Below are 144179 nucleotides of genomic sequence, written 5' to 3'. Positions count from 1 at the left end.
CTGTTGTCTCGTGGACTGCTGTTATTGATGCTTACACTAGAATGAATCGCCATGGCGAAGCTGTGGCACTGTTTCGAAGAATGGTTTCGGACGATAACATTCAGCCTAGTGAAATAACTCTTCTGGCAATAATCCCTGCCGTTTCTAACCTTGGGGCTCTTAAGATTTGCCAGTCAATTCATGCCTATGGAGAGAAAAGAGGGTTTAATGCGTCCGACATAAGGGTGACAAATTCCATTCTAGATTCCTATTCCAAATGTGGTTGCATACAAAGTGCATCGAGATTTTTCGAAGGGATGTCATCAGGGAGAAAGAATTTGGTGTCATGGACATCAATGATATCTGGGTTTGCAATGCATGGGATGGGAGAAGAAGCTGTTGAGAGTTTTAGAAAGATGGAGGAAGTTGGTGTTAAGCCAAACCGAGTAACGCTTCTAAGTGTTTTAAACGGTTGCAGCCATGGAGGATTGGTCGAGGAAGGGCTCGAGTTCTTTAAGAAGATGATTATGGAGTATGAAATCACCCCAAATATCAAGCATTATGGGTGTATAATCGATATGCTGGGGAGAACAGGGAGACTAAAAGAAGCCGAAAACATAGCTTTGGAGGTTCCTAGTGAGATGGCTAATGTTGTGATTTGGAGGACACTCTTGGGAGCTTGTAGCTTTCATGATAATATTGAGATTGGTGAAAGAGTGACAAAGAAGATAATGGAGATGGAAAGAGGGTATGGAGGAGATTATGTGCTTATGTCTAACATTTTTGCTAGTGTTGGAAGGTACAAGGACTGTGAGGAGTTTAGAAGATTGTTAGATGAGAGGAAAGCCTATAAAGTTCCAGGCCATAGTTTTGTATAACCGACATATTAAGAAAGGTCCTTCGGCAAAATGACCTATTTTTTAAAGTCGTTTTGCATTCTAGTTTAGTTTTAATAATTATTTGCAAAATGACATCTTATAATTTAGACAGTTAGTCGATAATTTAGACATATGGTCGAAAAATTTAAACAGCCGGTCGAAAAATTTAGACAGCTGGTCGCATTTAGACAGAGGTCATTTTACAAAATATTATCAAAAGTAGGCAAAAGTGCAAATTTACTTTAAAAAAGAAGTTATTTTCACAAATTTCTCTATTAAGAAATCGTTTCTCATGTTTTACATGTCTCTAATTCTTTAAAGGAGAATTCAAAAATTTTTACTTACAAACTAGAGTACTACTCTAGTGTTATTTCCCTTTATCAAATGTCAAGGATGCACATTAAGTTTGATGAGGTTTCACAATGAGACTTCCAAAACCTTTGTCGACTTTACATTTATAGATATATTTAGTGTAATTAGACCAATTTACAATGTCAATTTGTCTAGAATATTCGATAGTATCTAGAATTCTCTATAGGGTGTTGAAATTTTTAAGCCATTTTGCATAAAATTATGAGAATAATGTCTATGACAAAATAATTGAGTTTTGCAATTGTATTTGGTGATATAGTTTGGTAAATGTCGATAAGTGTTATCAAAAGTAGTGCTTCTAGAATTGGTATCTTACTTGTCAATTTCATCTGAAAAATAAAGGCAAATTTGTCACATTCGACCAATTATTAATCTTTAGCTGTATAATTGTAGTGATAATAAATAAATGAAAAAAAAAATATTCTTCTTATGTATTATTGCAGCAAATGCTATGAAGGAAAATTTGCATTTCTTATTAATTTTTTATTTTTATTTTTGCTTGAGGGGGCTTGGAACTGCCTAAAGGTTCCCTTGATTCAATGCAAAGAGTGGGTGAGAATCAGAGTGAGACTACAAAGGAAAAAAATCACAGATTTCACAATTTTAATCAATTAAATGAATGAATTAATAGGAGGGTAAGCTTGTTCTGTTATCACAGTCCACTTTTCATAGCGTTATTAACAAACACCAGAAACTCAGCAACCAGAGAATGCCCTCTCCAACTCCCCAATTCATGCACTTTGAATTCGAGTTTTCGGAGTGATGAGACACTCATTTTCTTTGAACAAAATAGAGACTGCAGATTTCTTTTCCACAATTCCATCTCCAAACTTGTTTTCTCGATCATGGAGTTTGAGTTCATCAACAAAGTCCTTGGTTTTCCTTTCACAATCCCATCTCTTGGACTTGTGGCGATTTCGAGCTTAAGGTTTTCGGGGAAGACCCTTTGATTTTCTTTCTCATAATTCCATCTCCTCTTCAACTTCCTCAATTCTCTTGCACTTTTGAGTTTTGTGGGAAGATGAGTGATTTCTCTTGGCAATTTCCACAGCTCCCCTGCTATGTAAAACCGAAAAATTTCGATGGCAGCCGCGTTCTTATGTACATTTCGCCTCAGCCTTTTCTTTAATTTGTTAGGTTCATTTGTCTGGCAACTAATTTGTCCAAGGCTTCCTTCATCCACAGAGATTGACAAGCTTCTCTAGCTTGAGCAACAGACATCTGAAAGCAAAAACAAACCAAGAAAGTTTTAGATACAACATTCAACCTTTTTCTCAACACAAAGATAGAGTTTGAGGCCTGAAATTGGCAAAAATCATCTCATTTCTACTTACCCATTGGCGATTTCTGAGGTCTTTTTCTGGCCAAAATTCTAATTCTTCTTGAACAAGCATAGGGAACATATAAGCCTCATGAACTATTCTTTTGCATTCTCTTTTGCTCAAGTAATGCCATTTACCCAACATACTCTGAAAATACATAGCAATAAAGATAATTAGAACCAAAATATCACCAAAGAAGGCCAAAAAAATTTGAAAAAAAATTGAGTTTTGATCATCAGAAAGAGATGATTATTACTAACCTCAACTTCTCCTCCTACACCAGCTTCCTCTAGAGTCTCTCTTAAAGCTGCTTCTTCCATAGACTCATCACGTTCCCAACCTCCCTGAAAATTTTAATACCAACATACACAATGTTATTTGATTGAAATGATTTCATTTGAAAGTTATGATGATGATGAGAATGAAACCATTTTTGAATCATTAGAAGAGGGTTTTGGAAGTACCTTTGGGAACATCATTCTTTGACTCTTTTGAGAACTAATCAAAAGCACTTCTAAATCCTCCTCAACAGAAGAAAATTGATCAGTTTTGGTGTATCTGTACGGTATGCATCTGCAAAAAAAAAAATTCAAAAAAACAAGAACAATAAGAACTCAGATTCAAGAATGTGTCAAGACCCAACAGAGAAGAAAGTCCATCAAAATTTGATTTTCCTTTTTTTTTTTTTTTTCTTTTTTTAATATGCAAATTGCACAAGTTGGTTAGGTTAGGAAGGACACTGATCCAAAAGGGTATCACACAAACAAAAGTCAACACAACAGAAAGCATGGAAATTTTTATGATAAAAATCCAAACTTTTTTTTAAACAAAAATCTCAGCAGAGAAACCTACCCTACAACTTGGCGCAAACCCTGCTCGTCGTAGCGCTGCAAGAGTCTCCCGGAGCGAGAGACCAGGAGTTTGCCACACTCCTTTTCATGGAAAAGAGTGGAAACAATGAAGTTGGCAATGTCCTTAGACATAATGAGACCCATAACTCTTTCTTTTCCTTCTTCCCAAACGCAAAGAAAAGAAAAGATAACACAATAACAAAAACAGAAGAAGAGAAAAGATAACACAATAAGAAAAACAGAAGAAGAGAACGCAATCTTAGATGGGTTTTGCTCAAAACAGAAAATCTAAAAATGGGCAGTGAGAGATTTGAGGTGTTGGAAAATAGAGAAAGAAGAAGAAGAAGAAGAAGAAGTTGTGATGAAATGGAAAATGGGATAAGAAACTAACTTGGATTGAGTTGTTATATATAACACAAATAATAATAATAATCGAAGCGAAGAGGGTGACCGTGTGTTGGGGTGTGGTGGTGGGTGTCCCCGTGTTTTTGGTTCTATTCATTACACTACTTGACAACCTAACGCGGCATATTATTTTTGCCTTTGACAATGACTTTATTTTTATTATTATTATATTTATTATTATGTAGGAAAATAAATATATTAATTAATTGTGATTTATTATTATCATGCAACTACGAGTATCAGCATGCTTTATTAGAATTAGTATACACAACCCTTTCTATCTTAACCTTGGAATAAAATTTGGTAAAATACATTGTATTGACCTTACACAAAAGACAATTCATTTTTGATAGAATAATTAGTGTGTTTTGGGATGAGTATGAGTAATTATTCTTTCACAAATAAGTATGATTGTGTCTAGGGAATCCACATATTGAGATCCAATTTTTTTTAAAATACTATTTTTTTTTATATTATTTTGTATATAATTTTTATTTTGAAATAACAAATTTTATATAGGGTCTCCTACTACTCAGATGAAATGTGAAGTTCTTGAGTAGTCTACTTCCCTTCGAATGATGAATTCCCCTCCTTAACTTAAGTAAACTTAATTAAATATTTTCATTTTCAACCTTTAAAGATTAAAGAAAGAGTAAGGCCATTCCATTTCGACAAAAGACCCACGCCCAAATTCTATGTCTTTGGGTCTGCAATTCCGATCATGATTTTCCTACCCCCAAAGGGAAAGGTCCTTCCCTTTTTGGCCAGTTGTGGGCGAGGAGGGATTCGAACCCCCGACGAACCTACAAATAAGTATGCTCATATGGTGTGTTTGGTTGAGAGTAGTGAGAAAAGAGGAATGAAATGGTAATGGATTTAGATTTAAAATGGGTAAAAATAATTGATAAAAGATTTATTAGTTCTTTTTTTTATCATGTATTGAAATGATTATTTATTTTATTTTTTTATAGAAATAGTTATTTCACTAAAATCGTAAAAATGTTGATCTATTGTAATGATATTCTGTCGCTTTAGTTTTTATCCGAATAAAGAAAACAAAATAAAAATTGATTCTTTTCCATTCCTTTCATAATTCTCAATCACTCGTGGAATGCAAATAAAAAAGAAAATATATGAGGTGGGAGATATATATAAAATTAAATTATTAATATATATTTTGAAATATTTTTTCTCAGAATAAGCAAATACGATTTTATTTTAAGAGATGTAATTGATCAAAAAATATATTACATTCACAAAATATAATGTGTGTATTCTAATTATGTAAGATATAGATACTGACCATTCATCAAAGATTAGAGTTGTGCCATTTAATTTGATGAATGGTCGGTAGCGGTAACCTATCGGTAGAAATACCTTATTGCATATTTTTTTTTCTGATTGTTATTTATTTTAAAAATAGTTGACAACTAAAAGAAAATCTCTTGGGTTTTTTTTAATCTTCTAAGTCAATTATTTTACTTGTACCAATCAAATAGCCTACAATTATAACCATAACAATATTTGTAAGCTTAATTTCAAAATATAGATATAAATCTTGGTAAGCTTTTTCTTCTTATATTAATTATGATAAGTACACCAAAGGAAGAAAAGCATCTAGGCATTTTTTACATTTTTCACCTTGTTAATCACATCTAAGTAACTATTAGTAGCCAAAAGGTGGATGTCTCTATCTACTTTTTGTGCTCAAAATTGATAAGTTGTCAATTTGAATCATATGTCTACCCAAAAAACCGAGTTGACTCAGACATAATAGCTTGTATTCTTCTATACAAATTAAATTAAATAAAAAAATAACAAAAAAATGTGCCAATAAGAATGAACTTAGTCTCCTCTCTTAGTCCTAGCCCACACGCTTTTTAGGCTAATGATCCATAAAAACTGCGCTCATCTACTAAGTGGCTGCACCTTCTTGGCTCCTTCAAAACTTGGTGCAAATGCTATAAAATTCCCAATCCAACAATAGATTCATTTCTAACTACTTAGGGTTTAGTATGACCCTTTTATTGTCATGAAACTTATATATTGACTTGTTACTTTCAATTGTAATAGTTTGGCACGTGCCAACTTTTTGTTTTTAATTTTAAGAAACTAGGGTTTTCATTAAGATTAGCCACCTATTTCCGAAATAAAAATCACACAACGATTTTTATATGGTTCGGTTGACCTGTTTCGGTTGTGAGAAATATCTACTGAGATCGATCGGGATTTTTTTTTTTGGGTAAATCAGCAATCAAATACAAACACTAACCACTTAAACAAAAACAAACACCAAACTATTAATTACATTGTAACTTCCTTACCCAAGCTAAGCCCTCTTGTCCTAGCTTCCTTTCAAACAACAAACAAAATCTATTACAAACTTCAGTTTTAATACTCTGAGTTACATAACCCACTAAAGGCGCCTGAAGCTTCCAATAAGCTGAGTTTCTAGCTCTCCAGATGTAGTACACACAAACACTAAGAGTACAATAAATCGAGACTTTTAGAAGAATGCAATTACAAGTTATAGAACGTTGAAAAATGTAAATTCAACAATGTAAAGAAAAATATTCAAATCAATCTACAACGTGTTTATATCTTTATGCATTTTGCTCTCAGCATTAATTCACACTTGAAAAATCAATGAGTGGAAAATAGAGAAAAATAAATAGAAAAATATCCGAGTAATTGGAAAAGAAAAGTCTATGAGATTCAGTTAAAAAATGATTGAAACAGAACTTTATATAGAGATAAAATAAATAAAGACTCTTTCATGTGGTCCATCAAACTAACTAAAAGCCTATTTGTTGAGGATTCAAACAAAACCCCACATGAATATGAATTAGGAGTGGAAAAGAAATAAGCATAAATGTAAAAGTTTACACAAAAAAGGACTAAAACATAAATAATTTATAATTACAATTAATTTCTCTAATTTCGAGTGGTATCTATTTGTTACAATCATAATTAATTCAAATTGCTCATTTTTTGTACCACTTTTCCTTAATCCTGAATTTTATTACTCGAACATGTGGATACCTATTTTCCGGTCGAGCCTTGCTCGTCCTTCTTGTGCTCAAGATTTAGGGTTGTGCTACATTTCATTTTCAATGTACTTAATTACAATGTACAACATTTACCCTCGAGTCCCTGCTCATATTTTTTGTAACGAGGACTTTTAACCCTTAAGAATCTTCGAGCTATATTGTCTTGATTGTTTTGTGCAAAAAATTATCACACACATTTCTCCCTAAAAAAAGAAAAAAAAATTTATTCACTCTTAGCAAACAATTACCCTTACAGATCAAATTTGCGGTAATAAATGTATATTTAGACATGGATATATATATAAATATGCTTACAAGTGTAAAGCTAGCACTCACAAGTCAAATGATCAAATCTATACACACACACATAACACACTCTTTACTAGGCATTTAAGATAACACTACCTCTTACTACAATTGGTGCATTATTAAGCAAGACTAATTAAGCTATAAATAAATATATATATATATATATATATATTAGAAGAAGAAGAAACTTTTGAGTTATTTATATGTATTATATATTATCCATCCAAATTAATTTTTTAATATATATGTCCATTTTCATTGGTTGTTGTTTTGTATACCTACTCTCACATGACAAATCAAAAATCCAATATTTTGATTATAAGTGTTTATGTAAAGCAGATTACTTCCTCTAATCATAATAATTAGTGATTAAACAAACTTTAAAAAAATTAACAAATTTGCAAAATCATACTTTTCAATTAATATAAGTTTGACAAATATTGTAACAATTATATTTTGCAAAAATGTATGAGATATGCACTTGATATTGATTACTATAGATGAACTCGCACGATGGATTATGTAAAATAAACGATTATAATCGATTTTCATTTTGTTTTGAAAGACTTTTTGTGTATATATACATTTTATATGCATGGTTGTATTTGTCTTGATTAATAATTATAATATAATTATAAATCATTCACTACTATAAAATTGGGATTTCTCTGCGTTTTTTTTCTTCTTAATATAAAGTAATCAGAACAATTGACCGTCGAGAAAAATTCACGAAAAAACCACAGAGAAAATTCTACTATTATCTCAGGCTTTTTCAAATAAGTTGTTAGGAAAAGTAATGCAACTTTTCTAAAACCACTAAAAAAATGGTTGAATTCTCCATGTTTCTTTTTTAGGCGGGTATTAAATATGATATTTGAGAGTCATTCAAACATTTTTTTTACGTATTTTATTTAAGATTGAAAAAAAAAACACAGAAAAAATCTATATTTATAATAGTGATTATTGAGTGTTAAACATTACTTATTCCGATATGTATAATTAGTTAAATTTAATAATATAATTTCAAATGTAATTAAATTGAACTAATTATAAATGCTATGTGGCATCATAATAATACTTTAATTATAGGGTAGGTAACTATTTGGTATTCAGTGTTTTTGCAAAGTATCATTTTGGTACCCTTTGTTTTCAATAATGCTCATATGGTACTATGTATTTTAAAATCGTACATATTTGGTACCCTAAACTCAAATTTAATTAATAAATTTTACCAATTTAATCAAACTGCTGTTAATTATGTAAGTTCCAAATTTAATTTTAATTACTTAATTACATATAACTGATGACAGTTTGATCATATTGACATAATTTTATCTCTATCAAATCTGAGTTTAGGGTATCAAATATGTATAATTTTAAAATACAGAATATCATATAAGCATTATTGAAAATAGAAAGTACCAAAATGATACTTTGCAAAAACATAGAGTACCAAATAAGTAAATCCCCTTAATTATACTTAAAAAGCTCATAGATCAAGCTAGTACAAATCTCTACAAGCAATGACTAGTGTAACTAATCCATTACCCAATTTAAAAGCTAAATTATTAGAATCCCAACATACAAATCAAGATTGATTAGTTCACCTTTATTAAATAAGATACTTTATTGATATCAGAAAACCCTGCTAATCAATCTTTGATTGGATAACACTAAAAAAAAAGAAAATATTAGATAAAGAAAACCATAAAAACCAATACAATCCTACCAATAATGACAAAAGCAAGCACCATACAAATAAAATATTTACAAGGCCGGTGACTTTTAGCTGCCTTGATTCTTGTGGTTGGTTATTTTTTAGATTTGGCAATTTTGATAAAGTTAAAAAAACAACACCAACTCCAATTTTGCCAAAGTGATAAAACTTCTAGAATTTACCATACCATAAATCAATATAATATAATATAAGGTTTAACTTCTTTTTTTGACACTATATGTTGTCTCATCTGTGTTTAGATTCCGTCTATCGATAAATTATTTTTTGGATTTTATATTTTATAAAATAATTTAAATATACTCATAAACTCGATTTTGATGAAAAAAATTGAAAATAACAACATAATTATCAGGCGGAATAGTTGTACTTTTGTTCTGAGTTGTTAGTTTGGATAAATTTTTTTATGATTTTAGTTTAAAAGACTTTAACCAAAATCGTATTTAGCAGACTGTTTGAACTATTTCACAAAAATTAGATTCTAAAAATTAATTTATCAAAACACGAAATACACCCGAACAAATAATAAAATAAAACAGAGGGTTCAAAAAAAAAATTATAATATAATATAGAGTAAATTGCAGCTAAAAATACTTAATATTTTCAAAATGTTGCACTTTTATACCCAATCTTTTTCTTCAGCAGTAAATATGTTCAATGTCTTCAAAATGTTACACTTTTATACCCAATTTTTTTTTACGGTGAATATAATCAATATTTTTAAATGTTGCACTTTTATACTTATTTTTTATCATTATTTTGAGAAAAAAAGAAAGTTAATGACATAGGTTTTTAATTATTTTTAAAATTTTAAATTATTTTATCTTTCTTATTATTCCTCAAAATAACTATTTTAAATTAAAAATTAATAAATATTTCATTAAAATTAATTAAAAATAATTTAAAACAATTAAAAAATATTTTTCCATCAATTTAAAATATAAATTTTTCAAAAACAATTGAAGGAAAATTATACGTTTTAATTATTTTGATTAATTTTATAAACTTATATAATTACTTTTATCATTTTGAGAAATGATAAGAAAGTAAAAATAATTTAAAATTTAAAATATAATTAAAACCCTATTTTTTTCTTTTACTTTCTTATTATTCATCAAAATAATAATAAAAAAATGACATTTTAAAAAATATTGACTATATTTACTGTCAAAAAAAATTAAGTTTAAAAATATAACATTTCAAAAATATTTAATATATTCATCGTCAAAAAAAATATAAATATAAAAATATTAACTATTTTAGCCGCAATTTACTAACTAATATATTCACCGTCAAAAAATATATAAATATAAAAATATAATATTTTAAAAATATTAACTATTTTAACCGCAATTTACTAACTAATATATTCACCGTTAAAAAAATATAATATTTTAAAAATATTGACTATTTTAGCCGCAATTTACCAACTAATATATTCACCGTTAAACAAAATATAAATATAAAAATATTGACTATTTTAGCCACAATTTACTAACTAATATATATATATATGTGCATAGGCCGGTGAAAGTGACAGTACTATTCATATGTGGAATAGTGAGGCTTGCATGAATGGTAGAGAAGAGAATAGACAAAAGAGAGTGACGTGTAATAGTAAGTGAAACACGTGGCTTTGTTTTTACCAAGTCAGCAAAATCATACTAAAAACATATCCGTCTATCTTTATTATCTTATATATAATATATATATATATATATATAAATATATACAAGACAATGACAATGCATGGATATACTCAATCAACTTGATCTCACAAAATTATATGCATTTATATTTATTAGCTGACTAGGTCATGACTATGCCTCAAAATTCTCCTTCAGTTAATTATTTAAAATATTACACCGATCAACGTGTCAGTTTCATAAACTTATTATTTTAAAAAATAGTATAATGATAATTAATGTAATATTTTAGTACATAATTTTATTATACATATTATTATATTATTTATTATGCTCATATTGTTAGCAAGAATAGATAATACGTAGCACTTTTTCTTTTTCATCATATTCTTTTTTTTAAAAGGAAAAAAATACAAAGAAAGTTTAAGCACTTTCAAGAATTTCTTTGCATTATCTTTTAAAATATGTTGTTAAAATCTTCCATTTTAATTTTTTCTTTACTTCAAATAAATATTATATATTTTTAACGGAAAAGTTTTTTCAAAAAATATTTTGAAACAAAGATAATGTTTTATAAGTGTAACTAGCACTATAGCTAAAGTAAAATCTAGAATTTATAGACTAATTATTTAAAATTTAGAAAGTTTTATATTTTACTTTATCGAGTTAGAAGTGCTCTACTTTTTTTTCATGATATTCTTTTTTTTTTTAAATTATATATTTTTTGAGAGAAAAAGAAATTATAAAGAGAAGTAATACTAGAAAGTTCTTTTTTGTCAAGTAGTTTATGTAGTTTTTTTTTTTATCTTTAAGTAGTATAATTAGAGCTGTAAATATGGGTCGAGCAGGTCTGATACGGTCCATAATTTTCATGCCTCCGAAAAATTAGGACCAAGCCCGTATACAAATTTGCAACGTACCGGACCAGCCCATATTTAAAGGAGCAACCCCAGCACAACCCATAAGCACGACCTATATCAGGCCCAAATTTAGGCCTACTTTTAGGCTTATTTTATTATTGCTAAAAATTGTGAGGATGATCAATTGACTAACCGTCAATCTAAATACATTTCTTTGTTTAAATTATAATTTGAGGCATTTTTATATATTTTTCAACAATACTTTACACAAATTTATATTAAAGATAATTATAAGAATTTGAATACTTACTAATAAATACTCAAATTTTTAACTCACAAATCTTAAAACAAACTAATATAGTTCTAATATTATATTTTATAATTATTTTAATTATAGAATTGTTTTACCTAAAAACTGGCGTGATAACGTGGCATGAATTTTGTACACGTGGCAGTTGAAAATCGCAAAAAGATTCATTATACAACTGGTCAAGACTTAGTCAAAGCTCCACTCAATAGTCTACTATACACTGTTGACCAGGCTGGTCGATCTTTTACTCGACCAAGGCTAGTCTAATGCCACGGGAAAAATGCTACCATGCTGGTTGATGTATACTCGACCAAGGCTGGTCGGATGGTGCGAAAAGAATGCTCAAAGATAGTTAATGGAGAGATATTTATTATATATTTCTAATTTCAAATGTAAAATGTATTACTTACGTATGATTTTATTATAGCTTGTTGCGCAAATCATGTAAGGCCCACGACTCAATTATGTAAATTCCTAAATCTATAAATAGAGGGTTTAGCGAATCATTATGATATAAGCTGTAATTCTCTAAGCTCTAGACAAAAAGCTAGAAGCTGTCATTTGCATACTTTAATACATAGAACATTGTATCCTCTCAAGCTTACGAAACTCAGTTGACTTTGGTTTATCTGATCGTGGGTTTGAGATTTTCTACAATAATAAGAGTATCTAAGTGGACGTAAGTCATTACCAATTTGGAGACGAACCACTATAAATTTTTTAGTGTTGTATATTGCTTTAATTCAGTTCTCATAATTTTTATCGTAATCTTGACTCAGTGTCGTTGACCAAATTTTTTGTCAACAAAAATTATAAACATTGAAAAATAATAGACTTTTATATTCATTTTAATTTATATATAGTTGATAAATAAAATTTTATTATCATTATTAATATCAAAATATTGGATTTTTTATTGTATTGTGCTTTCGGACTAGTCTAATCGTGCTTTCGGACTTGTCGTGCTCATGCCTGTGTTGTGTCGTGTCAATTTGCAATTCGTGCTGTGCCTAGCCCAAATCTATATTTTTCATGTCGTATCATGCTCGTCCCAGTTTTGTGCTGTGCTAAAAAGGTCGGCCTATATTTACGGCTATAGTATAGGTAGTACAAATTGCAAGAATTATCTTTAAGAAAAATTCAAAAACTTTATAAGACAAATAATAAATTAAAAAAAAGACTTGAAAAGCCTAGTGTGTGTAAAATGTGGACCCTTTCTAAAGTCCCCGCCTTTTGTTTTGTTTGATTGTTTTCGAATCAAACTATGGTTCAAATATATTATATATAATGATGTATATAAATATGTGGCCGTAATAACTCTCAAAGAAATTATAGCTCCCACTTCACACATATTTTTGCAAGGAGAACACAATTGAAGAAAAAAAAGAAATTAGTTGATTCAAAATAAAAATATCAATAAAGATATTATTTAGAAAACATAATTTTCATAAGAAAAAAATAAATAAACCAAAAAAACATGAAACATTTTAACCAAAATAGAAGAAAAATAACACTAAAGTAATAGTGGGCCATTGCCATTGTCCCCTTCCTTTCCCTTCTAGTTTTTCTTTTTGTAAAGAGATAATTACATAATAAAATCTAGATTTCATTTTACACTATGAAAGAGATGAAAAAATATGGGGAAAAAAAAATAATCAAAGGAAAGAAAATAAAATGTTTTTCTTTTATATTGTTTGGTAAACAAGAAGGAAAATAAATTTTGTTATATAAAAATACTATTTTATTTATACAAGTTTAATTTTGATAATTATTAGTAAAGATAATTTGGTAATTTTGTAAGATATTTTTTTTCTTCTATTTTCTCTCTACTTTTAGAAAGATAGATTTTGGTAGGTTCCACCACTATAATTTGTTCTCTTTACTTTTTTTTTTCCAACAATGTTTCTCTCCTACCAAAACACTCATTTTAATATTTTCTCTACTTTTCTTTCTTATATTTTCTTTTCTCACACTTCTCTATAATAACAAATGGACAATGTTAGATAAGTATTAAATATCTAGTTTTATATTAAATATTATATTAATATAATTAGTAAATTATTATGATTATATAATATTATCATAATAATATTTTATAATATTTTAATTTATATTAATATACTTATTAAATATTTATTATTGTATTATATATTATTATAATAATGATATTCTATAACATTTGAATTTGAATTTAAATTTATATTAATATAATTATGATATATGTAGTCTTATATTTAATATTATTATAATAATGTTATTTGATAATATTTGAATTTATATTAATGTAATTAATAAATATTTATTTTTAGTTAGTTTTAAAAGTATATTTAATTAAATATTTATAATATTCCGTTAAAATTAACAAAATAAATAATTAAAAAATTTCGTTATCTACCCACTTTTTATATAGAAGATATATATATATACATACAATATTTTTGTTTTTTTACAAGACTATTATAGTACTCTATTATTAAATTTAAAACAAGCATAAATATATGGCTTTCACTAATTTTAAGCATGGGATCAAACCCATTAATTACAATCAAACATATCACTTAAAGGAGTAATCAGTTTAACTTTTTTTTTAAAAAAAAAAAGTTTATTATGGTAATATAAAATGCTTAAATAAGTGTTTGTCATATTATTATTTGTTTACCAAAGTTGTTTTCTTTTATATTTATGTAAACAACCCCGAATTTTTTATATTATATTCATGAAGAAAAAAATTCCTATTAATTCAAAATCCAACAAGAACAATTCCAAAATTTATCATAGCAATAATGGCTAATTATATTTTAATAAATAATGAATTCAATATTTAATGAGAATTTTAAATTTAAGTGTGAAATCAAATGTTGTCATTAATTAATAATTATATATATTGACAAATGTATCACTAATGTTTGATTTAATATATATTTTAGATAAAAAGTCATGATATGTATTATTATTATTATTATTATTATTATTATTATTATTATTATTTCAGAAGAAGATATGGATGATTGGGTGGGAAAAGAAATAAAAACAAGTGAGTCGTGTTAAACACTACTAGAATATAATTTAGCATAAATAAAATATAAACATAATACTTAGAAAAATAATGATCTGCCTATCCTATTTTATTTCAAAATGATATTTTTCTACTTGTGAGAGGGTTTTTTCTGCAATAGTTTATTGATCCCTTCATTAAATTATGTAGCTAAGTATATCTCTATCAAATTAATTAATTAACTAAACCTTTTGTATATACATAAAAAAAAATATTGATAAAAAATATTAATATTACATTTTTAAATAGTATATCCCATCTTAAATAAATTTGTTTGATTGAAAAACTACCGACCATATTTCAATTCATATATTGCTTATATATATTATTACTCATAAATAAATGTATTTAAAAAATAATAACGATTAGAGAAACTTTTTTTAAGTGATTTTATACTTTGACATAATTTTGATAATTTTTTACAAAGTAGTTTTTGTCTAAAAATTTGACCAGCTTTCTAAATTTTTCGACCGAACTAACTGTCTGAATTTTTCAATCAGTTGTTTAAAATTTTCGACCAAGTGTCTGAATTATCAGACATCATTTTGTAGAAAGTTATCAAAATTGGACTAGAATACAAAACAATTTAAAAAATAATATGTCATTTTATCGAGGGACCCATAATGTTTAATGTTTATAGTATAGTAGAGAGAGCAATAAATAATGTGATGTCGGCATAAATGGGAGATAGAGACACATTCCAACCAATTGTATGGTATTTAAAGCTTTGGTAGCTATTTTCAAATATTACTTGTGACAATGGTTTCTCTTCTATTCACATGTATACATATTAATTGTATTAGTCTATTCATAATAATTACTCAACGTACAAACTACTTCACACTAAGTTTTTTATTTTTTGAAAAGTTACTTCATGGTTAGTTAACACATTAAATATGTTTGAGAGAAAAAAAAAAAAACAAAGAATTGACAACTTCTTAAGGTTGTTGCCATAATGTGGTTTGTTTACATTTATATCACATTTGAAAAAGAAAAAAAATACCATTTCATCACAATTTTTTAGTTATAATATTTAGGGATATCTCCGGAGAAAATACTTAAACTATTGTGTTTGTAGCACTTAAGTACCGAAGTTATTTTTTTGGCAACGAAAGTACATTCCGTCCATGTTTTGATGCAGTTTAGTACAATCTGTTTCGCGTTAAGTTTGCCTCCATGGTGTAAAATTTGCTTATAATTTGAGTACTTTCACTGCAAACATCTCTTAAATTGAGTATTCTCGCCACAAATATCTTTTAAATTGAGTTACTTTTGCAGCAAATATCTATTTATAGGTATTTTGCTAACATTTTACAGACGAACTTAATAATGAGAATTGATGGTTGTACTAAATTGCACCAAAACATGGACAAAAGATATTTTCACCGCTAAAAAAATAACTTGAGTACTTAAGTGCTATAAACACAATAACTTAAGTATGTTCGCGTCAAATAACCCTAATATTTATATATAGAAATTGTTACTCTAATAACTTCAAATAATGAGATCAAAGAATCTTTTATTTACATGATCCTTCCAAATGAGAAACGGCTTAATCATCAAAGACAACAGAAAGTAGTTCTCACAAGTGCCAAGAGAGATGACCATCATCATTATTATTATTATTATTATTATTATTAAGAGAATTCGACCAAAAATAGAAAGTATTTTAAAAAAAAAATTAAAATTTTTATGAAATATTATAATGGAACCAAGTCTAACTAAGCCTATTACAATAACATAACAAATCTGACACAAAACTAAGATAGATAAACTAATATAAACCCATAAACAAATACAATAAGCTATGATGAGCCAACTTTCTTAGATATAGCTATATGGTAAATTAGTAATCAACATCGAATTAGCGACCCAAATCATAAGGTACAAAATCTAAACAACCTTAACGAAAGGAAATCATGATACCAAAATAATAACAATAGCCAAAGTAGTTTACAAAAGATGTTTGTGATAAACACCATTACCAAGTAAACAAAGTGTTGACGACGTTTTTCGCCAATTAAAAACAAGAGCGATTAAGTCAATGTATAATTTAGAAAGAAAAGAGGAACATAGATTCTTATGTGGTTCGATACTTAAATCTATCTAGTCCACGAGTCACTTTTATTGATCTTACTGTGTTAAAGCTTTCAGAGCAATTTACCAAATGACTAAATCCAGGCTAGGCCTGGTACATCAAAATATCATCCCTTAGTATTAGGGAATCTATAGTATAATATTCAAATTTAAATCCAAATGAATATTTGAATAATACAAATTAAATGCGTTATTAAATAAAAGTTCTCTTAAAAACAAGGTCAATTATACACTGTTTTAACCCATCCCATATAAATAGAGATTTCCTATCAGCATCTCCGTGTATCACCTAAACATGCACCCGAGCCTATTTACAACCTCACCGCGCTTTCGAGCTTGCACTCAATCTCGAGCTCAACATTCCAGTTATTGTCACCTCCTTATCTGATTAGTCTTTCGAACTCACATTTCGGAGGAGACTTCTTCTTTCGAGCTCCTAATTCATGCTCGAGTATGTTTGACGTGACACCTTGGAACTTCATGGTTATTTATTCAAGTATCATATTGAATACTTATTAATTCTGAGTTTATCTCTTACAAGTCTACGTTTCGAGGCTAAACCAAAACAAAATTGAAAGGTTTTAAAAAATTTATCTCGTATAATCATTGTGTAAATAAGTTAATAATATTCTAATATTAGTGTTAGTTTGTTATAATTGGCATTTGAATGATTTCTAATTTGTGATCCAATCAATCACTCTTCTTTCTATTGGCCTTTCATTATAACTATATATGAAAACTTCAATCAAGTAACTTTTTTGGATTCAATGTTGTCGTTGACATAATCTTTCAAGGTATCTTTTTTATTAAAAGATCAATACTTTTAATTGGGATTAAATATGATATCATTTCTTTAATAACCCATCTCTTTTAGAGATACATACATATATATATATATATAATACATGGTTCACATTGGATTTTACTACCTCACAAAATACTTATAATGAGACACTTAACTTTGTATGATTCTATTTCAATGTCTAAAATATGTATACATACACACATAATTAGAGACAATAAACTGAAAAAGGTATCATAGATCACTTGGAGTGTAACCTGTCCACCCAACAAATTCATGGATGAACACATGCAAATCATACTTTAGCAATATAAATTTAGTCATTAAAAAACTTTAAAAAAAAACTTTTATTTTATTACTAATTTAGCTACATGTGGGTGGGTCTCAAGAGTTTAAATTCTATTTTTTTTTCTTCAAGATAATGTAATCAACACATAGCATTAACCAAAAGGGGACAAGTGACCCTTCTGGTTATTTTTTTTTAAAAAAGATAATGTAATTTTGTTTATATTTTAGTTTATTTCATAGAAAATTTTACTATTATGTCTATATGTTAATTTCTTAGGGAGATTCTACTTTAGGCTTCAAAAAGAGTCATATTAGTGGGGTTTTTGTGTATTCCTGACCCGTGATCAGTTTTCAGCACGATTTTTTTTATGATCGTGTATTTTGTAGTTATTTAGAGCATTATGAAATTTTCAAGAAATTCCGAATAATTTACAATGTCGAAAACTAGGTTCAAAACAAGTTGTTGCACATGAGACTAATTTTTTTATGCGAGTGGAAAATATGTTTGAACTTAGTTTTCGACGCTGTAAATTATTCGGAATTTTTAAAAAATTTGCAAGATGCTCTAAATAACTACAAAATACACGGTCATAATAAGAAATCGCGCTGAAAACTATTTACAGGTCTGGAATACTCAAAAACTCTACCAATAAAATTCTTTTTGAAACCCCTACAATTAGATTTCCCTAATTTCTTATACTATAATTCTCATTTATATAATTTTTTTTATAATTTTAAATATTTTATGGTACAAAAATTTCTGGATCCGCCGCTAAATGCTAAATAGATGTAAAATTTAATTGCATGAGAAGAATAGGTCAAAAACAAAATATCATAAAGATTTGTTTGTCATGGAAGACCTCGACGAGTGGACCCTTGTAAAGTCTACGCTTTTGTTTTATTATTATTCCCATGTTCGGTTGGATACTATATAACATCAAATAATTAATTAATCTTGAGTTGAAAAAAATCATCAAATAATTAATATTAATAATATTGTTAGAAAATAAAATAAATAATAACAATAATGGTCATCACTCTTGGCACTTTTGATAACTACTTTTGTTGTCTTTGAATGCTTAACCAGATTCTCATCGGGATAGATTCTTCAGTTATAAGACGAGAAATTGGTGAGAATGATTTTTTTTTTAAGTGATTTTGTGTTCCGACTTATTTTTGATAATTTTTTACAAAATGACTTATGTCTAAAATTCGATCAGTAGTCTAAATTTTTCGACGAGCAGTCTAAAATTTCGACCAACTATTTGAATTTTTTGACCACCTGTCTAAATTTTCGACTAGCTATCTAAATTATGAGAGACCATTTTACAAAGAATTATTAAAACTAAACTAAAGTACAAAATAACTTTAAAAATTAGGTCATTTTGCTAAATGACCTAAGATGAGATTCCGTGAACTCATTGCCTTTAATACACTAAAACTAAAACTAAAACTAAAACTCTATATAGCTTCAATATAATCTATATTCTTCATTGCTCATAATACTTAATATTATTTAAATACTCAAATTTTCAAATTTATATCTCCTAAGTCACAAAACTATAAAGTCATATTTTGCAAAGTCATTACTCATTAAGGGTGTTTCAGACCTAACTATAATAAATAACCAAAAAGAGAAACAGAACTGAAAATAACATGTGGAGGTTATCTATGAAAGTCTTGACAATTACAATGACAAGACAATAATATAAAGAACAAGTCACAGAATCACACAATGTTCACACAACTTTTTTCAGAAGAGTACAACTCACATGATTATCCTAGATACTAGGTCGATTAGTTTTTATGTGCTTTAGTTACTCATTGGAATTGTGACATAAATTTACTCGACATTTAATTTTGTAAAGAAAATTGAAAGTTTTGATTAGTGAAATGCGAACCAAAGTTTAAGAAAGAAATGACAGTGTTTAACGAAAACGATAATAAAAGAAAGAACTTAAACAGCTTACGTCCACGAGTCATTCATTATTGTTTCTCAAACTCGAGTTCATGCTTCGTGATTATTGAATCTTCCTGTCATTTGTGAGCAGTCGTGCTCGCTAATACCACACTGGTCGTTAAGACTAGTTCGTTACTTGAATGAAATGATATAAATTTGTAGTTTCCTTTAAACAGAATTATGCAAGTACCACGAATCAAATGTGTGTAAAAAACGAGCACAATAACTTACGTTCACAAGCCATTATTTTTTCTTAAACCTGAGTTCACACTTCGTGATTGAATTTTCATGTCATTTGCAAGCAGTCATGCTCACTATGATCACTAGTTCTCACTAGAATAGAATGATATAAATCTGTAATTTCCTTTTAACAAAATTATGCAAGTACCACTGATCAAATGTGTGTAAAAAACGAGCACAATAACTTACGTTCACAAGCTATTATTGTTTCTTAAACCTGAGTTCATACTTCGTGATTGAATTTTCATGTCATTTGCAAGCAGTCATGCTCGCTATGATCACTAGTTCTCACTAGAATAGAATGATATAAATCTTTATTTTCCTTTTAACAAAATTATGCAAGTACTACAAGTCGAATGTATGCTAGAAAGCAACACAACAACTTTCTTGTTTTAAAACACAAGGAATTTTCATTAGCTGGAATTTGTTTCCTTAAAATTAGATGTTACATGAGTAAAACCAAAACTATATATTATTATTATTTAAATATATTTATCCAAAAATTTAGGTCGACCCAATAATGCAAGTGCAAAAAAAAATCATGTTCACTTGTCAAAAATTATAGGTTATGGTTTCACAATGACCTGGCAAAAAGCATGGCTCTCCCATTTTGTGGCTCCCAATAGTTTGCTTTTCTGACTATATGGAATAGTAGTCCCAATACTAGTACTATTTTTTTTAAAAGAAAAACAGTAGTAGTAGTACTTGTACTATCTCAATTATAACTTATGGGGTCCAATTCCTTTTCTTTTCTTTTTTTTAAAAAAAAAAAAAAAGAAATAAATATTGAGATGATTACTTTAGTTTGAGTAGAAGAAGCTTTATGTGTAGTGAGTGGTGTTTGATTGGTTCTTTGGGTTGTATAGTGGGAGAAATGTGGCTTAAATTAAAATCTACTTTTTGGATAAGAAGAGTGGAAATGTTATCATTGCATTTTGTCTTCAAGTTGGGGTGATTAGAGTATTGGGTGATAAACTCAAACACACATAGTGTAATTGATGAAAAAAAGTATATTTATTTTAATATTTTTTTTGTAAAATTATCTTCAAATAGGATATCGAGAATCTCTTATTGGGTATTGAGAAATTTGGATAAATTGTTAAGTATATCAGAATATTGAAAAGTATCGGGAATATAGCGTTAGATAAATATCTCTTTCTCTGACGTTCAAAAAATTATTTTTTCCTATCTCAAGTACGAAGGGAATTTTTACAATTGAAAATAGCTATTTGGAATAATCAAGTTTTTATGGTGAATTTCTAGTCAAGTGCCCTATTGCATAAAAATTTGTGTATCTTACAAGTGAGCAATAGACTCCTATTTATAGAGTTTTTAGACACATTTTGAATTTCAAATTCCACCAACTCTATGGTTGTTACTAATGTTTAATTGGATGTTTATGGAATTAAAAAAGAGTTTGGGGAGTTACATGAGTTGTTAGAACCGTTCAAAGTGGAAATGGAAAAATGGTTTTGGCTGTCAACCTCACTGGTCGCGGACAGAGCTATTCTTGGCTGCGGCCGTGAGCCTCTGTTCCCCAGGCTAAGGCCACGAACACTTGTAGCCGTGACCACAACCCATTTTCATAACATTATTTTGTGCAATTTTTCCAAACGATTTTATACTCTTCCCACATGACTTTGTAACCTCCAAACACATTACGAGGGTTAAAATCATGTCTCCAACAACCATTTCACTTATGACTTTGACAAATTCAAATCAAAATGTGTAACATCAAACCTACACATTATTGAGTAATATTTGGGAGTTACAAACTTATAACTGAATTTGTAACTCTAAATATGTTACAATATGTGACACTCACTGTCACATTATTTAATCTGAATATCATATTATAAAATAAAAGTTAGTAATGATATTTACCAAACTAATAAAAGTATTTGTACAATAATGTTGTATGTTCTAGGGTAATTTACTAATGTAGGGGTGAAAGTAGGGATCAATTGTCTTTGTACTATACATTGTTTTTTCTCTCAATCCATTTAATAAACTTATTTGTTGTTGGACAACGTGACTCGTTTACCCAAATCATACGGTGGAATATGACCTACTCAAATAGAATATGTCATTTTCTTTAAAAATATATATGTCCTAATTGTGGTGTAAATTAAATGACTCAAGCACATTTCAAGATAGCTTTCACTTGTTTGGGTATTGGGTCATAAACTCAAACACACATAGTGTAATTGATGAAAAAATATATATTTATTTTAATATTATTTTTTGTAAAATTATCTTCAAATGGGATATCGAGAATCTCTTATTGGGTATTGAAAATTTTGGATAAATTGTTAAGTATATCAGAATATTGAAAAGTATCGGGAATATAGCGTTAGATAAATCTCTCTTTCTCTGACGTTCAAAAGTTTATTTATTCCTATCTCAAGTACTAAAGGAACTTTTATAATTGAAAATAACTATTTGGAATAATAAAGTTTTTATGGTGAATTTCTAGTCAAGTGCTCTATTGAATAAAAATTTGTGTATCTTACAAGTGAGTAATAGACTCATATTTATAGAGTTTTTAGACACCCTTTAAATTTCAAATTCTACCAACCTCATGGTTGTTACCATTGTTTAATTGGATGTTTATGGAATTAAAAAATAGTTTTGAGAGTTACATGAGTTGTTAGAACCATTCAAAGTGGAAATTAAAAAATAGTTTTGGCTGTCAGCCTCATTGACCGCGGCCAGAGCTATTCATGGCTGCAGCCGTGAGCCTCTATTCCCCAGGCTACGGCCAGGAACACTTGTGAGCGCGACCACAGCCCATTTTCAGACATTATTTTGTGCAATTTTTCCAAACGATTCTATACTCTTCCCACATAACTTTGTAACCTCCAAACACATTATGGGGGTTAAAATCATGTCTCCAACAACAATATCGCATATGACTTTGAAAAATTCAAATCAAAATGTATACCATCAAATCTACACATTATTGGGTAATATTTGGAGGTGACAAACTTGTAACTGAATTTGTAACTCCGAATTTGTTACATATTTGAATATCCACATTTATCCAAATATTGTAACTCTCTTTTATATATTACAATATGTGACACTCATTGTCACATTATTTAATTTGAATATCCTATTATAAACTAAAAGTTAGTAATGATATTTACCAAACTAATAAAAGGATTTGTACTTTAATGTTGTATGTTCTAGGGTAATTTACTAATGTAGGGGTGAAAGTAGTGGATCACTTGTCTTTGTATTATACATTGTTTTTTCCATCAATCCATTTCATAAACTTATTTGTTGTTGGACAACGTGACTCGTTTACCCAAATCATACGGTGGAATATGACCCACTCAAATAGAATATGCCTTTTTCTTTATTAAAAAAAAATATGTCCTAATTGTGGTGTAAATTAAATGAATCAAGCACATTTCAAGATAGCTTTCACTTGTTTTGAAGGTTAGTCTCATACTTAAATTAAGGTCTTACTAAATAGGTAACTGAAGCTATTAATTTACTTAAATATGTACACTAGGTAAACATAAAGAACAAATTCTAACACCTACCTATTATTATTATTAATCTTTTGGCATAACACTTATTAATTAATGAGAATTGGTGAGGGGCACCAGTATAACACTATAAAGATGTGTCATACCGCTATTAGTGCAATTCAATATCAGGTCCTACATATTTGAATTTAATAATGGGTTTATATTTTTTTGGACTTTTTATTTTGTCTCATTACCTGTTTTGACCCTGTGTTTTGACAAATTCATTTTTGGACCTTGTGTTTTGTAAAATTGTTCAAATAGACTCCTAAACCCAATTTTGATGAAAAAAAAATTTGAATATAACAACATAGTTGTTAGATAAAATGATTTTGCTTTTGTTTTAAATTGTTAGTTTAGTGAATTATTTGTAATTTTAGCTCAGAATACTTTGACCAGAATCGAGTTTAGGGTTCTATTTGAACCATTTTATAAAACACAAGGTCCAAAAAGTCATTTGTCAAAGGTAATTGGACAAAACACAAGGTCCAAAAAATTATAAACCCTTTAATAATTATTATGAGATATCGCTAACTATTCACAGTGTCACCTCATATGGTGTTGGACAAAGATAATTGGACAAAACACAAGGTCCAAAAAGTCATTTGTCAAAGGTAATTGGACAAAACACAAGGTCCAAAAATTTATAAACCCTTTAATAATTATTATGAGATATCGCTAACTATTCACAGTGTCACCTCATGTGGTGTTGGGCAACTTAAGATGCAAAATAATAACAACACTCTTAATTAAAATAATTAGACAAAACAAAAAAGTAATTTACTTGTAAATAGTGACACATTTGTAGCATTGCAAAGTTTGTAAAATTAAGCATATATTTCACCAATTATCTTCCCCTACCTAAAGATATTTTTTTTAAGTATAGTCTATTTTAAAAAATAAATAAATAATAATTTAGTCCTCATCAATGCTAAAATTGGCCCTGTTCTTGCAAAATATTGGAATCTTTTCTCTCTTTTTATTCTTAATAATCAATGCCAAGATTAGATATTAAAGAAATGATAGTATACTTGGATTCAGACATAATGTAAAATCTTTGGATTTTTTTTTTTTGGTGCTCTCTTTATGGCTCCAAATTCCAATTATTGTTAGTTGGTGCAAGCAAATTTAGGCAAATTATATATTCCTTATTTCCACTGTGCTCTTATTTGGTGCTTGCTGTTAAATATAATATGAGCATCACAACAATATTGCAATGATTCTAAGACCAATATATTCTCATAAAAGATTCATACAAAATATACTTAGATTTTTACATAAAATACTAATTTTCACTAAAAAATTATGTTTTTTACGATCAATTTTTTTTTTTAATTTTACGGTTTTAAGGAAATTTTTACATTTTTACGATTTTATCTTTTTTTTTTGTGTTGTTTTCAGGTTTTTTTTGTTGGTGTTTAGTAGTTATGATATATATATTATTTTTGTTATTTTTTAGTTTTTTTATTGGTCCAATGAGTTCTTTTTTCTTTCTAAAAACCGTATTTTTCGTAATTATAAAATTTTAAAAATCGTATTTTTGAAAATTTGAGCGCGTATTTAAAAAAAACAGAAACCGTAAAAAAGTAAAAAAAAAAAAAAAAGTGTATTTAAGTAAAAATCTCAAATATAAAACACATCTTATTTAAGTCATCAATTGTAAGGAGAGTGATATTATCTCCTAAATTTGGCATTGATTCTCTATTCAATATTAAGATTTGTCATAAACACAAAAAAGAAACAAAAGTAAGAGATCCAACATAGACTACTCTCTTCACCAACACAACATAAAACCCTAACTTCATTCTTCTCACATTATATCTAGGGCCGACTCTGGATTAAGGCGGACTAGACCCATGTCCAGGGCCCTCTTAGGCCACGGGCTTATTTTTTAACATTTTTTTAAAAAATACCATAAATTTTTATAAAGCTTTTACATAAAGGGATCCTAATCCCAATTTTTCGTAGGGTTCAAAACTCTTCATTATATTCCCATAAATATATATATATATATATAAATGGGCTTCTTAGACCTACATTAGAAATAGGTGGATCTAACTTAATGGCAGCTAAAGATCATCATGAGGCATCTACCAACCTCAAGCTCAAAAATAAATATTAACATTCACATTATGGCTCTTAATTAATTAATAGACATCTTAATCAAGATTTCCATAAATAATGTATTGCGTGTTTGAAGTTTTTTTTACTTATGTTGTAGAAAAACATGAATGCATCACTTTTTGGTTCGTTCCTATATTTACTGATTGTGTGATACGACTTTTATTATTTTTAGGCATTGTATAAAATTCGATGATTTGTTTAGATTTTTTGAGCAAGTTGCAATGAGTTTCAACACTAAATTGAATGCTCTTTACTTCAATTATTTTGGAAATCTAGACTAGATGGTGATGTGATTCATTTGTAACTTTGGACGAATCTAGGGTACTAGGGGTAGCTATGACCACTTACTTTTATTTTTCTTTTTAATCTTTATATTAAAAAATTAAATATACATGTACTTTCTATATAAAATTATAAGATACTTGTTACATAAATTCTGAGTGTTTCACCTTTGTTACAGTTAAATACCTAATTTTTTTTATGACAAAAATATATAATATTCAATATATGTTAAAGATAAATACCTATTCATTTTTCTTTGCGGCAAAAATACATAAAGTTACTAAAATATTGCTTCTTTAAGTATCTCATCTGTTAGAATTGTTAAACATATTGACTAAGCAGACATTTGTCACTCTGCTATCGATCTATTTTATAATATTTAAAAAAAAACATTTTAAGTTAGAAAAATGAATTAGAAAGACATTTTAAAGTAATTCAAATTTAAAAAATGCATATTTTGAAAACAAAAATACTCAAATTACAGAATGATACATATATGGTGAGTCAACACTTAATTGATCCAACAAATGAAGTATTGATAAAAGTAATATTTTAGCAACTTTAAGTATTTTTGCCACAAAAAAAAAATTAGGTATTTATCTTTAACATTTATTGAACAGTAAGTATTTTTGCTATAAAATTAAAAAATTTGGAATTTAACTATAACAAGTATAAAATATTATGTAATTATGCCGCAAATACTCCTAAAATTAATTATAAAAAAAAAGTTTTGGTCCCCTCAAAATTTTTCTCTGCTATTGTTTGTAACCAAGTCACTCTTAAAGACCCAAAAAGAAAACCAGCTATCTCCATGATTTGGCATTTATTAGCAAAGCAAACTCTCTTCAATCCTAAAGGCTAATACAAATAGGTTCACTTTTGGTAGTTCTAACCTTGTTAGTTCTTAACAAAGGATGAGGCAAGACATTACCCCATTTCTATATATAAAATATATTTTTAAATGATAATTTTATATTTAAAAATTACTTGTTTGGACCTTGTATTTTGATAAATTATTTTTTGAACCATATGTTTTGTAAAATAATTAAAATAGAACCCTAAACCAGATTTTGGTCAATGTTTTCTCAACTAAAATCACAAATAATTTACCAAACAAACAATTCAGAATAAAAATAAAATCATTCTGCTTAAAAACTGTGTTGTTATATTCAATTTTATCTTCATTAAATTGAGTTTAGGATTTTATTTTAACAATTTTACAAAATATAGAGTCCAAAAAATAATTTATCAAAACACAGGGTCCAAACAGATAATGAAACAAAACACAAGATCCAAAAATGTATAAACCCTTTATTTATTTTATTAATAAATACTCATCGGAGTCTTTACCTTATTTAAGCATGGAAAAAACAGAAAGGGAAGACTTAGGGATGTAAACGAGGCAAGGTGAGACGACTCTCCCATCTTGCCTCGTTTGCATCCCTAATTCTACTAGCTCATATAGATTTTAGTGTCCCTCACTCACCTCTAACAAGAAGGAAATCGGATCTAAAATTGCTTGACATATAATATAAAAGTCCACCTATTATTATTCCAACATTGTGGTCTTATCCAAAATTTTGTTCTTCTTTCCTTAACAATGATGATGTTTTTAGCAAGCATAGTTTTTAGGTTTTAATTTTTACTCTTTTACTGCAATTACTACAACATTTTTTTATTCAATAAATTGTTGGAAATGGTTCAATGAGAATGTTAAGAATATATCTGCACCCACCAAAAAAAAAACACAACAAATATGCATAGTTAGGATGTCTAAGTAAGATTCTCACTTTTATTTTCAACCTTACATCAAATAAAAAAAAAATCTAAAAGTGACGGATAATGTTGGAATTGGACTTTAAGGTCCAATAGACTGCTTAAGTTTTTATTTTTTATAACTACAAGAAATTCCTAAAAAAAATTATTAACGGTGAAATTTACCAAATTTTATTTTTTAAAACTCAAGGACTTGATCAACCTTCTCATCCAAAAGGAGAGAAGGGAATAAAAAAGAAGAAAAGAACTTGATAATGTTTGAACTAAACACCCTTTTAAAAAGGCAATAAGATTACTTATTTTGACAAATTCAAAGTAAGTGCATAATAAACAAATTTAGATACCAACACGGAATGTTGTAGCCATTATTATTATTACGAGACTTTTCTTACGTGAAAGGTTTCAAATTCTTATATCTAATCATGTTGTGGCTATAAATATACCCATTTATTTCATATAGCTTTTTCACGTGATAAGCACATGGGTTGCTATCAACAGGTAGATCGGATACATATTCAAATAAAGACGTGGCAGTTTAATTTAACCAATCAAATTTATTTCAAGCGAGACCCGCTATTTTAAAAAATAGTATTACGTCAATCAGGGAGTGCTTGGTATGAGGTAAAGTAATTTGAAAAGGTAAAATTAATAAAGAGAATGTGTATTTTAGAAATAAAGTGAACCCTTTTGTACATTAGAGTTTAATATTCCCTTCATCCTAAGCTCATCTACACTTTCCAAAGCAACTCAACTAATTAAAACAAACACTCCTTAAAGTAATGTTTTAGTGCATAATTTTAGTGCACATATCATCATTCATTCAAATATACTTCGTAAAATAGAATTTTTTTGGTAATTTTTTGTAAAATGGACATCGAGAAACCCCGATACCCTCTAGAAGTCGAAAATTCTAAACACCCTACCTAAATTCCAGACATGAAATGAGAATACCATTTTGTAAAGTCTCTAATAAATGATCAAGACCACATTATGATGCTATCTGACTGATGTGTTCGAATTAGATATAAGTTGAACAAAATTATCTCCAACTACACAGCTAGAAATAAATACTCTAGAAACCAAATTTGGTAAAATATATAGTTCTGTGCCATAAAAATTAACTTCACTACAGACCACTTTGTATAAACAAAATTTGTCACTAACTTTCCTCGAGTTTTGTACTGTTACAGATTAAAACTCACATAGCAGATCATAGAAAAGCCGCACTATACAGGATGCTGTCTTGAGATATCTTCTAACATGAGCAGGTTAAGAGTTATTTCTAAATTTCTTTCCAGTTCATAATTATAAGAACATGAACTTAGTTTGCAATGTCTAGTAAATTAATTCTGATTATATGCACAAAAGCACACAGCATGAAAAGCCAGCCAACTGAATTCAAATGTACATCTTTATCTAGAGAGTAGAAATCGAACCTTTGTTTCTGTACGAATTATTTACTGGCACAGCGGCTGCACAGGAAACAAGGGCGAATTCCGTGTGAACATAAATACATGGAGCTTTGCACGATCTTGCCGGAGAGATTCGGCATTATACTTCAAGATGACTGTCGGTCCTCTTCTGTTAGAGTCTGAAATTCCTGGTCCCAAGCTCGAGGAAAAAACTAGAGACTAGAGGTGGACATGTCTGGCGTTCAACTTTAAAATTCCATTATGATGTCATTTTTTCCCCAAATCACCTAGTGACAAGCCAACCTGGTTTTACTAGTACATCTTGCTTAAAATTGCGACCTGTAACCGAAGTTGATTCTCCCTGCCGACGAAAACACTGCACAACAAAGGATATTCGCTGCTCAAACTTTGACTCCTAAAAGCTATGAATTAGAACGTGTAATTTCACAAATCATTTAGTAGCACTTTTACTCAAGAAAGTATTGAACTCGTTAGATTCATCTTAAGTCACTATTTGATAAACTTAAGAAGTATAAAAAATAAAAAAATATTGGAAAGTAAATGAAAAGAAAACCAATTTCCAATAATGATGTATAAAACTCTGCCAACCTTGTAACAGACAATTGTGTCATCTGGGTACATAGCAAAGAGTTTTGTTCCAAGGCGTGCATGACAAGAATCACAAAGGCTCTCGTCATTGATCTGCACATGCCTTGATCTTTCTTCCAATCTTGCCAATCTCGCATCAGTATCCAAAGCTCGAGATAGATTATGCACTATCTGAAACAAAGATCACCGCAAGGCTCAATTTCGTGAAAAAAAATAAAATAATAGAAAAGAATAACTCATTTTCAAAGAATAAATTACTAAAGAGACCTCTGAATAATAGCTTAGCCAGAACATGCTTCGAATTTATAGAAAAATTTATTTCAAGGAAAGCATAACAGTTTAAGTTTAGGTAAGAAGCAGATTCCTGAGAAGTTGCTTTTATTGTCTAACAATAAGATCTCAAGCTCTAAAAAACCCACCTGTCCTTGGCGATGGTGATGAAGTCGAGCTCTCAACATTCTTAATATTGTTTCCGACGCAAGTTGAAGGGGCATATCAGGGGACAATCTCTGCACCATAAAAATGACTTTTGCTGAGTTTTAATCATTTAATGATTGCAATAGGGCCATTGATAAGGGAAACGAAAACAGATACCTCCAAGACTTGTAGTGGATCCAGAGACTCTCCATGATTGTGGAGAAGGCGAACAGCAGCCTTAAACATAGGCTCCTTACCATCTTGTGGATCCAAATACATATCAAGCAACCTGAGGTAATTACAAAAATCATGAGGGAAAAAGTGTCGATAATAATCTATATGGAAATCATAAATATCCTTTGCATATGTATTTGTACGAGTGAGGTGACTGCATATTCAAGTGTGTGTATATGTGTGGGAAGGAGATTGAAAACTAACTGCATATAGGCATCAGGTCTCCCAATATCAGCACAATACTGTTCAGCAGCTTCACTGTCTTCCAGCTTCCTGGTAGGCAATAATAGCATATCAATTTTGAAACATCCACAAAAATGTACTTATAATTGAGACTACATGATTATATCCTTAAATTTTGGTTAATTTTATTTACATATCATCTTTGAATATGTATATATATATATATATATATATTCAAATCAAAGAAAGATGATTTTAGTCACCCTTGAAATATAGCATTCAAATTGCAAAATCTAAAAAAAAAATTGTTAATTACCCCCAGATAATTATTTATAAAGATCTGAATGGATAAACTATGTAACCAATACAGAATGTCGTAAAAGTGTGTGTGTGTGTTGATAGATAAGCACAGTTGTACATGCAAATAGGAGCAAAGCACACTCACGTAGACTATATATATCTGCTAATTTAGAAGAGCTATGTGGTGTAATAGGGTGACATTATATTTTCCCAAAAAAGATCTATCCACATAAAAATGGTAAGGGCTTGCTTTGTAAAGTCTAATTTTTTTTTTCCTAAAAGGAACTGCGGGGTAGAGATCTACTCAAGATGTTGCCACTTTAGAAAGAAGTACAAACTTTAACAAGCTTAAGCTAGTAGAAAGCAACAACAACTTACAAGGCCAAGATCTGTAGCACCAATGTCTCTTGCCCTAGCTTTTTGTAAAGAATAGCCTGTTTGGTGAAACAAGAATTTATAATTAGAAATCAAGGGCAAGCAAAACCAGGTCTGACACTGACCAAAGCCAAAAGAAACAGGAGGAATCTAAAGACAAGATATCAAAGGATATATATACATCTGAAAAGTATCAAAGAGTTGTAACTAACCTTTTCCCACCAAAGCTCTGATCCTTCAATCAAATCAAGGATATCCTCTGGATCATACAAGTCCGAAGACTGCAAAAATGTTTGCAGTCTTTCACGAACAGGAATTTGAAAAATTAAACTTGTTCTGGGATCAAAAACCGTTGTCTCCTCTATCCTTCCAGCATCAGAATTTTGAGAATTTGTTTCTACCTCCAAGGCTTCAATTGTTGATTTGGCAAGGGAAAGAGCATATAAAGTATGGAACCGAGTGTCACAAGAATCTTGCTCTTCAATCAACCATTGAAGATACCTACAAGAACAAAGGAGCACAATGCTAAACTCATCCCATAAAATCATGTGGTGACAAGAAGTACCTCATTTTGAATGTTCCTGATTTCATTTTTCATTGCCAACCCACATCTTTTTTAATGTTTGTTTCTTAATTTATTTTTTTAGTTTTGTCTATGTGTATCCTTGAAAAATAAAGCTCAACTCCGAAGGTTAATTAATTCAGCACCAGAAAATTTACCAATTGCCCATATTCTCATATAGAAACCAAATTCATTCAAATACTTTAATGGCTCATCTATCCCTGCTTCTCACAAGTATATAATGAACCATTTCCCGAGAAATCTTTATCCAATGTTCAAGAAATAGCTCTGCTGAACGGAGACAACCATTAAATAGAACGGAAAACCAGAACTCATAAGTAAAAAAGCTTGATTTGTCTAAATAATTCTTGTCTCCTACACAAATAAGAAAATCCTAAGTGACACAATCATAAGCTTTTCTGTTGAGTTTACAAGCTTCATTTCCCAATCTTACTTGAAAGTTCAAATTTCTTCTGCCAATAAAATAACCGAGCCTACTTATCAATCTGTAGATCAAATTATATTCAAATTCTAATACCCAATTATGTGTAAAAGCTACCAATAAGCACTCTCCACCAAGCTTTAAGAATGAAAATTTAATGTTACAAGCTTGAGAACATGAAGAAAGATATATAGTTCAACACATTGTTAATTGATGTCCTAGATTACACACATCCGACCTTTTTCAGGATAGTCATTGTAATTCCTATCCTAGGGCTTAATCTCTGTGTCTTAAAGCACCCATGATAACCACCAATATTTGAGAAAAACTGATGCAGAAGCAGAACCTAGAATAAATAATTTGATTCAAGGCAAAAATTGGATACCCAATGTAGTTGTAAAATTTCCATTCTGAATATTCTACTCTACTCTGGTAACAAACTAAATTAAAAGTCCTACACTAAATCAACTCAAAAGAACAACACAGTAATCTCAATCACAGAAAAGCTTTGGCCACTGCAAAAATAACACAACTTGGTAACCTTGACATAGTTCTTATCTGCATGAGTACATGTGTACATTTCGGTAAAATACATGGAATCAACATTGAACATACCTTTGAAATATTTCCACTTTTGATGGATCAATAGCAGCAATAACTTCATCTGCAGCAAGAAATAAATGAATCCATATAAGGAATATGTATAAAAACATATACCTTAAACAAATCATAAGATCGACAGCTATTTATTTTATCCCAAACACCATGACAATTGCAAATACGCTAAGTTAATGAGATATGTCGAGACACAAAATATCACTATAGTTTTGAATAGGCTTTAAAGGAGTATGCCTTAGCACTTGCTTCAAGGAGTATGGTTTGTTACAATCTACCATCACATGAGTATATGTGATAATAGAATCAGGCCAACTACTACTTGGCAAGATAGAAATTATAGAGTTTTTACATTTATAGGGAAGTGTTTAGAGCCTTTAAAGGATAGAGTCAAGTAATGGAGGGTCCATGGGTGTTTGATAAGAAAGAAATTTTAAAGATTCATCTCTATTCAGATTTAATGAGGAATTGGTGTACTTGGTTGTAATTCTAAGATGATGATTTATCATCTGTTATAACTTTGTTTGTACTATCCATCAAAATAATATCAGTTCATGTTTCTGATAAAAAAAGAAATGAAAAAATTCTCAATTTTTTCCCTAATTATCTAAATATTTTATTTTGTGATTTACCATTCCTTACATAACCATGTATCAGAACAGAAGGTCAATAAAGTAAAATGCATTACAATGTTATAAACTATCACATATGGGGAATACTTAACCAAATGAAACAGAAGCATTTTCTCTTCTAGCTTCCCCCATTCTTTTTGCTTAAGTGCATCACTCAAAATCTCCTTATTACACTTAAGCCTTACAATCAGCACTCGACAGTGCATAATGCATATCTTATTGTGAAGAAACCTAAACCTGACATTACCATACTAGTTGTTCAATATATTAGAATATTACATGATATAAAATTATTATAAATAAATGGGTGAAAAGAAAATGAAGTGAGAACTAACAACGATAAACTAAATTTTTGTGTCCTTAACTCTGTCTAAATACATATGGGACATGTGCCTAATGTTGGTAGAGTGAAAAAAAAAATCATATCATCTAATGAAATTAAATTTTTATTACTTACACAGAGGAGGGCTTGGTAGCAAGTCCATCCATATGCTTCTATTAAATATATATTTCTGTTAACCAATTTTTAAGTCAAAATTTACCAAGTAAAAAAAAAGTTGATTTATGGTTCCATAAGCATAAATGCTCCCAAGAAAAAAAAACCAATTCTATTCAAGTAGAACAAGGGGAAAAAAAAATAACAAGAAAAAAATGCGTGCAAAATAAATGGTAAAGCACCAAAGAGAATTGGATTGACGTCTACCCAGCACATTACAGGACCCACAAAAAGAATCAAGTTAAGAAAACATTATCAGAAGCAGTAGATGAGAAATGAAATTTTTGGAGTGAGAAATCGATCACCAGAAATTATGGACTGAAAAGTAACAGGCACGAAAACAAGTTCACATTATATGCACATGAACCAAAATTTACTAAGTAGGTCATGACTAATTTTGGAGAATGATTTCACCTGGAGGAATCTGGTTTTCTCGTTTTTCTGAGGTTAAAATCTGAACTGCAAAAACCTGGTTGATATCTGCAATCTAACAAGACAAAACAAGTACCAGGTTAGCCCTTTTGCCTGTGAATTATAATACCAATTGCTTGTCTCAGAAACATCAAACCAATTTATACATGATGCCAAAAGAAAGTAAAGAGAGTTTCAAAATAAGTACCCATCCAAGATGTTGAAGAACAAGGTCTGCATCAGATGACTCCTCAAGAATCTTGGATGCCTCGGCAGCAGCAGTCTCCTTACCAGCAAGAATATGTGTACTGTTATCATCTAAACCACTCTTCAAAGAGTTATCTTTCCAAAGGCCTGAAGTATAATTTCGAGCGAGAATACGCCAAATAGCAAGTGCCTTAGAGCTCATTCCTCTACTTGCATATAGAAAAGCAAGTGTTCGTAAATGCCCAGAGTCACCTAATAGAGTTTCCAACTCCTCCTGCACCGTCCATGTAAGTTGTACAGTCATCCTTCAAGCAGGCTGTCTCTGTTTTGAAATGCATTGGACTTACTAAGATTCCCCTGTTTACTGACATCCTCTCACAATGCATTATATTGAAGCCTATGAAGTACATTGATCTAGATCTCCACAACCAGTTATTGATAACTTATTTCTATAACACACGTTCCTTTTATGTTGGTTGAAGTCCCTAACCTACCATTTTGTACTAAGTATATCTTCTTTGTATCCACACAACTATAAATTTTTAGTGGGTGGCACGAACTATGAAGATAGTTTCACCATTACACTTAAGATAGTCTCTTATCAATACTGTCTATAGATTCATCTACCCATAACTTTGTTTGTTGTATATTCTTATGCAAATAAGAGAGACATATATTATAAATGCACAATGTGAAAGGATAGCATCCTTAACTGTCTACATGAAGAACAAAAACTGGATTTACATTTAAACTTTGTACCTTAGCAAGTGATCACTAACCCAGTAACTAAGTTTAAAGCAGTTATCAAGCTACAGAATCGATCTCATGATCTGTTATTGTTCTTCTCATTTAAAAAATAAAATTACTGAAAACCTTTCTTCCAATTAATCTAGTAGTATAAACTATTTCCATATTGGATAAGTTAAGGTTTGCTATTCATTCTAAAAATTATCAACTACTATGTGAAATAGTTTATGATTGAAATCTGAAAGTGAAAAAAATGTCAAATGTACATATCTGCTGGGAAAAAAAGTGCTGAAACATACCACAACGCAAGAGTTTGCAGCAGATGCCAGCCTCTCCATGTCATCAACACGATCTATAGCTCTATAGAGGTACATTAATAGTGTGTCAACTCCCTCCTTTACTGATGGAGTCGGCTCTTTATTGCGAGAAACCTCCAAGTACCTATAGCACATATGTGTACATTGTTTAAGTATGTGGAAAGGAGATATTAGTTCAAGACAGTTAAAATAATATTACTACTTACAGACACATAAAACCAGGTATTGAAGCAAAAGACAAAGTCAACTATTAAAACAGTAACCATGAACACCCTAATACAACAAAGTTATAAGCTAGATAATACTGTTTCTTAATCCACCAACTAAATAAAAGAGAAGAAGAAGCAAATGCTAGATCAACTATATGAAAATGCAGAACTGCACAAACCTAATCATTGAATTGATGGCAGACTCCAATAAATAGGCTCGGCTTGGTGGGTTTGAAAGAAAATCATCATCAACTGAAGTTTCAACTCCTGCCTTTTTAAGAAGTATAGCCCTTTGGATAGCCGACAATCCTTCATCTACAACATCTTCCAGAGGAGCAGGGGGAGGATGCAAACCCCAATACCGGTTTCTGGGAACCTTAAAATCATCAAAATATAAAACAGCACATCAAATAAAATTCAAATGCTATGACTCTAAGTTTAGTGGATATTAGATACATTTACACATAGTAGGTCAGCAAGTTTAAAGAACACTGCCAGCAGTACTAATTACTAATTAGCAACTAAACTTCTTGGAATTTGAGAAACACATGCTATTGCATATTACAGTAGACAAAAATACAAACAGATATACATGTGTAATGTCTGAGGAGGCATGAACCACGGTCAAGTAAATCAAGAACCAAATTCCTCTTTTGAGATGATCAGTAACTGTACATGTTTATTTATTCTGCTACAGAAGTATACCACATTTTTTTCCTAAGAAAAGGTTACTTTGATCCAACTAGCCTCAAGGATAAAAACAAAAGATAGCTTCTGAGATGTTACACGCATCATATCAAGAATATTGCATCAAATAAATGCCACAAATGTATCCTTCCCAATAATCATGTCAAAGATTTTCAGAACAGTGAGCAAATATTCAAAGAATGCCCTTCCCCTGTTTTCTTCCAGAACAAAAATTCAAGTCATTTCAAGAGAAAAAAGAAATTGTGATCATTAATGTTACAATGAAATATGAGGAAGCAAGAAAGCAAGCACAGTAATAAACTTCCCATTATTCTATCTCTACCACATAATTATCGCCAACATGCAAAACAAAATGTGCAAAATTTCTTAGGCCACTGATCTGACGGATCAACATGACAAGTAATATCCTTTAATTTCTCACTAAAAGTAGTGATAAATTTATGGAATTCAATTGGAAGGGCGTTATAAAACTACTTTTCTTCCCTTTTCTTCTACTTTCCTTTTAATTTAATGACAAAAAATGATTACAAAACGGTAGAGAATATACCAGTAATGACCACCGATTTGGATCTCGCATAATGAATGGAAACAATTCAGAAGGCTGCATAATCTCAGACAGCAGAAAGTGATTCACTGCTTCCTCAAAACGCAAGTCAAAAAGCAAGAGAAACCCCACTTGAGCATGGACAAAGGAGACCATGTTCTTTGTTATTTCACCTTCACATTCAAGCTCCTCAACCAAAGAAATAGCTTCCTTGAAGTTCTTTTTTCTCAAAAGGTCTTTAATTTGTTCTTCGGGAGACAATTTCCGATAGCAAATAACCTAGATATTTAAAACAGAATAAAAACAATATATCACTATAGTAATGAGCAAAGAATGCAATAGTCCATGAAAATATATTTACATTCTATTCTTAAAGGAAAACAGTAGGTGTGGCAATAAGCAACAGAAAGCATAAAGTTCACAAGCCCTTCTACTGTGAAGGTTTTGTACACTACTGAAATCTAACACACAGACAACAATTAATTAATTTACATATCGTTTTTGAAAGCTTGTCATATCTGGGGTAATAGTTTCTAGAAACAGAGTAAAGTATAGATCTTGAAATCAAAAGGATGCAGATTCGGGAATACAGCACTGATGCCAGAAAGCTTAATAAATGAGCTATCATACCAGACAGCAAACAAGAGTCAAGGCTTAAAGCTTGAAGCCTAGTAAAAGGACACACTAATCTCCAAGACATGGATTTCCTTCTTGCTATCATCAAAGTATGTTATTTCAAGTCAAACCCTTCACAATTAAGTCATCATTGACACTCAATAATGAATCAACAAAATTCCTCATTAAAGTCATATCTGAGACATCAAAATTAAATATCATTATTTATACTCTAAAATAATCAACTTTTCTACAAAAATTGGTATTGATACAATCAAAATATTTATTGCACAGGATGACTAATCAACCTTCCATGCCCATGAACCAAACAGAGCTATTGTAATCTTCTTTTATAGTTAATATTCTGCTTACAATTCACGTAGAATATAGATAACACATCAAAAAAAATTTATACATATTTTTTTCCTCCTATTGTCTAACTTACTTTCAAGTAAATAGCTCTACAAACAAATGGATCACCTCAAATTGGAAATAAAAAGATTTGCATATATCTCTGGAATGAGAAGAATAAAAGAGTAAAATATGTCATTGAACACAATGCGTGCATACAGGCAATCAAATTTCAATGACTTGGCATTTGGCAGGCAATCCTCCTATATAGACATTGAGCTTACATTATCACCATATAAAGTAAAGATAGTCTACAAAAACAACAGAAACATTACAGTTTTTACCTAAACATAACTTGTTCCTTCATGGCATAAATTTCAATTCCCAATTCATCCTGAACTTAAATAATATTTATAGGATTAACTTCTCATAATATAAACAGCTTAAATTTTATATTTGAAACCAAAAGGAGGTACATATGTATGTGTAAAATGGAACTTGTAGAGATATATCTAAACAGTTGGAAACAATTTCACAAACCTTGGTAGGTGTTGCAACAACAAGTAGTTCCCCAGTAGCATCTTCCTCATCTGCAATAATGCAAGGCCCCCCAACACTTTCACCACCAAAACTAACTGTCTGAATACAAGTACCCGATTTCTTATGATATAAATCCATTTTTCCATCTTTAGCAACCACCACATATAAAGATACCTCCCCAATAGAATCTGGGTCTAATCGGAAAACAATACTCCCGGCGACTGGCTGTCCATGTGCATTAGCTACAATACCAACATTGTCCACCAACAAGAGCACATTCCAATCTTTACATAAAAGTTTAAGCCGTGGCGGACTAGAAACATCCGGTAACGAAAATATCACACCACTCTGTCCCGTAACACATGAAATTAAACTATACCCAGTAGCCGTACCGACAATTATCGAATCATCAAGCCACACCATGGTCAAAATCCCATCAATGCACTGATGGTTCTCAAGAATTGCATAAGAAACATTTAAATCATCGACATCTTGGTCACTTTTACCAACTCCTCTACCCAAAAAAATCCCTATCAAAACCAATCTATTACCCGCAACAGCAGCAAAAGCATGTTTACCTTCACGATTCTGCTCTGGCTCCTTAATCTTCAACCCATTCACCCTTACCCCACCTCCCAATTTATGCAAGAACCGCTGACTCGTGTTCGAATTCTCCGGCGAAATACCCTTTTCGAACAACTTCGTACACTCCGCTTCACTGCTTCTCATCCGCTTAGTAAACACCGAAACCCCTTTTAAAAAACTCAACCTCTTCGCCGGCTGCAACAACAAGCAATCGTACAAATACAAAAACTCACCCGAAAGCACGAGAACCTTCCGGATTTCGCCAAACACCTGTACGGACTCAACAACGGAATCGCTGACCGTAATTGTACGCAGGAGCGCGAGGTTTTGCGAAACCGAATTGGACTCTGAAGGAGCTCGAGACTTGGAGTGATCGGGATTCGTTGAGAGCAAAAGAAGGGCCCCGGAGTGGGTTCCGAGGTAGATGAGAGTCTGGGAATCGGAGACATTGTAGAGAGCGAGAGATCGGAAGGAAGCAGCAGTGCGAGAGTGGTTGGTGAAGTCCAAATGGGAGAGAGGTTCAACGACTGTGCGAGCCCTAGATTGGGGCTTCGCCATGGGAGGAGAATCACCTATTTTTCAGTATTTTTTTTTTTCTCAAGAAAACTTTTTTTTTAGAAGTGAGAAAAAAAAAAAAAAAAAAAAAAGGAGTGAGAGAACAAGGAAAACACCACTAGTTAAGTTACCAAAGTACCCCTATACTTTCTTCTTCTTTTTTTTGTTCAAAGGATCAAAGTACTTTGAAAAGTGATTTAGCTTCTCTTTTAAGTATAAGTTCAATAAATTAATATTCAATTAATTAATAATCTTGATTAAATTATACTTTTATCTAATCCCGATGTGAAAGAATTAGTATAAATTAACACTCAATTAATTAATAATTAAATTATATTTTTATCTCATTGCGAGATTATTAATTTATAGAAGTTTCATTGTATGGGGTATTTAAGAAAACATTCGAAGAAAAAAAATTGGCCAAAAATGGTTTTTCGATGTTAGCTTCATGGCATAGAAATTTTGGATATATTTTAAGGTATTTTATTACTATTTAGATTGAAAAATGAAGTAAGATTACAATTTAACCTTATTGTTGTTAGGGGTGGTACTCTAAAAGCATGTTCAAATATAATATTATTGATTTAAATAAAATTACAATTTTATTATATTTGATTATCGTAATTATTGTTTGAATTAAGATCATATATAATGAATGAAATAGTTAGCAACATAATAAAATATGAAATTTTTATCCAACGGTTGTTAGTACAGTTTGCTAAGCATATAGATAGATGCAAGTAATCTAGATTCAGATTATTGATATGGATAGACATCTTAGTAAATGTACTTTATATAATTAAGATTATATATGATACGATCAATGTGAATTAATTTATTTATAAACTTATCGTTTTCCATAAAGATTTAATTCGTATTTAAAAAGATCATCATTTATAGAAAAGTCTAAATCATGAGTAGTCATGAACTCCTGATCATATCTATTGGATCTTTTGATTAATTCGTTAAAATATTTTAATATAATGAGGCTATTGACTTTTGTTTTGAGATTCAATAACTTGAATGGCTGTAAACATTATTTTACAATAATGAAATTCAAATTTTCCTAACAGATCGAATATTAGTTCCTATAAAGATCAATTCTGAAACTGAATAGTTATTGAGCTCAAATCTATAATATTATAGATTAATTATTCATTTGTTAATTAATGGTACTTAAGGAACAATAGGTAACTAGAATGATAAAATGATAAATTTTGACCAGCTCTAATTAACGAACCAATAATTGGAGGACAGTACTACATGTATTGATTATATTAATGGACTGCAAGAGATTACTCTGTAAATTTATTTAATTAAATATTTTAATTAATAGTCTGCCTTATTTGAAGCTTAGTATTATCCCGAGTCGCATCTGTACTACACTGTTAAGGGTAAATGTGTCATAGGCAGGGTTAATGGAAAAAATGACTAAATTGTAAATGAATTAATTTTCCAAGGTTAAGTAATAATTATGTGATAATTAATCAATTATTTGACTAATTAGTTTTTATTTGAAATTTTTTATATTAGTTGAAATTAATATTAACAAGGTTTTGGATTAATATTATAGAGAATTTAATATTATATTAGTATAAGATAATTATTAAAATCTAGATAAAATTAGTTGTGAATTAACTTATATATTATTTCAAATGGATAAATATATTGTTTTATTTTTAATTAAACAAGCAAATGAGGGTGCCACACATATGCCTGGGATTTGAATTTGAATTGTTTTAATTTAAATATGTCAAAATATGGTTAATTTGTTTATTTAATTATTGTTTTAATTTGATTAAAATAAATAATTAAATAAAATATCTTTACTAATCAGTTTTTTAATATTGTTTATTATCTTTAGGTTTAACAAGCATACGAATTAGTTTTTGTTGTACCCTAAAAATTAACACGAGTTTAATCACTCAGCTATGGGTACAACTAGCAGATGGATATGTGAAAAAGCAGTCAAGTAGATTCTGCTTAATAATGATGTGAGCAGCTCGAATTGGGACTTGGCAATACGACATTCATGTTATTATCAGGCCGCCTCTTAGGATAACGATCCAGCTCGAGACCTACAGTGGCCAGATCCTCCTTTAGGCGCTCTGAAATTAATCCGAACTAAGGTTTGGATAACCTTTGATCACCAGCTCGGTGAAGATATTCAGCTCGCGGTAACCTTGTCAGAACGCATATTGAAGGATCCCAAGAGACTCAGAGGCTCTTTATACGCTCATTAAGGCCCATGTTGTATTGCATATTTATCATTTATTACCTGAGATAGCAGGAGTATATTCTATTCTTTTATGCAATCATATCCTAAAGTAAATGGGAATAATCTATGTTAAATGTATACCATATTTATTCACGTGGTTACCAAAACCTGTCTAAGAAATTATCCTATAAATATCAAGGATAATAGACAGGGAAGGGGACGACCTTTTTTGTATAACTAAAACTCAACAAAAATTGTGAGAGAAAAGCAATAATACTATCTTGTGGACTAGGTGGATTTTAACCACTGAACCACGTAAAAGTTGTGTGTGTACAAAATTGTTCTTATTATTTCATTACGGTTTACAAATAAGCACCAATATCCTTATTAGATTTCTAAATATACTGTTGGGGAAAAATCGCGTCAACAATTTCTAAGCCTGAAAATTGAAAAAACTATCATAACCTTATATTCTCAAAACTCTCTAGATCTCGTATGTTGAGAATATCTAGAGATCCTAAAAATCAAACTTTTGCATCTTACGTGCCCACACACGTCCTTGTGTTTGATGATCAATTTGGAAGACTACGGTGTGAGTCTTAATCAGATCTATATGTGGATTGGATAATCATTTGATTATAGAAAAAGATAGCAATGATACTTGATAGGCTTCAAAATGTATTTTTTTTTTATGTGCATTGATATAATCTATAAATAAATATATTGATTATGGCTTGGTATTAATAATTTTTAAAACTCCACCCTCTTCCGCTAGAGATGAAAATTTTCCCCATGGGGACCCGCCCCTAATGGGGCGGGGAACAAGGTGGGGATGGGGATAGCATTCCCAGCCCTGACGGGGCCATGTTTAATTTATTTATTTATTTATTTTACATGTGTTCTTTATGTGATTTTGTAGCATATTAGTATTTTTTTAAGAGATTTTTAATTTTATTTTGGACATATTTAATACTTTGAGTGATTAATATAGTGTAATATATATTAATTTTAGGTAATCTACCTTTATTTATTTTATTTTTAAAAATAAATGGGTACCCACGGAGATTCCTTGCCCAACCCCCGACAGGGAATATGCGGGGATGGGTATTAAAATGGTTCACGGAGATGAGTGCAGGGGGAGTACCTCGTGCCAATTACCCGCCCCATTTCCATCCCTACCTTCCGCTGTCACTTTGTTTTCTTATTTTAATACCAACAATTGGTAATATAATAATATATATATATATTTATATTGAATGGAGGGTTTTGTTTTATGAATGCATGGTTGAATGACGAGTCGTTAATTATATGGTTCTATTGGGTTAGGAATTGAATTTTAATTTTCTTAGATCTTGTGTAAGTCGTTTTGAGGCATGAGAATTTTTGTAATTTTATTTTCGAAATTCTATTGTAAAAATTATGGTCAAAAGGAGAAAAGAAAAGGGACTCAGCCTTGCACCACCAAGGGCACACGACCCGAGCCTCTTCCTAGCGGCACGCGCACATCACCTACGCACAAGGTGCACCCCCTGCACACTAGGCGTGCCCTCAGCACCCCAACACACCAGCAACGCCCAACATTTGTGCACAGCTCCCCTGTGTGTCAACCTCCGAGCCTTTGAAGCTCACCATGATGTCATCGGCCCTAGCTTGGGCACCAAGTTAGGTGCCCAACAAAATCACTAGTTTTTTTTGCTAAATATCTTTTATATAATTAATTTTTTAAATTGTTTGAACTTAGAAAATTAATTATCTCATTTTAATTTTGTTAGAAAATTAAAACAATTTTTAGGTTGTTGGCATGTTTACATATCTCAAGTTTAAATAATTTTTTGAATTTGATTCTCTTAATTATTTAAATTTAAGGAAATTAAAAGATGATAAATGTTTACTTAATTAAAAATTAGCTTTAATTAAATAAATTAATTCGAAAAAAAAAGTTTATAATTAATTAATGGGACTTCTCAAAACCTAAAGTGATGAAAATGAGCCTAAGAGAAGTGAACCAATATGAAGAGTTTGTAATGGAAAGAAGCCCACTTCGTAATTTTATTTCTATTTCTATTTATTGGGATTTTACATAAAATACCAAATTTTGCTAAAAAATTACATTTTTACGGACAAATGTTATTTTTTTTTCAATTTTACGATTTGAAGGAAATTTTTACATGTTAACGGTTTTGTCTTTTTTCTTTTTTTTATGTTGTTTTCATATTGTTTTTTTAGGTTGATGTGTTAGTTGTTATGATATATATTGTTTTTTTGTTTTAGTTTATTTTGGGTTGATGCATTGAGTTGTTTCAAGTTGTTTTCTAGTTGTTTTTTGCTAAGATAGTATTTTTGTAATTATGAAATTTTGAAAATTGTATTTTTGAAAACTTAAGCATGTATTTTTTAAGAAAAAAAATTAAGAACGGTGAAAAAAGTCAAAACAAAAACAAAAACAAAAACAAAAATGTATTTTATAAAAAATCTCTTATTTATTTAGTAGAGAGACATAGTAAATGTAGCCAAATAATTCACAAAGAACAATAGCCTAATTGGCCTTCCAAGGACTACATTAACAACAAGAACTTTTCAAAAATATAAATTACTTTGAAATTAAAATTGTTCACAATTTCTTAAGAACGACAACAAAAGTTATTGGCCTGATATCTTCTTTAGCAATTTCTTCATCTATCAACCTTCCATAAATTTCAAACAAACTGTCCAAAATCCTTTCTCCAAAGTGGTGACTGATCATGGATTCTTGTATAGCTCTTACTGCCATTGCAATGGTTGTTCCATGGCTCTTATTCATGTTATTGTTGTTGTTATTTCTCTCCATTTCGAACACGTCGAATAGGGTCAATTCGAAAGAGCCCTCTCTTCTTACTTGTTCCTCAATTTCATCTTTCGATGGTGCATAGAAATGCACTTCGTAAGAATCAACCTTCTCCTCCTCAATAACACCCTGTATGTGGCAAATAACGATTGTTTTTAATCACTACCGATAAGTATTTTTAGTATTTTTTGTATATGGATAAGTTGTAACTCTATTTTTTTTTACATGATGATGTATAATATAGTTATAAGAGACCTCTCACAAATTTTCAGAAAATTTCAGATAATTTAGGATGCCGAAATCATGATTTAAATATCATATTGCACGCCTGTAACAAGCTGTTTGAATTTTGATTTCGGCATCCTAAATTATTCGAAATTTCTTGAAAATTTGTGGGAGGTCCCTGTAACTACATTATACATTGTCATGTAATAAAATTAGATCAGCTGCAACTTATTTATGTACCAAAAATACTAAAAATATGCGATCTCACTACTATAGTGGTACCCAACATATAATAATGAGGTCAAATTATTATAGGAGACCTCTCACAAATTTGCAAAAAATTTCGGATAATTTATGATGCCGAAAACATGGTTTAAATACCCTATTGCACGTCTGTAACAAGCTGTTTGAATCTTGATTTTGGTTATTCGAAATTTCTTAAAAATTTGTGAGAGGTCCCTGTAACAACATTATACACTCTCATGTAATAAAATTAGAGCTACAACTTATTTATGTACTAAAAATACTAAAAATATGCGATCTCACTACTATAGTGGTACCCAACATACAATAATGAAGTCAAATTATTACTTACTTAATTCACAAGTTAAATTACTAAGTGTGTACCTTGGAGACTAATATAGAAAAAGAACGAGATAAGAGTTGCCAAAAGAAAGAGTTGCCTCTATCAATATGATGATGAGGGCCTTCTTTTCCCAATAAGATAAGCACCATTTTTCCACCTTGAATCACTTCTTTGGATCTTGCTCCAAGGAACACTGAGAAATCCTTCTGAAATTGATTCAAGTATGCTTGTGTAACCTCTTTTGGGCTCCTCTCAGAGATGTAAATACTGCCTTTGTTTATAGACACTCCCTTCTCATCATATAAAGCTGGAGGAACCTGGTATATATTACATAACATTATTATTACATGTATCAACCAAATATATGAAGCATTATATATTCTCGTGATATTGGATTATGGTGTCTCACATGGAATAAGTGTAAGAATATTGAGTCATTAATAAGAATATGTGTGTGTAACTTCACTAATAACCAATTGGTCTTTAGATGGAGCTCCATGATTCAAGATACTAGTGCAATAAGACACTTGCAATTCAAATAGTGAGCTAAGTCGTACGAGATCCGCATAGTGCAAAAAGACACTAGAGATCCAAAAAACTAAGCGCCCTAAAAAAGGGTCACTTGTGATCAGACGATTCAAGATTGGTGAGCGAAAAATCTAACTTCACTAATAACCAATTGGTCTGTAGATGCAGCTCCATGATTCTTGTCACCGATCCAAAGAGTGAGTCAACTTTAAAAAAACGTTTGAGATCCGTATACTAGAGCAATAAGACACTTGCGATCCAAATAGTGAGTTAATCCGCATAGTGCAAAAAGACACTTAAAATAAAAATAAGCGAGCTGAAAAATATCACTTATGATCAAGTGATTCAAGATTGGTGAATGAAAAATCGCCACCATCTTGAGGGAAGATAGTGTCCCGCATGAAATAAGTATAAGAATATTAAGTCATTAATAAGAATATGGGTAACTTTACTAATAACTAATTGATTTTTAGATGGAGCTCCATGATTCAAGATACTAGTACAATAAGACACTTGCAATTCAAATAGTGAGCCCGCACGAGATCCGCATAATGCAAAAAGACACTTGAGATCCAAAAAAAATAAGTACCCTGAAAAATGGTCACTTGTGACCATGCGATTCAAGATTGGTGAGCGAAAAATCTAACTTCACTAATAACCAATTAGTTTTTAGATGCAGCTCCATGATTCTTGTGATAAAAAAAAAATAAGCGAGCTTAAAAATATCACTCGTGATCAAGTGATTCAAGATTGGTGAACGAAAAACTGCCACCATCTTGATGGATGATAGTATCACACACGAAATAAGTGTAGGAATATTTAACCATTAATAAGAACAGCAAGTAACTTCACTAACAACCAATTCGTTTTTAGATGGAGTCTCGTAGTTTTTGTTAATATATATATATATATATATATATATTAATATTACCTTAGAGAGCCAATGCAAACTGTAAGAAGAATAGACAAAGTGAAGAGAGTTGTTGGGTAAGAGTCTTCCATAGAATGAGCCAGGATAGGCTCCTATGAAGATAGAATCTTGTCTTTCCTTGTTAAGAAGTAGTTTTTTTGAAAAATCTGGTAAGGACTTAAAGATGGAGTTGAAGTCGTTTGTTGGAAGATCATTGAGATAAACATGGAACTGTGGTGGTGGAACCATGATCGAACGACTTGTCGTTTGGACAGCTTCCACTATATCTTTGATAATAGATAAAGTGTTTGGACCAGAAGAACAACCCAGATCAGCTATCCCCAACACTTTTGGAGTTGTTGTCAGATAAACTTCTTGCACTGTTTCTAGGGTTATGTGTTTCACCATATCTGAGCCCTTCTTCTATGTATATTAATATTACATAAATACACACATAAATACACATAATTAATTTAGCAGAACAAGTAAGAAAATAAGAGAAAAAAATTAGAAGAAAAAAAAAAAAAGAGAGCTAGACCTGAAGAGAGGAATTATTTGTATAGCTGGTATGGCCATTTCCACCAGTCATATGGAAAACATTACCAACATCCATGATCTTTGGAGTTTTTTTTATTATTTCTATCACCTTATTCTCCACACTATCTGCCTCAAATTATGGTGCCTTTATAAAGATGAGATAGTTATATATATATATATAAAATATAAAAGACAATTCTCGTATAGAATTCATTTTAAACTCTACTGGTGAGGCTCTTCAGTGTTCTCGATTTGTGAACAATTTTTGTCGCGATTTTTTTTATGACCATGTATATTGTAGTTATTTAGAGTATCCTGTAAATTTTCAGAAAATTCCGAATAGTTTACAGTAGCGAAAACTAGGTTCAAATATGTTATTTTTCACGCGCATAAAAAAAATTAGTCACTCGTGCAACAACATGTTTGAACATAGTTTTCGGTACTGTAAACTATTAGGAATTTTATGAAAATTTGCAGGATGCTCTAAATAACTACAATATACACGGTCATAAAAAAATTACGCCGAAACTGTTTAAAGGTCGAGAACACTGAGAGCTCCACCGATAGGGTTTAAAGTGAAGCCCCTATATGAGAATTGTCCTATATATATATTTATATATAGGGTTTATTGACAAAATGACATATTTGTTTAAGTCATTTTGTACTCTGGTATAATTTTGATAATTTTTTGTAAAATGACATTCGACACTCCAGACAAATGATCGAAAATTTTCAAACATCTGGTTAAAAAATTCAGATAGCTGATTGAAACTTTAGACATATGTCGTTTTGTAAAAAATTATTAAAACTAGGCCAAATTACAAAATGACTTTAAAAAAATATGTGATTTGCACCAATTACACTATATTTATAGTTATGTAAAGGAGCAGGTCACTTGTTTGTTGCAAAAGAAGCATCTTCAACAACTTGTTCTCATAACATTATTGAGAATGGAGAATGGATACCAATTAAGACATGGACACATCAAAATAAAGAATGGAGATATACTCAAATATTTTAAGAGACATTAATGACTTGTTTAATAGGGCTAATGGTACAGAGCATCAAAATACATATACATATATAAATGAAAGTAGCAGAATATTAATGATGTATATCTAATTTCATTAGCACACTTTAAATAGAGTAATGATATATATGTGCACCCAAATATTACACACAGTGATATGTCACTACTTTTTAAAACAGTGAGTCTAAATTTTAATAAATGTGATTGATTAGATTAAACTGCCACAATGTGTACATATAAATAAATTTGTATAATATTTATGTATTTTTCATGAGGACACATATGTCTTTTCACTTTTGTCGATCAGTTTGATCAACCCATAATCGGTACCTTAACATATTTTTTGTCAACAATATATATATATACTAGTTAGAAGCAATGTGTAATGCACGTTTGCTTAGTTTTTAAGTTGTAAACATGCTTATTCAAACATGTATTTATTTTTATTATATTTTTTTAATTATCATATAAATTTTAAATAAATAAACAATATCATAAAAATAAATAAAAGATATTTAATATAATGTATGATATAAATGTATTAAAAAAATTATGGCAAAACATTGTCTATAATTTTAATAAAATTTGGTTCACTTTTTTTAAAAATATGTAAATATATATAATAGAATGACAGTTATCGTTCTATAGTATATATAAATATTTATATCAATAATCTATACATATATGACATCCAAACACAATATTGACATAGATATATATTTATATTTATATGGCTACATGACATATGTATAAATTATAATAATATTTAAAATAAAATTAATAATAAAATAAAATAAAATAATAATAGAAAAGTTACAGTCTAGAGTAGTATACATGCATAAACTTTGTTTAGTTTCTAATGTATCTCACAATGTCTTTTAGTGAATTTGATGAAGAAAAATAGTTGTCACTTGATAAAAATAAACTATCACACAAATTTATAAGATAAAAAATGACACGTATAGCTTTATTATTTTTAAATGAGAATTTACTCATTTGGTACCCTATATTTTTGCAAAGTATCATTTTGGTACCCTCTGTTTTCAATAATGCTCATATAGTACCCTGTATTTTAAAATTATACATATTTGATACCCTAGACTCAGATTTAATAAATAAAATTTTGTCAATATAATCAAACTGTCATCAATTATATGTAATTAAGTAATTAAATTTAGAATTTAGAATTTACATAATTGATAGCAGTTTAATTAAATTGGTAAAATTTTATTAATTAAATTTGAGTTTAGGGTACCAAATATGAACAATTTTAAAATACAGGGTACTATATGAGCCTTATTGAAAACAGAGGGTACCAAAATGATACTTTGCAAAAATATAGGGTACCAAACCAAATGGTTACCTACCTTTTTTTAAATAAATATGATTTAATGGTTACTACCCATGGATAGTTACTTTAATATTAACCATTGGATTAAGATCAATTATCCATATTTATAGTTGGTAATTAATATTTCCAAAAATAAATTTTGATTTTTCAAATTTTTGGAAGGTTTACCTGATGAAAAAAATGTATTTATTATGAAAATATAATATTGTAAACTTTTTATTTTTCAAATACATGTCAATTTTTAAATATAGTTAGTGTCTCTTATTGGTTGGACACAACATTAATTATGGCAAAAAAAAAAACTAAATTCAAAATTAATGTAGAAATTTTTTTTTTACCTGTTGGTGATTTGTTATACCAAGTCACTATGTTATCAAATCATCATAATTGTTAGTACCTATCTATGAGTAGTAACCATTGAAAAATCTTCTATATATATATATATATATATTAGATACAAGATACAATCAACGTGCAAATTTTACTTACATTCCATTAAAGGTAGTTGGTTTTATTAAATAATGGAGGTCGTGTTATAAACCACCTTCTGCAAAGAACGATATTTTTTGACAAAAACGAAAAAGAAAAAACATACAAGTTCTAGCTAAGAAATTAGTGACCCAATGCAAGTTCCGTTTTTAGAAATGATCAAATGATTACTAAACAACTTATTAAAACATGAAATATTAACAAACTGATATTGAATATTACTGCACAACAGTGTAAAACTAGAATTTAAAAGAACAATTGTTTTACGTATAATTAGACAAAGTCAACTCACATTTCAACTCCCTTCAATATAACCTAAAACTAGACAAAGAAAAAAACTCTATCTTAATTTCATAAAAGAAGGAAAAATTACACCAAGTACTATAATTTTTAAGAATTTTTTTTTAAAAATACAGAATTTTACAAAAATTATAAAAACATAGATAACGATTACGTTACTATTTGTTACAATTTTCTATTTAATCTATAAATGTTGTTTACAAAATTGTAACATATAGTTACAAACTTGTAATATTTAGTTATAAATTTGTAAAGTTTAGTTAAAAAAAAACTGTATTATTATAAATTTGTAAATTTTGTTTTAAAAAAATCTACGTATTTATAATTATATCCTTCCATAGTTTTGTAATTCTTTCCTGACTCTATATTTTTAGTATTTTCTTAAAATATTAAGTATTTTTGTAAACTCCTCAAGAAAAAACTTTCAAATGTTACAATTGAGATTAAAAAATGAAGGAATGAAAGAGATGCAAAATTCTTGCGGTTTGGGCTCTAATCTTTAGCCCAATTCATGGAGTGAACGTGTCCAGATCTACTAATCAATTGTAATATAGAATTGGATTACTTATTCTTTCTGGAAAATTAGATATCTTGCATCAAAAAGTTTTTTCCAAAATCAAATAATCAATCAATTAGCCTAAAAATTCCCATTATTGAAAAAATAAAACATTTAATACAAAACAAAAAAGTATATATATATTTATATATAATAAGGGAGCGATTGTATCCATTTTTTTTATAACACCAGTGTATCATTATTTTATTTTCGACATCTAAATAAATATAATTAATATATATATATATATATATGACAGTGTACATTATTTAGAACATCTCGCAAATTTTCAAGAAATTTTGAATAATCTACGAAGCCAAAAACATGGTTCAAACTGTCAGATTTTACACGCGTACACAAAAAAACAGGCACGTGTGCAACAAACAGTTTAAACCATATTTTCGGTACCATAATTTATTCTAAATTTCTTAAAATTTTGTAAGATGTTTTAGATAGCTACAATGTACAATATCACATAAAATAATTGTGATTATATCTATCTAGGTATCGAAAATAGAAAAATATGCACTGGTGTTGTTAAAGATGTGGTTGCATTGTAATCGATCTTTATATAATAAAGAAGATATATTCTCATTATATAATATACTTTATTATCACTACATAATCCAAGTTTAATATCTGCTATATATATTTATTAAATTCACTTGTAGAATCATGAAGACTATGCATAGACATTTTGTGAGAACAAGTTGTAAGCTAATTATTGAAATCATCTATAAAAATAGATAATTTAGAGTTTAAAAGCTTAATCAACGAGTTAGAATATATATTTATTAGTGGAATGGTCAAATATATGATAAGCATTTGTTAAGCATAGTCTTCATTGCAATTAGAATAGAGATAATGATGAAGTTAAATCATAATCTATTACTAGCACCTTTGTCCTTATCTTATAGTTAGGTTTTTAAATCTATCTATCTATCTATCTATATATAGTATAAAAATTGGTCAAAATAGAATTGGAATTATAGATAATTCTGTCATTTTCTTCATCTTAGTTGACTAGGTAAAACGGTTATTACTATGCTATATATAGTTGTCTTTCTTTGCTATAAATTGGTTGCATTCAAATGAACCTTTACTTCTTCACACAATAGAGAAAAGAGAGATCATGATGAAGCTATTTTGGATCCTTTTGCGCTTGTTTTTCATTGTTCTTCTCTTCCTCGCACATAACTCCTCTGCCGGCAGGTAATTTAACAATGTATAAATTATCGGTAACTCTATTTTTTTACACGACGGTGTTTACTGTAGTTACACGGAACCTATCACAAATTTTCAAAAAATTTAAGATGTCGAAATCAGGATTCAAATAGCTTGTTGCATGTACGCGAGTATAAATATTGAAACAAGCTGTTACAATCTTGATTTAAGCATCCTAAATTATTCAGAATTTCTTGAAAATTTGTGGGAGGCCCCCTGTAATTACATTATACACTGCCGTGTAAAAAAATTAGAGTTGCAGCTTATTTATATACCAAAAATACTAAAAATACTCATAGATAATGATTAAAACAATCATTACTATAGCGGTACCCATATATAAATGTGTTAATAATCGACGTTGTATTGAACAGGTCAGACATTGGTCAGTCTCCACCTCCAGCTCCGCAACGGAACCTCCCTCCTAATGGTCATCATCCTTCTAGTCATGATCCATAGCGTACTCGTTGCTCGGCTACGTACAATGACGAAGTCGATATTAATATAAAATGTCTAATGATGTATTTTTATAAGGTTTGTTTTTGTTGAAATAATATAATTTGTCATGACAAAATAATAATAAAATTAACATTTACTATTGGGAAAAATTATGCCTATATGCATCTCCATGGCAAAATTTACAAATATATCTTTGAAATAGAATGAGAATACCGAAATTATAAGTAGTTAATCTTGGATATCAATTTATATTCAATAATAATTTATGAAGCTTGCGTTTGGTGTTTGTTAACTTTTTATTATTACAAATCATAATAAATAGGATGAATCTTCATTTCATCTAATGTAGCTTTTCTAAAAATAATGTGCGGGGTAGTTTAGCATTATCAATTCGTTTAGTTTCATCTTATTGATTCGACTCATAAAAAATGTGTATTTTTCTATCTCACATTGTATCAAAATATTCTCTTTATACCCTAAAAACTGCATTAAAAAATTGCCTAAAAATTTAAAATTTTAAAAATACTTTCTAGACAGTGCCTAGGCATTCGATGAATGGCGCCTAGGCACTAGTGCTCTTTTCTACAACTTGGAATTCCACTAGCGCCTAGGCACTCGAGAAGTGGCGCCGGACTATTTTTCAGCATATTTCAACTCTTTTGGTCATCTCGAGCCTCTCGAGTTCAACCACTTCCACAAAAACTTTCTAATTCCTTTCAAATAACTTCAAACACGTAATTAGTCTCCAAACATTCTATCAAATCAAAATCACACTAATAAAAAAAGTGTTAAATCTAACGAAAAACAACAATTTCCATTAAATACACATTTATAATATACAGAGATACATAAAGCAAGTACATAACTTTCCAACAACACAAATATATAAAACATCATATATTAGTTTTTTTTTTCAAATATTAGTGTTTTATTTTTGGTAATTTCATACATTAGTTTTTTAAAATATTAATTTTTTTATACATATTTATGATTTTTTTTTAAATGTATATAAGTGCAGATTGTATTAGATCGGTTACTTTTACATGTGAAAGTCCATGCGGATTTCAGATTTTCCAATCCAATCTGTACAAGCGTGGATATCCCCCTAGGACCACCAAGTTTTTCTTTTCAAACATGCTCACATCTTTATCATCACCTCCACCTTAGCCAAATATTTGCACTCATTTAATGAGTTTCCATGTGTACAAAACACCAAAGTTCTAAAATTGTGCTATGCACTTTCCTAATGCTTTAGCACTTTGCTACAACAAAGTTGACTTTCTAGCTTCAAAAAAATTTCTACAAAAATCTCAACACCAAAATTTTCAAGCATTCATTCCTTTCAAACTTCATAAGTAGAATTCACATTTTTTTTTAGCTATTTTTCTATTCATTTTCTAGCAATAATTAACATTAACCAAAATAAAACTCACAAACATAATTAATAGATAAAATAAGTCCAAAAGACACTAAAGCATACAATATCACTCTGATTTAATATGGATTTTAACTTCAAAAGCTCTTAAGATAACTTTATATTCCAGAGTTATCACTGTCCCAAGAAGTATGTTGATCCATTTTCCTTGGCATCAACTAGTTCTTGTAGCTCCTCCTTTACACAACCTCTCATTTTAGGGTTATCTACTCGCAACATGAACCAAACTTTCTTTCTCTTTTTGACAAGAAGATAACAACAACATATGAATGAGAATCATCATTGTTGGCAGCAACACATGAATGAGAATCATCATCATGAGAAACCAAGGATCTGTTTGGCATTGTTTTTTATTTTTTGTTTTCAAAATTATGTTTTCAGAAATAAGAACATAAAATAGTTTTGTAGTTTTAAAAAAACAACAGGTGTTTGGTTAATGTTTTCTAAAAATACTTTTTAGTTATATTTTTTAAAAAAAATCTTAAATAAAAATTTAATAAATATATTTACAAAAAGAAAAATCTTTTAAAAGTTTGTAATAATTAATGAGATAAAGTAATGCGAAAGAAAAAGTGATGAAAAATAAGGAGAGAGAAAGTAAGGAGATAAATTTTGAGGAAGAAAAATTGAGAAGCGAGAAATTGATGCATGAAAAAAAATAAGAGAGAAAATAGTGAGATATAAAAAATGAGGAGAGAGAAAGTGAGGATATAGGAAGTGATGAGAGAGAAAATAATGAGATAATAAGTGATAAGAGAGAAAATAAGGAGATAAAAAGTGATGTTAGAGAAAAAGTAAGGAGAGATAAATTAATAAGAGAGAAAGTAATGTGAGATAATAATAACTAAAAATGTTATGTGAGAACAAAAAAATTTGAGATCAACTAAAAACAACATTTTGTTATCAAATTTTTTTATTTTTTTATAACTTTGTTTTTAAAAACTGTTTTATGAAAACAATGTCAAACACCCATATCTGTTTTTAGAAAACAGTTTTTAGGTTTTAAAAACAAAAAAAAGATTTTTAGTTAAGAAGTCAAACAACCTCCAAATCGTTCTCATCTGGTGTTGGTTTTCCAACAATTATCATTCTGGTGAAGTCAAAGACTACAATCATTTTCTTCAAGCGAATTGAATTCGCCTATTGTGCAAATGATTTAATCCTCAACGATATATCTTGTAGTCTTTGTGTCGAACTTGGATGAACACAAAGCACTAGTTGGAACTTGAATGACACAAAGTTCAACACTTGATGGAATGCATGAAGATTTGTGACAAAGTGGCATAAGTTTTTTGAATATCAAAGAAAGAACTTCTTCTTCCTTCCTAAAGAATAAATTTTAAAAATAATTATAAGTTGAATATTTTACAACATCATACGTGTCTCACAAGTATTTTTATAATAATTACTTAATTTTTTATAACTCCAAATTTGAGTCGAGAGTACCACTTTATACTGATTTTGTAATTTCAAAATACCACGTGAGTATTATTTATAATATAATGACTAAATCTCTATATAATATACTTCATTATTAGTACATGTGTGCCATCTGATATTGGATTATCCAGTGTCGGCCCAACAAGAATGGAGCTTTGGGAAAATTTGGACCTTCTGTGAAAAATTGTAGTATAAAATGATAAAACAAGAAAAATAGGGGCATTTTCGAAAAACAATTGAGTCTTTTTCTTAAAAAAAAAATTTGGCCGAAGTTGGGGCCTCGGGCTATACCCTAGTTTGCCACCGAACGATCCAGCCCTGATTATATGTATGTCAATTTATGAAGTATTGGATAAGTTAAGATGCATCTTAACATTATTCTAAATCCACACATGTGATCTCGAAGACAAATTATTGCAGAAAACATTTTGTCAAGTCAGATTGTAAATTTATTGCGACGACCTTTGAGTATTAAATAAATCTAAGAGACTTTTGTGTTACATGATAATCATTTTTCAACTGTCTCCATTGGAAGTTGAAGAATGAGCACTAATCACATTGGTGAAAGTTGGTTTAGACATAATCTAATAATCTATTTGCTATGCTAGCACGTTAAGACTTTTTAAAATGAGTACAAATTACACGCTTTCTCACAATCAAAAGACTTGGTCAAAATATAGTGGAAAAGTATACATATAAAAAGTCTATATATCATTATCTTATTTGACTATTAATAAAACATATAAATATATATTGAACCTTATAGCACCTAATAATAAGTTGCATATTTCTTACCTATAAATATTGGTTGCAATCAAATGAATCTTTATCAATTTCTTCACACGATATAGAGTGAGTGAGGAGAGAAAGAAAGATCATCTTCAAATGAAGCTATTGTGGTTCATTTTGCTTTTGTTTTTCATTATTCTTCTCTTCCAAGCATATAATTCTTCGACTGGCAGGTAATTAATTGTGTGATTTGAATAATATTATAAATATCTTATAAATGTATCTATATATTTTTGGACTCCGTATTTTGTCTCATTACCTGTGTCGATTCTGTATTTTGACAAATTACTTTTTGGATCAATATTTTGTAAAATAGTTCAAATAGAATCCTAAACCCGATTTTGGTCAAGATTTTCTCAACTGAAATTACAAATAATTCACCAAACTAATAATTCAAAACAAAAATAAAATCATTCTACTTAAATACTGTGTTGTTATATTCAATTTTTTTTTTCATCAAAACTGAGTTTATGGGTCTATTTGAACCATTTTACAAAATATAGGGTTCAAAAATAATTTTTTTAAAACACATGGTCCAAACAGGTAATCAGAAAAAATAAATGGTCTGAAAATGTATAAACCCTTTATAAATTGAATAAGGTAATTTGGGATATAAAACGTAACCATATTATTATTATTATTATTATTAGAGAAATTGGTGAAAATAACATTTTTTTTAATTGATTTTGCACTCTGGCTTACTTTTGATAATTTTTGCAAAATGGACTCTGTCTAAAATTCGACTAGTTGTCTAAATTTTTCGACTAGCTATCTAAAATTTTCGACCAGCTGTCTAAATTTTTCGACCTCTTGTCTAAATTTTCGACTAGCTGTCTAAATTATGAGATGCCATTTTGCAAAGAATTATTAAAACTAGGCTAGAGTGCAAAATGACTTTAAAAAATAGGCCATTTTGCCAATTATTATTATTATTATGTGATTTGAATAATATCATAAATATTTTAGGTAAATTCTCGGATGCACCCCCTAAAAATGGCACACTGATGCACCACTTGGTGTTTTTGGCTCGGAAAATATTTTTGGCGAATTTCTTTTTTATGACTGTGTATATTGTAATTATTTAAAGTACCATGCAAATTTCATAAAATTCCAAATAATTTACAATACCGAAAATAATGTTCAAATATGTTGCCTTCCACGTGCATAAAAAAATTAGCCACGCGTGCAACAACCTGTTTTGAACCTAGTTTTCGACACTGTAAATTATTCGGAATTTTCTAAAAATTTGTAGGATGCTTTAAATAACTACAATTTACACTGTCATAAAAAACAAATTCGCCGAAAATATTTTCCGAGCCAAAAACACCAAGGGTGCACCAGTATGCCCCCTTTTGAGGGGTGCACCGGAGAATTCCCCAGTATTTTATACATCTAATATGGTAATTTAATGTTGTTTACGCCTAACCTAGTATAAATATAAATGTATTTATAATCAAAGTTGTACTACTTAACAGGTCAGAAAATTTTACATCTCCACCTCCATCTCCGGAAGGGAGCAACTCTCCTATTGGTCGTTATTCTGTTCGGAATCCATAGTGTATGATGGTTCACTACATATAATAATAACTAAAAATGTTATGTGAGAAAAAAATAATAGAGAACAACTAAAAACAACATTTTGTTCTCAATTTTTTTTTTTTTGTAACTTTGATTTTTGAAAATAATGTCAAACACCCCTACTTATTTTCAGAAAATAATTTTTAGATTTTAAAAACAAAAAACAGAATAATGTTGTTTGCACCTAACCTAGTATAAATATAAATGTATTTATAATCAAAGTTGTACTACTTAACAAGTTAGAAAATTTTACATCTCCACCTCCATCTTTGGAAGGGAGCAACTCTCCTGTTGGTTGTTATTCTGTTCGGAATCCATAGTGTACGATGGTTCACTACATATAATAATAACTAAAAATGTTATGTGAGAAAAAAAAAATTAGAGAACAACTTGTTATCCTCATTTCCTGACGTGGGCCCGGGACGGCGGTTTAGGCCCATGGACTGGGCATTCGAATGTGGGCCCGACTCAAGCCCGCTTGGTACAGGAATATCCAAGGGCACGACCCTAGTGCACTTCGGGGCCCGGACAGTGTTCGGGATGGTGATCCAAGACAGTTGTCCGGGAGACGTACAGAGCTCGGAATCCCGTTGAAGTATACGTAAAACGGTCCCGGAGCCTGTGGTAAACGAAGAGGGACAAAGGTAAACGAACCCAGATTAGGTCGTCTCCGGTTGGTAAAGAAAAGCGTCCGTGACCCTGAAACCGCCCCACTCCGCGTGGGGGTTGTCCCCACTTTTCACCTACAGAAAAGGTCACCTCGGGATTGCACGCCGCTGTTTCAGATCTGCGCTGCCAAGTACTCTAATTGGTCTTGTCCCCTGAATCTGCCTCCTAACTCGAAGTGCCCAGACCAAAAGCATCGTTTTGTCGGGCGAAATATAGTTCTTGGGCCACCCTATTGGGCCTTAATTAGTCATGAATCTATGTATGTGTTTATCTTTTATATTTGGCTTCCACCAAAGAAGCCAAGAGGATTCATATCTCTGATGGGCCCGGGTCATACCCAGCCCAGACCCAGTGTACCTAAAAGCCTATAAATACAGGCGATAGAACATTGGGAAAAGTATCTCTCTTCGACTGATATACAGTTACTCTGCCAAAAAATAGAGATAAACTCCATTGTAAAAGACTTTCCAAGCTCTAATACAACTGACTCGTGGACTAAGGCTCATTAACGCCCCAACTACGTAAAAATCCCGTGTTAATCTTCTACTTTCCATATCATTATTCTTAGATAATATTCATTAGTGTAGTTTCCGAAAATCTCGGTAAACACAACTAAAAACAACATTTTGTTCTCAAAATTTTCTATTTTTTTTGTAACTTTGTTTTTTGAAAATAATGTCAAACACCCCTACTTATTTTCAAAAAATAATATTTAGATTTTAAAAACAAAAAATAGTTTTTTAGTTAAAAAGCCGAACACCCTCCAAATCGTTCTCATCTGGTGTTGGTTTTCTAACAATTATCATTCTTCCTTTTGGTGAAGTCAAAGACTACAATCATTTTCTTCAAGCGAATTGAATTGGCCTATTGTGCAAATGATTTAATCCTCAACGATATATCTTGTAGTCTTTGTGTCAAACTTGGATAAACACAAAGCACTAGTTGGAACTTGAATGACACAAAGTTCAACACTTGATGGAATGCATGAAGATTTGTGACAAAGTGGCATAAGTCTTGAAAATCAAAGAATGAACTTCTTCTTCCTTAGTAAAGAATACATTTTAAAAATAATTATTAAGTTGAATATTTTACAACATCACACGTGTCTCACAAGTATTTTTATAATAATTACTTAATTATTTATAACTCTAAATTTGAGTCGAGGGTACCACTTTATACCGATTTTGTAATTTAGAATACCACGTGAGTATTATTTATAATATAATGACTAAATCTCTATATAATATACTTTATTATTAGTACACGTGTGCCATCTGATATTGGATTACCCAGTGTCAGCCCAACAAGAATGGGGCTTTGGAGAAATTTGGACTTTTTATGAAAAATTGTAGTATAAAATGATAAAACAAGAAAAATAGGGGCATTTTCGAAAAACAATTGGGCCAAAAATGAAGACATCAAGAAACTAACGTCCTCATTTTTAAAATTGTAGAGAAATGACCATTTTACATTGTTGATTACCTAAATTGTCATTTTTTATAATTTATTTATTTATTTAGGACTGTATGATTTTAATATAGTTGTATATGTATATTAGTTTTTATTTTAAAGTTATATTGATTTTTTAAGTTTTTTATAGGTTGTTGGTATATTATATTTCAATTAGTGTATATATTTTTTGTGGTATGGTATATATATTTTTTGTGATATTTAGTTTCTATTTTATTATACATAGTAGTAGTATATAATTTTGTATCATGATATATATTTTTAATGGTAGTATATAATTTTGTTAGCATAATATATATACTTTTGAGTAATGATTTTGTAAGTTTTGATGGTATATCATTTTTCAACTCAGTATATATTTTCTGGTATAATATATCATTCAACAACCCATAAAAAACGAAAAAAAATCAAAATAACTTTAAAATAAAAACTAATTAAATAAAACTAATATACATATACCATAATATTAAAATATTTATAATAAAATAGTAATTTGTTAAAATGTATATTTAGTAATATATAATATTAAAGAAATGATTAGGCCATTTTACTACAAAATTAAAAACATTGACATTTACTTACTTTAACGCACCATTAAGAGCCATTTTGCACTATGCTCCAAAAAAAATTGGCCAAAGTTAGGGCCTCGGGCTATACTCTAGTTTGCTACCGAACAATCCGGCCTTGATTATATGCATGTCAATTCATGAAGTATTGGATACGATAAGATGCTTCTTAACATTATTCTAAATCCACATGTGATCTTGTACACTAATTATTGCAGAAAACATTTTGTCAAGTCAGATTGTAAATTTATTGGGATGACTTTTGAGTATTATATAAGTCTAAGAGACTTTTGTGTTACATGATAGTCATTTTTCAAGTGTCTCCATTTGGAAATTGAAGAATGAGCACTAATTGGTGAAAGTTGGTTAAGACTTTTTAAAAGGAGTACAAATTACACGCTTTCTCACTATCAAAAGACTTGGTCAAAATAGAATTGAAAAGTATACATATAAAAAGTCTACATATCATTATCTGACTATTAATAAAACACACACATATATATATATATTTTGAACCTTAGAAAACCTAATAAATTGCATATTTCTTACCTATAAATATTGTTTGCAATCAAATGAATCTTTATAAATTTCTTCACACGATATAGAGTGAGTGAGTGAGTGAGAGAGAGAAAGAAAGATCATCTTCAAATGAAGCTATTGTGGTTCATTTTGCTCTTGTTTCTCATCATTCTTCTCTTCCAAGCATATAATTCTTCTGCTGGCAGGTAATTAATTGTGTGATTTGAATAATATTATGAATATTTTATAAATGTGTTTATATTTTTTTAGATCTTGTGTTTTGTCTTATTATTTATTTGGACTCTGTGTTTTGACAAATTACTTTTTGGATCCTATGTTTTGTAAAATAGTTTAAATAGAACCCTAAACTTGATTTTGGTCAAGATTTTCTCAACTGAAATTACAAATAATTCACCAAACTAACAATTCAAAACAAAAATAAAATCATTCTGCTTAAAAACTATGTTGTTATATTCAATTTTTTTCTTCATTAAAATTGAGTTTATGAGTTTATTTGAACTATTTTACAAAAAATAGGGTACAATTTTTTTTTTAAAACACATGGTCCAAACAGGTAATCGGAAAAAATAAAGGGTCAAAAAATGTATAAACCCTATATAAATTGAATAATATAATTTGTGATCTAAAACGTAACCATATTATTATTATTATTATTATTATTATTATTATATGCTTTGAATAATATCATAAATGTTTTAGGTAAATTTTCGGGTGCACCCCCTAAAAGGGGCACACCGATGCACCCCTGGTGTTTTTGGCTCAGGAAATATTTTCGGTGAATTTCTTTTTTATAACCGTATACATTGTAGTTATTTAAAGCATCCTGCAAATTTTCAGAAAATTCCAAATAATTTACAATGCCGAAAATAAGGTTCAAACATATTACCTTCCACGTGCATAGAAAATTAGTCACGCGTGCAACAACTGTTTTGAACCTAGTGTTCAGCACTGTAAATTATTCGGAATTTTCTGAAAATTTGCAGGGTGATTAAAATAACTACAGTGTACACAGTCATAAAAAAAGAAATTTGCCAAAAATACTTCCCGAGCAAAAAACACCAAAAGGTGCACCAGTATGCCTCTTTTCGAGGAGTGCCCCGGAGAATTCCCCATTGTTTTATACATCGAATATGGTAATTTAATGTTGTTTGCACCTAACCTAGTATAAATATAAATGTATTTATAATCGAAGTTGTACTACTTAACAGGTCAGAAAATATTACATGTCCACCTCCATCTCCGGAAGGGAGCACCTCTCCTGTTGGTAGTTTTTCTGTTCCGAATCCATAGTGTTCACTACATATAATTAATGTAGTCTTATGTAATTTATTTTTGTCGAGGTAATATAATTTATCATGATATGTTTCTACTTATTAAAAAAAATTAATAATAAAATTAACAGTATAAATATGCCTATTATGCATCTCCATGGCCAAATTTACAAATATATATCTTTTAAAAAGAATGAGAATACCGAAATTATAAGTAATTAAATTTAATCTTGGATATCAATTTATATTCAATATCAATTATCACAAATCGTAATTAATAGGATGAAGAATCTTCATTTTATCTTATGTGGCTTTCGGAAAAATGATGTGCGCGGCGCGGTAGTTTGGCATTATAAATTCGTTTAGTTTCATCCTATTGACTCGGCTCGAAAAAAAAAAGAATCTTCAAAATAGAAAGTTCTTATAAAAAAGCTAACTTGCTTTTCAAAGATGGCATAGACTGAGATCAAAATAAATGGCTATACAAGCATCCCAACATTATGCCATAACAAACCCCATCTTATGCATAAATTATTTTTTTACCCGTATGTATTACTAAAAAGATCAAAATTTCAAAAAGATTATTGGGCTATTTTGGGACAGTTGTGCTATGGAGAAAAGCAGCTGTAGCTGTGCTGTGGAAAAAAATAGCTGTAGCTGTGCTGTGGGAAAAAGCTGCTAAGTGTTTGGTAAATTACAAATTTTAATCATGTAAGAGTTGGAAAAGTTGGAAAAGTTGTATGAGAGTGTTTGGTAAACTAAATGATTGGATAACTGTATAATATAAAAAGACAAAAATAGACATCATTTTATTTTATTAAAATAAATTCACACATACTAGATATATTTATATTTATTTACTTTATTAGAAAATTAAATCAAATTTATTAGTTTTCTTTTGACAAAATTTATTTTTTAAAAAATTATACAAAGAAAGAATTAGTAAGATATATTTTTTTTATATAAAAAGAAATAAATAAAATAAGTTTTGAACATATAATCTAAAGTTTAATCAAATATGTATAACACAATATGATAACTTAGATAATATAAAAGGGAAAATATGTGAAAATGTTATTTCTAGGTATCTTTCATTAAACTTGTAGCAATCATATCTCTGATGTTGTCCACTTTATTTGAATTTGAAGTTCTAGCTGCTTCATCTTCATCTTCAACATTAGTTGTTTGATCATTTGCACAGTATTCTGGATTATCTCTAATTTTCTCAAAATGACCATCATATTTAGCATGCCTTCGAATGTAATTATGCAAGGTCATTAATGCAATTACTATTTTCACTTGCTTCGTGTATGGATAACTAGGCATATCTCGTAATATTTTCCATCTTTTCTTCCATTCTCCAAAAGTTCGTTCAATAACACTTCGAAGAGAAGAATGTGCCTGGTTGAATACCTCTTTATAACCAATAGGTTTGCTACCTCGTTGAAATTGTGGAAGATGGTATCTTTGGCCTTTATACGGTCCTAAAAATCCTTTTATTTGTGGGTATCCTGCATCCACTAAATAATATTTTCCTGTCAAAAACAAGTTAAAAATATAATTAAAGAAATTGTAGTGATTTTAATTTTTTTTTTAAATATGTGTGTAAATTGTAACCTTGAGGTGGTTTTGGAAAATTTGAAGTTGGATCACGTAAAGCTGATAAAAATATTCTTGTATCATGGGCAGAACCTTCCCATCCAGCATATGCATATATAAACTGCATATCGAAATTACATATTGCCATAATATTCTGAGTTGGTATCCATTTTCTACCAATAAACGGTACTTGATCTTCAGGAGGAATTATGGCATTCAGATGCACACTGTCTATTGCACCAATACAATTCTAGGAGAAAAATCAAATTATAAACATTATGGCATTCTTCATATTTGTTATCAAGTTTACATATCCAATTTTATCTAAATAAGTAGTAGGGCAATGACCATCGTCAACCTCTTTGATGCAAAAATCTAAGAATAGATTCACTGCCTTAGGATCCCATATTGCTTTACATCTTGGTATATCACTCTCATTTTGAATACATGTATTTTTTTTATTCTCCATCTAATTAAAGTAAAATAATAAGTAGCACTTTAACAGTTGAAAAAAAGAAAAGAACGGCAAGAGTGTGATAATTAGTGTGATAATGATGATATAGAAAAAATGAATGATATTAATCAACGACATATAAATAGTTGAAAAAAATAATGATATAGAAAATACATATCAATGTGATAATGATAAAGAGATGGAGGTTGGCAAAAGTGTCGGCTAGTAGTGGTGTTATTTTATGGGAGATGAAATATGTTGAGATAGAAAAGAATCCTAAAATTAAAGTAGGCAAAATAGGAATTTTGTGATTAGATTGTGTGTAATTTGGTCCAATAAGATATTCATTAAACCAATAAATTAGCTTCCCGTGAAAGCTAAAATTCCAAAATTGGGGTGGCCCAACTTTGGCAAAAAGCTGAAACTTTTAATTAAATTCTTTAAAAAACTATTTTTAAAATTTTACCAAACACTTTTTAATTCATAACTTCTCCAAAAAGTGCTTTTAGCTTTTTTAAAAGCTATCCCAAACTAGCACTATATATAGGGGCAGTTATGGGAGGTCTTTAAAAATAAGATCTACCAGTATATCTCTTTGTTGTTTTCGGTGCATGGATAAATTATAAACCTAATGATTTTATACGATGGTGCACATTGTAATTATTTAGAATATCGTGTAATTTTTTCTAAATAATTTAGAATGCCAAAATTCGAATTCAAATAGCATGTTGCATGCGTGCGTGAAATAGGTTACTTGAAACTTTGTTTGGGCATTCTAAATTCTCCAAAATTTATTAAAAATTTGTGTCTAAGTGTCTAGTATGCTAGCAAGTGAAAGCAGAACATCAGTGGCCTACAGGCTTATTGCAACCACTTAGAATTCCAAAATGGAAATGGGATGATATAGCCATAGATTTCGTGATGGGTTTGCCACGAACAAGTAAGCAGCATGATTTGGCTTGGATAGTAATAGATAGATTAACCAAGTCAGCTCATTTCCTTCCTGTTAAGACTTCATACACAGCGGATCAATACACAAACGTTTAAGTCCAAGAAATAGTACGACTGCATAGAATCTCTAAGACAATAGTATTCGATGGAGGATCGGTGTTTACATCGATATCTTGGAGTGAGTATTTGCTGTTGATAGAATTCTCCTACAACAATAGCTACCAGTCAACAATTGGGATGGCACCCTACAAGCTACTTTATGGAAGAAGGGCCGATCGCCGTTGCATTAGGACGAGGTAGGAGAAAGGCAACTACTTGGACCTGAAGTTGTTAGAGGAGCTCAGGATGTAGTAGCACTAATTAGAAAGCGTATGCTCGCTGCTCAAAGCTGTTAGAAAAGTTATGCGGATGCTAAGCGGCGTGATGTGGAATTCAAAGTCGGAGATCAAGTTTTCTTAAGAATATCTCCTATGAAAGGTGTGAAGCGGTTTGGGAAGAAAGGCAAACTTAGTCCCTGATTTATAGGTCCTTTTGAGATATTGGACAAAGTGGGAGCAGTTGCATATAGATTAGCCCTATCGCCAACTTTAGCAGATAATCATTATGTATTTCACATCTCGATGCTGCATAGATATGTGTCAGACCCATCTCACGTCCTCAAGTATGATACGATAGCACTCCAGAAAGACTTGAGTTACGAGGAACGACCAGTTAGCATCCTAGATAGAGGGATGAAATAATTACGGTCTAAGAGTTTTCTGATAGTCAAGGTCCTATGGAGTAATAGTTCTGAACGGGAGGCAACGTGGGAGTTGGAGGAGGACATGTTAGCTTGGTATCCGGAATTGTTTGATAAGTAAATTTCGGGGACGAAATTCTTTGTAGTAGGGGAGAATTGTAGAGTCCCAGAACTTTACTTAGCTAGTTAGATAATTGTAACGACCCAAAATCGCTAATAAGGCTTAAGGGCCTTGATTAGTGTGCCAGGAGGGCATGTTGGGATTTATGTGTGATTTTATGAGTTAAATGCATGGTTATGATTTAAAGCGTGTTATGTGACTATTTGATTATTTGAGATGCATGACTATGTATATTAGTATGCATGTAGGCCCGGATTGTGTTAGAAGGGCATAATTGTAATTTTGGCCATGTTGGGCATAACTGTATTAATATGTGATGATTGTTGAGACCACAGTGGTATGTGGGTATATCCGTGATGTGTTACTTTCGGCACGAGGCGATCCTAGAGCTGGATAGCGGGGAAAAGTCACAACGGGGCATTATGTTTGACTTTGAGCGAGTCAAGGAGTATTTTTGATGTTGGGTTATGAAAATAAATAATTGGAGATATATTTGAGGTTAGGATGTCTAGGCGGGAATACTGGGGGATTTTACCATTTTTGCCTCGGGGATATTTTGGTACCCCGAACCTTGAGGTAACCAGCTTAAGTTATAAAAACAAAACAAATAAACCATTTGAAGACTTAGAGAAACCGACCCAGCCTCCACCCTCTCTTCTTCTTCTTTCTTTCCTCTTTCTTTCATGAATCCACAGAAATCTTAGGAGAAATCAAGCTTGAATTTCTGAAAATTGATTGTGGGATTTGGAGGTTTAGCTCAAGAGTTAATCAAGAACAAATCAGGGTAAAGGTAAGCAATTAATTCTTTTTCTCAAGTTAAATTTCTGAGATTTTGTTGGGTTGAGAATGTTTATGGATTTCGATGTTCAAGGTGGAGTTTGAGGCTTGAAACTTTGAAGATAGGTCATGGGATCCTTTGGGAAATGATTCTACAACTGAGGTAAGGTTTAAATTAAAGTTTGATGGTTGAAATTGAGAATTTCCATGGTTGGTTTTGAGTTTTAGGTTTGAAATTTCAGAAATTTGGAATTGGGATCTTGGTGAGTGTTAGGTTGGATTTTTGGTGGAATTGTGTTGTTTAAACCATCCTAATGTTGTGATTATTGATTGGTTTTGATTTGGGAGCTTTGGGATGGCTTAAGGTGAGGTTTTAAGCTTGAAAATGGTGGGTTTTTCTGGGTTCGAAGGGTCGGGCCGCGGCATGGTTCTTGGAGGGCCGCGGCCCTTGAAGGCTAAGTTGTGCTGAGGATGGAGGGCGGGCCGCGGCCCTTACCTGTTTCTGGGCATTTTGTGGCTCTGTTTGGGGGCCATGCCGCGGCGCTTAAGGAATTTTGGGATTTTGAGAATTTGGGCTTGGGAATTTAACCTAGGGTGCTCGGGGTTGAGTCTTTTACAATGTTTGGTGAATTTCAACGTTCTGAGTACTAGAACTTGGTTTAGAAACTCATTTGAGATTAATCTTATTGGTATCCATTATCTTGGTTGTGACTAGGTGTTAAGCTAGTGCTCGGGAAGTGGATCGTGCTCGGGGGCCGTCATTTTTTCTATTTAAAGCATTTGGAATTAAGGTAAGAAAACTATAACACCCGTAGGATAGGGCATGGGCCCATAGTGTGATTGCCGAGCATGGCCCTATATTGCATGTTGCATGATGAGATGATTGCAGGGCATGGCCCCAGATTGTGTTGTGTGCAAATGTTTAACCTTAAATGAATCATGATGTGTGAATGATTATTTTGAATGTACTATATGTGTGATTATGATGAAATGAACGGCAAGTGCCGAGAACGGCGTAGGCCGGGGCGGCCGTGGGCCGAAAGTAACACCTAGCACATGGGATGCTATATTCAGGGTGGGACCCAAGGGATACATGAGTTATCCTCGCGATGAGAAGCGATACCCCAGGGCTTTGGTAAGGCTCTGGGGCGGCATGGCCGTGTTTGCTTAGTCTATTGGTTGACTTGTTTATCTGTGGATTATCTGTTATGATAAACTGTATTAACTGCATATGTTATGTTCTGCATGAGTTTTCTTGCTGGGCTTCGGCTCACGGGTGCTCCGTGTTGCAGGTAGGGCAAAGACTGAGTCAACCAACCATGAGTACGGAGAGCGTGAAGCGACGCGTACATGTTTGGCCTGCCCGACTGCTTTGGTTGGGGGTTTATTTGAAATTGGCTGTAATAATCTATGATTTTATAACTGATCAACTGTAAACTTACTTCAAGATGTAAATGGTTTTCAAACCTTATTTTTGGGATCCCAATTGTTTAAAACTAGAAGTTTTTTTTATTGAGTCAACGCATTTTCAAAGATTACAGCTTTAACTTTTATTAGTCACACTTTTGCCTCAAAATCTCGGTTAGCGAGTTCATTGCACTGTTTTGTCTTAAAAATTCACTTAGTAACGGCTCTAAGGGAGTAGGGCGTTACAATAATAGTAGTAATAGTAATAGCTAGTAGTAGTGTAACGACCCAACTATTCTAGACTTTGGACCATTAATGACTACTATACTAATCTTAAGAAAACGTACATATGAAATAACCATAACTTTATTTAAAAACTGTAAAGTAAATGTTAAATACATAAAAATTCATTTAGGATATGGGATCCCATTGTTTTGAAAACAAAACATAACTTAAATAAATTGGTTACAAAATTAAGTGCGGAAAAATAATACATAGAAATCATAACTAAAAGACTTAAAAACTTCATCCTCGAATCGAACGCGCAATCCACCGATTCCATCCTGCCTCAATACACATCCTCAAGCTGCCAAGAATCTTTCCGCCGCCATAACTATTTTCCTGCACATATAAACATAAAGGAATGAGCCTAATGCCCAGCAAGGAAAAACTACTAACCACATAAACATACACATAAAATCATATCATAACATAAGCTAAAAACATATCATAACATATACTATATAAGACTATACTAATAATGGCCATTATGACATGTGATAAACCATCTACGTCCCCTGTCTAATATTTGAGGTAGGGTAAATCATAACATAACATATAAAAACAAAAACTTATCATAACATATTAAACATAACATAACATATCATACAAACATACAAGATCTAGCCTATTTTCCTTACCAAAATACCGGGATGATGAGAACAAGGTCAGGATTTTGGAACACTCCTAAAAACCATTAATAGAGATGTGAGTTTTCTAAAAGAAAGAGATGAAGATGAATGAACTAAACCATTGAGAAGATACTTACCAACAAGAAATCTCAAGTTCGAAGAACTTAGATGCCTAACCAAGAATAGAGAAGATTGGGTTAGGAATTGAGTAGAGAAAAACTATAAGAACTAATGAAACAATACAGAAAATGAACTAAGAATAGGAATACCTTTGAAATTGCTATGACCGAACTACACCTCGAAACCGAAATACACTCTATGAACCTTACTTCCCAAGTGTCTAATAAGCTTAGAATGACAAAGCTTATAACCCCAACCCAAGTGTTTATCACTCTATAGTCTCACTAGCACCTAGAAGGCTCTGATCAATGCTTGAAGAATGAATGAAAAGGCTTGGTGCTAGGTCCTATTTATAGAGTTCTAGGAATAAAAATCTTCTAATTATAATCCAAATTTAAATTTAAAAATAGAATCCTAAGGAATAAAAATCTTCTAATTATAATCCAAATTTAAATTTAAATTTAAAATAGAATCCTAACGAATAAAAATCTTCTAATTATAATCCAAATTTAAATTTAAATTTAAAATAGAATCATAACTTCTAATTTTCTAAATCTCGTAACTCTAAAATCAACATATCTGGATATGTAGGACTCCGATTTAGAATATCTTTATATCGTTATTGTTGACTGTGAATTTAGCCAACGACGTGAGAACGTCAACTACGACAACCTTCAAGAGAATTATAAACGACAACAGACAGTTTTTTATGAACGAAAGTAAATAACACGAGGTTTTTATAGTGGTTCAGCCCCGATGATCGGTAATAGCCTAATCCACTTAGAGATTTTATTACTGTATTCGCACTCAAGATCAGATGAACCGTGTCAACTGAGTTTCTTCAGTGTGAGATATTCCAGAACGCAAAAATGGGTTTTTCTCAAGAACAACACACTTTCTCTCTCTAGAATACAGATTCACTCTTGATTTTGCCAAAAGTCCTTTTACGATCCTCCCAAGTCCCTATTTATAGACCTGGGTTCTCAACTGATATCCCCTTTTGATAGGGATATTCTATTATTTACCTAATATTTATATTACAAAATAAACATTCAAAATATAACTGGTCCCTAATTTCGAGTGAGGATTGAGTGATTCCCGGATGCTTGGACCAATTCTCACTGAAGTAGTTTCGGGCAGTTTGACGTAGCTTCTCATGCATGTTGACTATTCTTCAAGCTTTACATAGGTCAAAGGTGGCATACGCATGGCTATCCTTGGACCAAAGGCCAACTACACTCGAGGTATACTTCTCCATTGTGTCCGATCGGACACAATGGTTGTCTTCTTTGGCTTAAGGTGGTTCAAACCATCTTATTTGACTCCTTCAATCAAGGTCCAATATGACCTTACACTTTGCTCCTCGGACCAAGATGGTCCGAGCCATCTTCTTCCTAGCTTATCCTCGGACCAACATGGTCCAAGCGCTCCTGCAGGCGTCTTGCGCGATCGGGGGAGGTCATGTGCGATCGGGGGAGGTCTTGTGCGATCGGGCATAATGCCCCTTGGACCTAAATGGTCCAAGCTTCCTTTGCTTAACCAAGGTCCGATCGGACCTTGGTTCTCTCTCTTCGGACCTAGGTGGTCTGAGCCACCACCTCTCCTTGGATCAAAATGGTCCAAGGTACTCATAAGTACCACGTCCGATCGGGCACACATCCTTCTCCTTGGGCCAACAAGGTTCGAACCTCTTCGCTCAACCAAACGCTCGATCGGGCATTAGGCTTTTCTCCTCGGACCAAGGTGGTCCGAGCCACCATCTACTTCTCCTTGACCTGAATGGTCCAAGGTACCTCCTATGTGTATGTTCGATCGGTCATAGTCATCCCTTTGGACCAAAATGGTCCAAAGTATCCACACGCATCATGTCCGATCGGACACCACCATTTCTACTCCTCACTTCATTCAAGCCCAAGTTCACTTCTTCCATATCATACCCGATCGACCACTATGTGGCTTTCCCCTTGAGTAAAACTTGAGCCTTATTCTTTTTGAACTTATTCGAACCAAGCTTAACAAGAGGTCTCCTAAGCCTAGGTCCGATCGGACCTACTGTTTTTATATCTTGAACTAAAATTCATACCTCCCCTTCACTTTCTTGGTCTTGGCACCAATTTAATTATATGGGTCTTTAAACTGAGGTCTGAGCCAAGCAACCCCCAGTCTAAATACTCTCTTCGATTGGGCGTATTTGGCTTGACCCTCTGTCCCATTCCTTAACTAATGTATTAGGCCATTACTAAGCCAGATCAACCTACTAACTCATGCCACGTGTCCATTTCACCGCCACGTCATTCTTTTCAAATTTTTGGGATAACATTTGCCCCCCAAGTTTATTATATGATTTATTCACGTAATAAACTTTTTCTCCGGCTGACGTCATTATAAAAAATAATAACTGTTCATCTTCATGCAGCAGACCCACGATCACTGCAAAAATCCACCCATGATCGTGGAGGAAAGATAATCCCAGAATACCAAAGGTCCAAAAGTAAATGAAAAAGCCACTTTTTTCCCTTTAAATATCCCTACTCTACACTCTCTTCTTCACATATACAAAATCACTCTAAAAACCCTCCATATTCTCTCTTGGCCGAAATTCCCCACCTTGCCGACTTCACAAGCTTCAAAGGGAGTCCTTCATCTTCAAGCACCCTCCAAGCAAACTCAAAGTTCTCCAACCTTGGGTAAGCCTCCTTTCTCCATGCCTCTTAGATTGTTACATTTTTTTTTTTTTTAGAAATTCTAAAAAAAATCATGGCCGAAATGCTTGAGTGCCTTGAATGTTCTTGAATATGTTTTGCCCAATGTGTTTGCTTATTGTTTTGATGAGGTTTGTGGCATGGGTAACCCGAATTTTCCCTTAATTTCATAGGAATTTCAAGACATTTTTGCTATTTTGACATGAACATGAACATGAGTTTTGAGGGTTTTGATATTGTAATGGGTTTTTAAGAACATGAAGAAAACCTTTCATTTTCATGTTTTGATCTTGTTTTTTGTTTGTGTAAATGATGGAATGTGTTTGAGGCTAGGGATTTTTAGGGCTGTCTATTTGGTTAGGATTCGGGGTAGGCAAAGTATGCCATTTAGGGACCATTTTTTACCTAGTTTTGCCCAGAAATTCTGGGCATAAGCGTGTGGTCCGATCGGACCACACTTTGTCTTCATCGTGAGCCCATGCTCGATCGGGGACGCTGGAGTGTGGTCGAGCTCGAGGTGTGCGTCCCTTCTGAACGAGGCGAGACAACCACCTCCGATCGGGCTCTGAAATACTTCAGATAAGTGTGTGGTCCGATCGGACCACACGCTCTTCCCCTTGCTTTTTAGTGCCCAGATTTTTAATAGTTAAATCTGAACCTCCCTAGACACCAATGCCCGATCGAACCTAACTTGTTGCTGCTGGCTAGAAGCTTTGGAGGCACGAGGCACACCAGGCGAACTCTCGGGACCTGGGTGCACACCTCTCCTCGGGCACGCTACGCCCGATCGGACGTTTGGGAGGCTTGCGCGAGGCTCGTGCGGTGGCGAGGCAGGACGTCTCCTGGCTGGAATGTGTCCGATTGGACCAATTGTATTTTTTTTTTTTTTTTCTGGGCTCGCGTGGATGCACGACTCTTTGACCCATAGGCTCTGAACATCTCTTTGGTCATGCCTCGTCCGATCGGGCGTGTCACAGGCGCTTTGGGGTTAGGCTCGCATGGAGGTAAGGTCGAATGCCCTCCCAGCCAAGCTATGTACGATCGAATGCATAGAACCTCCCTCCTGAGCTCAACATGTGGTCCGATCGGACCATACATACTTTTCTTAGGCTTTGGCCTTTTTTCCTTCCAAACATGTAACCAACCTCTGTATGTTAACTGCGTACATAAGGAACCTAGCCTTATAGGAAAATCCCAAAAATGCCTCCTTCTACAAAGTTTAATAAGTTCAATACTTTAAGTGCCTTTTAGGCACTTTTGAGCATTAAAATTATTTTTTCCACATGCGCTATATTTTTATAACTTAGACAAAATTTTCCAAGTATAAAAATAAATCTTATTTTTGATGAATTTTTTCTGTTTGGTTACTCACCTCCCCATTTTTTATTCATTTTTGTAGATGAATCGCTCTGACTACAGGGGAGGTGACAATCATACGGACTCTGAATCATCTGCCCCGTAGACAATCGAAACTCCCTTGAATAGCGATTCCTCACCAGGCTCGTCTACCGGTTACACTCCAGAGGATCGTCTTCGCCGCTTCAAACAGATCCTCCCTCGCTCAGCCTTATATCTTCTCCACGAGGAACAGTTCCTTCGACAAACTTCTGAGTCGACGATGAGGGTGAAGCAATCTAACAGGCTCCCTCAGGAACACGATCCGCAGGTCGCCCGCAGAGCAGTACAGAAGGTGGTACAGCGCAATCAAACCCGCACTACCACAGCTTCAAGAAAGCCGTCCCTGAAACTTGCTACCGCGATTCAGGATTTGGCTGTCCAGAAGCCACGTGATGAGGGAGAAGAAGAACCCTCCTGGTTCGTTGCCGAAGCTTCCAAACTTACTCCCGCGCTATTCCAGAAACATCTTGAAGCTTTAGGCTTGAGCGGGGCAAACGTGACATGTCCGGGCTCACATCAAAGAGCCAATAGGCCCGGTGGAAGGTACTGCGCCTGGTCCAGGCACCATGTACAAGCTGGAGCAACACTCCCGCTGCACATCTATTTCCGGTCCGTAGCAGACTACTTCAACATCTCCCCATTTCAGATCACGCCGAATGGGATACAGGCACTCTCTGCGCTGTATATTCTTTATTTTCTGAATGGTTGGGATGAGCCCACCCCTCACGAGGTGCATTACCTGTTTGATCTTCGGACCAACCCTTCTCACAACAACTCAGGTTTCTTCCATTTCTATCACAGGCATAGGGGGGTTACATATCTCAATGGCATCTCCCATAAGTCAAACGCCGGGAAGTATCATAAGGAATACTTCCTCACATTGGATATTGAGGCCAACAACTTGGCTTTTACGCGCTCGGGTCCGTTTGAGCGACCATTGCCTACTGAAGGGATGTTTAGGCGGGCCAAGAAATTGGCTAACATGAGTCTTAAAGAGAAGGATGTAAAAAAGTTGGTCACGCTGGACCTTCTTCAGATGGTGAGTCTGGTGCCATGTGAGCAGGATCTGGTGGTGGAAAGTACCACCGGGGAGAACGACACGCCTGGTCAGTCTAACGAGGGCACAGAGCAAATGACTGATCGGCATTCTCCTGGGCCTTCTCCGCTTTCCCGTAGACCTGGCGACTTAGTCATTAGAGAGCCTGATCCTCAGCGTAGATCTACTATTCCCGCTCAACCTGGGAAAGGAAAAGCTATCCAGGTTGAAGGGGAACTTAGCTCATCCTCGGACGACGAGGATGAGTTCCTTGATCAGATCTTCAACGCAGGTAACACATGCCTAGTGAAAATAGGCATATTTTTTATAATTGGTAATTAGAGAGTATCACAATTGTAGTATACACTTGCATATGTTTCATTATGTTTATTTCTCTAACAATCTTGTTTTTTCATCCTTGGCAGATTCAGACATGTTCAGAGATTGCGTTGCTTCAAAGAGGAAAACTGGTGATGGAAGTGGCTCTATGCCTCCACAGAAGATTCAGAAGGTAGTACCGCCAAGTCTAGGGAGGCAACCTGGGGGACCGACTACACTTCCGCCATTGACCCCCTCTTCCCTTCCTCCTTCTGCGAGCCTAACTCCTACTCACCAGGGTAGTTCGAGTGAGCTTTTTCGTGCTGTTAGCGACCTGGGCAAGGGGCTTCTTGAGGATATTGGCCGTGATGCATCGACGCTTCAAAGCCTAGACTCCTACCCTCGACTTAGTGTCGAAGTTGTCTTGAAGAGAGGACTCGCTCAATTGATGAAGGTAAGCATTTTTCCTCGAGATACTTTGTTATTAGTATTTTTACTTGTATTAACTTTTTGTCTTCCATGCAGTCACTTGTCACCATTGGTCATGCTCAGCTTCGAGCCGTAGATTACAAGGAGCTGATCAAGGTGCAGGACGATCAACTGGTGGAGGCCAGGTCCAAGCTGGAGCAAGCAGAGAGAACTATAGCTGAACGGGACGAGTCTCTCAAAAAGCAGGCTCAAAACAATGCTTCCTTGACAACTCAATTGGAGAAGCAATCCCTTGATATTAAAGAGTTAGTTCGAGACAATGAGAGGTTGATTAGCGAGAACGAAGAGCTGAAGCAAGAAAAAGAGCTTGACTTGATTCGCTTTGAGGAGGCCAGTTTTGACTGCTTCTATAAGGTCTGGAAGCTGAACAAGCCTCTTAATCTTGATTGTTTCCCCAAGGAGGCCCAAGCAGAGGATCTTGCCAGATGTGAAGCAAGAGCCGCTGAAGAAGCTGCCAACCCTCCTGCACTCGCCCCAACCTGCTCTGCTATATCATTTCGAGCGAGAGGAGCAGCTGATGCAGAGGAGGGAGTCGATCAACCCTCTAGAGGAGCTCGCCTGTGACTCCCTCTCATAGTTCATCACAGTCTACTTTACTTTGTATTTTGTTGCTCGAACTAGTGAGCTATTTTGACATTTAGCACTTTACTCTTTCCTTGCTGACAATTTCAAACTTTTAAGTTTTTATTGTGCATAGCAAAGTTTTTAGATGCCTTTAATTTCACATGAGAATTTAGTTTTTTAACTTAGAAATTTTTACCATTCCATAAGTTCACACCAAATATACTTCCTCATGCTCTTATTGCTCTAACTTTTTATGAGCGTAAATGTCTTGTTACACGAATATCAGTTTTTAACTTAGAATTTGAAAAATTCTAAGTTACTTAAGCTTTGTAAAACAAGTTAGCTTAACGGCTATTTTAGACTCCTAAACTTACAAGTCAGCGCTATTTTAGACTCCTAAACTTACAAGTCAGCCCAAAAACAAACATATTTGCTCGTGCTCTTATTGCCTGTGTTGAAATACATACCAGTATACCCTATGTGCCCCCCAAGTGATTGAGGGTGGATAAATCCTTGATCACTTACTACTTGATCGTTTGTTCGAGTAGTTACTACTCGTGAAACACATGAAATATACAAAAATATATCAGTAGTTGACCACTACATAAATATTATCTAAACGTTGGTCCTCCATATTATGATACCGACCAGTTGAACACTGTCCAGTATATATTTACACTTAGTTTTTAAAAAACCTGTTTTGTTTAAATTATTATGACAGTTGAACACTGCCCAACAAAAATAATCAACACATATGCAAAGTTTGTAGCAAGGTACGACCACAATGCGTGTGGTCTCTTTTATTACTCGTAATAATAAATGACAAAACGTGTCTAACAACGAGTTCCAAACAAAATAACATTGTTCAAAATAATGCGACTGGGTAGCAAATAACCAGTTCACAAACAAAAAACTTAAATAACAAGTTAAGCACTTGATACAAAGCTACTACTCTGCAAGTAGTATTTATTGATAATATTTTCTCAAGTGCTCGCCATTCCAGTAGTTTCTGATCAGCTCCCCATTCAATCGAGCAAGCTTGTAAGTGCCGGGCGGTAAGACCTGTTCAATTTGATATGGTCCTTCCCAGTTCGGTCCTAGCACACCAGCTGCTGGGTCTCTAACAAACACCTTCCTTAGGACTAAATCTCCGACCTGGAACTTTCGATCTCGCACTCTGGAATTGAAGTAGCGTGCCACTTTTTGCTGATGAGCTGCTACTCTGAGGCTTGCCTCCTCTCTTCTCTCTTCGAGGAAGTCCAATGATTCTGCCAACAACTGATGGTTCTCCTCTTGGTTGTAAACGGTCCTTCTATGAGAGGGTGGATCTATCTCCACAGGTAACATGGCTTCATACCCATATGCTAAAGAGAATGGGGTATGGCCAGTTGCCGTCCGAGCGGTAGTCCTATACGACCAAAGGACCTCTGGTAACTCATCTGCCCAAGCACCCTTAGCTTGTTCCAGGCGCTTCTTCAAAGTGTCCTTCAATGTTTTGTTCACTGCTTCAACCTGCCCATTGGCCTGAGGATGGGCCACCGAGGAGAAACTTTTGGTGATGCCATGCCGAGTGCAAAAATCGGTAAATATGTCGCTGTCAAACTGGGTGCCATTTGTAACGACCCACTAATCTAGACTACTTGGACCATTAACGAATCTATACATAAATCTTACATTTTTGCAGAAATACCATAATTTTATTGAAAACTTATGGAAACAAAGGTTACTTTCATAAAATAAGTAGGATATGGGTACCCATTGTCTTTAAAACAAAAATAACTTAAAAACTAAAAAGAGTTACATAGAAAATGCGGAAAATACATTTGAAACCATAAAAAACATAAAGAAGACTACATCCTCGAATCGAATAACGCTCGGCCCCTTGACTCCATTCACCATCGATACACATCCTCTAAGCGTCACGAATCTTTCCGCCTCTAAAGCTTATTTCCTGCACATAAACAGAAAGGAATGAGCCTAATGCCCAGCAAGGAAAATCTAACACATAGTCATAAACATAAACATAATGTCATAATAACGTAAAGACATATCATAACACATAATACACTTATTATAATGGCCATTATTACTTGGGGTCCCATAGACTAAACAAGCATATGCCCATGGGGTTAATGGGGTCCTACTAGCTAAGTAGGTCATATGCCCATAACCCATTTGGGGTCTTGTTAGTCATATGGGTCATATGCCCAAGCCTACATACACATATACATATCATAACACTTTTAATAACATAAACATATAGATAACATAAGCACATAACATATTAATTCTAGCCTATTTTCCTTACCAAAGTTACCGGGATTATGGACTGAGTTGGGACTTTTGGAACACTCCTAAAACCATAAGAAAGAGTGAGTCTAAAGAAAGGAGATGAAATGAAAGAGATGGAAAGACTAAACCATAAAAACATACTTACCAACTTATATGCTTAAGAGCTTGGATTCCCTAACCAAAATAAGAATAAGGTTAGGGGACTGAGTAGAAGGTTTTGAGAAAGGAAATAACATAAAATACAGAAAGGAACTAGAGTTTTGGGTTTACCTCAAAGATTGCAAGATCACTCTAACCTTCACCGAAATACTATAGAACTCACTTCCCAAAGTGTTTGATAAGCTTATGATGTTTAAGCTTATAGTTTTTCCCCAAACCAAGTGTTTACACTCTCACACTCACTTAACACTAGCAGCCTCTGAACTTAGAGCAAATGGTGAATAATGGCTGGGTACTAGGTCCTATTTATAGAGTTTGGGAATGAAAATATCTTGATTTTACTTGAATAAAAATAATGGCTTTTTAGGTGAAAATCATTTGAATAATCGTTCAGCAGAGGCTGAAGACTCGTTCACAAGATGCTGGACTGTTGAAGGAGTTTGAATGGCTGAAAGGAAATGAATTCAAAAGAGTTTGAATCCATGCTGAAGGAGGCGATATATCGCCCCCTGTAGGCGATATATCGCCTGGGCCAGTATGCCCGAGGCGACCGTGCATCGTTTCGTGTTTTCCGTATCTACGTGCTGCGACATATCGCCCCCTATAGCTGCGATATATCGGCATACGCTGAATATTTAAACACGAAATTACACATTTTTAGCTAGGTTTGAATGGAGTAAACAGCCTTGACTAAGCCCTCAACGTACTCAAAGCTGCTGACTGACCCTATAACATTCAAACTTTACTCCTTATTATATTTAATCCTCAAAAATCTTAATCCTTAATTACCATTCAAAACATGTGCTTAAAATCCTATTGGTTGATGTCTAAACCTTATAATATAATAATATAATCCTTAATATCAGTCACTTTAATCAAACCTTAGGTTATACTTAATATTCTTAAACTATAGATTAAACTTAGAAAATCTATAAGTACTACTATGAGTGTCCAAATAACTCCCGGTCTGAACCAAAAATCCACAGTAACAATGATAATACTAAACATACTATCATACTATTATCTATCTTAGCTAAGTAAAGTTCTTGGACTCTACAATTCTCCCCTACTAAAAAGAATTTCGTCCTCGAAATTTACTTATCACATAACTCCGGATACCGGCCTTGCATGTCCTCCTCCAACTCCCACGTTGCCTCGCGTTCAAAACTATTGCTCCATAGGACTTTGACTATAGGAAAGCTCTTAGACCGTAACTACTTCATCCATCTATCTAGGATGCTAATCGGTCGTTCCTCGTAACTTAAGTCTTTCTGGAGCGCTATCGTATCGTACTTGAGGACGTGAGATGGGTCTGACACATATTTGCGTAACATCGAGATGTGGAAGACGTTGTGACTATCGGCTAATGCTGGCGGTAGGGCTAGTCTATACGCAACTGTTCCCATTTTGTCCAATATCTAAAAGGACCTAAGAATCGGGGACTAAGATTGCCTTTCTTTCCGAACCGCTTGACACTTTTCATAGGAGATATCTTGATCTCCAACTTGGAATTCCACATCGCGTCGCTTGGTATCCGCATATCTTTTCTGACGGCTTTGAGCAGCCAGCATACGCTGTCTAATAAGCGTTACTGCTTCTTGAGCTTGTCTAACAGCTTCGGGCCTTAGAAGCTGCCTTTCTCCTACCTCGTCCTAGTGCAACGGTGATCGGTACCTTCGTCCATATAGCAACTCATAAGATGCCATTTCGATCGTTGACTGGTAGCTGTTGTTGTACGAGAACTCGATCAGCGGTAAGTACTTGTTCAACAATCCTCCGAAATCAAGTATACACGCGCGTAGCATACCTCTAAGATCTGAATCGTACGCTTAAACTGCCCATCTGTCTGAGGATGGAAAGTTGTACTAAAGCTTAACTTAGTACCCATATCTATCTGTAAGTTTCTTCAAAATCTTGACGTAAATACTGATCCTCTATCTGACACTATCGTCTTGGGGATTCCATGCAATCGTACAATCTCTTGGATGTAGATGTCTGCATATTGGTCTGCCGTGCATGAAGTCTTAACAGGCAGAAAATAAGCCGACTTGGTTAGTCTATCTATGACTATCCAAGCGGAATCATGCTGCTTGTTCATCTTTGGCAGACCCGTCACGAAGTCCATGGCTATATTGTCCCACTTCCACTCCGGTATGCTAAGCGGTTGCCACAATCCTGCAGGCCGCTGATGCTCCGCCTTCACTTGCTGGCATACAAGACACTTAGATACATACTCCGCTATGTCCTTCTTTATCCCTGGCCACCAATAGACTGCCTTGATGAGTCATCTTGGTAGACCCTGGATGAACTGAGTATGGGGTGTTGTGCGCTTCTTCTAGGATCATCTTCTTAATACTTTGATCGTCTGGCACGCATACCCGATCCTTATATCTCAAAAATCCTTGACTGGATATTGAGAAATCTGTAGTCTTGCCTTCTCTGACTGCATCCGTGTGTGGTGCTAGCGATTTCTCATGTCTCTGACCAATCCGTATGTCCTATTTGATTGGATAGACAAGTTAGCTAGCTTGCCTACAACCACTTCTATTCTGGCACTAATCAGCTCCTGCTGTAGCGGCTTCTCTATTCTGGCTAAAGCTGCTAAATTTCCATAACTTTTCCTACTAAGCGCATCGGCAACTACGTTCGCCTTCCCTGGATGGTATAGGATTTCGTAGTCGTAATCCTTGACTAATTCTATCCACCTGCGCTGCCTCATGTTGAGCTCCTTCCGTGTAAAGAAGTATTTTAAACTCTTGTGGTCCGTATAAATCTCGCACCGTTCTCCGTAAAGATAATGGCACCAGATTTTCAATGCAACGACCACCGCTGCCAACTCCATATCGTGAGTTGGATAGCGTTGTTCATACTCCTTCTACTGACGTGAGGCGTAGGCTATCACCTTGTCATTTTTGCATCAACACGCATCCCAATCCTAGCTTTGATGCATCGCATTAGACAACGAACTTATCGTCGGGTGTCGGTACACTAAGTACTGGTGTTGAGCAAAGCTTATCCTTAAGCAACTGGAAGCTTTCTTCACACTTATCATTCCAGTTAAACTTTTGTTGCTTCTGGGTCAGGTTGGTGAGTGGAGTGGCTATCTTAGAAAAGCCCTCTACAAACTTTCTATAGTAACCTGCTAGCCCTAAGAAGCTTCTTACTTGCGACGCGTTCTTTGGTCTAGGCCAATCCTTCACGGCCTCTACCTTCGATGGATCTACTGCAACTCCGTCTTTCGATAAGATGTGCCCGAGGAACGCCACTTGTGAGAGCCAAAACTCGCATTTCTTGAACTTCGCGTAGAGTTGATGCTCCTTCAATCGCGTCAAAATCATCCTCAAATGTTCCTCGTGCTCTACTTCATCCTTGGAGTATACTAAGATATCGTCGATGAATACAACAACGAATTTATCTAAGTAATCCTTGAAGACTCTATTCATTAAGTCCATAAACGTGGCTTGCGCGTTAGTAAGACAAAAAGACATAACCAACTCGTAATGTCCATAACGAGTCCTAAAGGCTATTTTAGGAATATCTTCTCCCTTTACCTTGAGCTGATGATACCCGGACCGTAAATCGATCTTAGAGAATACAGTCGCGCCTCGGAGTTGATCAAACAAATCATCAATCCGAAGTAGCGGGTATTTGTTCACTTTATTCAGCTCACGGTTGTCTATGCACATGCGCATACTTCCGTCCTTCTTCTTCACGAATAGTACCGGAGCTCCCCATGGTGAATGGCTTGGCCTAATGAAACCCAAGTCTAGGAGTTCTTATAGCTGTGTCATTAACTCCTTGAGTTCCGTAGGTGCCATCTGCTATGGTGCCTTAGAGATAGGCTCGGTGCCGGGTACTAATTCTATCGTGAAGTCTATTTCTCGATTTGGCGGCAATCCTGGCAAGTCATCGGGGAAAACTTCTGGAAATTCTTGTATAACCCGAACATCTCCAACTTTGAGTGATGTCTCCTTCTCCACATTCGTGATGCTGGCTAAGAATGCTTGGCATCCTTTCTCCATCATTCTCTGAGCTTTGAGAGATGACACTAACGGTGTGCGTAGTCCTGAAGCTTGTCCCATGAAGCATCGTCTCTGGCCGTCAGGAGTCTCGAACATCACCTTCTTACGTTTGCTGTCGATCGTTGCGCCATGCCGTGCTAGCCAATCCATGCTTAGTATTACGTCGAAGTCCTTGATTACTAGCTCTATCAGATCTCCTTCTAGTCCTATGTCCTCAATCTTGATCGGTAAGCCTCGTACTATTCGTGATGATAGAACTACTCTGCCCGAAGGCAACTCGGTTACAAACCTAGTTCTAAATCTTTCACTAGGTTTGTCTAGTTTTTCTATCATTCCTAACGAGATATACGAGTATACTGCTACCAATCTAGCGATACATATACTATTGAGGATAGGATCTGACCTATAAATGCTTGTTACTAGCATGGGTTCCTCCTTGGGTCAATGCAAAGACTTTGGTCTGGAACCATCGTTTAATCCCTCTTAGCATTCCTCTGAATCCTTTTTGTTGTAGTTTCCAGGTCTGCTAGCTTAACCCCTAATTCCATCTTTGGTCTAAGTCCTCTGACGAACTTGGTCAACCTCGTAAAGTCGGTTGGGACCAACTCTGGTGCAAACTTGACTAATCTGTTGAACTGACGAGCATATTCTTCTACCATTAGCGATGACTGCCGAGGAGTAATACTTCTTGTGGAACGTCTCCACAAATCTTGTCCATATCATGGTGGTGACATCGTTAGTCTGCTGAACTAAGTCCCACCATATTCTGGCATCCTTCCTGAGTAATGACGAGACGCAGGATATGCGGTCCGTATTACTGAGGTTCATGTGCGTAAGAATTGGTTTTACATTCCTTAGCCACTCTTCTGCCTCAAAGGGGTCTATAGTCCCTTCGAAGTTTGGAGCGTGCTGCTTGCGGAACCTTTCATACACTGACTCCATATTCGGTACTGGATGTGGCGCGTAGTTCGTCACTGGCCATCCCCCATATGGACCAACTTGTTGGGGTGCTAGGGCCATTTGTTGTAGCTGTGGCTGTGGTTGCGGCGGAGGTTGAGGCTGAGTCTGCGCTTGTTGACGTTGTTGCTGCAAGAGTTCCTCGACTTGTTGTTGTCGTCTAGCGATTTCCGCGGTGTTGTCAGATGGCGGTGTCGGCGTGTTGCGGCTAGTAGTAGCACGCACTCCTCTTCTGCGAACTGGAGGGCATCATTGGTCGTTGGAATCAACGTTGGAGGCGTTTCCGTTGGTGCGTGCAGATCTTCGGAGCGACATTTTCACCAAAAGTTCTAACAGTCGAGAACTTGTTAGAACTTACCCTAATAGGCTCTAAGGCAAAAACTTATTCTAAAACAAACATATCTCGGACCTATTTATTATGACTTCTTATGAAAAATTATATAGGTCTTTATTTATTATTAGAGTGGGTTTCTATACTTAGAAAAACAAGTCATCTTTATTTTCTAAGTGTGTTTCTAATCATCCTATATGACTTAATTCTCAGGCTCGAAACTTATCTTTGTTCCAAAGTTAACCATATTGAGGGAGGGCTGGGATCAGTAAAATCGTTCCCACTACTAAGGCCCCCTAACTCTCAATAAAGAAACTTGGTTCATTGATTTGTATCCACCTTCACTGAACTTAGTCATTATTCATTTTATTTATTACTTATTATTATTGCGAAAATAAAATTAAACTCATACATGAAAATAAAATAACATGAAATCAATTTGGAAAAAGATTTTCACTTATTACAATCATAAAATAAAGAAATAAACAAAACAAACAATGAAAAACTAGCTATTCTAAAAATCGGGATCTTCTACATCTGATCCTTCATCTAGCATATCATCATCTATCTCCTTATAATCATCATTGTCTTGAGCCTCAAAATTTCCTCGGGGAAGATTCAAGAAGATTCTATGTTGTTGCTCATTAGTGAATTGAAACTCTAAATCATAGGTGAACTTAAGTATGAGAGAATAATATCTTAGGGCTGCTTGTAAGTCATCATCATTATTTATATTCTCCCATATTTCTTCTAAAGTTAAAATTGCTGAAGGAAAATCTTTTAAAAGCCTAATTACTAGGACATATTGTTCTGCAGCTCTCATCATGATTTGCTTAGACTCTTGAAGGTGACCTATCTCTTTGTGGAACAAGATCAATCTTCGAGTGATCTTTTCTAGTGCTCCTATGGTGTTTCTTGGCTCCCTTATTCTTTTTAAAGCCTTAATGGCTCGGATATCCTCATTGCTTAAAGCTCCGTTCATTCTTAACTGAAAACATAAACACTAAAGGTGTTAGCTATACACATAAGTAACATAATTAGTAACTTAAACACTTACTTGGCGGTCCGATTCGGAGCTTTGAGCATGTGTATCGAGGAGAACTTCATGCGAAGGAACCGTTTGCTCTGATACCAACTGTAACGACCCACTAATCTAGACTACTTGGACCATTAACGAATCTATACATAAATCTTACATTTTTGCAGAAATACCATAATTTTATTGAAAACTTATGGAAACAAAGGTTACTTTCATAAAATAAGTAGGATATGGGTACCCATTGTCTTTAAAACAAAAATAACTTAAAAACTAAAAAGAGTTACATAGAAAATGCGGAAAATACATTTGAAACCATAAAAAACATAAAGAAGACTACATCCTCGAATCGAATAACGCTCGGCCCCTTGACTCCATTCACCATCGATACACATCCTCTAAGCGTCACGAATCTTTCCGCCTCTAAAGCTTATTTCCTGCACATAAACAGAAAGGAATGAGCCTAATGCCCAGCAAGGAAAATCTAACACATAGTCATAAACATAAACATAATGTCATAATAACGTAAAGACATATCATAACACATAATACACTTATTATAATGGCCATTATTACTTGGGGTCCCATAGACTAAACAAGCATATGCCCATGGGGTTAATGGGGTCCTACTAGCTAAGTAGGTCATATGCCCATAACCCATTTGGGGTCTTGTTAGTCATATGGGTCATATGCCCAAGCCTACATACACATATACATATCATAACACTTTTAATAACATAAACATATAGATAACATAAGCACATAACATATTAATTCTAGCCTATTTTCCTTACCAAAGTTACCGGGATTATGGACTGAGTTGGGACTTTTGGAACACTCCTAAAACCATAAGAAAGAGTGAGTCTAAAGAAAGGAGATGAAATGAAAGAGATGGAAAGACTAAACCATAAAAACATACTTACCAACTTATATGCTTAAGAGCTTGGATTCCCTAACCAAAATAAGAATAAGGTTAGGGGACTGAGTAGAAGGTTTTGAGAAAGGAAATAACATAAAATACAGAAAGGAACTAGAGTTTTGGGTTTACCTCAAAGATTGCAAGATCACTCTAACCTTCACCGAAATACTATAGAACTCACTTCCCAAAGTGTTTGATAAGCTTATGATGTTTAAGCTTATAGTTTTTCCCCAAACCAAGTGTTTACACTCTCACACTCACTTAACACTAGCAGCCTCTGAACTTAGAGCAAATGGTGAATAATGGCTGGGTACTAGGTCCTATTTATAGAGTTTGGGAATGAAAATATCTTGATTTTACTTGAATAAAAATAATGGCTTTTTAGGTGAAAATCATTTGAATAATCGTTCAGCAGAGGCTGAAGACTCGTTCACAAGATGCTGGACTGTTGAAGGAGTTTGAATGGCTGAAAGGAAATGAATTCAAAAGAGTTTGAATCCATGCTGAAGGAGGCGATATATCGCCCCCTGTAGGCGATATATCGCCTGGGCCAGTATGCCCGAGGCGACCGTGCATCGTTTCGTGTTTTCCGTATCTACGTGCTGCGACATATCGCCCCCTATAGCTGCGATATATCGGCATACGCTGAATATTTAAACACGAAATTACACATTTTTAGCTAGGTTTGAATGGAGTAAACAGCCTTGACTAAGCCCTCAACGTACTCAAAGCTGCTGACTGACCCTATAACATTCAAACTTTACTCCTTATTATATTTAATCCTCAAAAATCTTAATCCTTAATTACCATTCAAAACATGTGCTTAAAATCCTATTGGTTGATGTCTAAACCTTATAATATAATAATATAATCCTTAATATCAGTCACTTTAATCAAACCTTAGGTTATACTTAATATTCTTAAACTATAGATTAAACTTAGAAAATCTATAAGTACTACTATGAGTGTCCAAATAACTCCCGGTCTGAACCAAAAATCCACAGTAACAATGATAATACTAAACATACTATCATACTATTATCTATCTTAGCTAAGTAAAGTTCTTGGACTCTACACCATTGTCAGACACTATCTTTTTAGGTAGACCATAGCGACATATTATATTTTTAACAACAAAGTCCAACACTTTCTTCGATGTAATCGTGGCTAATGGTTCGGCCTCAGTCCATTTAGTAAAATAATCTACCGCGACCACAGCGAATTGCACTCCTCCCTTTCCTTTGGGTAACTTCCCGATCAAATCAATGCCCCATACTGCAAAAGGCCACGGACTTTGCATTTGCCTCAAAAGATTTGGTGGTGCTCTGGGTACCTTAGAAAATCTTTGGCATTTGTCACACCTTTTCACATATTCCATAGAGTCTTCGTTCATAGTAGGCCAGAAAAATCCTTGCCTCAAGATCTTTTTAGATAGACTCTGCCCCCCAGCATGATCTCCACAAAACCCCTCATGCACTTCAGCTAATAAGCTCTTTGACTGGTCGGGGGTTATGCACCTGAGGAGAGGTAAGGAGTATCCTCTCCTATATAACACTCCATCCACCATGGTGTACCTAGCAGCTTGCCTCATAACTTTCCTTGCTTCATTACGACCATCTGGGAGTGTCCCATGTTCAAGGTAAGCAATGATGGGAGTCATCCAGGTGTCGACTATCGTAATCGGCATGGCCTCTTCTCTATCAATACTTGGCTCTGCCAAGTACTCTACTGGAACTATATTCAGTGTTTCGGCATCTTTCGCACTTGCAAGCTTTGCCAGAGCATCAGCATTGGAATTCTGCTCCCTTGGTACTAGCTTGATGGTATACTCCTCGAACTGGGCTAGTAAATCTTTAGTTTTGTTTAAGTATGCCACCATGCGTAGGCCCCTCGCCTGGTACTCCCCTAATACTTGATAAACCACAAATTGGGAATCACTGTTTATCTCCACCGACCGAGCACGTACATCTCTAGCCAGTCGCAAGCCTGCTAAGAGGGCCTCATACTCTGCTTCGTTATTAGAAGCATTGAATCCGAACCTCAGTGCACAATGAATTCGGTGCTTCTCTGGTGTGACTAGTATAATCCCAGCTCCTGAATGGTGCTCGTTCGACGATCCATCAACGAAAAGTTGCCAAGCAGGAACTTCTTCTTTTAACCCAGTAACACTCTCCTGTTGGTTAGGGACCTCAACGATTCCGGTACACTCAGCGATGAAATCCGCCAAGGCTTGACCCTTAATAGCAGTCCTTGGTTGGTACTTGATTTCAAACTGGCCTAGCTCGACCGCCCATTTAAGTAGCCGACCAGACGACTCCGGTTTTTGCAAAACTTGGCGAAGAGGCTGGTCAGTGAGGACCTTGATGGGGTGTGCTTGGAAATACGGCCTCAACTTTCGTGATGCAAGTACCAAGCAGTAAGCCAACTTCTCAATCATGGGGTATCGGGACTCCGCTCCTATCAAACGCTTGCTAACGTAATACACTGGGTGCTGCACCTTATCCTCCTCGCGTACTAAAGCAGCGCTAACAGCGTGTTCCGTGACTGCTAGATATACAAGTAGGTCCTCTCCATCAACTGGTTTAGAAAGAACAGGAGGTTGAGCCAAATGTTCCTTTATCGCCTGGAAAGCTTGTTCACACTCTGCGGTCCACTCGAACTTCTTGCCTCCTTTAAGCAGGTTAAAAAACGGGACGCACTTGTCCGTTGATTTTGAGACGAACCTGCTTAGAGCCGCAATCCGCCCAGTCAAGCTTTGCACATCCTTTATTCTTGTGGGAGACTTCATCTCTATGAGAGCCTTGATCTTTTCAGGGTTTGCTTCTATTCCTCGGGAGTTGACAATAAACCCAAGGAATTTCCCAGAACCCACTCCAAACGAACATTTGAGGGGGTTTAATTTCATGTTATACTTCCTCAAGATTGCAAAGCAATCCTCTAAGTCTCCCACGTGCCCCCCAGCTTCTTTCGACTTCACCAGCATATCATCTACGTATACCTCCATGCTTTTGCCGATTAAGTCACGAAACATGCCATTCACCAAGCGCTGGTAGGTAGCTCCTGCATTCTTTAACCCGAAGGGCATCTTTCCATAGCAATAGAGCCCTATATCCGTTCGGAAGCTGGTATGTTCTTCATCAGGAGGATGCATGCTGATTTGGTTGTATCCTGAATATGCGTCCATGAAGGACAAGGTCTCGTGACCAGAGGTTGCATCCACCAACTGGTCTATTCTCGGTAAAGGGAAACAATCCTTCGGGCATGCTTTGTTTAGATCAGTAAAGTCTACACAAGTCCTCCACTTTCCATTGGGTTTAGGCACCAAGACTGGGTTTGAAACCCAAGCTGGGTAGTATGCCTCTCTAATAAACCCGTTCTCCTTCAACCGCTCTACTTCCTCCTTAAGAGCCTTTGCTCGATCCTTGTCAAGTAACCTCCTCTTCTGCTGTACCGCTGGATACCTTTCATCTACGTTGAGCACATGGCTGATCACAGTTGGTGAGATACCCACCATATCCTTGTGAGACCAGGCGAAGACATCCTGATTCCTTCGCAAGAACTCTATCAGCTGTGCTCTCACCTCAGCTTTCAATTTCTTCCCAATCTTGACCCCTCTTGTCGGGTCATTCTCATCTATAGGGACCTCCTCTAACTCCTCGGACGGTCCCACATCACTCTCATAATCCCCAAAGCGAGGATCAATATCTCTTTCCTCGCTTTGGGCAACGCCCTATTTGGTGACTTCATCACCTGATGGGGTCTTCTGCTCTTTCAAACTGGGAGTGCTCTCCTGGTCACACTCCTTCAACACCTCTTCATCGTTTACTACGACAAGACTCTGGTCTACGTCCATCTCATCCACTTCCCCTCCTTCAACACACACAATCATGTTGTTTTCCTTGGCACCTTTCTTTGCCTTAGCTATGGAGGCATTATAACACTCTCTAGCTTCCCTTTGGTCTCCTTGGATGTAGCCTACGCCAGCGCTGGTCGGGAACTTCATAGAGAGGTGCCAAATTGAAACTACCGCATGCAAGTTGGTGAGTAGTGGTCGACCAATAACCACATTGTAGGCAGACGGGCAGTCAACAATCAAAAATTCAGTCATCACGGTTTCATGCTTGGGAGCTTCCCCCGTGGTGACTGGTAACTTTATTGTTCCAGCTGGTGATAGTCCCTCTCCAGTAAACCCGTAAATGACGTGAGAGCATGGTTTCAAGTCATTGATGGATAGCTTCATTTTTTCAAAAGAGGACTTATAAATAATGTTTACGGAACTTCCCGTATCAACCAGACATCTTTTCACCTTCATGTTAGCTATTTGAACTGTCACTACAAGAGGATCCTTGCTTCTTGAGTGGGTATCACCCCAGGCACAGCTTGAGCATTGGCTCGGGTCAACTGCGCAGCTGCCTCCAGAGCAAGTGCAGCTTCGCGGTGTCGCCTGTCGGCCTCCTCCTGCTGTCGACGGATCTCCTCGCTCCTAGCGTCCATCTCTTGTCTCTGCTTGGCCATTTCCTCAGCAAAGGCCTCCTGCCTAGCATTGAACTGGGCCAACTCATCCTGGAACGCGCTCATGGTCTCCTGGAGCTCCTCAACTTCAGGAGCTACATCCTCAAGCACGACCCTAGGCTCATTCTCACGATCTTGAACGTTAGGATTTTCCGATCTAGCATGCTCCCTGGAGGTGCTTGCCCTCTTGGAGGCCGCGGTGGTGTTCTTAGGCGCCATATCGCTTTAGGGACTGTCTGTTTTCTCTTCAGGCTCTCAATGAAAGCACCAAAATGTTGACTGTGAATTTAGCCAACGACGTGAGAACGTCAACTACGACAACCTTCAAGAGAATTATAAACGACAACAGACAGTTTTTTATGAACGAAAGTAAATAACACGAGGTTTTTATAGTGGTTCAGCCCCGATGATCGGTAATAGCCTAATCCACTTAGAGATTTTATTACTGTATTCGCACTCAAGATCAGATGAACCGTGTCAACTGAGTTTCTTCAGTGTGAGATATTCCAGAACGCAAAAATGGGTTTTTCTCAAGAACAACACACTTTCTCTCTCTAGAATACAGATTCACTCTTGATTTTGCCAAAAGTCCTTTTACGATCCTCCCAAGTCCCTATTTATAGACCTGGGTTCTCAACTGATATCCCCTTTTGATAGGGATATTCTATTATTTACCTAATATTTATATTACAAAATAAACATTCAAAATATAACTGATCCCTAATTTCGAGTGAGGATTGAGTGATTCCCGGATGCTTGGACCAATTCTCACTGAAGTAGTTTCGGGCAGTTTGACGTAGCTTCTCATGCATGTTGACTATTCTTCAAGCTTTACGTAGGTCAAAGGTGTCATACGCATGGCTATCCTTGGACCAAAGGCCAACTACACTCGAGGTATACTTCTCCATTGTGTCCGATCGGACACAATGGTTGTCTTCTTTGGCTTAAGGTGGTTCAAACCATCTTATTTGACTCCTTCAATCAAGGTCCAATATGACCTTACACTTTGCTCCTCGGACCAAGATGGTCCGAGCCATCTTCTTCCTAGCTTATCCTCGGACCAACATGGTCCAAGCGCTCCTGCAGGCGTCTTGCGCGATCGGGGGAGGTCATGTGCGATCGGGGGAGGTCTTGTGCGATCGGGCATAATGCCCCTTGGACCTAAATGGTCCAAGCTTCCTTTGCTTAACCAAGGTCCGATCAGACCTTGGTTCTCTCTCTTCGGACCTAGGTGGTCTGAGCCACCACCTCTCCTTGGATCAAAATGGTCTAAGGTACTCATAAGTACCACGTCCGATCGGGCACACATCCTTCTCCTTGGGCCAACAAGGTTCGAACCTCTTCGCTCAACCAAACGCTCGATCGGGCATTAGGCTTTTCTCCTCGGACCAAGGTGGTCCAAGCCACCATCTACTTCTCCTTGACCTGAATGGTCCAAGGTACCTCCTATGTGTATGTTCGATCGGTCATAGTCATCCCTTTGGACCAAAATGGTCCAAAGTATCCACACGCATCATGTCCGATCGGACACCACCATTTCTACTCCTCACTTCATTCAAGCCCAAGTTCACTTCTTCCATATCATACCCGATCGACCACTATGTGGCTTTCCCCTTGAGTAAAACTTGAGCCTTATTCTTTTTGAACTTATTCGAACCAAGCTTAACAAGAGGTCTCCTAAGCCTAGGTCCGATCGGACCTACTGTTTTTATATCTTGAACTAAAATTCATACCTCCCCTTCACTTTCTTGGTCTTGGCACCAATTTAATTATATGGGTCTTTAAACTGAGGTCTGAGCCAAGCAACCCCCAGTCTAAATACTCTCTTCGATTGGGCGTATTTGGCTTGACCCTCTGTCCCATTCCTTAACTAATGTATTAGGCCATTACTAAGCCAGATCAACCTACTAACTCATGCCACGTGTCCATTTCACCGCCACGTCATTCTTTTCAAATTTTTGGGATAACAGTTATAAACCTAATTAAATTATCTACAACTTTTTAGAAATACTATTTTTCGAAATTCATAACATAACTGGGTCAAAAATAGGTCGGAAGTTACAGTACCCTAAAGTTACGAAAAAAATCTATTTAATTATCTAAATAACAACCTAATCCACAAATAAATAAAATTATGAGTCTAAATATCTAAATAAATATCATGCTCCTAACAGATTCTGGTGAAGACTAAGTCTTATATTTCCCTTATTAAAATAATGATTCCTTAATAATCATGCATATGACAAGTGTCATAATCCTATTGGCTCTACCTAAACCTTAGGTTATAATAATCATCATATTAATAACCAGCAATATTAATCAACCCTTATGTTATAATTAATATTCTTAAACTTTAGGTTAAACTTATAAAATTCATAACTATTGCTAGGAGTTTCCAACTAAATCCCGGCTTGAACCAAAATCCACAGTAATAAACACACTATAACTACTACTAGCTATTACTATTACTACTATTATCTAACTGGCTAAGTAAAGTTCTTGGACTCTACAAGTAGTTAGATGGTTTATCACATGTCATAATGGCCATTATTAGTATAGTCTTATATAGTATATGTTATGATATGTTTTTAGCTTATGTTATGATATGATTTTATGTGTATGTTTATGTGGTTAGTAGTTTTTCCTTGCTGGGCATTAGGCTCATTCCTTTATGTTTATATGTGCAGGAAAATAGTTATGGCGGTGGAAAGATTCTTGGTAGTTTGAGGATGTGTATTGAGGCAGGATGGAATCGGTGGATTGCGCGTTCGATTCGAGGATGAAGTTTTTAAGTCTTTTAGTTATGATTTCTATGTATTATTTTTCCGCACTTAATTTTGTAACCAATTTATTTTAAGTTATGTTTTGTTTTCAAAACAATGGGATCCCATATCCTAAATGAATTTTTATGTATTTAACATTTACTTTACAGTTTTTAAATAAAGTTATGGTTATTTCATATGTACGTTTTCTTAAGATTAGTATAGTAGTCATTAATTGCCCAAAGTCTAGAATAGTTGGGTCGTTACAAGGGAGCAACTCTCCTGTTGGTTGTTATTCTGTTCGGAATCCATAGTGTACGATGATTCACTACATATAATAATAACTAAAAATGTTATGTGAGAAAAAAAAAATTAGAGAACAACTAAAAACAACATTTTGTTCTCAATATTTTATATTTTTTTTGTAACTTTGTTTTTTGAAAATAATGTCAAACACCCCTACTTGTTTTCATAAAATAATTTTTTAGATTTTAAAAATGAAAAACAGTTTAATGTTGTTTGCACCTAACCTAGTATAAATATAAATGTATTTATAATCAAAGTTGTACTACTTAACAGGTCAGAAAATTTTACATCTCCACCTCCATCTCCGGAAGGGAGCACCTCTCCTGTTGGTCGTTATTCTGTTCGGAATCCATAGTGTACGATGGTTCACTACATATAATAATAACTAAAAATGTAATGTGAGAAAAAAAAATTAGAGAACAAATAAAAACAACATTTTGTTCTCAAAATTTTCTACTTTTTTTAACTTTGTTTTTTGAAAATAATTTCAAACACCCCTACTTGTTTTCAGAAAATAATTTTTAGATTTTAAAAACAAAAAACAGTTTTTTAGTTAAGAAGCCGAACACCCTCCAAATCGTTCTCATCTGGTGTTGGTTTTCTAACAATTATCATTCTTCCTTTTGGTGAAGTCAAAGACTACAATCATTTTCTTCAAGCGAATTGAATTCGCCTATTGTGCAAATGATTTAATCCTCAACGATATATCTTGTAGTCTTTGTGTCCAACTTGGATGAACACAAAGCACTAGTTGGAACTTGAATGACACAAAGTTCAACACTTGATGGAATGCATGAAAATTTGTGACAAAGTGGCATAAGTCTTTTGAAAATCAAAGAATGAACTTCTTCTTCCTTAGTAAAGAATAAATTTTAAAAATAATTATAAGTTCAATATTTTACAACACCACACGTGTCTCACAAGTATTTTTATAATAATTACTTAATTATTTATAACTCCAAATTTGAGTCAAGGGTACCACTCTATGCCGATTTTGTAATTTCAGAATACCATGTGAGTATTATTTATAATATAATGACTAAATCTCTATATAATATATTTCATTATCAGTACACGTGTGCAATCTGATATTGAATTATCCATTGTCAGCCCAACAAGAATGGGGCTTTGGGAAAATTTGGACATTCTATGAAAAATTGTAGTATAAAATGATAAAACAAGAAAAATAGGGACATTTTTGAAAAACATTTGAGCATTTTTCTTTAAAAAAAAAAATTGGCCGAAGTTGGGGCCTTGGGCTATACCCTAGTTTGCCACTGAACGATCCGATCCTGATTATATGTATGCCAATTCATGAAGTATTGGATACGTTTAGACGCTTCTTAACATTATTTTAAATCCACACATGTGATCTCGAAGACAAATTATTGCAGAAAACATTTTGTCAAGTCAAATTGTAAATTTATTGCGACGACTTTTGAGTATTAAATAAATCTAAGAAACTTTTGTGTTACATGATAATCATTTTTCAACTATCTCCATTGGAAGTTGAAGAATGAGCACTAATCACATAATCTAATAAAATCTAATAATCTATTGCTATGCTAGCACGTTAAGACTTTTTAAAAGGAGTACAAATTACACGTTTTCTCACAATCAAAAGACTTGGTCAAAATAGAATTGAAAAGTATACATATAAAAAGTCTATATATCATTATCTTATTTGACTATTAATAAAACACACACATATATATATATATATGTATTTTGAACCTTATGGCACCTAATAAATTGCATATTTCTTACCTATAAATATTGGTTGCAATCTTCACACGATATAGAGTGAGTGAGAGAGAGAAAGAAAGAAAGATCATCTTCAAATGAAGCCATTGTGGTTCATTTTGCTCTTGTTTTTCATTATTCTTCTCTTCCAAGCATATAATTCTTCCGCTGGCAGGTAACTAATTGTGTGATTTGAATAATATTATAAATATTTTATAAATGTATTTATATATTTTTGGATCCCATATTTTGTCTCATTATCTATTTGGACTCTGTATTTTGACAAATTACTTTTTGGATCAATATTTTGTAAAATAGTTCAAATAGAATCCTAAACCCGATTTTGGTCAAGGTTTTCTCAACTGAAATTACAAATAATTCATCAAACTAACAATTCAAAACAAAAATAAAATCATTCTGCTTAAAAACTATGTAATTATATTTAATTTTTTTTCTTCATCAAAATTTAGTTTATGAGTCTATTTGAACCATTTTACAAAATATAGGGTCGAAAAATAAATTTGTTAAAACAAATGATCCAAACAGGTAATCGGAAAAAATAAATAGTCTAAAAATGTATAAACCCTTTATAAATTGAATAAGGTAATTTGTGATCTAAAATGTAACCATATTATTATTATTATTAGAGAAATTGGTGAAAATAAATATTTTTTTAAGTAGTTTTGCACTCTGGCCTACTTTTGATAATTTTTGCAAAATGGTCTCTGTCTAAAATTCTACTAGTTGTCTAAATTTTTCTACTAGCTATCTAAAATTTTCGACCAGCTGTCTAAATTTTTCGACCACCTGTCTAAATTTTCGACTAGCTGTCTAAATTATGAGAGACAATTTTGCAAAGAATTATTAAAACTAGGCTAGAGTGCAAAATGACTTTAAAAAATAGGTCATTTTGCCAATAATTATTATTATTATGTGATTTGAATAATATCATAAATGTTTTAGGTAAATTCTCAGGTGCACCCCCTAAAAATGGCACACCGATGCACCCCCTGGTGTTTTTGGCTCGAAAAATATTTTCGGCGAATTTCTTTTTTATGACTGTGTACATTGTAGTTATTTAAAGCATCATGCAAATTTCAGAAAATTCCAAATAATTTACAATGCCGAAAATAAGGTTCAAATATGTTACCTTCCACGCGCATAAAAAAATTAGTCACGCGTGCAACAACCTGTTTTGAACCTAGTTTTCGACACTGTAAATTATTCGGAATTTTCTGAAAATTTGCATGATGCTTTAAATAACTACAGTGTACACTATCATAAAAAAGAAATTCGCCGAAAATATTTTCCGAGCCAAAAACACCAGGGGGTGCACCAATATATCCCTTTTTGAGGGGTGCACCGGAGAATTCCCCAATGTTTTATACATCGAATATGGCAAGTTAATGTTGTTTGAACCTAACCTAGTATAAATATAAATGTATTTATAATCAAAGTTGTACTACTTAACAGGTCAGAAAATTGTACATCTCCACCTCCATCTCCGGAAGAGAGCAACTCTCCTGTTGGTCGTTATTCTGTTCAGAATCCATAGTGTACGATGGTTCACTACATATAATAATAACTAAAATTGTTATGTGAGAAAAAAAAAATTAGGGAACAACTAAAAACAACATTTTGTTCTCAAAATTTTCTATTTTTTTTGTAACTTTGTTTTTTGAAAATAATGTCAAACGCCACTACTTGTTTTCAGAAAATAATTTTTAGATTTTAAAAACGAAAAACAATTTTTTAGTTAAAAAGCCGAACACCCTCCAAATCGTTCTCATCTGGTGTTGGTTTTCTAACAATTATCATTCTTCCTTTTGGTGAAGTCAAAGACTACAATCATTTTCTTCAAGCCAATTGAATTCGCCTATTGTGCAAATGATTTAATCCTCAATGATATATCTTGTAGTCTTTGTGTCAAACTTGGATTAACACAAAGCACTCGTTGGAACTTGAATGACACAAAGTTCAACACTTGATGGAATGCATGAAGATTTGTGACAAAGTGGCATAAGTCTTTTGAAAATCAAAGAATGAACTTCTTCTTCCTTAGTAAAGAATAAATTTTAAAAATAATTATAAGTTGAATATTTTACAACATCACACGTGTCTCACAAGTATTTTTATAATAATTACTTAATTATTTATAACTCTAAATTTGAGTCGAGGGTACCACTTTATATTGATTTTGTAATTTAGAATACCACGTGAGTATTATTTATAATATAATGACTAAATCTCTATATAATATACTTTTTTACTGATATATGTGTGAGATCTGATATTGGATTCCCCAGTGTTAGCCCAACAAGAATGGGGCTTTGGGAAAATTTGGACATTCTATGAAAAATTGTAGTATAAAATGATAAAACAAGAAAAATAGGGGCATTTTTCGAAAAACAATTGGGCCTTTTTCTTAAAAAAAAAAGGGACAGCGTGCAAAATAGCCCCCAAAACAACCATTATTTAGATAAATGTCATAGTTTAAAAGAAATCAACAAACGGCCTAATACAACAAATTAGTATAGTGAAATTCCACATTTACCCTTACCCTCTTTAGCCTTAGGTAAACCTTAATATTCACTTGGGACTTGGTGCAAAATGATAACTTAGGTAATCAATAATATAAAACGATCATTTCTCCATAATTTTAAAAATAAGGACATTAGCTTCTTCATACCATTATTTTGGGTCATTTACTATAATTTCTCTTAAAAAAAATTGGCCGAAGTTGGGGCTTTGGGCCTATACCCTAGTTTGCCACCGAACGATTCGGCCATGATTATAGGTATGCCAATTCATGAAGTATTGGATACGTTAAGATGCTTCTTAACATTATTCTAAATCCACACATGTGATCTCGAAGACAAATTATTGCAGAAAACATTTTGTCAAGTCAGATTGTAAATTTATTGCGACCACTTTAGAGTATTAAATAAATCTAAGAGACTTTTGTGTTACATGATAATCATTTTTCAAGTGTCTCCATTGGAAGTTGAAGAATGAGCACTAATCACATTGGTGAAAGTTTGGTTTAGACATAATCTAATAATCTATTGCTATGGTGCTAGCACGTTAAGACTTTTTAAAAGGAGTACAAATTACACGTTTTCTCACCATCAAAAGACTTGGTCAAAATTCTTTCAAAAAAAAAAAAAAAGACTTGGTCAAAATAGAATTGAAAAGTATACATATAAAAAGTCTATATATCATTATCTTATTTGACTATTAATAAAACACATATATATATTTTGAACCTGAAAAAACCTAATAAATTGCATATTTCTTACCTATAAATATTGGTTGCAATCAAATGAATCTTTATAAATTTCTTCACACGATATAGAGTGAGTGAGTGAGAGAGAGAGAGAAAGAAAGATCATCTTCAAATGAAGCTATTGTGGTTCATTTTGCTCTTGTTTTTCATTATTCTTCTCTTCCAAGCATATAATTCTTCTGCTGGCAGGTAACTAATGGTGTGATTTGAATAATATGATAAATATTTTATAAATGTGTTTATACTTTTCTGAATACCGTATTTTGTCTTATTATCTGTTTGAACCCTGTATTTTGACAAATTACTTTTTAAGCCTTATGTTTTGTAAAATAGTTCAAATAGAACTCTAAACTCAATTTTGGTCAAGGTTTTCTCAACTACAAATAATTCACCAAACTAACAATTCAAAACAAAAATAAAATCATTCTGCTTAAAAACTATGTTGTTATATTCAATTTTTTTTCTTCATCAAACTTGAATTTAGGGGTCTATTTGAATAATTTTACAAAATATAGAGTCCAAAAATAAAAATTTTAAAACACAGGGTCTGAACGGGTAATCGGAAAAAATAAAGAGTCCACAAATGTATAAACCCTTTATAAATTGAATAAATTAATTTGTGATCTAAAAAGTAACCATATTATTATTATTACTAGTATTATTCTTATTATTGTGTGATTTGAATAATATCATGAATGTTTTATACATCGAATCCAGTAATTTAACATTGTTCGCACCTAACCTAGTATAAATATAAATGTATTTATTATAATCAAAGTTGTACTACTTGACAGGTCAGAAATTTTGACATCTCCACCTCCATCTCCGAAAGGGAGCAACTCTCCTATTGGTCGTTATTCTGTTCGAAATCCATAGTGTACGATTGTTCACTACATAAAATTAATGTAGTCTTATGTCATTTATTTTTGTCGATGTTATATAATCTATCATGATATGTTTCTACTTATTAAAAAAAATTAATAATAAAATTAACAGTATAAATATGCCTATGCATCTCCATGGCCAAATTTACAAATATATATCTTTTAAAAAGAATGAGAATACCGAAATTATTATAAGTAATTAATCTTGGATATCAATTTATATTCAATATCAATTATCACAAATCATAATTAATAGGATGAAGAATCTTCATTTCATCTTATGCGGCTTTACGAAAAATGATGCGCGTGGTAATTTGGCATTATAAATTCGTTTAGTTTCATCCTATTGACTCGACTCATGAAAAAAAGAATCTTCAAAATTGGAAATTCGTATAAAAAAACTAACTAGCTAGTCAAAAATGGCATAAATTGAGATCAAAATAAATGGCTATACAAGCATCCCAACATTATGCCATAAAGAATCCCATCTTATGCATAAATTCTTTTCTTACCCTTATATATTACTAAAAATATCAAATTTTCAAAAAGATTATTATATATATGGGAGGGCTTTAAAGATAAGATCTCCTGTATATCTCTTTGTTGTTTTTGGTGCATAAATAAGTTGTAAACTTAATTTTTTTTATGTGATGGTGTACATTGTAGTTATTTAGGATATCGTGTAAATTTATAAGAAATTCTAAATAATTTAGAGTGTCAAAATCCGAATTCAAAAAATATGTTGCATGCGTGCCTATTTTTTGCATGCGTGTGTGAAATAAGCTACTTGAAACTTTGTTCGGGCATTCTAAATTCTCCAAAATTTATTAAAAATTTGTAAATAGTCTTAAATAACTTCAACATACACCGTCACATAAAAAAAAATAGAGTAACAACTTAACCATGAGCCGAAATTGAAAAAAAACCTACCGATAAGTCCTTCCCATATATAATATACTTTAATATTGGATTCCAAATGTGAATACACTCATAAAAATATTCAAAGGTTGAGTGGTAAGTGATAAACCATTTTCAAAGTGTCTCCATTGCAAGTTCAACAAATACCACTAACCACATTGCTCAAAGTTGCTTTAGACTTTTTTTGGTCAAACTAGAAATGGAACCATGAATAAAACATTTATTACTATGCTCTCCTTTATATAAAGTGGTGTCTTTTTCATCTAGAAATGTTCAACTAGAAATGTTCAACTAATAAGATAAGCCCATCTTTCTTTCCTATAAATTTGATACAATCATATGAGGCCCTTATTTCTTCACACAATATAGAATGTGTGTGTGAGAGAGATCATGATGAGGCTAAATTATCAACTATTGTGGTTCCTTTTGCGCTTGTTCTTCATTATTCTTCTCTTTCATTCATATAATTCCGATGCTGGCAGGTAATTTAACAACTTATCATACGTGAATATGTCTTTATATATTATAAATGCGAGTTTAACGAAAATTATTATTTTTTGTTAGATTTAATATCTTTTTATTTTTATTTTCTAACACCGTTAGTTAAAAAGTTATCTAAATAAAGTAAAAGTAATAAAATTATCTGAATAAGTTAAATAAATTGACAAACAAAATAATAAGTAATAAATGAATCATAATAACTTTCTCATTATATATTTTAAAATTTCATATTAAAGTATTTAAATTACTTTATCAATTATGTTTTCAAAACTACAATCGAAAAATATTTTTGTGTTTAAATTTATTTTTTTTCTTTATTTAATTAATTATTTATTTTATCATTTAACATATTTTTTTTATCAAAACATATATGTAATAGTGAAGTAAGACATAAATATACGTAATTTTATTTTTATATTTAGTTTTTTAATGAAAAATACTTATTTTAATTGCTCTAACCATTAATTAAATGATATATATTTATATATAATTTTTTGTTGGCTTAATTTTTTTTTAAAATTATATAATTAAAATTTGATCAAATAAATTTTTTAAATTCATAGTTTTAATTTAGAAATTTTAATATTTTATTATATTGAAATTCGTAGATATTTTTTCTAAAAGAAAATTAGAAAAAAAAATTTTAATTTTAAAACTAGAATACACCATATCTTTATATATAAAAAAGTATGTATCTAATTTAGTTTATTATTTTTTAATATGTTTATGTCATTCTCTTATAATATATGCTATTATTTATTTATTTCAAATTTATATGGCAACGAAAGAAACATAATAAAACTAAATTAATAAATTTTCTAAATGAAACTAAGTAAACGTACATTGCACGTTGTTTATATCTTATATATATATATATAAATAAATGTTTTAAATATGAAAGTTGTATTGTTCAGGGGAAACACTGGTCAGTCTACACCTCCATCTCCGCAAGCGAGCAATCCTACTGTAGGTTCTGTTAAAGTTCCGTAGCTTACTCGTTGTTCGGCTACGTACAATGACGGAGCCAAAATTAATATAGAAAAGGGCAACTCTTAATCTCTTAACTCTATCATTGGTTAGAGATGACCAAAGAATCTACTGATGTAGTTTGTTTTTGTTGAGATAAAATAATTTGTCATTATATGTTTCTACTTATTAAAAAAAATGTCTTTAGAATAAGCATTTACTATTGAGTATAGAGATATGCCTATGCATTTTCATGGCCAAATTTACAAATTTTTGAAATAGTGTGAGAATAGAGAATTTATAAGTAGTTGATTTTGGATCTCAATTTATATTTAATATTCCATGATTCTTACTCTTGTCTTTGTTAACCTCTTATTATCACAAATTATAATTAATAGGATGAAGTATTCGATCAATAATTCCCAATAAAAAGATGGTTTTGAATTTTATGTATATGTATAGAAGTACACAATATAATTATTGTATCAAATATAAAAAATGGTGTATCTAGATGATGTTTTATATGGATATAGTGAAAAAAAATTATCCATTTAAATTTTATTTGTTGGATTTCATTTCAACGATGGAGATTATTGACTATATATTGTAGTTAACTATGAGAAGACTTTTCAATGGTTATTACCCATACTAACAATTATGATGATGTGACAACATAATGACTTGGTATAGTAAGTCACCAACAGTTAAATATTTTTTTTTCTAATTTAGTTTTTTTTTGTCATAATTAATGTTGTTTCCAACCAATGAGAGACACTAGCTATATTTAAAAATTGACATGCATTTGAAAAATGAAAAGTTTACAATATTATATTTTTATAATAAACACACATTTTTCACCAGGTAACCCTTCCAAAAATTTGAAAAAATCAATTTTTTTTTTAGAAATATTAATTAACAACTATAAATATAGACCATAAATCTTAATCCAATGGTTAATATTAAAGTAACAATCCATGGGTAGTAACCATTAGGAGTGCACCCATATATATATATATATATAGATACATGATACAAGCAACTTGCATATCCATGTTTGTTTAGTTTTATTTATAGAATTTATTAATTATTTTTATTAAATTTATATTAATGTCGTATAAATTTCAAATAAATATCCTATTTTAATAAAATAATTTATTTATTTTTGTTTAACTTTATGTTTGTTCTAGTTTTTGAATTTGGGAGTGACAACAAGAGATTATATATTATATGTTTAATGTAATATTAAATATTATAAGTGGATTTTAAATTTAAGTTTCTTGCTAGTTTTTTTTTTAAAAAAAAATTTTATTATTAATTCACAATAAATTATATTATATGTTTAATATGATTTTATTCAAATAAGTGAGTTTAAATTTAATTAAATTTGATTTAAGTTATAAAACGTATGATTTTCTTATTAAATAATTATCATTGTAAAATATCTCAAAAATATCATATTTTAATTTGTTTAATTATTTATTATTTTTAAATAATTATTATTGTAAAATTTCTCAAAAATATCTTATTTTAATTTTTTTAATTATTTATTTTATGTTATTTAAGTTTAAGTGTTTACAAACTACAGTTAAATATAAGAATATTCTGTTAAATATAATAATATTCTGTTAAAATTACCATTAAAATAATAAAAAACTGTTAAAACCAATAATTTCCGTTATCTACATACTTATTATATAGAAGATATATAGTCAGGAATGAAATGAGGGATGGAATAAGAGCAACATACAAGAAGGAAACCCTTTGTGAAGAACACAATTAGTATTCAAACTTTCCAAGTTTCTTTTTAGTTCATTTCTATTGGAAATTATATGATACACACACAACAAAATAAAAAAAAGGGAAAACTTAGATACAATAGCCAACTAAGACTGACACTAATTTTGAAGAAACTATAATAATAATAAGCAGCAGCAAAACTTGATTTTGAAGTAACATCACTTAATTTAAAAATTGTAATTATGAGTAAACTACAAGCTAAATCAAGTGGTGTTTACTAGTGATCCTATATATTCTTCTGTACAAAGTGTTTATTTTCAGAGTTTATATCATATGGTATAGACCATACCAACCTCAACAAGAGCAGCATGAGGGATGTTGAGAGCCACTGGTGGCTCACGGCTATTTTTATCACAAAAAGTGTATGTCATGATCAAGAACCGCTTTAGAAAGTTCGAACCATTTCGAACTCTCAAGTGAGACTGTCCCAAGAAGTATGCAGTTCCACTCTCTCTGGCATCAACCAGTTCTTGTAGCTCCTCCCTAACACAAACTCTCATTTTAGGACTATCTGGTGGCAACATGAACCGGACCTTCTTTCTCTTCTTCGCAGGAAGAGGGCGTCTCTCGGATGTCTCTCCAAAAGGGCTCCTCTGATACTCATTGTTGGTGAAGATTGGAGGAGACTCGAGAACATATGAATGAGAATCATTATCATCATCACGAGGGAGCAAAGCGTTCCCATCTGGTGATGGTTTTCCAACAACTATCATTTTTCCTTCTGGTGAAGTCAAAGACTCGGAATCATTTTCTTCAAGGGAAATGAATTCGCCTATTGTTCGGATGATTTGCTCCTCGAAATCATCTGAGTCTCTGATGTTGTCATGGTAACCGCACCTGACAACACAACGGTATATCTTGTAGTCTCGGTGTCCAACTCGGCCTATAAGGTACCTCTTACTTGGATGAACACAAGGCACCGGTAGAGACTTGAAGGAGACAAAGATCAGCACTTGGTGAAAAGCAGGAAGATTTGTGACAAAGTGTGAGAAGAAAGCAGGGATTCCAGTCACTATATCAGTGTAGATGAAGCCAATTCCAGGTACCCTAGAAACTCCAAGGCCTGGACTAAGATCGGTGAGCCATTCTATAGACACCTTGTTCTCTAAATCAAACTCATACTTCTTCATAGTTCCATAATGCCATGACAGCATGACAGTAAATGATAACACAAAAAGGACTACCAAAAACCAGGCTCCTTTGTGAATGTTCAACATGCATGCTGATACGTACAATGCCTCAACAAAGCCAAAGAATATTAGAAAGCACACAGATTCTATCAGATTATTTTCCCAGTACAGAGCAATGACCAGTGACATCAGACAAGTCGTTACTAGCATCCCAGACACTACTGCCAAACCTGTGTGAGAGAGAGAGATTTAAAATTATGTCCAGTCCAAAAGGATCAGATACCAATTCAAAATCTTAATAGTGTTGGTGAAATTAGCATAAAGGGCAATAGTTAGAGATACCTGTTGCACTACCAATTTTGACAATGTCATGGAAACCAAGAGTCACTGAGAGGCTGAGCACCATGAGTAGCCAGTTGATATCAGGAATGTAGACTTGCCCATGTATTTTATCAGATGTATGAATAACTTTAACCCTTGGAAAACAACCGAGAGCCAGGCACTGGTTTATGATAGAAAAGCTAGCTGTTATAGTTGCTTGGCTTCCTACAGCTGAAGCAAGTAGGGATAACGCCACAAACACATGGCGAAAATGTTCTGTAATTTCCAATGTTTTTCATGTTAAAGAGAGACACAAGAACAGCCATTTCAAACACAGAAGTATGATGATAATGTACCAGACTTACTAGGGACAGATTCACTGAGGTGATTAAAACCTTCAACTTTGAAGTTTACTGATATGTACGCTGCCTGACCGGCATAGGATAAAACAAGAACCGGGTAAATTAAGCATATGAATGTAATCTGCAATAAGAGCACAGCATCCATAAGTTCTTTTTAAACTCTGAAAGCCAAACTTTTCTCTAATAGAGAGGCATGATATAACCATTATACTTTGATAGATTTCTTCGAAAAATGACCAAGACCTGCAAACATGGCCTCTGATCCTGTAAAGAATATGCAAGTAACCAAACCATTATAAGTCAAAATCTCATCACTGTTACAGACTCTTATTAAGACAGAAGAACCTGAGAACATAACTTAACCAAGCACTCTTGGACCAACCTGCAACACATAGAATGATGCTACCTAGTGACCTCCAACCACTAGCACGAGTATCCACAACAAATCTGTACATGTATGTTGGGGATATGGCATAGAAGATATGTGGGTTCCATCGGATAATGTTATAAGTACCCACTGCACTGATAAACATCAGCCAAATGATGACAATTGGAGCAAAGATGAACCCGATCTTACGAGTCCCATAGTGCTGCAGCATGAAAAGGCAGACCAATATGGCACAGGCAGTTGGAACTGGTACATCTGAAACCATTTAGTGTTAGAATATGGAAAGTGGTGCATGGTGAAAAGTATGAGATTCCATCTCAAAACCAATTGGTGCTGAGTGGAGTAACTCATGTTCTTATAAATAGTATGATGATCCCACATACTTTACATGTGGGATTCTATTCTCTAACATCCCCCTCAAGATGGTGGCTATTTTTGCTCACCAATCTTGGATGGCTCGATCGCAAGTGGCTCTTTTGGCTCTTTTTGGCTCACTATCCCCGAATCACAAAAGGCTCTTACAAAGGGCTCTTTTGGCTTTGGATCGGACATATTTGTTAGAGTTTTCTTTTTTGGCTCTGATACCATGTTAGAATATGGAAAGTGGTGCATGGTAAGAAGTATGAGATTCCATCTCAAAACCAATTGGTGATGAGTGGAGTAACTCATGTTCTTATAAATAGTATGATGATCCCACATACTTTCCATGTGGGATTCTATTCTCTAACATTTAGATTTTCACAAATTGGAAAATCAGTACTAGTTATAATAATTTCTATGTCGGCTACTCAAAAAGAAAAATGCATTAATAAATTATAGCAGACACACACAAACTAATAAACCAAAAGACATAAAACAATCTGTCTATGCCTTGTGCACACAAATTATTGAGACATTTCTCACAACTGTAATATATTTCAATTTTCTGTCTGCTACTAAACATTATAGACCAGAAGTACAAAACTATTGTGTTCCAAACAATCATGAACAGTAGTAAATATGACACAATCCACAAAAACAACAAACAAAGCAGATAGATTGCCATCACTAGTCAAAAGGCCCACATAATGCAAGATCTGTCTAACAATATTAAACAAAGAATGCAATCAATGTCAGAGGAAACCAATGAAAGTATTAAATTCAAATCCTATACAGATAGATGACAACTCACATTCTTTTAAAGCTTTTGAGATTCTCTCCTGTTTATGTTCTGAATGTGAAACTGGTAGGAATTACAAGGAAAAAAAAACTTGTCAAGAACTGAAAAACACATGTTGTGTAAATGACTTCTGAACAGAATGGAATTTCTTCCTTTCTTTCTATTTCAGACTAAGGCTGTCTTACATTTGATTGAAGCCAATGTTCTTCCGAAACCTGTTGAAGCTGATAACACTGGAAAGGTGGATAGAAAAGGAGAATAATTATTCAAACTGAAGAGCTCAAGCATGTTCCTGCTGGAAATAATAAAACAAGATGATAAGGACTCTCAAACCAGAAAGAGAAGGAGTAAGAACTCCATCGCTAATCGCCATGCAGGCACCGAACAAGGCCAAGAACAACATCAGATAATGGCTGCTTTTGTGTTTGGCAATGGCTCTTCTTGCCCTGGATTCCACCTTGGTCTTAAAAGGACTTTCTTCCTCATACTGCATAACTTCCTTTGCACTTGTGTCACTTGGGAGCAAACCCACTTTGGCATGCCTGCATAGGATTGAGTACAAAGCAAAAGTACCACCTACAAGAATTTGTCCAAAGGTTAATCAATCCCAGCAGAACAGCTCTCAATAGTTACTTAAAGGCAACACAATTAATTACCTTCTCCATCATCATCAGCTCTCAGTACTAAAAGGGCATATTTCAGCAAAGCAATGATGGTCATAGTCCAGAAAATAAAGGAAAAAAGGCCATAAGCTGTCTCATCTGATACAAACTCTTTTTGATGAACTGTCCCAAACACATACAGAGGAGCTGAACTTAATTGACCATAGATGACTCCAAGGCTTTGAAATGAAAAAAGAAGGGTATGCGTCCATGTCTCAGTCTGCATAAAAAACTGATCATAACTTTCCTATTTATAACATCTTATCAACTCGAATCAGTCAAAGATAGCTGACTATCATCGAACACTTAACATTCTTATTGAATGTAAGACTGTTAGCTATGAAGCTTGATTGGTTTTCAGACAAATTTCAGTATTGAACATCAGATAAAAGCATATATTAGCTAATTCTTAATTCAAGAACAAAGTAATTACAATTTTACAAAAAATTAAATGGTGGGTTACTAATAATCTTACTTTGTGTTTGAATTCGTGCAACAAGTTCGAGATTGATAGAACATTCATGCTCAGTCAGATCTCTATTCTGTGATGTTCTTTAGTGTCAAAAATACAGTTTCTCATTATCAACCATATTAACATTTGTTTCAAAAAAATGGGTACAAATTTTTTCTTTAAAATCTTTAAAAATTTTTTTTTTTTTTTTTCACAACCATAATAGTGTGTAAGATCTTCCAAAAAGTGAACTGAATCATTTTTCTTTTCTCCTAACCTCATGATTAGCTCATCATTCACCAGATCCTCACAGTAAAAACTATCGAAATCACCATCTTAAATCAAAAACAAAATCATCACATTGCAAAAGAAAGATATTCACTTCATGACAAACATAGAGTAAATAAATGAGTTCAAATACTCCAACAAAACAATCACAGTTCAACAACCACTAAGAACATAAAAAAGTATAATAATGATTGTAAAGAAGCAAAAGGGTTACCTTGAAATGGTGAATGAAAGTAGTGGGACTAAGCTGAGGATCCATTTTTTTGTTTTTTGTTTTTGTGTTCTTGGTATGAACAAATTCAAAAAACCAAGAAAGAAGAGTGATTGAAATACATAGAAAAGAAGGAGAAGAAGAAGAAGAAGAGAAGATTGTTAAATAATGGGAATGAGAAAGCGATTAGGCCAATGCCTTAAAAGGCGGATTTCACTAAAACAATGCAAAGAGAGATGTGACTTACGAAGACATTAACGACAACACCGGACTCTGATTGTGACTTCCCAAACTTGTTATCTCTCATTCCCAACATATCATAATTCTATTCTAATAATAATAATAATGATAATAATAAGGGTCTTCTTGCAAAATTATATATATATATTTTTAAGTTATTTTGTATTTTAATCTAGTTTTAACAATTTTTTGTCGGTCATAATTTAGATAGATGGTCGAAAAATTTAAATATTTGGATGAAAATTTTAGACTATTGGTCGAAAAATTTAGACAACTGGTCGAATTTTAAAGAGAGACTATTTTGCAAAAAACTATCAAAAGTAGGCCAGAGTGCAAAATTATTTAAAAAAGATGACATTTTCACTAATTTATCTAATTATTATTATTATTACTAGAGAAGTTTGTGAAAATTGTCGTTTTTTTTTAAGTCATTTTGTATTCTGGCCTATTTTGATAATTTTTTGTAGAATAGTTTGCGTCTAAAATTCGATCCGTTGTCTAAAAAATTTCGACCAACTGTCTAAAATTTTTGACTGGCTGTTTGAATTTTTTGTCTACTTGTTTAAATTTTCGACTAGCGGTCTAAATCAGGAGAAAACATTTTGCAAAGTATTATTAAAACTATGCTAGAGTACAAAATAACTTTTAAAATAAAATTAAGCTATTTTGACAAGAAAGCTAATAATAATAATAATAATAATAATAAATAAAGTTATAATTATTTATTAAATTGTATTATTGTTGTATTATAATTTTTTTTTTAATATAAATTGAAGTCATGTGAAATGAGATCTCATGACTTTCCGTTAGGGATTTTTGGTGGGGCATACCATGTAAGAACTCCCCCACATGTCATGTGACATTAGCTTTGAACCTTCCTTAACCTTTTTTCTTTTTGTTTTTTTTTTTAATTAGGAAATAAAACTATGAATTTAGTCTTTATCCAATACTCTAATGTAAGGTTTGGTATTTTTTTCGGTTAAAGTCCTTAGTCAATTTTGATTGGGACGCACTTAAATTGTACAACTAAAATTAACATGATTCTTACTCGAAAATCGAGTTAAAAGATTTATTTAAATTATTTTATAAAATATGAAGTCTAAAAAAATAATTTATTAAAATACAGAATCTAAACAAGTAATAAGACAAAATATATATTCAAAAAAAATATAAACCCAATTTTAAAAGTGTTAGTCAAATCGACTATACTTAGTAATGGAATTTTATTGGACTTGAGTTTTAGAGACTAAGCGTTATTGTTTGAATTTTCAGTTGCATTTCTTTCTCGTGTTAGTCACAATCAGAATAAAAGAATTCATTCGCTATTATATCTTTTCCAATTTTAATGTGATTTAACTATTCTAAAAATATAAAATAAAAAGTAATGCTATAGCTCACGTTAAAAATACTACTAAAATAGTAACCACTTTGTAGCCAATAATTACATTTGCTTAAATAATTAATTTCCTTTTTAATCATGAGTCTTTTTGAAAGTTATAGCAATAATCAATATCAGTTTTGACTGATAATCAAAACAATAAAAGTCCTTTCATATATATATAATAAGATAATTTCATTCGTTAGGATGTTAATTTAGGAAAATACGTAAATATTTATGTGTGTTTTGACCACTAAAATCTCATTCATTAGGAGTATTCATTATTATTATTATTAATTTTTCTTTGCTTTTATGTATATACCACCTTCCTTAGATAATTAATTTTTTTCTTGGATTTTTTTAAAAATAATGTAGCATATTTTAATATATTATAATTGTAAGTTTAATAAAAATTGTAAATTTTCGTTAGATTTAATACTATTTTATTGTTTCTAGAACTATCAGTTTTAAAGTTATGTAAACAAAGTAAAAATAAATAAAATAATAATAAAGTTATTTAAATAAAGTAAATAAATTGAAAAAAAATATTAAATGAGCTTAAATAATTTCTTATCACATATTTTAAAATTTCATATTAAAGTATTTATATTACTCTATCGATTATGTTTTCAAAATTATAATTGAAAAATATTTACGTACATAATTTTTTCTTTCTTTCTTTCTTTTATTAATTATTTATTTTCTTATTTAATGTATTTTGTTTATCCCATTATATATATGTAATAGTGACATAAGACATAAATATACATATTTCTTATTTTGTCATTTAGGTTTTTTTAAGGGAAAATATCATTTTAGCCCTTGTATTTTTTTCCGAATGCGCGATTGGCCACTATATTTTATTAAATGACAATTAAGACCTTATATTTTAAAATTTTGATCAAAATAGTATCATAGACCTAATTTTTGTTAAAATATTTTTAATTACAAGATCAATTATTAGATCATTGGAGATACGATAAGTTCACAGAAGCGAGGAAGATAATCGAGGAGCTAATAATGAAAATATTTTAACAAAATCGGGTCAATGGTACTATTTTGATCCATTTTGTAAAGCATATGATCTGAATTATCATTTAATAAAACACAAAAGTCAATCGAGTATTCACGAAAAATATAGGAGCCGAACTAATATTTTTTATTTTTTTTAATAAGAAATTACACTTTTTGGTAAAATTATAAAGATGAGGTTGACTCACACGATATTGATTCCTTGGCTTAAATGTTGTATTTTTCATGGAGACGTCTTCTTATGGGTGACAAAAATGTCTAGTTCTATACTCATCACATGACCCCAAATCTTAATAAATGTCTTTTCCTCTTTTCTATTTTTATCTCTTAGAAAAAGCTCCCAAAAAGAATAATATGTGAAAATAGATTATTTATGATGTTATTTTGCTATATAATTTTTTTAATAATGTTTATAAAATGGTTGCTATCTTTAATTTTAAATAGCATGTCGAGAATATCTAACAAAATATCTGAAATTTCATATAAAGTGTCGAGAGGGGTGAGAGTACTGGAATGTCATCAAAACTAAATTATTGTGCAAAATGACTATAATTTTTTTTTAATCGAACATCTTGATAAAAATCTAAAGTATGAATTTAAAAATGTTTAATTAAAAAAATAAAATTAAAAACAATATTTGATAAACTATATAATTTACTTCATACACAAACTACAAATAATCAAAATAGGTTCAACTTTTTCTTCTTTGTTTTATCTAATAATATCAGATAGTAGTAGGCATGAACTCACTTTTTTTTTTCTTTTCTCTTTTTCTAAAAAGGCATTATTGATAGAGGAAAATAATATCAAAACTCAATGGCTGCTTTAAAGTAGTCAAAATGTAAAAAAAAATTAGCTAAATGACTTAATATCTACTCCATCAATTCTTTTAAATATACATGTATAATAGCTTAGCACTAAACTTAATAAATTCTATTCTAAATGTAACTAAGTTTAAATTAGCTATGTAAACATTTTTTAATATTTTTTTGCCCATTTTTTCCTTTCTCTCTCCCATTAGCAAATTTTTTATTATTATTTTTTCTTTTTTAATATGTTTTTTTTACTTTAACCATTAAATAATATTTGTAAATATAATATTTAAATGATGTAAAAAAAAATATAAAGTAGTTAATGTATGGTGTAATGTAAAAATGTGAGGTAAAATAAAAAAAATAGAGTTTTGATGAGGTATTTTGATAAATAAAGTAGAGTACTCATTGGGAGTGTTCTTCTTAGCATATAAAAATAAAATAAAATAAACTCTAAAATTTTAAGGCATTAATCATTTTATTTAGTTTTTATTCTTATATTAATTTGTCAAAGACAAGATATTATGTTGATACTGAAGTAAATATAATATTTATTGGGTTTATATCTTTTTAGACCATGTGTTTTTGGTTCATTACCTGTTTCGACCCTGTGTTTTGACAACTAACTTTTTGGACCATGTATTTTCTAAAATAGTTTAAAGTGTTTTAACAAATTACTTTTTTTGACCATATATTTTTTAAAATAGTTCAAATAGATCCCTAAATTTGATTTTGATCAAAAAAATTTGAACTAAAATCACAAATAATTCATCAAACTAACAACTTATAACAAAAATATAGTCATTCTGCTTAAGAACTGTGTTGTTATATTCAATTTTTGTTCATTAAAATCAAGTTTAGGGCCTATTTGAACAATTTTACAAAACACAAGGTCCAAAAAATAATTTGTCAAAACATAAGGTCTAAATAAGTAATGAGTCAAAACACATGGTCTAAAAATGTATAAACCCATCTTTATTTATGTATAGTTTTTTTCACTTTTGCTTTATTTTTTTCTCAATTATAATTAACATATTTATGGTGAAACAATATCTTCATTTACATACAAATCATTTTTATTTTGAATTCTATGTTGCTATATTAAGCATCAATGGGTTTATTTACATGGGCCCTTTTTAATATATGTTTATTTTGTTTCATTCACAAAATTAAATAAAAATAATCTTAAATTAAATTTGTCCCATGCCAACAAGCTTCATCAAATCATATCATGTCTAATTGGTAACATAACAATGGACAAATTTGCTGCTTCATTTAATAGATATTCCATGAAAAAAATAATAATAAAAAAAATAAATAAATAAAACTTAGCTGGTTCTCTAAACCAGTCAAATGTCACATATACAAATGAAGGTTCTTCAATATTTTGTAAGAAATTATTAAAACAAAATCACTAAAGAAAAAAAAACTTTATTAAACATCCAATTAAAAAACTACATACAAAATGTATTGTGTTTTGTCTCATAAAAAAAAAGTATTGTGTTTGGTGCTAGGGATATTTGAATATCATATAGTAGAAGACATGATTACACCTTTTTTTTTTTTGAAAGGCCATTATTGATTGAGCAAAAAAATGTTAAAACTAAGTTAGCTTTGGCTTATAAAAAATATATATAACTCACTCTAGATGTGTACATAATATTAAATTCTCATAGAATCCATAAAAAAAAGTTTCTTCGCAAAATGAGCTATTTTTTGAAATTATTTTGCACTCTGACTTAATTTTGATAATTTTTTACAAAATAGTATTCGATACTCCAAACAACTGAACGAAATTTTTCAGACAGCTGGTCGAAATATTTAGACAGCTCATCGAATTTTTAAACAGATATCATTTTGTAAAAAATTATCAAGACTAGATCACAGTGTAAAATGACTTCCAAAAAGATGTCATTTTACCCAATTACTAAAAAAATAGTATAAAGGAGCCAATCAAGCCTACCCACCTAATAATAAGAAACAATGTCGTTGTTTTTATAGAATTATATCATGATTTTGAATGTAGTTCTACTTTCATATCAGTTTCGTTGCATATAGTAAGTGATTTGAGAATGAGTTTATGTATTTTTGGATCATGTGTTTTGTCAAATTAACTGTTTGTACCATGTGTTTTGTAAAATAGTTTAAATAGAAACCTAAATTCAATTTTAGTGTTGTATGATCCGCACTCTTTGAGTCAGTACCAAACTCCCACAGCCAATTTAGCTTTTCATTCCAGATAACCCATGCCATTACAAGAAGAGTCTATTTATATTCAGCAACAATAAAAAGGAAATAACATAAATTAGTTACAATCTTCACTCTCCTTCAGCGTCCCAAATGCCCAACGAAATCCCGAAGCCACCTAGGCCTCACGCGCACTCTGCTGTTACGCGCGGTAGACTTCTCCCCTGCGGAACTGCTTCTCTCCTCTTCTTCCTTGCTGCAACTGCTTTCTTCCCGTGCCACTACGTTTTTAGCTTCTTGGGCCGAGTGGTCCAACCACTTCCTTATGCTCTCTTGGGTCAGCCGTGGGTCTAACTCAATTGGACTTATGGTCTGGGCCTCGCTAACATTTAGTCAAATTTTTCTGAACTAAAATTACAAATAATTCACCAAACTAACAATTTAAAACAAAAATAAAATCATTTTGCCTAACAACTATGTTATTATATTCAACTTTTTCTTCATCAAAATTGAGTTTAAGGATCTATTTGAACAATTTTACAAAATATAGAGTCCAAAAAAAAATTTATCAAAACACATAATTTAAATAAATAATGAGACAAAATACAAGTTACATTTAAGAATTACTAAAATAATTTACAAGTATAATTCCTTTTTCATTTGTATTCTGGCCTCTTTATTTTTCTGCTTTAAAGTGACAATGGCTTTATTTACACAGGTTCTTCTTAACATGTTTATTTTATTTTATTTACAATATTAAATAAAAACAATTTTTAATTAAATTTGCCACGTGCATGCCAAGAAGCTTCATCAAATCATAACATGTTTGTCTGGTTGTGTTATCAATAAACAAATTTAATAAATATTCCAACAAAAGAAAAAAATAAAATAAATAAATAAAAACTCAGTTGGTCTTCTATAATAAGTTCCAACCTGTCCAAAATCACATATACAAAAGAATGTTCTTCATAATAGCAGAACATAAAAGCTTTTTGCCATAAAGCAAAATTCAAAGGCAAACTAACAATACACTTTAATTTCTTTTTCTTTTTTAAAACATCAACCAAGCAAGAGGAAGATGTAATTAACAAAAATATTATAAAAAAAAAAAGAAAAAGAGTTGTCCTCAGAACCAAAAATATATATAAATTTATATATATATATATATATTCAAAACATCAAATTTGAGTTTAATTTTTTTCTTCTTCTATGCTAGTATCATAAGCCTTCTCCCAGTCTTCAGCCACTTCAGAAGTTTCTGTTTCGGAAACATTTCCAACAACCAACCCCGCCGCTATCGGAGTTGGAGTGATTTCGAAACTCGAATCCTTGATTCCAGCAGAAGATTTAGATGATGAACTCGAAGAATTTTCATTATCTAGCACACTCCATCGGTTTAGCGAGGCGGCGAGTGGAGTTTCTTTCTTCCACGCAGATGGCTGCACGTCGGCAGAGCCACTGGATGACCACTCATCGCCGCCCCATGTATCTTCCTGAACAGTCGCCTTCTTCCACGGGTTACTCTTGGCCGTCCCCGTCCCTGCCCCGCCCCAAGCATTTGCTCCAGAAGTTGAACCGGAAGCACCTGCTGTCGCGTGAAACAGAACAGCTCCAGTGTATACTGATCCATGGTCTAATCTCCTCATAGCAGTTGCTGCGCGGGCAGGGTCGTGGAAAACCGCCAATGCATTCTTGTCGTTCAGCCAGACAAGCTCGCATTCTCCACCAAATCTCAAAACCAACGCACTGATATCAGCATCTCGAGGCAAATCTTGGAAAGAAACGACGAGTCTCGGGTCCATGTCTACCAAAGGATCAAATGCAGGAGGCTGAGGTGCACTCACGGTGGTGGTACCCTTGACACCAAGAATCCGAGGGGGTACTTTCGATTTAGGTGTTACGTGGACCACGATAAAACGCTTTGGCTCCCAGCCAGCGGCGTTTACTGCAAGCTTCCACCTTTCGGCGATCACCCTAACTGCGTCTCTCTTCTCCTTCAGCATTGGACAGAATACATGAACCTTGAGACCACTTGTACTTCCTCTGCTCTTCCCAAGAACTAAAAATTTGCATCTTTCCTCTACGGATATCACCCACTTGGGATCACGCCTGTAGAGATCTCCCAATAACTCAGAAACAGAAGAACTCTCGCCGAAATGAAGAGCTTCCAAGTTGGGAGTCGCTATATCGAAAGCATCTGCGAGAACCCGTTTGCGCTCCAACTTAGCACATTCATCCTCACACATAAGCTTCCTCTGTCCAAGTGGTATCTTGATACCAGTAGCTTCTACGGGTTGCAATTGAGCCGGTAACTTCTGCATGACCGAAGCTTCATAAACAGTATCAGCATTGTAATTACCACTGTTACCCCCAGCATCACAAGGAACACTAGCTGATATACGGCCACATAAGCAAGTAATTGTCACGGGAAAATCACACCGTGTATCGGGACAAAGATAGGAGGGGTGACAAGGTGCAGTGCATGTATGCCTGCAATCTCTCCTTGGAGCACCACACGTCTGCCCACAAGAAGATCTTAAACCTGGTTCGGACCCCGTCTGAGCATCACAAGGAGGTAAGTGACAAGTTCTTCCACAGGCATGCATGCCGCATTGCCTGGTCTTACCACAGAGCTTGTTACATCTAATGTCCCTAGACCCACAAGGAATGTTCCTCAAAACCACGTGCCCGCCGATACACTCCTTCGCTACAGGAACCGAGCAAGGAGGGCAATCTCCAAAGTGGCAGCTGTGAGAAGCTGAATGACCACAAGGCTGAGGTACTGAACATGGGAGTTGACAGGAAGGGGGAGGTGTTCCACAAGGTAATGGAGGAGGTATTGAAGTTCTTCCACAAGCGCATATTAAATCGGTAAATATGGTTTCCAGGCACGGAGGACAATGACCACTGTGACAGAGAGATTCACAAGCATGTTGGCCACATCTTAGCTTCTTTCCACAGGACATTGAACAAACGTGCGGATCCCATTCTTCTGAGTAAGTGCTGCTCGAATTAGAAAGAGGACAGCATCGCTCATTGCAACGGTGTCTTCCACAGCTTTTCTTCCGCCCACAGGCTCTGTCACAAGTAAATTTTTCATCTGACGTTGTTTTATAACATTCCACAGTTCGAGAAGTTGAGGTGCAACGACATTTTTGTGAGACTTTAACCAAACAAGGTGGACAATCACCAGCATGGCACACCTCTTCACAGGAATGCTTCTCACACGGAAGGACCTTCTGGCATATTTTTGAACAGGTCGGAATGGGGTCTAAGCAACTGCTCCGTTCCTCCTTCAAAACTGTTTTCCCACAATGGCATGTCTTGGTCTTGCTTGGCAGTAGCTCACACTCTCCACAAGGACCTGGATGACAAATTTCACCACAGAAATGGTTACCACAGTTTAGCTTCTTTCCACAAAGAGAATTACATGAAAAGACCCCATCTTCTGCTTTCACCACTCCCTTCACAGTCATGTCTGCACAAAGAACAGCCTCCACTGTTTGCTTGCAGAAACAGGCAGCATTAACCTGTACTTGACATTGATCACAAGGACCAACATGACAAATCTGCTCACACTTGTGTCGGCCACAACTAAGAAGCTTTTCACAGCGCTGACCACAAGTAAGACCAGACTTACGATCAGAGCATCTTGTGGTAATTATTTTCTTGCCACATGAGCATATACGAGGAGGGGCAAATGCTTTACAGGGAGGGCATGGACCAGGGTGGCACTGCAACACACAAACATGAGGGCAATGATCCTCCTTACTTCCTCCACGACCAACATCTCTCTCAAGTGGCTTTCCACAAGGTTCCCCACACGAATGGGGTGTCAAATATAAGTCTGAAGGTGGGTCTGGCCTCTTACCACAAAAACAAACATAGCGAATCTCTTTCGAGGATGTGAGCTCCACAGACTGACATCCAGGACACCGCCAATTAAATCCCTGATTGTCCACAGATAAATCAACAGAGGTGGGCGCTCTCGCCCATTTCTTGATACAATTCAAGTGAAAGATAGAGTAACAGCTGCCACAAGACCAAACAGGTGCAGATCTCCTAACCATGTCGTAGCAAATCATACATTCAACTGCCCCCTTCATAAGCTTCTCTTGAATCTCTTGCACAAGCTGTGGTAAAGTAGAGTCCTTAGTCTCGCTACCTCTTTCCTGCTGCTCCCTCCTATTATTGACTGGTCGACTTACTTGACCCCTTGAACTATAATTCCCCTTGTACCGACTATGCGACGCTGCGAAGCTATTGGTAGAATCAACACCAATCCCATCTGCAGATGAGTTAGAATGAAAATTATTATTCCCCCTGTGCTGACTATGCAACACTGCAGAGCTATGGGTTGGCTCACCACCATTTCCATTTTCTGTTGAGTTCGAAGGCAAATTAATAATCCCCTTGTACCGACCATGCGACGCTGCATAGTTATGTGTCAGATCACCACCATTTCTATTTTCTGATGAGTTCGAATGTGAGCTATTATTCCCTCTGTATCGACTATGACTATGCGATGCTGAAGAACTATGAATAGGAACACTGCCATTTCCATTGTCTGCCGAGTTCAAATGGGGACTACTATTTGCCTTGTGCCGACCATGCGAAGCCGCGGAGCTGAGGGTTGAATCACCGCCGTTTGTATTTTCTGTTGAGTTCGAATGCGAACTTGAAGGCTGGTTCACCACAGTCACCGTAGAGGGTCCTCTAGGAACCCACTCTCGCCGGGAAGGCTGAGCTGTGGACCTAGGCCTATCTCTCCGCTCACTTCGGACATTAGAACTCATATTCTCCGAACCCAAACCCAAACAAGTATCCACAGACACCAGATTGAACAAAACCGACTCGTACAAAATTGGTGTAAACAAAAACACTGAAAAATCACAAAAGCAAAATAAAAATCATTAAGGATTCGATTCAAAGGTCGGTCCGTAACCAATTCAAGAAAAGAAAAAATCGATTATCCAAAATACAGTTCTATTTTTATCTACAAAACAAACTACTTCTGCTTCCGTAGTGAGATTAAACGTTGCAATAAACATTGCCAAATTTTCTCAGATGCCAAACATTAAATTAAATCGATCGAGTCATAGATTATACAAAAATCAAATCAAATCCCTACGAATCGAAGAAAAAGAACAACAGGCCCTAAATAAAATCAAGTATTACCTGATTTGAAATGCGAACAAAAGATATTCTCGCCCTCCAATCACAAATTTTTCGCCTCAAATGCGAATTTTTTTCTGTTTTAACTGTTCTTCTTCTTCTTCTTATTTTATTTTTTTTTACTAATAAAGTTTCTCTTTCGCTCCGGGGAGAAACAAACCGAGTGGCGACACAAGTAAATGGAATGGTGAGTATTTATAGTGTCCAGTCCTTGCGCCCAAAGGAAATTTTGGAATACAATCGTGCCACGTGTTCCTTCCGTGCTCATCACTCTCTGAAAATGCAAACACAGTCTTCCTCCAATTGGAGTCTATTGGGCTTTTCCTTCTTTATTGGATTGGGCCTGGGCTGGACCATGACCTGGGCCCATTTTTGACCATGCTGAAATTGTGCAGTGTTAAATTACATTTTATATGGATTTTTTAATAAAGTTTTGAAAAATATGGTTTTTTTTTTACCAGTATTATTTTATGGCTTTTTAAAACTTGTATTCCCTTCAATGGGATTTTTTTCCCATATTTTTGTAAAAAAATCATTATTATGCCATATTTTTTTCCCATAATCTTATTTTTTTTTAATTAAATTTGTCCATACAAACCAAGAAAAGTTTAATTACCATATTTTTGCATATTAATGGCTAAAAAGCCATATTTATGAAAAAATCTCTTACAAAAATGTATGTTCATTAAAAATAAGTATATTTTGTCCGTAGAAAGTAATGATAGATGCATTCAAACGTTACACTGTTCTAAAAAATTTGCAAATGGCCCGAATTGAATAACCTACTTAAATCAAACCAAATAAATCATTAAAAAATGCAATCTAAATAACCCAATAAAAATTCAAACCACCCAATCTTATAATTAGGCGGGTTGGAATAACTCAAATAAGAGTTTTTTATATATATATTATATAATATTACATTAAAAAATAATATTAAAATGAATAAAACTCTATATTTTTAACAATAAATTTAGAATATAATATTTTTAAGTTTGAATATTGTTTGTTATACTTTATGTTGATTGAATTTGATTATTTGAAAACTAAAAATAAAAAAAATATTGAAGATCGATTTAAACGGGTTAATCCAACCAAACTACTAAAATCATTGGACAGGTTAAACTTTTATTTTTTTTCTTATTTGGTTGGGTTGCAGTCGCATGTTTGTAATCCTATATTTATTTGGGTTACTTAAAATATGTTATAAAGTGATCAAATCAACAATTGTACAACCATAGTTACAGACAGTTTCAACCTATCGCTTTTTTAAATAGTAGATCTCAGTTTCAACCTATTGCACTTATCTAAACTAGTACTTACTATTTTAATAAACAGTATCGCATCATTGTATGTAATATTTGGATGGCCAAATCATCTACTTTCTGTACATATCCACCGAATAAGTGGCCTAGCAATAATGTTTGCTATCCTAAGGCACCAGTACCATGAGGTCGCGTTCGAACCTCAACCAGTTTTCTTGAGATCTTAAATGTGAAAGTTTGTACATGCCAGCTCAAGCTCCATTCCACTAGTCCACTAAAGTTTTAGTGGAAGCGAGATAGAGTCTTGACGAGCATTCTTGAGGAAGATTAGAGCGTCTATAGCTACACCCGAAAAAGTTAAGCATTGCCCTATTTGTTCGGCGTAAAAAAAAAAACTATTTTGTACACGAGCAATTAGAAAAACAAAATTTTCTATAAAATTACTAAATTATGTGTATAAATAATCATACAAATGAAAAATTTTAGTACTTGCAAAATTTTCTGAAATATCATAACAATTCTCGTAGAATCGAGAATGAAGTTTTCATTCTGTACATGTCAGATCATGAATAGCAACTGCATCTAATCTCCAAAAACAGTAGTCTGTAATCAGTTCTAAAAGAAACTGATTAAAATCAAATTAAATAAAATAGTTCTAGCACTGGTTTTTATTTCTTTTTCCTTTTCTTTCTTTCATCTTCAACTATGGAGATAAATCAAGACAAAAAGGGGCATAAAGCCTAATCCACCAACAACTTGTGGAGCCTTGTCTGTACCTTGTACAACATAAGAAAATATGTGACAACTTGATTCTCTCATTAGCTTTCAATTTCATCCAAAACAAACCCTAAAAAAAATCAATAAAACTACAAATAAAAATGAAACTTAGACTATTGTGTTCCTTTCCTAACACTTGCCATTGACCAATTTCACAGCTTTCTCAGTGGTTATTGCCAATTCAACAGCTGCCCCAACATAGCTGTGTGGGGTTAACTTCAATAGCTCTGTCTTTGCTTCATTAGGTAACTCCAAACCTGCAATGAACTCTCTTATACTCTCCTTGTTAACTGCTCGTCCTCTAGTAAGTTCCTTAAGCTTCTCGTACGGCTCAGGAACACCGTATCTTCGCATTACCTGCAAAAAATAAAAATTTGCATTTCAAGAGTAAATCTTCACATATTTCATTCCAATAACAAAAAAGGCATCAACTTTTTTTATAGCTACTTTCCACAATAGCCTTGTTGTCAACCAAACACCTCGACATTCTGTCAGAAATTCTCGACACCCTCTAAAGAATTCTAGACACCATCAAAAATTCTTTCTCGATGCCCTATCTAGATTCCAGAAAAAGACCATTTTGCAAAAAACTATCAAAAGAAAGTCATTTTACAAAGTGACATTATAAAATGGTCAATTTTCACTAATTAGTCAATTCTCAAGAGTAAATCTTCACATATTTCATTCCAATAAGAAAAAAGGCATCAACTTTTTTTATGTTACTTTCCACAATAGCCTTGTTTTGATAATATTTGGCAAAATAGTCTTCCAAACACCTTGACATTCTGTCAGAAATTCTCGACAACCTATCTAGATTCCAGAAAGATACCATTTTGCAAAAAACTATCAAAAGAAAGTCATTTTTACAAAGTGGCATTATAAAATGGTCAATTTTCACTAATTAGTCAATTCTCAAAAAGCCACCTAACATCAAAACTAGTATGGTTCCTACAGTAACCCTTGATGGGGTTAATCATTAATGATAACCTTTGGAATTCAATTTAACAGAAGGAAGTTAGACCACTGAAGATGAAGAAACAAAACTATTGCAAATAGAAGAAAAATGTACTTACAGTTTGGATGGGTTCTGCAAGAACCTCCCAACAATTGTCTAAGTCCTCACTCAAGCGAGCACCATTCACCTAAATTGCAAGACAAACTATCAGAAAAGTATTCCCCATGTAGACGCAACTTTATCGGTTTTTCTTCTGTTTAAAAAAGCATACGAATGGCACATTCACGGTTTCTTGATTATAATACAGTATGCAAAATCCAAGTCTTCCCTAGATTTGGTAACTTCAGTGACAATGTATTAGAATATGGGGAGTATCTTTTTGTCAGTACTAAATTAAAATGAGAAAAATAATATATAAAAGATGAGTTCACCACTTATTTACACGAAATCAACCATCGTGGACAAAATTATTACAGTCAAGCAAAACCTAAATCATTTTGGTGATTAAAATGGCACATTCACGGTTTCTTGATTATAATACAGTATGCGAAATCCAAGTCCCTAGATTTGGTAACTTCAGTGACAATGTATTAGAATATGGGGAGTATCTTTTTGTCAGTACTAGATTAAAATGAGAAAAATAATACATAAAAGATGAGTTCACCACTTATTTACACGAAATCAACCATCGTGGAAAAAATTATTACAGTCAAGCAAAACCTAAATCATTTTGGTGATATGATTAAATCAACACTAATAAGACTTAACATTGTAAAAGTTCTTTACATACCTGAAGTTTTGAAATTCCTTGTAGTGTGCTTTTATAGGCAAGAAGAGAGTGTCCCAATCCGACACCCATATTTCTTAGAACAGTTGAATCGGTTAAATCACGCTGCAAAGTACCACAATATAGCAGAGAATTTAGTACAGCCAAAACTAAATCAAGTCTACCTACAACCAGTATAAGACCCAAAATAACAGTTCCAAATAATTTAGAAACTGCTCTTCCCTTTGACCTTGTTCAGCTTAACAAAATTTAATGAAAGTAAAATCATACATCCACCATCAGTATTTACAACATGCTATTCGCAAAAACTTCGGTAGCACAGAATAATAGGAGGAACCCCAATGTTACTCTCAAGTCTTGACTAAAACCATCAAAGGGGCAAGACGATAAACCTTGTTTTATGAACACTAGAGGTAATAAAGAATGAGTTAAAAAAGAAATTGTAGCCGCTTTTACCTGAAATCGAGAAATGGGTAACTTTGTACTCAAGTGAGACAGAGTTCCATTAGCTACACCAAGATTGCCTTCACTATTTTCGAAATCAATTGGGTTCACTTTGTGAGGCATAGTTGAAGACCCAATCTCTCCAGCCTTAGTTGTCTGCTCAAGATTTGAACATAAAAAGTAAATTTTCTTGACAGAGAAAAAACTACTTGTTAGTTGATGCAAGTGTACATCAGAACACTTACCTGCTTAAAGTAACCCCATGATATATAGCCCCATATATCTCTATCGAAATCAATCAATATATTGTTCAATCGGTAAATTGCATGAAACAATTTTGCCATATAGTCATGTGTCTCAATCTGCAAAAGCAGAAAATTAAATAAATATACATCAGAGAATTCTAAACATGCATGATTAACACCAACACAACCTTTAATTCTTGTACAAAAAAATCCTATCATCATTTATGTCTCGTACTGATACATCTTTGTAGATAGTATGGTGTTAAAAGTGCATATACACAACTGATTAGAATTAATGAGCATAAAAATCAAGTTATTCGACATGTCTTACTAATACCCACAATCTGTGAACACTACAAACTGTTAATGAATGTAGAATTAGCTTCAAAAAGTGAAAGAAACGAACCTGACTGACATACGCATTGAAACTCAATCCAAGAGATGTTACAAACTCCTCAGCAATCTGGGCCCAATTGATAGCAGGATATGCAACAAGATGGGCATTGTAATTACCAACAGCACCAGCGAACTTTCCCATTATCTCGACCTGAGAAATATCTCTTCTTTCTCTACTTAACCTAACAGCAAATATGGCCATTTCCTTCCCCAAAGTTGTTGGTGAAGCTGGCTACAGTTTGGAAAATTAAAAGGTGCTGATATTAACCATACAATAAGGTATAACAGCATAAGTAACAAAAACTTATCGACATTAAAAAATCTGTCTAATACTTGAGTGAATAATCAGTTTAATACTTCAAAGAAATGGCTTTTACCTGCCCATGGGTGCGAGAAAGCATGGAAATATGGGCATTGTCCTTGGCCATTTGACCTATTGCCTCTATTAAATCATCGACAACAGGTAATATGGTATTGTCCAAAGCTTCCTTCAACATCAACGCATGAGCAAGATTGTTGATATCTTCGGATGTGCATGAAAAATGAAAAAATTCAAGCACCTTCAAGACAAAAACCAATAGTTAGACAATTCTCAAAACATTCAAAATCATATCTATATAAACATAACAATGTGTATATTAAACCTAGTTCATTGTTAGTAGTAGAATCTACTGAAGAGTCCAAACCTTGGCAATCTCAGGATGTGGCTGGCATTTCTGCTTCAAAAAATATTCCACTGCCTTGACATCATGGTTTGTCACTCTCTCAATCTTTTTAATCTCCAAAGCATCATCTACAGTAAATCCATCAATAATTCCTTGCAAAAAAGACCTAGCATCATTACTAAAGCTAGGCACCTCTTCCACTCCTGGAATTTCTGAAAGTTTTATCAACCATTGGACCTGAGACAAGAGTGCTACCACAATTTAAATTAATATTCCAATACAAACCCACATAGGACAGATGATCAAATACCAAATTCACTAATCAACAGAACAATTAACCAGAACTAAATAAACATCTGCACTAGAAGCATCAGAAAGTACAAAACTAAGCTAAAATTCAACAAAAGCTAACTTAAGCACACTAACCAACCAGTAACCATAATGCTTCTCAATAAAAACTTATATAGTCTAGCAACAATGGTTTCTTTCCTAACTTTTCTTGAATAAAACGCCATGAAATTAAAAAGAGAAGAGAAGAGAACCAACCTCGACTAGAACCCTGTAGTAAATAAGGGCAAACTCACTCATATAAGGAGCCAAGTCCTTGACTTTACCCCAATACCGACCGTCCAAAGGCGATAAAGCTGTCAAAGTCGAATACTCCAAGTCTCTGGACATGTTCTTTACAGTCTAAATCATCAAAATAACAAAAACCCACAAACAAATATCAAATACAAACTCAAATAACTTCGAACAATACAACTATAGATGGTAAAAAAACAACCTTTTGGGTGGCGATGTCAAATTCTTTAAGAGTGGCTTTGAAACGAAAAGGGTTCCGAGCTAAAGATAAAGAAGGTTTAGAAGAAAGGGGGAGAAGAAAGAGGATTGAGGACTCATTAGGCCTCAGAAATTTGGTTGGGGTAGAGCCAAAACAAGAGAAGTGAGTGGTGTTTAAAGCAAGAGAAGAGCTTCCCAACTCCATTGATGGAATCGCACAAGTTCGAAAGACTAACGTTGTGAGTGTGAGTGTGCGTCTGCGATTTCCGAGTAGGGCTTGTGAGAATGCGCTGCTTTTGAAAGACTACGCAACTCTCTTCTCTGCCGTTGCTTTTGGTCTACTCTACTGGTTTATGGCTCTCTTTCAGACTATTTTGCGGCTCTGTAGTGCAGAGGTTTTGTGAACACCATTTATTTATTTCTTTTCTTTTTCTTTTCAATTCTTTTATAAAAATAAATTTAAAAACTAGGGTAAGCATCTTTTTTTATTAACTAAAATATTTTTTTTAAAATTTATGAATTGAAGCAATGATTTTGTGTTTTTGGGTATTTTTAGGGACACTACTATAGTTGATCGTACTATAATACGACTCGAAAATGATAATAAGTTGGCAGTTTTGAGTTTAGTATCAATAGTTACTCATCAAAATAGGATTTAATTTTAGGTCAAAATCAAGATAACTGGCTAAATTCAAAATTGACTAATTTAACACGATTAAGTACAAATTATGACATATATAAATATTATATATATTAATAATAGGTTTTCGTAGTGTAGGCGGTGCGGTTTTTATCACAACACATACAGTTTGAGCAATTTTTTAAATTACACTCGTGTTGCATAAACCTAAAACTACACAAACCCCGCACAATAAAAATGCAATGCGATGTGGGTGTTTTACACCTCTCGCCAAATAAGTTAATAATTAAACATTATAATAAAGTTCATAATAAAATGTTAAACAAAATAATAAAAATAACAATAAACTAATATATTTTTAACAAAGTAATAATAATACAACAAAGTGACAAAGTTTTCAACAAAACATTAAGATTGAATGTGATAAAACTAAAATTTATATTAAAAAAATGATATATATATACATATGCGGTGCGGTGCGGTGCGATTTGAATCATATTTATAAAATTTCAAATTGCAAATTGCAAATTGCCCCACACCACATGATTTGGAAAAAATACAATTCGTAATTGCACCGCAAAAAATTACAAACAACATATTTTAGTGCGATGTAGGCAGTTTGATAGTTGTGTAATGTCATATTTTGGTATACTTACTTGTATTTTGAATATTACTTAGGTTAATTTTGTAATATATTTGACTAAATAGGTATTGCATGAGTTAAAATGACATTTTCAACATGTTTATTAAACATAATCTTGTACACCACACTTCAAGTTTACCAAAATTAAAGTGAACGTGTTATAAACAAGTTAATGGGTTCATAAGTTGACTCAAATTAAACTTGATCCTTTTATAAACACCTAACATGGGTCATATCGTGTTAACCTGATTATATACAGGTTAGGTTTGAGTTTAACATTTTCTTATACATGTATGAGCCTCGACACGGTACGAACATAACTCGTGAACACGAAATGACAACCCTAATTTTTTTTTGTCAAAAATAAAAACGGATTATTTATTTGTAACACTTGTTGAAATTTAAAAATAGAAATCCACTCATAACATTAGTTCATTGTCTAAACCTAATACAAACTTAGGTAGATAAAGAGTTAATAACTTTAACTAATAAGTCACTCAAAGTAGATAGATCAAGAGTTAAAGATTTGAACTAAGTCATTCAAAGTAGATAGATCAAAATCAGAGTTAATAATTTTATCTACAACATGCTTAGTGTGGCGTGCTGCCCCTTTGGCACACCCACATGGGGCCATTTTGTAAGTGAGCATGTCTTGGTACTTGATCATTAGTCAAGTCTTGGACCAAGCAACCTCATGGGATAGGGTAGTGACAGTTTTGTAATTATGCATACGTCTCCCAGACAAAAATCATATATGTTCCTGGGAATACCTTATTTCCCTAGAAGGCTCCTTAGGGGGAGGTGACCTGGTGACTTAGGGAAGCACCATGGCCATTAGCAGATAGGGGCCAAAGCTGTGTACTCCCTTGCCCTATCAAGGCTATATATTAATAAAACGATATTTATCCATACTTGCCCCTGTGTGCTTCCTTGTTGCCTATGTGTTACTTGTTTGTTATCTTCGTTGGGCCACTGCGTGCCACTTGCCTTGTTGTGTGCTTTGTGTTGTGTGGACGTCCTTAGGAATGACTTGTTTTGTGCTTGCTCATACTTCGTTATTGCTCGTTGCATGTCCGAGATGTGTATGTGGCTAACCACTAAGTTTGTTTGCCTGTAGGTGTGTGTTGTAGGCTGACTTGCTAGCTTGAAGAGTCTGCAAGTGCCGCACGTTCCGTCTAGTTGGAATACCCCAAATAGTCGGCCCGTGACACTTAGCATCAGATTCCATATAGGAAATGGAAAACAAATTGTATAACACCAATTAAGAGCTAATAATATGTAGGATCTTAAAATTTAAATCTAGATGCATGCTTCCTATTATTTTTCCAAACACATAATAGAAACATAGAATAACACGACATACATATGAACATTAGATTCGTAAATTAACATAAACACAATGATGTAGAAACTTACGAATATGCAGCGGAACTGGAACAACTCCTTCCTTCAATCTCTCTAACTCTTTATTCCTTTCTGTAGCAGAGTATTATCAAGAGATTGAACTAGATCAGCAACACAGTCTTCCTCACCAAGCCTTTGATCAATCTAGAACTAGTGTGGGCTGGTTCTCAACACATGAGATAGAGATCTAGAAAAGAAGAAGAGAAAGTGGCTAAGAAAGGATTAGAGTGTCTAGGTTTTCACTTACCCAATGAATCAACTGATACTGACTTGCTTATGAAAACCCTAGATATCATATTCCTTATATAGGCAACTTAATGGGCTTTATTTAAATTTAAATTTTGAATTAATTAAAATAATAAACAAAAAGATATAATCCTTGGGCTCCCACAAATGGACTTGGGCCTAATACTTTTATTTTGAATTTAAATCACAATTGGGCCTAAATTCAAAACATTTTATTTATTTATTTATTTTAATTAATTAACTAAATCCTTATTCAAATTAACTAATTATAATTTGAAACTTGATTTAATTTTTATTTATTTATATTGACACCAATTTATCAATATTAATAAATTTACCCAAAGATTCTCTTTTATTCTCCAAATCTTATATCTCAGTAAATTTTCCAAAATTGACATAGTCAACTTTTAAAAATCCTAATTGATAATTAAATCAATTAATTGAGACATTCTAGATGATTTACACAAAGGTGATGCAGGGACCATGGATCCATGAAATCAAGCTCCAACAAGTTACCGTGAATTTATTTACGAATAATTTCACTACCTTATTAATTCCTCGTGACTCCACTATAGACTCGGAATTGAACTCTTGAATTCATAGAACGTATTTTCAAAACCATAAATACGTTATTCATTGTTATAACCATTACAATCAGCCAATCCTCTATCGATGACTTACTAACGAGCTGGGTGCGAATTACCGTTTTACCCTCATTAGTATTTTATCCTTAACTCCCACTAAGTTCCTTATAAATGATATTTCCGTGAACTTAATCACATAAATGAGATCTCAATCATTTAACCTTTTGAACAAAGCAATTAAGGAAATCATCTTTTCACTTCTTATACAGAAGTTATAGATTTCGTATCTATGAATAATACTCCCACTCAATTACACTAATAAATCTCCAAGATGTAAGTATGGGCTAGACCGTAGGGTAAGCTGGTAACGAACAAGTCAAAAGATTTAAATAATATAATTAGTAGAATATTATCACTCAGAATTAAGATCGACTTAATATATGGTCAACGTTGTGACATTGATTAGATTTGATAACAACGATACTTATTTATCAATCAATAATCAATATCGGTCCTAGTCCGATGTAACTAAATACATCCGATCTTATCTACTTGGTCGATGCCTTGGACAAGACATCACACCCTGAATGTGTAAGTAGATCATATCGTAGATTGCCTAATCAGTGAAAATCCAATGCACTAATCTAATCTTAGGACTCGTTCTTTTGAACATATAATTACAACTATAATCCACTGTGACCTAGTCACTATAATTGTAACTATCCATATGTTCAGGATTTTATAAATGTTTGTATTATTTCAATAATCATGTAATAAAACAAGCAAGCAACACAGTTGTCAAACTAAATGATTTCTACTACTTTTATTGATAATATGAAACTGTGCTACATGTCCGACATGGTTTTATAAGGGCATAAAACCCAACAAACTCTCACTTGCCCTTTTAAAACAAATGGGACATGTTTCTCAAAACCATGCATTCTACATGCTTCACAATTATGTTTTCTGCTTATATCTTTGTAAAGGGATATGAAAGATTGCCTTACAATGCTATCTTCATCACCTTCACTTAACACCTTTGCCACACATCCTCGATAATGTGGTACTTTCTCTCTATATGCTTTGCTCTTTTGTAGCTTCGAGGTTCTTTCGAATTCTCTATTGCCTCATTACTATCACTAGACAAAATTAGTGGTTTATCTATTTCTGGAATAACACCAAGATCCGTATAGAACTTTCTTAGCCAGACTATTTCCTTAGCCGCCATAGACCCAGCTATGTACTCAGCCTCCAAAGTGGATTCTAAAATGGCAGATAGCTTAATGCTTCTCCAAATCATAGCTCCACCCCCAAGAGTAAACACATTTTTCAGAAGTAGACTTCTTGTCATCAACATCAGTCTAAAATCTGAATATGTGTAGCCTAACAGGTACAAAGATCCACCTGAAAAGACTAACATATAGTTTCTAGTCCATCAAAGATACCGACTTCCATCTATTGTTTATTTCCAAGGTTTTACTGACACTTGCTCACCACTCCCACTGCATAGAAGATATTCAATCACAACACACAATATAGCATGCATTAGATTTCTAATTTCAAATGCATAAGGAATTCATTACATCTTTTCTTTCTCTTGAAGAGTCTATGGAGACTGCTGCTTAAAAAAATAAATTCCATGTCAAGACACTAAACATCCTTTCTCGGAATTTGTTACAGAGTAATGACCAAGCACCTCACTAAAGTAGGTCGCTTGAGTTAGAGCTAAAGTTCAGTTATTTATTTCCCTGATGTTCTGGATACCAAGAACACGACTTGCTACAACGAAATATGGAATTTCGTTCTAGCCAGTTCTTTATGTTTGATAATTTCTTGACATTGTTTCCAATGAATAAGATATCATCTACATAAAGGATTCAAAACACCACAATGTCTTTTTCCCTAAGTTGTCAAACACAAGGGTCAACTACATTTTGTTCAAAAACTCAGGTCTTAATGTTTCCATTTAACCTTAAGTTCCAGGAGCGCGAAGCTTGTTTAAGTCCATAGATTGACTTACTTAGCTTGCCGAATTACTTGTCCAACTACGTTAAATCCTTCTGATTGATGCATGTTAATTGTCTCATCAAGATAGCCATGAAAAATGCTTCTTTGATGTCCATTTGCCTTATCTCTTAATCAAGAGTTGTGGCTATGGATAAGAGTATACTTAATGAATTTTAAGATGGCTACTGGAGAAAAAGTTTTCTCTAAGTCAAATTTCTCTCTCTGCCACGAGTCGAGCCTTTAATGTCTCGACCTTTCTATCAGCTCCTCTCTTCTTCTTATAGATCCTCTTGCACCCCATGGGCCTAAAGTCCAATGGCACATCTACAAGATCTCAGAAAAATTAAGAGTACTTAGACTTTATTACCTGGTACTTGGCTTTGAGTCAAAAATCCCTTTCAGACTTACCCATTGCCTATTTAAAGGCCAACGAATCATTGTTACTTGTGTCCCCAACCAACTTGTGGGTTTCACTATCCATATCATAGGTATCGGGTTCCGAGAAATCCTCCCACTATGATGAGGCATCGCAACTTTCTGACTTGGATTAGTGGTTTCTAAATGTACCTTGTTTTCATCGACTTGCGTCGGCAAGGATGGAACAATAGTTTATCGTTTTTCCATCTAATACTATTTTGCTATGAGACTAGAAATTCATTATGTAGTCGTTATCCAGAAAAGTAGCATTTTGTAATGACCCACTAATCTAGACTAATTGGACCATTATCAAAACTATACATAAAACTTACATTTTTACAAAAATACCATAATTTATTGAGTAACTTGAAAAATAAGAGTTATTTACAAAGAAACAGAATACTAAGAAGGATTATGGGATCCCATTGTTTTTAAAACAAAACAAGATTTAAAATAAAAGACATTACATAATAATGCGGAAAATACACATAAAAACCATAAAAACATAAAAGGAGACTATATCCTCGAATCGAATAACGCTCGGCCCCTTGACTCCATTCATCATCGATACACAATCTCCAAGCGTCACGAATCTTTCCGCCTCTAAACTTATTTTCCTGCACATAAACAGAAAGGAGTGAGCCTAATGCCCAGTAAGGAAAATCTAACACAAAGTCACATACATAATTTCATAAGAAAACATAAAGACTTAACATAATACACATAACATACACTTATTATAATGGCCATTATTACTTGGGGTCCCATAGGCTAAACAAGCATATGCCCATGGGGTTAATGGGGTCCTACTAGCTAAGTAGGTCATATGCCCATAACCCATTTGGGGTCTTGTTAGTCATATGGGTCATATGCCCAAGCCTACAAACATACACATATATCATAACACTTTTAATAACATAACATAATCACATAACATGTTGATTCTAGCCTATTTCCTTACCAAAGTTACCGAGATTATGGACTGAGTTGGGATTGTTGGAACACTCCTAAAACCATAAGAAAGAGTAAGTCTAAAGAAAGGAGATGAAATGAAAGAGATGGAAAGACTAAACCATAGAAAACATACTTACCGACTTATATGCTTAAAAGCTTGGATTCCCTAACCAAAATAAGAATAAGGTTAGGGGACTGAGTAGAAGGTTTTGAGAAAGGAAATAACATAAAAATACAGAAAAGAACTAGAGTCTTGGGTTTACCTCAAAGATTGCAAGACCAATCTAACATCCACCGAAATACTATAGCACTCACTTCCCAAAGTGTTTGATAAGCTTATGATGTTTAAGCTTATAGTTTTTCCCCAAACCAAGTGTTTACACTCTCACACTCACTTAACACTAGCAGCCTCTGAACTTAGAGCAAATGGTGAATAATGGCTGGGTACTAGGTCCTATTTATAGAGTTTGGGAATGAAAATATCTTGATTTTACTTGAATAAAAATAATGGCTTTTTAAGTGTAAATCATTTGAATAATCGTTCAGCAGAGGCTGAAGACTCGTTCAGAAGATGCTGGACTGTTGAAGGAGTTTGAATGGCTGAAGGGAAAAGAATTCAAATGTATTTGAATTCATGCTGGTGGAGGCGATATATCGCCCCCTATAGGCGATATATCGCCTGGACCTTTGTTCCCGAGGCGACCGTGCATCGATTCGTGTTTTCCGTATCTACGTGCTGCGACATATCGCCCCCTATAGCTGCGATATATCGGCATACGCTGAATATTTAAACACGAATTTACACATTTTTAGCTGAGTTTGAATGGGGTAAACAGCCTTGACTAAGCCCTCAACGTGCTCAAAGCTGCTGACTGACCCTATACATTCAAACTTATACCCTTATTTAATTTAATCCTCAAAAATACTTAATCCTTAATTACCATTCAAAACATGTGCTTAAAATCCTATTGGTTGATGTCTAAACCTTATAATATAATAATATAATCCTTAATATCAGACACATTAATCAAACCTTAGGTTATACTTAATATTCTTAAACTATAGGTTAAACTTAGAAAATCTATAAGTACTACTATGAGTGTCCAAATAACTCCCGGTCTGAACCAAAAATCCAAAGTAACAATGATAACACTAAACATACTATAATACTACTAAACAATTAGGTAAGTAAAGTTCTTGGACTCTACACATTTGTAGAGCCAAACACGTTCTTGTCTACTGGACTATGAAACAGACCACCCTGAGTGCCTTTAGAATAGCCATCAAACAAGCAAACCCTCAGCTCATTGTTCTAGCTTTCTACCATTTTCCTCATGTCAATTACATGACACCACCAAATTCCATAATGACGTAAACCAGGTTCACGACCATTTCATAATTCTAGTGATGTCTTGGAGACAGCTTTTGAGACGGCACAACATTTAAAAAAAAATATCACATGCGGTTTAGGTAGTATGTCTCCAGAAAAAATCTGGGTAAGAAGTTGGTAGAGTTTAATAGCTTATCATAGAACACACATTTTCATAAACGTGCGATTCACTCCGCTTAGCAACACTATTCTGTTGCGGAGTCCTTGGGGCAGTTGTTTTAGACAAATCTTCAAGTTCAATTAAATGATCTTGAAACTGATTATCCAAATATCCTCCACCCCTATCAGATCGCAAGATCTTTAACGTTTTACCTAATTTGGTTTTAAAGCCATAGCAATGAATTCTTTGAACTTCTTAACAAATTCGCAGAATTCCTATGCTTTAGGTACTTACATGAGTCTCTAGAGCAATCGTCGATGAAGGTGACGAAATACTCATAACCACTCCTCGCTTGAACATTCATATGTTCCCAGACATTTGAACACACTAGCCCTAGTGGTTCTTTGGCCCTTTCTCCTATCACAGAGAATGGACGCTTTGTCATTCTGCCCTCGAGACTAGATTCACAAACAGGCAGGTCACCCTAGGTGAGTTCCCTCAAAGGCTCAGCCTTTGTTAGTCTTTGAATCCTATCATAACAAATATGACCAAAGCGAAAATGCCAAAGGTACATCATTTCTAACGTTATTGATCTTCTATCGTTTAACGGTCCTAGAATTAGCTGTCTTAAACAACTCATTATTTATAACATAGGGTTCGTCTAGTTGCAATAGGTATAGCCTGCTTTTCATACATCCACCCCACAATTCACATCCATTTAAAGAAATAGGATTTTATTACTTGTGAAAGTAAGTACAAATTGTTGTTGATGTAATAAGAAAAACTTAAATTAAAATTTCCATTGAAAATCGGAATAAAATAAACATTGTCTTAAAACAATATATTTATTTCCAAAATTCATTCAAGCTTATCCTTTTGTCTTGTTTGATACGAACAGCCCTTGATGGATGCCAAGCCGTGGCTTTTTATCCTTCATGGCTTTCCCAATGCTAAAAGTGTAAAAAGGTACACGCATGTGTTAGTAGATTGTGATTCAGCGATCCAAATTTGAAGTATCATCCTCTAAAATCACATGCATCCAAGACAAATTTAATTATTTTGGGTTCCATATGCCTTGAGTTCCGGGCAATCTTGTTCCAATTCCCAGTCTCCTTGCAATTGGAAACACTACCCTTTTTGTGTACTTATAATCAGGCCTTGCTCCAAGATGCTTTGCAGCATTTGGTGCCTTGCCAGTTGACTTCTTGTTCTTTTTGTATGAATTTCTTCCTCTCTTGCTCTTCGAAGAAGAAGCTCAAAGCAGCTTCTCCTTGAGCTTGTTTAGTATTATTAGTGTAACGTCCCTAAGGTAGGGTACGTCTGCCACATACTCGTAATTCTAGGGTTTACGAGTATGTAAGGCACTTGACCAAAAGAATTAAATAAAATGATACGAAGAAATACAGAAAAATTTAAAACTTTTATATAAACTTATTAGAAGAAATTATTACACGTATGAATACTTTAAATTTAAGGCAGCCATATGAAAACTCTAAACCATTATTGCATTGCTACTGAGTCCGTGCTCCACAAGTTGCTCAACAGCTAAAGCCACACCTGGAAAAATGTTGGAAAATAACATAATGAGCTAACGCTCAGTAAGCAAATCTCATGCATACACATACACATGAATGTCGTGAGCTTGTAGTGCACATATACTAATATGCTGACTTATATACTTATGCATTTCATTTATTGCTCGTGCACTTTCAAACTTTACTTTTATGCTCTTTCTTTTAGTTTCACGTTTTTATGGGCCCAATATCACTTGTGCACACTGTTTGATTCAGCCAATGCCTGCAGGGCTTGTTACACATATCATATAGAATCCCATGGGTTCTCCTCCGGCTAGCCATCATCTCAGCTAGGCTCATCATAACACTCATTTCATCGTTGCCATAGCTGCCATACTTATTACACATATGGAGGAGAAAGACGGAAACATGGCAAACATATCTGAATAGTCAACTCTGACCTAGCCCACACTAGTGGGCAGCCACTATAAGTCTTATAGACTTCCGTCTTCTTTACTGAACTTACTTGATTGCTTCATCAAAACAGTGGCACCCTTTTTAAACATCTTATTATCACTTTGCTTAAGCCTTGTGTCATTAAAATGTTTAACTTTACATAAGACTTTTCAAGACATTTCATAACTTTTCTCATATTCATATGCATGGTCTTATATCACATAATAATGTATCACATAACTGTACATGCCATGCATACATGCTGATGCTGAAATGCCAATGTTCGTGTTCATGACTGATGTTGATGGTATTCAATCAAGGCATTGTATCACATCTCATATAACTCAAAACATCTTTAGTCATAATACATGAAGCTTTGGGTTGGTGGCGTTGTTATACCTTAACGTAGAGCTATGGCTCAGGTCTAAGGTTTCCAGCCTAAAAACTTAAACGCTTCATATATCATAACATATAACAAATCATGAACATAGAGTAATCCACATATCCATCAACATAAGAACACATACTTGCACATAATTCATATCATTCTTAACCAAGTAAGACATCTTTCACATATCACAGAATTCATCAATTACATATCACACAACACCCTTATGGTGTTCATATAACCATTCTTCACATACTTATCATATGCATCATCATCATACCATGCTTAACTCATCAGATGTACACAATCAATGTAGTCATGCATCTTACACTTAAGCACAAAAGGTGAGATTTACTTACCTTAGGTCCTTAGCTTATTTTAAAATTCCTCACCAAGAGTCAATCAATCAAATCCATACAAATCCTATTCAAGGCACATCATTTATTAAATTCTATCAAAATCATAAATATACACCATTGATAGTGTATATTAATAATACCAGAAACTATATAAATGATAATAATAAATTATTATCAACGTAATGCAAATAACTCTTCATATAAAACCATGCTTTAAACCGTGCTCATAAGATAATGTACCCTTATGATAATAATAATAATAATCCCAACAAAAATAATAATTATCGTCTATAATTAAACTTATTTCGATATTAATAACAAAATACTTCAATAGCAATACGTATATGGATGTATATATTCAAATAGTCATTTTATAAAAGAAATCATATTTTTAACATAAAGTTGTAATAATCAATATAATGATAATAATATAAATATAAATATTTATATTATTATTAATTAGTCATAATATCAATGCCAGTGATATAATAAATATACTTTCTCCAAACTTCACTGGTCTTACAAATATCAATAACTGTAGGAAACTAATATTTGATATTATTTTAATATTCAAATATTAATATACAATAATAATGGTTAGATAATAGGTTTACTATAAATCATACTTTTCATATATATATATATATATATGAATCTGTATTCTTGATTTACTTAACAAAATAATAACAATAATAATTAAAATTACTTAATCATAATAATTTCCATATTAATATAAAATCAATTAAATATGTATTTTTATACTTGATTTAATATCTAATATTTTCTAGAAAATTAGACAGCACAACGGCTATAAAGTGGACAATTCCAAAATCAAAACCTGTATCAAAAATATATATAATCCCAGACAGCCAGTAAATTACAGAAAATATTCCATATATCAATAATATATAATTATATACCATAAATACACATAATAACAATTACTCTAATCAATCACAATTAAATCACAATATATAGGTTAAAGAAATTATACCAAAATGATCGGGTTCCACAATAAGTCAAACGATGATTTTCTGAGACTCAAAACGTACTTCGGAACCTCGAACACTAAGTTTCGACCGTCGGTCTACGGTGGATCGCGGTGGCTCGTGGTGGGCCCACCACCCAACTATGGTAGATGTAGGAACAAGTTATTGGGTTTTGAAGCCCACAACACGAGGAGCACGATGGTGGTGACGGATCGGCAAACGGATGCCCGAGGTGGCCGAATCGCAACTTTGAAGTCGCGGGGTGGCCGAACTTAAATCGAGTGGTTGAGGCGTTTAATCGGCGAGTGAGCTCTAGATTCCCGCGTGGGTCGATAGTTCGGAGGCCTCTGAATCCAACGGTCCGGCGCGTGGCTAAAAATGGTGGCCAGAAAGTACTCCTGCGTCGTCGGCAACAGTAATACGCAGAGGAGAGAGAGAGAGAGAGTTTCTGAGGAGAGAGAGAGAGAGTTTCTGAGGAGAGAGAGAGAGGGGCTCGGGTAAAATGAAAGGCTGAAGCCTTTTATTTTATTTTATTTTATTTATTTATTTATTTATTTATTTTTAAAAATTACACTTGGACCCAAAATACTAAAATTCTTTTCAAATAAGCCCTTTAGCCAAACTTTCTTAATTTTATAAAAATCCCCAATTAAAATTATATGACATTTGGGTCCAATACTTGACTACTCAAGTTTCTCTTTCTTTAATCTCATTAAAAACATAAAATCATATTTTAAACACTATTTTTCCCATTACTATTTCTTAATTTGTAAAGTTGTACATTTTATGTATTAAAACTTTGATTTATAATAAATAAATGTATTATGAAAATGTTGGATATTACAATTAGTATTCTTTCATTTGCTCGAACTACCATCAACAATCCTCTTTGAAGGATTCGGTGACCGTTGCATGGGAAAAATAGGAATATCTTTGATTATCACGAACTCGATGTTGTCTAAAATCAACAACATGTTGATGTTGGACAAACATTTCGTGAGGTTCTCACCATAGAGTAACATTTTAGAGATCAGAGAGAGTATGAGGTGGGAAGCCTAGAGCTTCTATTATCAACTAAGTAGAAATCAACGCATTGCTTGACAAACATTTATTCATTAAATATTTTAGAAATAGCATAACATACAATATGTTTTGAGATAAGCAAAATACTAAAACATTTATCTTCTATTTCTTAGGTACTTTAGCTAGCCATGAACCCATGTGTCCCGGTAGGCGAGAGTCACAAATATTCACGTAGTTAAATAGAGAAACAACTCAATTAATAAAACGTCATAGACTTTTATTAACTACCTATTCCATCCGATCAAAGTAACGGAAACTCATGTGTCCCGGTAGGCGAGAGTCACAAATATTTCTTACTTTATGAGTTTGACCCACGGTTTCGATTATTATAGACTTAATTCCTATAGTCACCGTAGGGATGAGTCTATAGAAGGTCCATCTATAACCATCTATCCTAAGAAATTTAACCATGTTAAGAAGTCCAGTGAACACCTTCCGTAGGGAGACGAAATCAAAGCACCATGAGGCCCCATTGAACTCTAACCTTGTTAAATCAACAGTGGAGATCGAATTGAAAATTTTTAAAACTCATTATTAAATATTTTAGTATTTTATTCTTTTTGAAAAAATATCAACTTAGATTTTCCAAATTATCAAAATAATCAATAAACCAACTAAGGTTCGCCAAATTATTAAAATAATCAACAAGCCATAGTTTATAATTTTTCCATTAATTCTAAAATTACCATTGAAAATTAATCAAAATTTAGAATTAATATGTTTCTAATCAATTATTAGGTCCAACTAAAAAGAATAACCTAATACAATTAAGCCCAACTTAGGTAAATGGGCCTTAACAATTCGAGCTTGCATGGAGGAGAGCTGAGTTCAGTATGTCGGACCCACTACTAAGGCTCCCTAACTTCCACGCAAAGCCCAAAAAGACAGGAATTTGAACATTTGTTTTATTAATTGTTATTCAATTGATTAGGCCCAATCTAGTAATGCAAAGCAAATGGGTCTTCACAAGTGGAATCACCCACAAGAGAGGAATTTAAACTTTACATGTTCAATTGGGCCCAAATAAAACCTAACATTTTATGAAAGTTTTATTTGAGTTTTCCCACATTTTTTAAACGCAAAAAAATGGGCCATCATTATACTTATATTTAAAGCCCAAATGCAAAAAAAATAACTTAATAATGATGCTTGATATGTTAATAATTGGATGAGCCTAACATGTTATTCTATAAGCATGTATTATTAAATTATGCAAATATACCACAACAATACACTATTTTGTAAAATACCATAATTAATTAACATAGAATTCATGAGCCTCAATCACCAACAATGGCTCCCACTCCCTTTTTTTTTTATTTTTTTTAATTTCTCAAACTGTTGAATCCACATTCAGTTTGTAACACTCTTGATAAAGATGCTTCCAAACTCAATTTAAATTCAAAAGCTATGTATAAATTCTTGCAAAGAAGATCTGGCCCAAGAAACAACTTCTTGGAAAGGCACCTTAGTCATTTGAAGATAAAATTGTTTCTACTATTTGAGATAGCCACAATAAACATAAGAAGTGCTCCAAATCATTTAAGCTTAAAGACCATTTCCAATGCAAGAAATAAATTTTTTTAGCGATCACCTAATCATAACCAAACACGTGACATCATTAATAATAATGATCAGCATAGGTTTCTAAACCAATATCTAGCCTCCAAGAGATCAATCCAAACTAATCCAAGTAGTAGGGACACTCCCGAGGCCCACAACTAAGTTCTCGGGGTCAAAACGAACAAACGGGGTGAAAACAGGGCAAGGGCTGCGGCCCCCAGAAATCCTAGAGGCAAGCGCCGCGGCGCCCTACACGAAGGGCTGCGGCGCCCAGCAGAGTCAGAACCCTTCTCCTTCTTCATCGAGCTAGGGCCGCGGCGCCCAAGAACAGGGCCGCAGCCCCCAACCCTGGGCCATTCCCAAATGTATTTTCAACTTCTAAAAGCTTCCAAAATCATACCCAAACATTCCCCAATCATCAAAACAAAGTTCCCAAGCTTCTCAAAACTCCGTAACCTTCAAAACCCAAGGTTCAAACCAACCAAAAACCCAACAATTCACAAAGTCCAATTCTAAACTTAAAAACTTTAAAAACTCAAAACTTCAAACTTAGATTACCTTTGATTGTGTTGTTTTCCGTCAAATCCTTCAGTTAAGAAGCTTCTAATCTTTCCTAGGATCGCTATGCCTCAATCCTCGCTTGATTCCGACTCCTAGAACTCAAGATTTCCTCAAAAATGCTTCGAGTGGCAAAAATGAACTAAAGAAAGAGAACGAGAGGTTTTCTGATCGTACGTTCTATTTGACAACTACTTCAAGCTTAAGTAACCTCAAATAAAACCTAGTGCTCGGGGTCCCAAAAATACCCCTGAGGACATTATAGTCAAAACCTCCGAAATTTCACCATGATCTCAAATATTCTCAATTTATCATCAAATAAACATTTCTATTACCCCAAAATTAATTCCGTTATGACAAAACCGCTAATCCACTAAATATGATTGTCTCATGCCGAATAGCTCGAATATATCTCCATAATAATAAAATCTCATTCACGAGTTACAATATGCACCCAATTTACAAATATTTCCTCAACAGGCCAAATTACCAAAATGCCCCTATGATTATAAATACACCTATATGCATGCATTTATCATCATATAATTCATATTAGCATGCATATAATCATTTAATACCATGATAAATCAATTATGGCCCTCCCGGCCTCCTAATCAAGGTCCTAAATCCTATTAGGAAATTCGGGGCATTACAATTTTGTTTCAAATTCAGCATAAAAAATGAGTTAATATTATATTTGACCCAACATTTGTAATTGTGCTCCAATGTACAAGATGCAAATTAACACAAAAAAGTCAATAATTCATTTAATATTTATTGAGCACATACAAAAAATAATTTTTTTTTTATCAAAATTATGTACTCCAAGAAATTTCTCATTAAAAATAATAAAAAATTATATATAGTTGGTCAATAATTGTCAACTACTAAATTATAATAATTAGTGTCAATATATTAAATAAAAAAAAGTAACATTTATTGATGTGTCAAATTTGACTCATGTTTTATTTTGTGCCAAATTTGGCACAACTTTTAACATGTGCCAAATTTAGCACATTTTTTTTTAATATCATTAGAGTCACATTTTTTGTAAAATATGTTAAATATAACATTGCACCAATTTTTGGGTTCGAGATGAGCTAACACATCATTAGCAAGCAAAGTCATGTTAAATATGTCTAGATGCAAGTTGTACAAGACAAGATTTTGAAAGTTGGAATACTTGTAAATGTTCCTAGCTATGGAACATGATTCTCCTATGAAAAAGATTTGAAGTTGAGGAAATATGGTAACGACAAACTCTCCAAATAAAATGCTTTTCACTTTCAAATAAATTTTAAGGTGCCAAAGCCTAGTCCACCACTTCTTAAAACTAGGGCAGTGATTAGAACTAAAAATAACAATATAAAAAGACAAACATATACCTTGGTGCTAAAAACATTAAGATAAATTGGTGAAAAATACATCTTTTTTTTATGTGATTTTGTACTCTAGCCTACTTTTGATAATTATTTGTAAAATAATTTATGTATAAAATTCAATCAGTTGCCTAAATTTTTCGACCAGTTGTCTAAAATTTTCGATCGACTGTTTGAATTTTTCAACCACCTGTCTAAATTTTCGACTAACTATCTAAATTATGAGATGTCAATTTGTAAAACATTATTAAAACTATGCCATAATGTAAAATGACTTTAAAAAGTAGGTCATTTTGTCAAATAACCTAAACATTAAATATTGTGTTATGTAGTACTTTGAAACCAATTGTTAATGTTGAACTCAATATCAGAATTCTAAGAATGCTGCCTCCAAGCAAAAATCAATAAATCATTTTCTATTTTATCATTTTTCATTCAAACTTCTTTAACATATGCTCCAACTCCAACCATAAACATCGAATTTGTTGTTAAACCAACACAATAATGATGTGATTTTAGTATTAGTAATCGGTGAAAATAATTTATTTTTTAAAATTATTTTGCATTATAATCTAATTTTCATAATTTTTTTTTACAATATGACTTATATCTAAAATTTTGACAAGTCTTCGTGTTACACGTATGCAAATTTGATGTTGTATATGCAATTGGGTTGGAAAGCTTTTTGTGTTGTTTTTCTTTTTGTTTTTGAAAAAGTGAACTAAAAAATATAACTAATTAATATTCCATTGATTATTTAGTATATTATTAAGTTGAACCCCAATTTACAATAATAATCCACAAATGGCGCACTAAAATTCAAATTAGTAATCTTTAAGTGGCCCACTAAAATTCAAATTAGTTATTTGATCCTAAGTTGTTCATAAAAAAAATTAATAGCATTTCTTTTTCAAATGACATTTTTCTGTTGATTTTTTTTTTAATAGTAGTTTTTTAATTTTTGTTTTCACTGCTATTATTTTTTAAAATTATTTTATAGGAAAAGAGCAGTGTTATGTTTTGATAAATTTTTTTGAATAATTTTATTTTTGTTTTAAATTATTAATTTAATAAATTATTTATAATTTTAATTAAACAAAATCAAATTTAAGTCCAATTTGAACTATTTAAAAAAACACATTCTGATATTTAGGGGAATTTTCTATAAGGTAAGTTCCTACATATTATTACACGTGACTAATTTTTTTTATAAGGGTGAAAAGTAATTTATTTAAACTTAATTTTTCAGTACTATAAACCATTTAGAATTTTTTTAAAATTTACAAACATTTTAAATAGTTACAATATACATTAATATAAAACAAAATCATACCGAAAATTATTCATGATCGAAAATCATCGAAAATCATCTACTGTAAACAAAATATCATATATATTTATATAACAAGCAAGATTTTATCATTATCCTAAATGAAACATCCAAAGCCAAATTCTTCTAATATTTTTTTTTAATCAAATA

General features: G+C 32.8%; 8 protein-coding genes and 4 long non-coding RNA genes across 12 annotated transcripts in view; 6 read left to right on the top strand and 6 right to left on the bottom strand.

The window, feature by feature from the left end:
* LOC133831730 (pentatricopeptide repeat-containing protein At1g09220, mitochondrial) overlaps positions 1-1205 on the top strand; it is a 1882-nt gene extending 677 nt beyond the window's left edge. Inside the window, exon 1 of the mRNA XM_062262125.1 lies at positions 1-1205. This exon is cut by the window's left edge and continues 677 nt beyond it. Within this exon, the coding sequence (XP_062118109.1) occupies positions 1-857 (857 nt within the window). The 3' untranslated portion in view covers positions 858-1205.
* Positions 1206-1638: 433 nt separating this feature from the next.
* LOC133831732 (nudix hydrolase 18, mitochondrial-like) lies at positions 1639-3794 on the bottom strand. Its single transcript, XM_062262128.1, has 5 exons — positions 3404-3794; positions 3016-3124; positions 2812-2895; positions 2564-2698; positions 1639-2450 (listed from the first exon to the last, which is right to left on the bottom strand). The coding sequence occupies exons 1-5, from the start codon at positions 3544-3546 to the stop codon at positions 2355-2357; spliced, it is 567 nt and encodes a 188-aa protein (XP_062118112.1). The 5' UTR covers positions 3547-3794; the 3' UTR covers positions 1639-2354.
* A 25167-nt stretch (positions 3795-28961) lies between these two features.
* LOC133831729 (vacuolar sorting protein 3) lies at positions 28962-40009 on the bottom strand. The gene is made up of 14 exons (XM_062262124.1): positions 38804-40009; positions 37301-37576; positions 36225-36421; positions 35819-35960; positions 34774-35046; positions 34569-34641; positions 33027-33075; positions 31620-31908; positions 31411-31466; positions 30754-30822; positions 30493-30604; positions 30318-30407; positions 29899-30069; positions 28962-29665 (listed from the first exon to the last, which is right to left on the bottom strand). Exons 1-14 carry the CDS (start codon positions 39944-39946, stop codon positions 29573-29575), a joined length of 3033 nt encoding a protein of 1010 aa, XP_062118108.1. The 5' UTR covers positions 39947-40009; the 3' UTR covers positions 28962-29572.
* A 4564-nt stretch (positions 40010-44573) lies between these two features.
* LOC133831728 (probable methyltransferase TCM_000336) lies at positions 44574-47879 on the bottom strand. Its single transcript, XM_062262123.1, has 4 exons — positions 47773-47879; positions 47256-47657; positions 45838-46113; positions 44574-45114 (listed from the first exon to the last, which is right to left on the bottom strand). The coding sequence occupies exons 1-4, from the start codon at positions 47845-47847 to the stop codon at positions 44773-44775; spliced, it is 1095 nt and encodes a 364-aa protein (XP_062118107.1). The 5' UTR covers positions 47848-47879; the 3' UTR covers positions 44574-44772.
* A 9010-nt stretch (positions 47880-56889) lies between these two features.
* Positions 56890-59620, top strand: LOC133831727 (uncharacterized). The gene is made up of 2 exons (XR_009892557.1): positions 56890-57017; positions 58320-59620. It is a non-coding gene; the product is annotated as an uncharacterized LOC133831727 (long non-coding RNA).
* A 2015-nt stretch (positions 59621-61635) lies between these two features.
* Positions 61636-63083, top strand: LOC133831726 (uncharacterized). Its single transcript, XR_009892556.1, has 2 exons — positions 61636-61852; positions 62876-63083. It is a non-coding gene; the product is annotated as an uncharacterized LOC133831726 (long non-coding RNA).
* Positions 63084-74998: 11915 nt separating this feature from the next.
* Positions 74999-76526, top strand: LOC133829550 (uncharacterized). Its single transcript, XM_062259253.1, has 3 exons — positions 74999-75445; positions 75579-75925; positions 75997-76526. The coding sequence occupies exons 1-3, from the start codon at positions 75070-75072 to the stop codon at positions 76522-76524; spliced, it is 1251 nt and encodes a 416-aa protein (XP_062115237.1). The 5' UTR covers positions 74999-75069; the 3' UTR covers positions 76525-76526.
* A 19060-nt stretch (positions 76527-95586) lies between these two features.
* On the top strand, positions 95587-97645 carry LOC133831724 (uncharacterized). Its single transcript, XR_009892555.1, has 2 exons — positions 95587-95738; positions 97037-97645. It is a non-coding gene; the product is annotated as an uncharacterized LOC133831724 (long non-coding RNA).
* Positions 97646-99732: 2087 nt separating this feature from the next.
* LOC133831723 (uncharacterized) lies at positions 99733-102470 on the top strand. Its single transcript, XR_009892554.1, has 2 exons — positions 99733-101133; positions 102067-102470. It is a non-coding gene; the product is annotated as an uncharacterized LOC133831723 (long non-coding RNA).
* Positions 102471-103834: 1364 nt separating this feature from the next.
* On the bottom strand, positions 103835-109151 carry LOC133831722 (potassium transporter 25-like). The gene is made up of 10 exons (XM_062262121.1): positions 108891-109151; positions 107932-108157; positions 107609-107851; positions 107461-107508; positions 107288-107338; positions 106111-106371; positions 105940-105992; positions 105732-105849; positions 105388-105642; positions 103835-105275 (listed from the first exon to the last, which is right to left on the bottom strand). Exons 1-10 carry the CDS (start codon positions 108933-108935, stop codon positions 104185-104187), a joined length of 2391 nt encoding a protein of 796 aa, XP_062118105.1. The 5' UTR covers positions 108936-109151; the 3' UTR covers positions 103835-104184.
* A 6258-nt stretch (positions 109152-115409) lies between these two features.
* Positions 115410-119889, bottom strand: LOC133831721 (NF-X1-type zinc finger protein NFXL1). The gene is made up of 2 exons (XM_062262120.1): positions 119715-119889; positions 115410-119418 (listed from the first exon to the last, which is right to left on the bottom strand). Exon 2 carries the CDS (start codon positions 119330-119332, stop codon positions 115727-115729), a length of 3606 nt encoding a protein of 1201 aa, XP_062118104.1. The 5' UTR covers positions 119333-119418; positions 119715-119889; the 3' UTR covers positions 115410-115726.
* A 1670-nt stretch (positions 119890-121559) lies between these two features.
* Positions 121560-126424, bottom strand: LOC133831719 (uncharacterized). The gene is made up of 10 exons (XM_062262119.1): positions 126030-126424; positions 125792-125935; positions 125267-125482; positions 124958-125140; positions 124591-124812; positions 124185-124301; positions 123952-124095; positions 123499-123600; positions 122827-122895; positions 121560-122110 (listed from the first exon to the last, which is right to left on the bottom strand). Exons 1-10 carry the CDS (start codon positions 126228-126230, stop codon positions 121883-121885), a joined length of 1626 nt encoding a protein of 541 aa, XP_062118103.1. The 5' UTR covers positions 126231-126424; the 3' UTR covers positions 121560-121882.
* Positions 126425-144179: the final 17755 nt, after the last annotated feature.

The sequence above is a fragment of the Humulus lupulus genome, chromosome 4 (assembly GCF_963169125.1).
Source record: "Humulus lupulus chromosome 4, drHumLupu1.1, whole genome shotgun sequence".
NCBI classification, from domain to species: domain Eukaryota; kingdom Viridiplantae; phylum Streptophyta; class Magnoliopsida; order Rosales; family Cannabaceae; genus Humulus; species Humulus lupulus.
The sequence above is the reverse complement of the archived record's forward strand: the minus strand, read 5'-3'. Positions and strand labels throughout refer to the sequence as shown.

Excerpts from the sequence above, each read along its gene's own strand:
- LOC133831729 (XM_062262124.1), bottom strand. The coding sequence starts at position 39,946 with ATGGCGAAGCCCCAATCTAGGGCTCGCACAGTCGTTGAACCTCTCTCC. Across the intron at positions 36,422-37,300 it reads CAAATCGGTGGTCATTACTG|GTTCCCAGAAACCGGTATTG; the intron begins GTATATTCTCTA and ends GATGATTTTAAG. Across the intron at positions 30,605-30,753 it reads AGACCTGATGCCTATATGCA|GTTGCTTGATATGTATTTGG; the intron begins GTTAGTTTTCAA and ends TAATTACCTCAG.
- LOC133831719 (XM_062262119.1), bottom strand. The coding sequence starts at position 126,230 with ATGGAGTTGGGAAGCTCTTCTCTTGCTTTAAACACCACTCACTTCTCT. Across the intron at positions 125,936-126,029 it reads TTGACATCGCCACCCAAAAG|ACTGTAAAGAACATGTCCAG; the intron begins GTTGTTTTTTTA and ends TTGATGATTTAG. Across the intron at positions 125,141-125,266 it reads CACATCCTGAGATTGCCAAG|GTGCTTGAATTTTTTCATTT; the intron begins GTTTGGACTCTT and ends TTTGTCTTGAAG.
- LOC133831728 (XM_062262123.1), bottom strand. The coding sequence starts at position 47,847 with ATGGATGTTGGTAATGTTTTCCATATGACTGGTGGAAATGGCCATACC. Across the intron at positions 47,658-47,772 it reads CAAATAATTCCTCTCTTCAG|AAGAAGGGCTCAGATATGGT; the intron begins GTCTAGCTCTCT and ends TAATATACATAG. Across the intron at positions 46,114-47,255 it reads GTTTGCATTGGCTCTCTAAG|GTTCCTCCAGCTTTATATGA; the intron begins GTAATATTAATA and ends AATATATACCAG.
- LOC133831722 (XM_062262121.1), bottom strand. The coding sequence starts at position 108,935 with ATGGATCCTCAGCTTAGTCCCACTACTTTCATTCACCATTTCAAG. Across the intron at positions 107,852-107,931 it reads AGCTGATGATGATGGAGAAG|GTGGTACTTTTGCTTTGTAC; the intron begins GTAATTAATTGT and ends AAATTCTTGTAG. Across the intron at positions 107,509-107,608 it reads TCTTACTCCTTCTCTTTCTG|TGTTATCAGCTTCAACAGGT; the intron begins GTTTGAGAGTCC and ends CCACCTTTCCAG.
- LOC133831721 (XM_062262120.1), bottom strand. The coding sequence starts at position 119,332 with ATGAGTTCTAATGTCCGAAGTGAGCGGAGAGATAGGCCTAGGTCCACA.
- LOC133829550 (XM_062259253.1), top strand. The coding sequence starts at position 75,070 with ATGTTTAGGCGGGCCAAGAAATTGGCTAACATGAGTCTTAAAGAGAAG. Across the intron at positions 75,446-75,578 it reads TGATCAGATCTTCAACGCAG|ATTCAGACATGTTCAGAGAT; the intron begins GTAACACATGCC and ends CATCCTTGGCAG. Across the intron at positions 75,926-75,996 it reads GACTCGCTCAATTGATGAAG|TCACTTGTCACCATTGGTCA; the intron begins GTAAGCATTTTT and ends TCTTCCATGCAG.
- LOC133831732 (XM_062262128.1), bottom strand. The coding sequence starts at position 3,546 with ATGGGTCTCATTATGTCTAAGGACATTGCCAACTTCATTGTTTCCACT. Across the intron at positions 2,896-3,015 it reads AAAGAATGATGTTCCCAAAG|GGAGGTTGGGAACGTGATGA; the intron begins GTACTTCCAAAA and ends TAAAATTTTCAG. Across the intron at positions 2,699-2,811 it reads GTGTAGGAGGAGAAGTTGAG|AGTATGTTGGGTAAATGGCA; the intron begins GTTAGTAATAAT and ends ATGTATTTTCAG.